Consider the following 144,179-nt stretch of genomic DNA (forward strand, 5'->3'; position numbering starts at 1 on the left):
ATTCAGGGTAGAGCTAAATGTATTTTTCAGATCAATGAGTGCATTTTGCACAATTTCTGAGCCACCTGTACATGTGCTAGCCATGGACGGAGCTATGTAGCCACCACTAATGGAAGGGTAAAACTCCAGCGAGTGGTTTGGCTGGAGGCAAACAATGTTTGCATTTCACCAGTCCCGTGTCCCAGCTCTGTAACTTCTGTTTCAGGCAGATGTGTCATCTGAGGTACGAGCTGAGAGTAGGCAGAAAAGATTGTGTAAGATAGGTTTGTGGATTTGCATCCCTTCAGAGTTTTTTGCTGAGCCCTTGTATTATGGGTTGCTAAGAAAATTGCTCAAAGTGCTTTGTGTCTTCCCTGCCCTCCTCCCAGCTTGGTGGGGTTGGTATGTACAGACTGGTGGATGAAGTCATGGCTTGGTCCCAGGTGTTTCTGCACTGAGAATGCAGAAATATATATTTGATATATTTGAATTTTGTGTAGAGTGTCTGTTGCTATACCTTTCATCTGTGTCCTTGCCTTATAAACCTTACTGCATTCTCTGCTTGTGTTGTTTGTCTATAGACCTTTCTCATTGTGTTTTTTCATCTTCATCCACATTTTCTTTCTTTCCTTCATCCATGCTTTATTTTCCCTTCATGTGAAGAACGAGTGGAAATTTCTTATTTCCATATATAATTTAAACATATGCCTAAGGTTGTAGTTTTGATGAATGGCTTAAGTCAGTCTAGCTCTGTACTGTATGTTCACCTCCTCTCTTGGATTGGCATCAGGGAGCACAGGGCTGCACAGTGAGACAGGACAGCAATCTCGCTTGAAACCAATCTCACCAGAAAAACCCAAGGTGATTTAATGTATAATGTGGCCATATACCTGCCAGCAAAAGCATAAAAGCATTTAAGGACAATTTGAACTACTCTGAGTTGTTGTCTTTAGACTGGGGGTTTGTCATCCCTGTGTTATTTCTGATAGCACTTGGAGTTGGGTGTGAATGGTGATGGTGTTTTTGCATTGGTTTCTTATGCACTGTGTGGACTTTCTGTGACCAAAGAGAACACAGCCTACACAGGTTTCTTTTTCTTCACTTCTGTAATCTCTGCAAGAAACATTTGCTTCACTCTTCCTTGGATGTGCTTGTGCAACACTGCTGACCTCAGTGGGGCTTCACCCTAGCACCTTGGTCTGGCAGTTTGCAGGCTCGATTTATTTGCCACCAGAGATGGGCTGTGTTTCATCTTTTATGACAAAATAATTACATGTCTTTCTCCTGGAACACAGCTCAGTTAGATTTTTATATCTATAAGGAATCTGGCACTTTCTTTTTAATGTGGGACAGTATTAGTAATCAAGTTATTACTGGTTAAAAATATGTGGTGTCTCATTTAAATATCTTCTTATCTGATTGCTCTTAAATACATTGTGGATTTTAAAAAAGTTTAAATTATAGTAATGACATACACTGACTTTCTTTTTTTTTATTTGTTCCCTTCTCTTTATGTGAATGGTGTACTCATGCTTCTCATCACTGTTGCTGGGTTTATTGCCAATCATCTAGAAAACCACCAAAGGTAAGTATTTTGTCTCTTTTTACATTTGCGTCTGCTTGAAAATATTGAGCACTGCAGAAGTATTGGCCATATTGCTGTGGTGTGTGAACATCACAGCTTCAAAAAGGGAAAACATATTTAAAAATCTGTTTTTCAATCTTCCAAGATAAAAACTTCATAATTTCAGAAGAATATATTTTAATCCAAGTGACATGCAGGCAAGGCATATGGCTTGTTAAAGCTGCGACCAGGATAAGCCAAACTTTTAATACAGTCATAAAAACATTTGAAAGACTGAGTAAGTAGTGTGTGTAAAACATTTCATTACAAACAGTTCTGTTTAAAAGTTCAAATGCTATTTTTAAAAGGCAACAAAAAGCATCTAGTAATAAATAAACAATTTTTGTTTGCACTTGACAATAGTCAGGCATTAGTAATTAGTGTAAAAGTTGCCAAAGTGCACCAGAATTCACATAGAAAAGACTGTCTGTGTTGTTTGTAGTGCAGGGGAAGGGCAGAAGAACAAGTGATATGTACCTGTTGGGACATGTAATAAAATTCTTCTATCAGTTGATATGCATAATAGAGAGTTTGATCACTGTTAAACATTTTTTTAAAAGGAAGAAAACTCTCCTTTCTGTTGTTGTAATTCCTCCACAAACTATTGTTTTTACAAGAGCCTTCATTTTCTGTAGTGCATCATTTGTGTTCCATTATAGGCAGATAAAGTTATTCTGGACATTATGTAAAAGCTTACGTATGGCCTTGTGCTTCCTTGACAAAACCAGAACAGCTGCACTTGTGCGTAAATGCCACATTATTGTTAGGTATAGTTGGATGGTCATTAATATCCTTAAGCTATAGTGCTGAAACTTATGACATTATGTGGAATATTTACCAGATTGAGACAGAAAAAGGTTAGTACCATCTGTGAAAAATTGGCATTGCTGAGTTTGTAAAGATGTGGTATGAGATTTCTTGATTTGTACAGTTTTTAGGGTACTGCACATAGTTGATTTTAAAATCAAAAATTTTTAAAACAAAATTTTGTAAATATTGGAAGTCTCTTTACCTTTAATGGGCTACTTTATCATCAGCCACGGATAAATTGTTTTCCCAAATCAACTTGGTAGTTCAGAAGCTGTGAAAAAAATTATGTAAGGATATTGGGATGCTATATTGCTTTATATTTTGCTATTCCTGCAAACATTCCATTTAAGTGTAATTTTGTGGCAAAGGAAAGGTAAAACAGTTGTTCTGAGCTGGGATCTGTGAGCTGTGTCCCAGGGTCCCTTCAGATTTTCTCTCCACACTTCCCTAGCCCTGTCACAGGTCTTGTGTTTGTCATAGTGACCAACTGTATTTTTCAGTTCTTTATTTGCTTCCATGGACATTAAGCTGACTGGTGTAGACTCTGTCTGCCCTTTCCTTGTGTATCTCCTGTATTAGTTATCTCCATCAGCAGTTGTAAGAGGGATGTAGGGACAGCTGCCCGGCGAATGCAAACTTCCCTTCCTCAGTTCTCCCTTCCTTTCCTATTTCGGAACCAGGTAGCCTCATAAGTAACCTAGTCTGTCAGACTGACTGCTTCTTATTGAAAGCAAAATGTGATTGATTGGCCATCTCTTGGTCAGATAGAAATGGTTATTAAACATTGACCATACATTTGGAACATTTTATAGCTGCGCAGACAGTGTGTTAGGGATTATGTTCAATCTGGGTAATGCATTGCTAAATGCTGGAAGCCCCAGACTCTGCCTGGCCTATACTGAGGATTAGACTTCATAAGAATAATGAATGTGAAATTAAATTCCTTTTGAAACTAATTATGTAATTTGGCTTAAACTGGCAGGCAGTTAATATTGAGGATGATGCTCATTACCTGTAACTAGTTTCCATAAGTATACTTACATGCATAAACCCTTAAAATTATTATTTCTGCAAGCCATTGATTAGGAACCTAAATGAAAACACATTGTGTGTTATAGAATATTCTTTTGGCTTTTTAAAATGTGAACACCCATTTGGCTGTCTTTCCAGATTCTGTGATACATTACTGCAGCAGCAGACACAATGGCTCCTCTAGTTTAAAACCTAATTAAAATCTGCAATTTCATTTTAAAGCCACAGGTACAGATGAATGTGAGACAAAATTCCAGAGTTTTCACTGACACATGTGATGGATGCATGGACCTGCATCCCAGTTTGCCTTGTTGAAGAAGCCATAACTTCTAGTCGTCTCCTTAGCAAAATAACCATGAGCTCTCTTACACTGCTGCAGGTGTTTGCTGGAGCAATCAAAGCCCCATATCTTTTATTTTTCTTAAATGTTGTGATCACCAGAATACGTTGTACAATTTCTAAGAGTTGCTAACACTCCAAGTATAGTTCTCTATAACCTAGAAATGACCTGCATAATTTACTTCATTTAGGCTAATGTGCATATTACAATGACTCTGGATATAGTAGTAGCAGGATCCAGCACTTCCCAGCTAGCTCTTTCTCATAAATTTCCATTTTTGTGTGATTGTGCTGAATGTACCCAGTTAATCCCTTCATTCAAAATCTTTGCTTTGTAACCTACTACCCTAGTGTGGTAGGTTTCTGGAAGCTCCCTTTTATCTAGCTTTCTCTTTTAGATGCTAGGATGAAGTATAAGATATAGAATCTTGCAGAAAATAAGAAAGTTTTAAAGGCTTGTTTGTTAATTCTCTCTGTTGTTTAAAAGCCCAGAACACTATTAATGAAAATAAAGAATACTATTAAACACCTTCCAAATGTAGTTAAAAACTAATTCATATAGGGTGCTTGAAGAATAAAAAGTTCTGTTTGTGTCACAGATATCATTGTTCAAATACATTTCAATAGTTTTGATATAGTTGGTAGATACACTTCTGGTACAAGTTGGTAAAGATTTTTGCTAAAAAGGCTTTTTCGGTGCCTGATAATGCCCAGTTTGAATATTGGCTATGGTGTCTGAGACTTGAACATTAACAGAACTTGTCATGGCTTTGATAGTTGTATTTACAGGTGGATTAATACCCTTTTCAGGAAAATCGATTCTGGGGAGAAAAAAATATTAAGAGATAAATAATTATTCTGCACACTTCTATCAGAAAAAAAGAGTAATGCCCACCACTTCCATTTTAAGGAAGAATAATCAGGGAAGAGAGGAGAAAGAAAGGAGCACATTAGATAATATTTGGAATATTTAGTTGTTTCTTCATGGCGTATGTTCTGTGTCTTAACCCCAAGTATGCTTCCATTCTCAGTTTGGGATTACTTGTCCTGCTCTTCCTGCACTGGGCATCAGAAAAATATAAAATAGTTATCTTTTTATCATCTTTTCTGTACAAGGGTTATTCTTTTGGTAGCATGCTGTCCTACAGATATTTCCCATAAATGCCTTCTGGATGTAGATGTTGAAGAGCCTTGCTGATTGGGACCACGTTCTTGCTCCTGTGCGCCTTAGTTTTACTCTGTTAATTCCTGTGTTTGCAATCTGTTTTCCCAAAGGTCTCAGTTGTCCATAAAATTGTTTTGGTTGGGTGAATCCTTAAGGTATGGTTGCTGGGAATGTTCAAGGTTGCTGTTTTGTCATCACTAATCAAAGCAATGTTTAAGTGTTTGCCTGCCTGTTTTAATGGAGAGGGGAGTTTCGCTGCAGCTGCTCTGCATGTTTTGCAGATAGTGCATGCTCCAGCAGTTTCTGCCTTTTTGCCTGACACTTATTTTTTTAAAGTAATCTTGTTACTTGTTAGAAGGATTTGGCAAATTTCCAGAACAGTATTTATAAATAGACTAAATCCAAGCCCTGGCCTTTTTATGTTTATTATGGAAACAAACTAAAATGCTATATTTACATTTGTTCTATCTGAAGGCAGAATTTTTCTCTTCCTATTGCATAATCATTTTTGACCTTTTGAAAACCAGTCTGGCCAATTTTTACCATTTTAAAAACATCCCAATAAAATCTGCTTTTCTAGAAGAAACACTTGGCTGCAAGCCATATTTTAGTTTTAAGAGTCTCTTTGCAAGATCAGTGTTTAAATTAGAAGTCATTTAATGATCCTGTCTTCATTTTCCATGTTAACTAAGGGGAAAATGTGTAGGACAATAGATTAAATTGGCCTGTAGTAGTGCTGTATTGACATTTAAGTAATTACACATGAGCATGTATAGCCAGGTAACTGGTCTATGTGATCCACTCCAGATAATACTTAGTTTTAAGGGGGAAAGAATGGTCAGTTTTGGAGCATTACAGTAGGGTCTGCTTTTTTTCTGTAATTTAATTGCTTGCCATTTGATCATCAGAGAGACTAGGTATTGTTAGCAAGTCCCGTGACAAAAATTTCCATAGAATTTGAATATGAGTAGAGAAACAGTAGTTCTTGGATTATAGAAGTTAAGGTTTGTGTTCTTACTGATGACATGGTTTTATGCCTAAATTTGATGATCAAATGCACAAAAGGTAATTTAAAATTCCCTCAATTTAAGTGAATGTCTGAAGACAAGGTGGAGTAACTGCTGCATTTTACTTGCAGTTCAGTGGCCAAACGACATCTTTGACTCAGTCACATCAAGGATCATCTTGATTCATGATGATGTCTGATTCTGTTTGTGCTGCAGTGACTCAGGCCTCCCTGTTATATTATTATTATGGGTTTGTTTGTTTTTTCTTCAGAAGGGAATTCCAGAATTCTTCACTCTTACAGACTAAGTGTTGTCTCAGTATTAAGTCTTCTCTAAGGCCATTTGATGTGTTTTGCTTTAAGCTGGAGGAAAGGGAAGGAGGTGAGGTTGTTGTGCTAACCTGGTGTTACCTTGTGTAATATTTGCAGCAATAGATGTTCTGGGAAGGGTTAGATTGCAGCATATCTGTAGATTATGTTATGTAGTAACTCTGAATAGCTGGGACTTCAAGATGTTCTTCATCCCCAAAGCCAAACGAAAGTGATCCATCTTCATCCTCACCTCAGGATTTGTCTCTAGGGAATTTGCATATTTTGGCTAACAGAGCTTGTGGCTCTTGCTCTACACTGATATGCATGGTTTGTACCACAAAGGAGATCACCTGTTGGATGACCAGGCAAAGACAGTCTTTGGCAAAGTTTTATTAAAAAGGTGGTTTGAGATTTTCCCCACCTCTTGTGCTTTCCCCCAAAAAACCCAAACCAAATAAGAAAACCAGAATCTATACTGTTAACTCATCCACAGTCAGTTTATCATGGCAAAATATGGAAAATACACTGCAGCTTTAGGTGTGTTTGTAGCAACCTAAACCTTCAAAAAAAAAAGTTAAATGTCCGTCATGATGTTCTGGAATGTGCAGGAAGAGAAACTTGGATGAAATCCCAGAGTGTTAAGTGGTTTTACAGGACACTGTTCCAGGTTTGCAAGCCCTCTGAGCACAATATTGAATCTCATTCAATTTCTCGCTGGATCTCTTGACTGAAGTGATATGAAGTCTTTTCATTAGAGCAGGCTCTGATAACTTGTTTCTCAATAGAGCTGCATCTTCTATTTGTAGTTTCTGGGCTTCCTCTACGGAGATGCAGTACTGTACTCTTCGTTTAGATGGATAATCTAATACTATTTATTTGCTCTTTAAAGCTTGTGAGTAGTAATGCTCTTCTAAGTATCAGAAGTGCATCCCACGGTAAAACTTGTGTGTATTGTGCTGATGTCTGCTGAACAGTCATCTCATCAAATTCTGTATATTGAGTCCTTGTGCTGCTATTACCGTTAACAGAAACATTTGTCACTGTTGATGCCTGGAGAAGAGTGGAGTTAATTATTAGGTTTTGTCTGTGTTTTGTAATCTGTATTAGGGAAGGGAGTAAGGAGCAATCTGTATATTATCATTCAGGTAGAAAACAAGTATTGAGCTTTGTAACTCTCATGATTACACAAAAGTATTTCTGCTGGTTATGCCTTTTTACAGCTCTGATTTAGGATCTGCAGAATTAGTAGAGCCCAACTGCACTTACAGTGTCATGCATATGTACTGCTTTAAAACCAAACTCTTATAGCCAGGGTTCCTAATTTGTCTTTTTTTATATGCTTCTACAGGTGTTTGCCTTTGATCACTGCTTCTGGTCCATGGATGAATCAAACACCACAAAATATGCAGGTAAACTATTTTCTGTATGTTGGACAATGTAAATAATTTGAGAATATATGGGAGTTTGGGCCTTTGTTTTTTTTGCAGTTGATTTGGGGTTGTTTTTCTTTTTTTTTTTTTTTTTTTTTTTCATTTTACACTGTGATGCTCAAATGACTTCTTCACAGAGGCAGACTTAGCATTTTTACAGGGATTGAGTCATCTGGGTACTAGCTCCTCAGCTGAGAAGGAATGCAAGTTTTAAGGTGCCTGCGACACTGTTCAGGAGGGGTGATTTTACATCTAAACTATAACTTGTCTTTTTATCACCTGGAAGTGTCTTTTGTTGTTTCTGTCACTTACAATTTCACTTCTGCATCAGCAATTACTTCTGACTGATGCTAGTGATGAATGTGCATGTTTTCAGTACTCTGCATCTCTCTGCATGAGAGGGGAATAAAGCATGTTCTCCTCAGACAGTGTGGTTATATCTCAGATCTTTCAAGTGATTCATAGTCTGACTGTTCAGAACCCTAATGTGTTTTGAGTGATCAGCTTTATGACTCCTTCTTCCCAAAAGCCGGATAATCCAAGTAAAACTGTAATCCTAGCAGTTTTCTCATAACTGGATTTGTCTATTAGTATATTCATATTTTATAAGAGGACTTGTTTTGGTAGACAGAGCTCTGAACACTGAGATTTCAAGGCTGTGGTCCATGGAAAGGAAAAAACCCCAAGCATTCAGTTTGGATATTCATATTATGAAATTTTGTGGCTCATAAGAAATCTTGAAAGATTGTAGGCTTCATTTCCTCAAAGTTTATGATCAGTGATCTCATAAATGAGCTGCCATGTATGTGTATTAAAAATATATCTCTGACTACTGTAGGCTCTGGTATGAAATCTCAAATCTTAAGGACTGCACTATATTTCTTAATTGCCTGAGCAAAGAGAGGCTTCTTTAGGAAAAAAAGTTTTTCACTTGTTCAGCCTCCAAGAGCTGTGTTTGCACTGAACAGGTGCACTGCACAGTATTTGTAGCTCAGGCTGGGACAGCCATTGGAGTGCACAGCACCTTCTTATGTGCCTGCACACCCCTGTTTCCTTTAAAAGGAAGGAGGTGATGATGTGCACCCATATCTTGGCCCATGTGCACGTGGGAGCTCCACCTGTTGGGTACACCATGGCACTAACCCACAGCAGAGACAGGATGGACCCGAGAAACACTCCTAACCAGTTAAACTTGTTTAACAGATAAACTGTCTCGGTTTAACCCATCTCCAGGTGAATTCAGTGGGGTTCTAGATCTATTTATTTTTCATTTGAGTGAAAGCTAGATCTCTCTAGTGTGTTTCAGAAGTTGTAATTGGATTTGTCTTATCTAAGAAATGAAGTTTTATTATCTGTATGTAGATTAACCTCTTGTTGGACTGGTTTTTAGAAAATGGTGCCTCACATCTCCTCCATTTTTTTACTGGCTAGAAAGTTATGAGGTGTTTTTTTTTTGCCTATTCCAGTTAATATTCTTGCCTGAGAAAAAAGAAAACTGAAACTGGTTTTTGGCTTTGGGGTTTTCCCTTATTTTGTTTGGTGGGGGCTTGGGGGGTGTTTTGTTGGAGTTTTTTCCTTGGTGGAAGGCTGTGTGGGAGGCTTTGTGGGTTTTTTTTTTGTTTGGGTTTTTTTTTTTTCTTTTCAGAAATATGCTAAGAATGTGATCTTAAAGACTTGCATACAAGAAAAACAATGGTTTCACTGTTTTTGTTGTTGTGTTTGTTGTATGATCTTGAGGCTATCTTGTGACTGCTAGCCCTTATGTTCTAGAATATAATTAATTTGATACAGTATCAAAACTAAAGTAATTAAAAACCAAACCCATAGTGTTTCAGGCCTAAGTTACTGGGCTGTTCACCTGCTTAGGCATGAGCTGATGCTATCCTATACAACAGTAGCATTTCTTGGTCCAAAAACTTCTTAGGTCCAAAAAACCAAATGCTGATAAGGTAATATTTCAGGTTTTACATATTGTTAATATTAATGCTCCTTAAGTCTGTTTTCACAGCTTGGCCTCAATGTGCATATGTGTTAACAAAAAACAAAATTACAGTAACTGGATTTGGTTGGGATTTCTGATAACTTCTTTGGCTCATAGAACAAACCTCCATTGTCCTAGGCACCTTGTAAATAACCATCTTGTCTTGCATCCAGATACTGTTAATGCTGTAACAGTCTTAGGTACAATGTTAGAGTCCCAACAAGTCATCTGACCACCTGACTTCTGGAGCTAAACTGGTATCTCTTGGATGCTGGACTGCAGAAGGAATGCCGATCTGGAAGCTAGGTGCATTAAGCACTCCCTGCCCAAAGTACCTCTCTGTGGATTTGTAAATTCAATGTCATTGCCAGGAGCAGGGATGAGTTGCACAATTAAAAGGAAATGTATAAAGCTTGAAAGCTAAGTCCAGACTGCTTGAAAATGTAAGAGCTTTTTGTGTATGAGCTTTAGGCTGAAGTAAAATTCTTAGAAAGGACATGTGCGATGAATTTAGTTCCTTGAAAAACCCTTTTATCTGTATCACAGAAATACAGTGAAAGGTTTAACAAGTACTGGGCTGCCCTATCAGTCATTGCTCTCTGTGCAAAACCAAATGTGCTCATCTTGCATTGTGTTGAATGGACATATAGTTGTGTATATCATACTGTATTCAAGATTTAGCTGATTGACAAGTGGGTCATGAGAACACAAAGAATGGTGTGTACCACAGACAATGTATGTGGATAACTCTTCCTTGCTGTTATTTTTTTAATGTCCATAAACCCAAAGTTTGTCCACTCCAGGAAATGCACATTTATTACAGGATCTTTAAAACTATCACACATTATCAGATTGATTTTATTTCTCACTTTATTGATCAATCTATGCTACTGTCAGCACATAGTAATATTATTTGCTCAAGAGTGAGATTCCTGTTTGGATAAACTAAATTGCATGGGTAATTGAAAACAATTCTCAAGCTCTGGGGGTGTAGGGCTGACCCTGAAATGGTATTAGCCATCTTTCTTTTATCAGAGATCTTCAACTTATTTGGCTGAACATAAGGCTTATTTTTTTCATACTAATTTTCTTTCTGTGCTCATGTTCGGGAAGTAACTACCTTATCTTTTCAGCACTTGAAAACATGGGTATTGTTGCTGTTGGCAGCAGAATTGCTTTTTTAGCAATTTTTTTCCTGTTGAAATGGAAACTGCAGTCTTAAATTCTAAGTCATACAGTGATATCACCAACAAAAATATGAGGGTAACCTTCATGTAACGAAAAACTTGTAGAGGGCATCTTTGCAGCTGTCCTTGCAGGACTATCTCTTATAAAGACAGCAGGGAGTCTCGAGTATAGAAGAGAAGTAAACTCTTTACAAGCCTTTGTAGAACTGGTGCTCTGATCTCTGCCCCCTAAGATAAGGGGATACTTTAACAACTTGATATATTGTGTTAGAGAGAGCCTGTCCAACCTGTCCTGGAACACTTCCAGGGATGGGGCCTCCACAGCTTCTCTGGGCCACCTGTGCCAGTGCCTTGTCACCCTCACAGTAAAGAGGTCTCTCCTTATAACTCATCTAAACCTATACTCTTTCAGTGTGGGGGGCTTTTCGTTTGTTTTTGTTTGGTTGGTTTTTACACTGAATATTGATGCTGTACATTTCTGAACAGTTTGTGTCTGTGTTATTCCAAGCAAGGAATGGTTTGTGCTGATCATCACATGCTAGCTCCTTTACTTTTTTTCTGATAATTTTTTTCTGAAAGACATAGTTAGATGTTTGGTGCAAATATGGATCTCTCATTGGGAAGGGGTGAAGAAGAAGTCAATGAAATAGTTTTTGAGGAGGGGGGGAATTTGGTTGTAAGACAGAATGAGTTTGCCTTGATCTGGAAGAGGGATGAGCATTGTCTATCAGCTGCAGTAGAGGTGTTTTGAGAGTAAGCAAAATAGCTTATTACCATTTGGTCATGGCTTGAATGGGTCAGGAGTCAGTTCATGGGTAAAGGACACACCTGCTTGCCTTGAAAAGCTCACAGAGACAAATAACTGCTTGGCATTTTGGTGAAAAGGAGGATATTGAGAAATTCTCAGAGATGAGAACAAAGGATTCTTTTTACAAGCCTGGACAACAGTAAGACCCTGTTGAAGTCTGCAATGAAGTGGATTTTTAAAAGGAAGAAAAGAAACCCTTCAGTTTGGGAAGGATTCAAGAGATGGCATAAATAACTACTGCTGCACTTAGGCAGGTCCATTCCTAGGACCCCCCGCTGTATTGACTTGCCCGTGGATTTTTCATAAACTCACTAACCTGCATCATGTTTGGCCTGAAATCTCAGGTCTATGTTTCTGCAGGCTCCTGAAAGGCCATACACCTGACTTGAAGCTAAACTGTAATTTTACAGGAAATATGTATGCTGACTGCAGCACTTTCCTTTTTAAAAGGAAGCAAACCAGGCAATTGACTTAAAGAACTCTGCCCTTCTACTCTCAAGAGAGACAGTGAGTTGTGGAGTTTGAGCAGACACAAGTGTCTTGTCTACTTGTAGTTTTCACTTAACATTGAAGGTGTTCCTGGTCTGCAAGAAAAATTCACTAGACTTTGCTTCACTTTCCTCAAAAGGATGGGCAGAAGGGAGATCCTGGTGTGTGAGAACTGGCAGCTCATCTGCATACCCTGGGCTCCCTGGCAGCCGTGGACATGCTGTCCTGAGCTTGCCCCTGCTCTGAGCAAAGGGTGGGAGAGGAGATGGATGTCTCTGGCCTTTAGTTGTCTCTAAGATGCTAAATTGTCTTAGCCAGCTGGAAGATTGGGAATTCCCTTCTTAAAGGCTGTAAGGGTTAATGTAGGGGAAATCCTCCTGTTAGGCAATTTTATTTTAAAAATTTCTCCCATTTGCAGAAAATTAAGTCATAAGTTAAACCCCCTGCTTACCTCTTTAAATGCTAGGCGTTTGTGGAAGAAAAGTCACATAAATAAGAAAAAGTATGGATTGCAGGCAGTATAGATTTTTTTAGCAAAACAGAAATGCAGCAGTGTTGACACTGGATCTATATTATTTCTTTTGACTGTAAATGCATATGAACATAATTTTATATGATACAGAATTTGTAATCAGTTTGCAGACCCACTAATAAAATTCAAGGGGGAAGCAGTGTGGTTTCTTAATGAAAAATAACAAAATATCATGGATGATATACTGCTACTCTCAGTGCCCTGCATTTGCAAGTTAATAAAATATCCATATTTGAAGTTCAGCATTTTGTGTTCTTTTCTGTGAGTGCACTTAAAACCAAATCTTATTTTATCCCATGATCATTTGACTGGTTACTGTAAACAACACTCTTTAATGACCCATTTGTCTGTGTTGGTATTGCTGAGCTCTTCAAATATGTAATAAAAATACCGTTTTAGGGTTATATATCGGTGTCTCATTGATTTTCTGTTTGTGACGACAGTTTGAAAATTAAGTATCTCCTGAAAAATAAACCCAGCTTTGCTGGTGAGATTTAAAGTGGATTTCTTCCCTGATATTTATCAGTAAAGGAATCTGTAGGTCATCCTATGGTCATTATGACCATGCACAGTTTTAGAGCACTTTGGTATTTACTTTTTTTTTCCCCGTAGGAAACATGGAAGAGGTTACTGGTTTATTGCTTGTCAGAAGTGGGTGATAAAAGTTTTTTCCTCTTCTGACAACAGGTTTTGCCTTCCACTCACAATCACTGTGTAATATATATATGCTTTTTCTTTTAATATTTATACTCGGCTTCAGTCTTTGCTTGATTTTGTGTTCTTACTCAGCAAGATAATAAGTGGCTCCCTCAGGAGCTGGTTAGAAAGCACATTTTTGTTTATTCTACATTCTTATTAAAATCTTCTGCTAATATATTTCATTCATCAGTAGTTGAACATCCTCTGTTTCCAAGCTGTTGAACAGTGCTCTCTCAGCATAGATATTATAAAATGACCAAATGACCCCTAGTTGAAGAAGTGACTGATTGAGCATGGTGAAGGAAGTGGAGTTACTTCAGAATACAGTGGATTTTCCTCTGTTTTTAGTTCCTATAGTCAGTGTTTCTGAACTGTGTTAATGCAAAGTATCACTATACTTTGGAACTTTAGAAATTCAGGTAGAAAGACACACAAAGACCATTTTATAGTATGTCGCTGCACTAGTTGTTTCTTTACAGGAGAAAAAAAATAGGTTATAATAAAAGGAAAATGAAAGTAATGTACTTTCTTGTCCTATTTACATGCCTCTAAAACATTCTGCAGTCATTCCAGAGGTGTTTCTGAAGGAATTCTCTGGTCTACAGAATGTAGATGTTCTCATAAATAATTGTGTAGCAAGATTTATGCTAGTGTATGCCATTTTGAGAGTACAGAAGTCACTACTGCATCCATAGTGAGAAATAATTTCTCCCAACTGACAGTTGCTGAAACTCCTATACCAAGATGAGAGAGGCAGCTGATCACAGGTGTTCAGAAAGTCACCAGACAGTGAATCTAAGTTTAAAACCATACACCTGAAGGTGAACAAATACTGTCCTTAGCTCAGCTCTCCTTGTTTTGGTTGTACACACAGCTGGTGTAATTGTCTGATCAGAACTCAAAGCAGACAACACAACTCTTTGTGGTGTGCAAATTCTGGGCTTTCCTATTAAAAAAAACCAAACAAACAATATGACTACTTTCATCTTCTACATCTGAAAGATTGAAGTGCATCTAAAATCTGCCTGGCTCAGGGAGAGAATTTTCAGACTATCAAATTCTGCAGCTGATGTTTCAAATTATGGATTTGGCAGAATATGTCCTCAAACTGCTCTGTTGAAGTCTCACAGCCTCCTAATACACATTTTCTTCCTGGATGTCATTGGAATGCTTTTATCTTGGTTCCAACATCACCTTGCCACAGGGGTGTTTGTAATGGCATATGGTGAAACTTGAGGCTAGTTCCCAAGAGAACAACTACTTGTTCCTATGTGCCCCTAATGTCCTGGTTCACCAATGGGTTTCATTGAAATTTTGTTACAGGACTTTTTTGACTCTTTTTGTTATAGAACTCTGTGATTAAATAATGCATATTAATTGCAGAAACCACACAGAAATAATAAAAAATGTAGACATTTGTGTTATTTTCTAAGCATTCAACTTCTGTGACACCTTTTGAAGAACTGCTCAGTTTACAAGATAATCAGCAATATATTTAAACACAGGTAGCAACAGTTTTGATCTTGTCACTCAGTTGTACATGAATAATATGTTTCCATTGGTGCTCTTAATGATAAAAATAATGTGCAAACCTTTTTTTATTCTTGATTTTGGTTAATTTTATTATTTTATACAATTTAAAATAAACAAACCAAACTATTTTCTAGGTCAAGAAGTGGTGTTCAAGTGCCTTGGAGAAGGAATTCTGGAAAAGGCCTTTCAGGGATATAACGCTTGTATTTTTGCCTATGGACAGACAGGTGAGTGTCCTAAGTGGAGAGAACACTTTCTGCACATGGGAAGTGAGAACAACAAAACATAAATATTAAGGTAGATAACATTTAAAAATTGCATTTTGAAATATCATGATATTTCATATATGTCTAGTACAAGCAGTGACAAGTGAATTCTTAAAAGCAGCTCTGTCAGTATGATCCTGGTTGCTACCTGTTGAGGCCTCTTTTAAAATGTGAAAGGAGTAGCCCCTACTGGAGATTGATTCCGTTTCTAGTGTTTAAGTGTGTTCCAAGGGGCCCCAAGTAATGTTCCTACTGAAAGAAACCTTCAGGATAATTTCTCTTTTTGTTTACCTCTACCTTGTCCAAAGAATAAGCTATCTCTCTGGAATAATATGTCATGTTGTTCTGATACATGTTTCTGCAGCAATAAAAAGAGAATTAGAATGTGTTTCTTGAATGAATGAGTAATTAAGAAATTATATTCGAAAGCATTTTCTTCTCCTTTTTTCTTTTAGGTTCAGGAAAATCCTTTTCCATGATGGGCAATGCAGAGCAGCTGGGTCTGATCCCACGGCTCTGTTGTGCTTTATTTCAGAGAATCTCTGTAGAAGAAAATGAATCTCATACTTTTAAAGTCGAAGTGTCCTATATGGAAATCTACAATGAGAAAGTCAGAGATCTGCTTGACCCAAAAGGGTGAGTAACTTCACTTTCTCCCACAGCCTTCTGTATTTTTGTCTAAACTCTGAAAATAGGAATTGGTTTTGGAAGTCCCTGAGAAGGTTTTTTCAGAATGTATGTTTATATGACTTCTTTAGAGAGGATTAGGTATCAAACACCAGAAAGAAGAGGATATTCATGTGAAGCTTGTATATGGAATAGTAACCGGTGTGATTAATTTAAACATTCGGATACCATCCTACTGATGCAAACAAATACTGTATGAAGTACTTTACCACCAGAAAGCAAGACCACATATGAGTAAATTCTGGGGTATTTTTGCCAGATGATACAGGCAGTATTTGTGTAGGAATTTTCATCAGCTAGGAGAAATTTGAAGCTTATTTACAGCTTGGTCCTTATGGTTTATATATCGAACTTTTTTGAATGTGGAAAGGTGACACCTTAGAATTTACTTAGGAATTCTTTCTTCTGTTTTGTCTACACAGGAACAGTGGTTAGGCACTCTGGCTTGGAGATGTGTATACAGGAAGTAGTTTGACAAGACTTGTTCAACTGAGCATTGATATATGTGGTTTATATTTTAATTCTTGAACAGAATTGCTGAAGGTGTTGTATGCAAGTTAGTTAACAAGATAGATTTCAGACTTACTTGGTATGTGTCAATAAAGTATAGAAAATGTGATAAGAATGGAAGCTTTAGCAAATTGCTGGGGGAAGGGTTTTTAGTCTCCTTTTTTTTGTTGTTGTTGCTCAACATTCTTTCTGCCAATTAAGGCATTTCAGGTTTTGTTCCAGCCACAAATACTGGGCTGGGAAGATGCATTAAAAATAATTCATGTATATAGATCAAAACTGGTTAGATTGGTTTGAGTTTTTATTGTTTGAGTTAAAAATTCTAGAATATTTTCTTCTTCCTGTTATAATTAAAAAATACATAAATTGACTTCTGCTATATAAATGGTACTTATTTCATATTAGGGTAAATTTTGGATATCCATGCCAATTAGTAGATTGTGCATGAAGTGTACTTTATTCCACAGGAGTCGGCAGTCCCTCAAGGTTCGAGAGCACAAGGTGTTGGGTCCATATGTCGATGGCCTGTCTCAGCTGGCTGTTACAAACTTTGAGGTAAATCTAAGCCAGGGACAAGTTTATAAATAACATCTATGTACACGAGCAGTAGGAGTCTCAGAAGAGGTAAACTAATGTCTATTCAGATATTTTGGTTCTTGAGTGATCATGGCCTCTGGCCTTATTGGCCGTAATCACTGGCCTATTAGCCACATATGGCCGAAGATCTTTAATTCTTCAGGAATATTTATTTCATGTGGAAGCATTGGGTTTGCCCTTATATTGTCAGTTACAAATATAGCAGTGGTAACTCATTAATTGGCAGTTCCACTGCATATAATATATGCCATGAACACTACATTTGCTTGACATAGGAAATACAAGGATTCTAAAATAAGGATATTAGTCTTCCAGCATGAATTTGACTTTGAATACTGCATTCTATTTTATATATGTGTGTATATAGGTAATTCATAACTTAAATCAAAACAGCATCTAAGCCCACTTGATTTACCACAACACATTCAAATAAATTAGTATTGTAGAAGGCAATGAACCACTGTAGGCACAATGGAAATAACTAAAACAGTGCAGTTTTATGAATTGTGTAGGACTTTCTTTTTATGAATAAACTGACTTGGAAATCTGATTTGGAAGTGTTTTTTAAAAAAAGTTAATTATTTTTGTAGTGTTATGTCCTACTTTTTATGTTTCAGGGTTTTTAAAACTTTTCTGCAGCATCTGTGCATATTATGCTGTTACAAAAACTGCTTTTACAGCTTCTATGGTGAATTGGTTAGTTTGAAAGCACACCTCCTTTGTGGAAATTCTGTTATGTGTTGTTCATGCTTAGGTTGTGGAAGTCTCAGTAAGCACATATATCAGGCTCAGCATAGTCATCTTTGTCTTGTACAAAGGTACAGGTTGAAGTGAGGTAACGTTTTGAGCCAATTAAGTGAAGATAGCATTAGTGCAGGTCGGTAAAGAGATGCCCTGTGTTCACTTGTGTAAGTGAATCCGTGCTGGCCTGATTCCTGGCATTGCACAATATGATTTGTGATGTGGATGTCAGCAATATATTTCAGCAGCAGATAAGGAAAAGGTGAACTGACTGTAGTTGCTGGGCTTTAAGTGCAGCACTTAAAACAAGGATATGATTTAACATTGTTCTGTGGATTTATATGCCTCTGTAGCAATACAGCTCAAAATGTGCAAAGAATTTTCTCATTACTTCTACCTTCCCTTCTTCCTCTGTCCCACACACCCTTCCATCTAGATGGGGATTTTGTTTAGCAAGCACAATACTTTGCTTTTATCCTAGCATCCCGTTTTACTCTTTTTGCTCTAGGATATTGAGTCACTGATGTCAGAGGGAAACAAATCACGAACTGTTGCTGCAACCAACATGAATGAAGAAAGCAGCCGCTCTCATGCTGTGTTCAATATTATAGTGACTCAGACACTGTATGACCTGCATTCTGGTGTACGTATTTCTGTTGATTAATTCATGAAGTTGTAGTGGATTCTTCTTCCTTTCTCTTCCACATACTTTATCTGTTTAACTGTGTTTTGACTTTTGATGCCGTGGAGTCCAGTAATCAAGATTGAGAGAACCCTGGAAGAGTGAGGAAGCACACCACATAAAACAAACAATTGGATCACTTTCTAAGATTATGTTGACACCATTAAACTTTCTTAGGTCTTAACTGTTACTGGAGTTAATGTGTTTTAATGGCTTACTCTGCCATAAAGTGATTGATGTTACCACATGACTGATTCTGGTTCCTTGGTGCTTCAGGCCTTTACTAGAAAATATATGGGTGACTTTCAAAGATCTGTAAGACCTCTGACAATTCCTTCATGTCTCATGTCTCAAATGTGATACTTTAAGCCACATTATTATGAAAATAGTGTTTCATGGTGCCAGTGTCAAGCATGTTGGTGCTTCATGCCAGTGTTTCTTAGCTGTTGTTCTCCCATGTCCCATCTGTGCAGAATTCTGGAGAGAAGGTCAGCAAGGTCAGCCTGGTGGATTTGGCTGGGAGCGAGCGAGTGTCCAAAACGGGAGCTGCAGGAGAGCGCCTGAAGGAAGGCAGCAACATAAACAAGTAAGACATCGGCATACGCAGGCTGCAAGCTCTAATCTTGAAGGAATCACTGTTGGTTCCCTGGCCACCTCTTGGTGTGCTTGTCACAAGTCAGCTCAAATGAGCTTCATCAGAAGCAGTTCAATATGGCTCTTTCAGCTGCTCTGTGCTGAGAAGCATGTGTTTCCTGACATTGGCATAGGGATCCTGATTCATACTTGACTCAGATGAAGGCTATATGAATTTTATCTGGAAAAAGTGACAGCAGTGCTCTTTAATTAAGCATATACCTTTTGTGATTCATTTATACACCCTGTCCCCAGGCTCATGTGTTTGTCTCATCATCTGCTCAAGGAAGAATGCAAAGTTGCAGAGTTGAATGGCTTTGTTCCAACATGAATTAAAATATGTAAGGGTATAATGCACAGTTTGAGAAAATCGGATCAGAATGAAGCTGTGTTGGTTTAGCATTGCCTTGGGCATTTGTGCTCAAGTAATGACAAGTTTCCAAGCATGTTTTTAGCCATAATTACTGTGCTATTGTCCAAAAGCAAGAATGTAGCGCACTATTACTGCTGTCTAAAATATACTAATTTTTTGGGGAAAAGAGAGTGTAACTGTTACATTAAAAGGTCCTGCTTTTTCAATTTATTTCAAAATGTTACAAAATGTTTTGGTTTTTTATGTTAACAATGACAGTACAGTGTGTGTATGAGCAGCACACATACTTACAATGATTCAAATTTACCTCTTGTTAATTTAAACATATTTACTCTTTCTAGCTTACTTTCTAATCTACTTTGTGTCTAATGTGTCATATTGGTAGCCACATTGGCAAAGTTCTTATGAAACAAAATGATGTGGCTGTCTTTGCCTAATGGCAGATACTGTAACCTTACCCCACAGGTTCCTAGTTAAATTGAGATTGCTTTTACTAGAAACTATATTTGTATTTTACATAAACAAAGGTGAAATTAAATGTTTCTTTCTAATTTTTGGAAAAGAATTCAAATGCCACTTCTCCCAACAGCAATTAATAAATTACAAATATAACTATGGATACAGAAAGACTTCAATTTTTTTTTCCCCTTTTAGGATCTTTATTCAGTGTTAAACTTGTACGGTATCAATGCAATAGGAGAGGGTTGTTTGGCCTATGCTGAACCTCTGACATTACAGAACTTCAGATAAAAGCACCAAACATGTCTGTAAAAAGTTTTTTAAAAAGAAAACTAGGCAGCTCTACATTTTCTATTCAATTAAATTCTTATATGATATAAATCTGTAATACTTAGTCCATTTATTTAACATTCTCTATTTGAAATCTCTTTTGGAACTGATAGGCGAAAGAGACTTCTTAGTGCTTGGTGTCCTCTGTTAGAGTTTTGCTGTTGGAGCTTTAATGAAGTCTAACTTTTTTAAGCCTAAAAATAGATGTACATGTTTAGTCAGACTAGTTCTTTGGAGGACATTGTGTGCAATCTTCTTTAGGGTACGATGCAACTTAGTCATTAGGGAAAGATAATAATTTTTTTCTGGAGTACTACATGGTAGAGTATATTTAAACCTTACTATGTCAGCTCCTTTTCTTATTATAGTTCTTTTATAAAAAAACCCAGTAACATATATCAGTGGCATGTGTTATGTTTAATGAGATAAAAAATGGAGCTGCTGGCAACTAAACTTGCTGCTAGTTTTATGTTTTATTGCCTTGAAGAAGAATGTGGAAATAATGTGCCTGTTTATTCAGTGTATGTACCGTTTGTTTCTCATGAAAACTGACTAGAGCTGTGGCTAGATGCAACCTTGGTCCCACCTAGTTGCTAGATGCAACCTTGCAACTTTTCCTGTTGAAAACATTCTTTCCTGTCTTGGGGACAGCATGTTTCAGAGTGGGGCTGCTCTCCCACTTACTGAAGCAACTGCGAGTTGTGTCATTTTGCGTCAACATTTCCCTCAAGTATAGAGATGACTTCTGTTTTTTTTCTCAGAGCTGGTGCAGAGTTACCTTAGTAAAGGAGGTTTTTGGGAGATGTGCCATACCTCATAGGAAAGCTGGATGTGCTCCTTCCTCTCCAGGATGTGCTAGTTCCCATACCCAGTGCAGAAAAGGAGGTGCTTAACAACTCTTTGTGGTGTAGTTAAAGAACTTCCAGAACACAGTAGTAGGAGGAGGCAGAATAAACAATCTGTTAATTAATGGCTACCAAAAAAGATGCTTTCTGTGAGCAGTCTGCAATTTTACCTCTGATTAGTAAAATCATAGCTGTTGTCATTTTAACTATTGAATGCAAAAAGATGATGTGGATGGGGGCAAGGAATGGGTTGGGACAGGTCTGGCTCCAAGCTGATTTGAAGGAAGTTTTTAGTATTCAGAGCTAACTAATAGAAAAGTGGATTCTGCTCATTGAAGTATTTGGTTCTAAATTGTACAGAAGTAGCTTGAATGGGTGTCACTTAGGGACAGAGTTGTTTCCCTGTGATGTGCAAGTGCCACTTCCTTTTGAATGCTGCTGGTTCAGGCCTGTGGTGTGAGTGTGCAAGCTTCCCACTGCCCACTAGCAAGGACAGCCTGGTGCCTGAGGAACAGGGACAATGAGAATAGACAGTGTGCAGAAATAGCACTTTCCTGTAATCTTGCAGCAAGTCCACTGTGTTTCTTCTGGGGTGACTCAGTCTGCTGTGTGCTGTGGGCTTAGGACTTCTGGTTGATTCATTATATAAGTACCGTGAGATAGGATCAGAGTAATGACAGATCTGATGCATCATCCAGTAAAAAGAGATGGCAGCTGATGAGTCTTGTAATTATTTTGTTGGCCAGCCATTCCTTTTGCTGCTTCCCTTAAGGTCTTTAAACAGCTTTTATTATGAAATCTCAAGCAAACTACATAAACTATTCCAATTTGGCTTTTATTGCAGATGTTACTCTTAAAATAAGATCAGTATTTATAAGAGGGATTATGTTATCACATTTTTTAATCCCATGTTAATAAACTGTACCCTATAATTTTCTTTTTATTAAAATACAGTACCCATAACTCAAATTGGTGTTGCAGCCCAGTTGGGAAATAGTTTTCAAACACAGGTCTTTTTGAATCCCTGTTCATCCTACTTCCCTTCTGACTGTCCATTTCTTCCCCCTCCCTCAGGGTTTGGCTTTGGTTTTCACTTTTCCCCTCATTTAAAGAGAGAAAGAGGAATCAGAGGAAAGTAGTCTAGGGTAGTTTTTTAGTTTTATGTTCCTTGGACTCCGTTAGGAGTGTGCTGGTGGTGCTTTTCAGTTGTGCTGCAGGAGGTTGCTGTAGAGCAGCGTGGAGCATCCTACTGTTTGCTCTTGCATGTTTAGCATGCTGTCATCTCTCTGTGGAGATCAGAGGCTGGAGGCAAAAACGAGTTCTCCTTTTTCTATCCTCCCCTCACAAGCATTCAGTGGTTATTGGGCTTTTCTTTAGGCTGCAAAACTAAACTTAATTTTCTATTTTTGCTATGAGTTTTTCAGAGGTGAAATCAGAAAGTTATACTACAGGCAAATTTACAAAATAGAGTGCTCTCTTGGGAGTTCAGATTACCTACCTAGCCTTTCCTTAAATTTCTTTTAATTTTGCTCCCAGGTCTGTGCTGTGTTTATATGCAATATTGCATACCTTTTGTGGCACATGTAATGGTTCTTGTTAACTTACCCTTGGATATCTTCCTTAAAATACTCTTCTGCAACATTTTTGTCATTTTCTAAGTGCTATTTCTGAACCAGTGGCGGTTTCAAGCAGCACTGAAATCTCTGTTATAAATATGTGCAAATGCTGCCTATAAACCAAAATAGTATTACTTCTTTGAAAAAAAACATAAGAGACTGCAGTGGAACAGTACAATTAAAGATTTATTTGACTATCTAATTGCAATGCTGCTAAAGCTTTTTCCTTGGTACTTATAGAGAGTAGCTGGATATTTGAGCTGGAGTGTGACAGACCCAGAATTCTCTTGGGCTTCAGCGATGTCTCCTTTAGGCATGTGTTTAATGTTCTCAGGCTCCTCAACAAGCTCATTATCTTAAACATACTCACCCCAAGAGCCCTGATGTCACTTAAAATTTACACAGGGTTGTATAAGAATTGCATAATATAGTGCACATATGCTTTGAATGGATTGCTGGCAGAGTTACCCCTGTTGGTAGAAGCTGTACCAAAATGCATGAGTTGGCTATTTTCTTCAAGTTTCTAGAGTGTTTGGGATTCAGCTGTCTGCTAAGCAATTTGGGGGCTTTTCTCTTTCACACTGGTGCAGCACCTGTGTAAGTGGGAGATTGTTTGGTCTGTGCCCCCCAGAAGAAGCTGCTGAGGCTTTACCTCAATTATAACCCAACCCATTTGTCAAGGGACCTCCTAATCTGCCTCTTCTGATCAGCAGCCTTCTATGGCTGGTCACTGCTTCACCAGGCAGATGAGTACTCCTGGGCCATAGCTGGATTTGTTCTGAGGATGCCTCCTTATGGCTGGAGAATTGTTTCGTTTTAGCTGGCATTTGAGTCAGCGTTCTTAAACGCTGTTCCCAGAGCCAGGGGTTCTTGCTGTGCTGCCAACGCTGACTTGTAACACTGTCACGAGACTGCTCCAAATCAGAAGGATTTTTATCCTCTCAGAAGAGGTAGATGTCTAATCAAGGACAGTGATTTTTCATATACTGAAGCAGTCTATTTTAGAGTTTTCAAACTATTCTAAATATTTCAACATAGTCTCAGTCTTTCTGAAATATGATCTTAGTGCCACCTACAATGAAACACTGTCGATACCAGTTTTTTTCCTCCAAACATATAACTTTAAAGAAATACACTGCATTGTTTGGAGCAGGGCATTGGGCTAGCTGATCTCCTGTGGCCATTTCCAACTTAAATTATTCTATGATATTTTAAAAATTGGATGTGAAGTTCTGCAGAGCAATCCCTTTTTTCTGTGTTTTATTAAATCTGCATTTGGAATATGTATTAAAGCTGTTTTGGTGTTTTGCATTTATAGATCACTTTCAACACTGGGCTTGGTTATATCATCACTTGCTGACCAGGCAGCAGGAAAGGGGAAAAACAAGTTTGTGCCTTACAGAGACTCTGTACTCACTTGGCTTCTCAAGGTAATTTATATTTTCTGTCCACCATGTTCACAAGATGTCAGCTTACTCATTTGTAGGATCATTGTAATATGCCTCTGTACATGGACTTCCCATCTTTTTTTTAAAGAATTGAGTGAAGGTGCTGTCATAGCTATGTTATTCCAAGTAATATGGACAGCTAAGTGTATCTTGTGTTAATTCAATGCAAAATCCTACTTGAATATTTTCAGTTGTAATAGAATCAAAGGTTGTAGAGGTGGCTAGAAATGTTTATAGAACACACAGATTAGTTTATATCCAGAGTACATTTCAGTGCCTAAATAGTACTTTCAGAGCCTTTATTAAGTATTTTAAGTCTCTTTGTGAAGACACTGTATAGTCTCAGAACAATTTTTAACTCCTGAACTTTGTGTGGCTGCTCTACAGGACAACTTGGGAGGAAACAGCCAAACTGCCATGATAGCCACAATTAGTCCAGCAGCAGACAACTATGAAGAAACGCTCTCAACTCTGAGATATGCAGACAGAGCCAAAAGGATAGTTAATCATGCTGTGGTGAATGAAGATCCAAATGCTAGGGTCATCAGAGAATTACGTGAAGAAGTTGAAAAACTGAAAGAACAGCTCTCACAAGCTGAGGTAACTTTATACACAGTACAATGTAAAATGAGTTTCTCAAATGTCACATTCTGGGAGACCCAGCTTTCTTACAAAACATGGAAAGGAAGAGTCTTGCACCCATTCTTTTTTCTTTCTTTCCTTTTTTAAAAAAAATAATTAACCCTTTTTCCTGAATCCAACATAATATCTGCTTATCTTTAATAACTTTTAAATGAGGACAACAGTGTACTGATGGTGACTCTTTTCAGTTCTTGAGGAACTCAAGGCCAAGCAATAATTGATGCAGCACAAATAAGGACTAGATTACATCTTCATTGTGTAGGCTCATTTATTAGCAGATTTTTTTTTTTTTTTTACATTGCTGAACTATATGTAATGTCAGTTGGAAAAGTGTGAAAAGCCATAAATCCATTATTGGACAATAAAATTCAGGGGACATGTCTCTCTGACATTTGTGAAAATCTATTAAAAATTGTCAGAAATGCAACACTGAAAACCATCAACAATTTGCTTCACTGCCTTAATAGTTGACACAGTATGATTGATGCTTATCTTAGATTTATACTCTATTTGAAGAATGAAGTATCCAGGTAGGATAGTTTATTTGGTATCCAGGATATCTGAACAAATTAGGTGCTTAAACAGTTGGAAAATATTTTTGATCTTTTCAGGAAGGACACAAAATACTGATAGAAAAGGAACAGAACTGTGCTTGAGGGTAAATTTGTGTGGTGTTTAAATTTCATCATCATTTAAAGAATAGTGTTATTCATGTGAACACTTCTTTATAGAGTGAAATGGGAAAATCTTCTTTAAGGAAAGGGAGCCATTCACTTTTTTTCATAAATAAAACCCTGTTCTAAGCTCTTATTTTAATTTGGAAAACATTATTGTAGCATGTTGGCAGGCTGCAGCTGAACACAATCAGTAGGAAGGTGTCCAAAGTCTTACTAATTATTTTGTTAAGTGTTTTCTCATCTACTTTCTGTTAAAAACAGTTATATAGGGTTATAGGCCAGCCTGTTGAATTGTTACTTGGCACTGGACATCTTCAAGCCCTTTGCTTTTGTTTCCTGTTATGAAATGAGAAGCCTGTGTTAGCTCCAGAACATGCCTTCCTTTGAAGATAATCAGGGTCAATCTGAAAGCTTTAATGCAACTCTAAGAACACTTAAAAAGCCAGGATAGAATGGAAGGCTAAATGTCTAGAGGAATTTGTGTTTGAAACTACTGTTGGAAGAAAGATGTTGCACTTGAACTTCAGACCGCTAGGAATTAAAGTTTTTAAATATTCACATATTTTTATACAGACAGTGAACTTTGAGTGGCCAGGCCCAGATTTTTGTTCTTTTCATTAGCTCTGGAGCTATGTCAGTCTTCAGCTACTTCAGATCTGGAGCCAACAAAGGTGGTTTCTGTCCTTCTCCTTTGCAAGTTTCCTATTTCTTCAACTTCTACCTTGAAAAACCTGGGGACATAGTAAAACTCTGTGCTTGTTGCATTTGATATTATGTTGCTGTGTTCAAGTTCCTTGTGCAAGCAGATGTTACAGTAGTAAAAGAAGCTGAGGGTTTTTGCCAATTTCTACCTTTTAGGCCATGAAGGCACCAGAACTGAAGGAAAAATTGGAAGAATCAGAAAAGCTAATAAAAGAGCTGACAGTCACCTGGGAAGAAAAGCTAAGGAAAACAGAAGAAATTGCACAGGTACTTCAGAAATTTTTAGGAGGAAAGCCAGATACTCATATAGTACTAGTCAGCTGAACTTCATGAACTTTAGCAGACTCTGCTGTTTTCCCACCACCTCTTTGAAATGTCTGTGAATTTTTGTCTTTTCCCCTTGTTTCTGGTTTTGGGGTGGGTTCATTTGGTTGTTGGCTTTTCTTTAAAGTCTAGATTTTATTAGCCTTAATCTAGTGGTGATAGTCATGATAGTATTGATAAAAGCCACTATTTGATTTTAAAATAAAACATCAAAGTATGTTTGGGCAGCTCATTTATTTGTAAGACCACAGTGGGACCATAGACATGTTTCCCTTGAAGTGACTAAGGAAGTGAAGAATGACAGAAGGATCAGAATTGTGGGTGGTATTTGTTGCTTTTGCTTTTAGTGATTTCTAGCCAGAAAAGGAAAATGTGTACATGTAGTCACTAATGTTTGTTTATTATTATTTTTGTACATTAAAAAAAAACCCTTCTGGATTCTAGTGTACTCTTCAATCATTGCCTCCATCCACAGCTTGAAGAAAAAGTGGTGTTGGTTTCTCTTTCTAGTCCTGGTGTTCCAGAAGCATATTTTCTGCAACCACTGTTTAAATAATTTTGAAAAAAGAAAAGAAGGGGCGAGGGGAAAACCCAAACCTAACCAGCAAAAAAAAAAAAAAAAAAACACCAAAAAAAAAAAAAAAAAGAACTAAAAAGCCCCACATAAACCACAAAAAACAAACAAACAAAAAACCCAAAATAAAACAAAAAACCCTAACAAAAAGACTCATGTAATCAAGTAAGTGCTTTAGCTGAATTAATAATAAAACTGCAAAAGAATAAGCCTAAACTGTGGCAATGCTATTTTCTAAATCATCTATGACTATGATTATCTTTGAAGTAATTAGAACACATTGTGTTACTTATATATAGGTTTAATAAACTCAGTAGAGCTGTGTAGGTAAGTCTAATAAATTTAATAGGACTGCTTAATTAAGCTCCACTTTGGGGAGGCAGGTGTTTGAGGATTACGTCTAACTTTTCATGGTTGGTGTGTAAAAATAAATTCTACTTACTTTATGGTACCTGTCCAGTATCTGGTGGTGATATGCAGAATACATCCTCAACATGTGTATCTTCAGCTTTAGTTGCTCTGTGCTTGTCCCTACATATTGCAGCAGGCAAGATTAACCTATTTTTGTGCTTGCAGGAGAGGCAAAGACAGCTGGAGAGCATGGGAATCTCCCTTGAGTCTTCAGGTATCAAGGTTGGGGATGACAAGTGTTATCTGGTGAACCTGAATGCAGACCCTGCACTCAATGAGCTTTTGGTTTACTATTTAAAGGTAAGGATGTGAACAGGATATGTACACAGAATGGAAGAACACTTGCTTTGAATTTCTAGCTCTAATTTACTCAGGGGGGATGTAGATTTTTTTGCTGCAGCAAAATAGGGTAGGCCTCCTCCTACTGTTTAGGCTTTTGTTCTCCCTTCGGTTCAGCTCCCTGCAGTTCAGCTTCACTGTTTTCCTAATTGATCTTCTGATTGCCAACAGTAGGAGAAATGCTCAGCGTGGGCTAGTGTTGAGATAAATTCTAGCTTTTCCAGGCAGGATGTGCCTGGCCGGTGGTCTTCTGGCCTGAACTTCAAGCAGGAGCTTCATAGTAGATACTTCTTTTTGTTAGGGAGCTGGGAATTGCTTTAAATAGACTTAACCGTAAAGAGATGATGTTCAGTAGTACTCAGTAAGAATAACATAGTCTTCAATGACAGGAAAGCTTATGAGAGAGGGGGTTAAGAAAAGCACTGCTAAAAATTTGCAGAAATGTATTTTTGCAGTGTCGTTAGCTTTCATACCATTCTGTTTTGCATTTCCCATGCTAGAGTGAAGAAGTGTCAAATACAAACCTAGTAGGTTTGTAGGGAAATGTGAGCTGCTTGTCAATAATATATGAAAGACTATTTTGTCTTATTTTATAGCTACTCTTCTGCTTTGATAGCTGAAGGAGGGCTTAAGTATAGCAAATAAAACACAACCTCTCAAACACTAACAAAATAAACTATTTCAGCAGAACATAAAATATGACTTAGAAGTATGTAGAGAATAGTATGTTTTGTTGAGTTGCTGTATAGCTGTTTTCTGAAAAGCAGAGAAGTGCACCTTGTTTTACTATCCATGCTGTTCTCTTAATTATGCCTATATGACATGACTGATTTTCTTCTAGTTTTTGTGTTTAATGTATGCATGCAGACATAATATGAGAATACTTCTAAATCAGAATTTGTGTGTCACTGCTTTATATTGCTTTAGCTAAAACTGTATGAAGATGAGGTTCAGGGCAGAACAACAGTTTGTGTGTGATTGTTGCAGTCTTCAGATCTGCTGTGGCACCATTTCTGCTAGACAGACACGCAAACTCTGCAGTCTCAGCACTTCAGCTAATATTTTCTTAGTTATGTCAACAGTGGTAGTTTGCTTGTCTCTTAGTAACAGTTTGTTTTCTAGGATCACACAAGAGTTGGTGCAGATACCTCTCAGGATATACAGCTCTTTGGTATAGGAATCCAACCAGAACACTGTGAGATTGATATTGCTTTAGATGGAGAAGTTACACTCACACCAAAAGAAAATGCAAGGTAAGGAAGATCAGCAGCACTTTCCATTGAAATGGAAATTTGCTTTTCTTTGACAGATAGTGACTTTCATGTGTTTTTATTTTACACAGACAGAAATACCTTTATGTTCTGATCAATGAGTATTTTCAATACAGTTGACTTAAACAGATACTTAGAGGGGAAATTTGGCGATTAAGAATTCCCTGCACATGTAAACACCCACCCACCCACTCTGCGGGGCAACAGGCTATCAGTGGTATGGCTTGGAATAAGCCATCCAGGAAGGTATTTGGTAGGAGTGAGGGGCCATTGCCTGTCTGCATCTTGGGTTATAACAAGATCCCTCAGATGCTGCTGGCTGTCCTGGCCTGTGTGATGGGATTGTAGCCTGTGTCTTGATGGCAGAGAATAAATGGTGCCTGTTGAGTAGTTCCTGTTGTAAAGTTCAGTATTTTGTGAGGAAGAGGTGCTTTAAAGGTCTGAATTCTTTTCTAAATCCTTAATTACTGTTGTGTCTAGTTAATATGCAGTGTAAAGTAACACTTCACCTTTTGTTTCTACTTCTGTATTTTAATCATTTTTCATCCCAGGCCACTGTTGCTCCTTGGGTGGAATTATAAATGTCTTTGTCACTTGATCTCCAATAGCATGTGATAAAGCAGTACTTGTGTCCTAGTTAATAGTCATGCTGCTTGTCTGAAATTTGAGTATCTAAATAATGTACAGATTAGTATCAGAATGAGAAACTGAAGTTTGAGAGACACATAAAAATCTGATTTCTTTCATTCTTCCTTTAGTAAAATGCATTTGTATTTTTCTTCTGCAGCCTACAGTACAAAATTTCAAACAGATGGGATTCAGGCTTGTGGTGATAGAGTTACTGTACTGGAAATCAGTCATTTTGACTGGCAGGAACAAGGGCACATGTCAGTGGAAAAAAATATATTTTGTTTTACTCATGGCTGATCTGCAATGCTTAAGTAACTGTTCTTAAGATATGAGTATCAACAGAAATTTAACTACCAGAATTTCATTGAAAAAAGTTAAAGATGTGATTTAAAATGAAATGCTTACGTGTTTGTGTTGACTTACATGAGAGAGACTGCTGAAATGAGAGTGCTCTATCTGAAAAGCCTTTTTCATTTTACTGAATTTTTTCCCCTTTGAAATAAAATGTTCTGCTGCGTGACTCACACATGCAAAAGTTCAACAGCTCAATTTTTCCCATTTTGTGATTGAAACTTAAATACAAAGAAACCTACAAAGAAATACAGCAGTATACCAGATGTTCGCAAAAATAGACCCTTGTTAATAATAGAGACTCTATTTGTTGAAAGAATAAAACTTGGATCTAAGAATCTTTTCTTACGCGTGAATGCCGAATATGTTAACAGCATGTTTCACAAGTCGGTGTTGACTAAGTTGTATCTTGAAGAGCTCTATCAGTAGGATTTGCATACATTTATGTTTGGACTTCATAAGTTTATAAGAAACAGGCAGTGACCCAGTTTGAGAAACAGGCATTTAAAGAAAACTTTGCAACCAAAATCAACCCTGTCTGTGTGTTTACTGAAGAGTTGTACCAGCCAAAGCCAGAGGGGAAAGGTGCTAATTCTGACAATAGAAATCAGACCAGTAACTTTCCCATTGATCCTTTCATGAGAACCTAGCTGGTTTGGTACCATATGATTCAAGTGACTGTCAGTAGATGGGAGAAACAGCAGCTCTTCAATCTTTTATATTCAGGATTTCACTGGAGTTGTATTTTTTTCTTTCAGATCCTGTGTAAATGGTGCACTGGTATGTTCTGCCACTCAGTTATGGCATGGAGATAGAATATTATGGGGAAACAACCACTTTTTTAGGTAATAGTTAATGTTTATATTCCACCCATTTTACATTCAGCCTATTTTTTTCCTTTCATTGTTCTAGATAATTTTTTTTTATAAACTGAATTTCCATCTTTACTCAGAATAAATTTACCAAAGAGGAAACGTCGAGATTGGCTGAAAGACCTTGAGAAAGAAACCTCCTTAGGAGAGCATGATCTGGATGCAGCTAGTGAAGCTTCTTCAGAGCCAGACTACAACTATGAGTTTGCACAAATGGAAGTTATTATGAAGACACTGAATAGCAATGGTAAGGCAACTGTCAGATAAAAATGTTCTTTTGGGTTGTGTAACAAATTCATCCTGGAACTCAATTTCTGGGTCAAACAAGCAATACACTTGTTCCAGGGGTATTTGGAGGATTTTTAGGATAAGATATTATACAGAAACAATGTTAAGTGTGTGCATATATATATATATATATATATATATATATATATATATATATATATGTAAAAAAAATATGTGCACCTAGGTATAAATACACACACAGGTTAGTAGTTGGTTTGTGCCCTGACACGATTTTATCTGTACCTCTGCTCTCTTTTATAGTGCAGCTGAGTTGTAACCATATGCCTGTCAAATGATCATCGAAGTTTACTAAATTCTTGGTTTTGCAAGTTACTGTAGAAAAAAGGGATGCATCATATATGGCTCAGTTAGCTCCTTTTTGTTTCAAATGTTACTGACACCATTTTAACCTTATTAAAAAAACATTGAAATGATAAAGCAATAAGCAAATGCCAACTTGTTTTTCCACTCTTGATCACTCTCAATATTTCATTTCATCTTTGTTAAAACAAATTGTGATGCTTTTTTGGAACAACACAATAAGGTACAATATAGATAAAATAATGGTATGGTGTATATAAAATAATATGGCTTTTTCATGATTTCCAGAAGGCAGGTCATAATTCATGTAATACAATAGAGTATAAAGAAATGCTGAAAAACTTGGTAAACTACAGAATGCTTTGTACAGGTGTTTTAAATACACAAAATCAGAGAGGCAAATACCTTGGAGTTTGGTCCCTGATCAAGAAGACACAGTAGATGGTGGTTCATTGTTTTCTGTTCTCCTTTCTTCATCTCTTCACAGTATTTCCATTTTTTGCTTTGGTTTGCATGTTGAAATACAGCATTTACTTTTTATTTCGCCTCCTCTTACTGTTTTACTTTCTCTGTTTTGCCATTGAGTACAGGATGATGGTTTCATATGTTTGATGCAGCAATACTTTGCAGGGTTTTTTACAGTTTAATGAGGTTGCTTGTGTGAGTTACAAGATCAGGTCACTTAAATTGATATGAAATTGCTGTTTGATAACAGGAATAATCTCATTATGGTTCACTCATACCAGGAGATGAATTTCAGATGAATCTGCCATCATGGTGGTCTTCAGTCTTGTCATCCCTTGTGAAGATTCTGTTGCCCGTTTTAAGGCCTCAAACCATCCCATATCTGTGCCAAAACTGGGACAAAGGTTTTGAACTCAATTGGCTTGTGCATGAGGCTGCTGGAAAAGTCTGAAAGCATTAATTGATGCTTGATCTGCTTGTTACTAACTGGAGATTTGACTCAAGTGTATCAGTCTGTAATGAACAGGGGGTCACATTTTTTGGTTTTCATGTGTTATCCAAGTGATTGAAATGATTGTTCACAACATTCCAAGTGTCTTTACATTTTAGTTCAGTAAGCTTTTCTGATTGTGGTCCAGACCAGTTTTTATTTTCGTTGATTGCTTTCTGTGTCTTGGTCAAGAACAGTTTCAGACCTTGCTGTTTCTTAAAGCTCTTTCTTCTCTACTGCAGAACAAGTGTTTGTAGTCATACACGTCACTCTGTTTCAGAAGGGTCATATCCCAGTTTCTGCTGCTTCTGCTCACTCCCACATAGGTGTTGCTTAACTAAATTGGAGTAGTTAGTGATAATAAAATGCTGACAAAACAAGTGACTGTGAGGATCATAGCCTGCTCTTTTGATTTGAAGTTAGATAAACAGCACTTTCTCAGTGGTATAGCTAAAGTACCTTTTTTCTCACAGGCTTTCAGTTTGTTGTGTAAGTGAAGTGGCTTTGCTACAGTACCATTTATTTATTCTTCCTTAAAAAGAAAAATAGATGTGAGTAAGGAGGAAGAAATAACTAAATGCTTGAAGACTGTTAATTCTATTACACATATTCTCTGGGGAAGTCCTAAGAGGGGAAAGAAGAGGTATTTTAAAAATTTGATTAGATAATTATTTTATAATCTTGTATAGATACAGCCCAAAAGCAAGAGGGTTTGGTTTTCCTTTGTTTTGGTTTTTGGATTCTTCCCCCCCCCCCGGGATTTGTTTGAGAATTATAATCCTCTTTAAATAAATATCCTGGCTTCTCCAGGGTGCAAACACATTTGTTTTTACGGCATGTAACCAGTACAACAGTGTCACAGACTCCATCCGGCTCCAAAGAGCCTCTGAGGAAAATATGTAACTTTGAAAACTGCTGTAAAGAAAACATCCCGATTCTTTCCTTCCTTCAGCATGTTAACTTTCTTTGTGGGATTCTGTCAGATCAGCTTTGTACTGCTAATTTGTGATGCTGGTCAAACACAGAATGCATCAAAGAAGTTTACTTTATTCTTGTATACTGTGCAGCAGTTAAGTAAACAACGTGATTAGGTTAGGCAGCTTCTCATTTTAGCAAACAAAACTGTTACAGTTCAGGGAGAGGATTTTCATAAAACTTAGCAAAGCAGCCTGTGTCATAACCCTTTTCTAGCTTGCTTAGACAAATATACTTGCAAGAAATGTTAGGGAATTTATTCAGCATCAGTGTGACTGGATTAACAGATTCCAGATGTGAATTAAGTGACATTGTAGCAAGGTAATAAATGCTGCTCATCCTATGAAGAAAATAGATCTTTATATTCTGTGTTAGTAGTGTATGATTTTGCAGGGGATTAACTGCATATGAATATTTTTTCAGGGTCATTGAACTCTTGTCATATAAATATGTAAAGGATTGGGACTTGGAACTTCTAACACTGTATGGAATTTGCTGTGTATTTGGCAGGCACTGGGTAGGATCTTCCTTAATTTATTTGACTTTGCATGAGGAAGCCAAAATTGCAGAACATGGTGTTTAAATTTAATTTAAACACTGTTGTAGCTCTTTTGAATTGTAAAAAATTATGACTGTTTATTTCTTCAAATTCTACCTTGATAGTTTATAACTCACACCATATTTTTTTTCCTGTGACAGCCTTAAATGTTTTCTTAGTAAACTCTTTCAAAAGCTAAATTAAAAAGTTTTCTAAGACTGTGAATTTACCTTTTGCATTACAAGACAAGCATAATCCTTCTATTTTTTCCCAAGCAGTACAGGATTATGTTACAACTGCAAAGTTTTATACTAGGTTCTTGCATCTCGTTCCAAATACTTATCATGGTGTGATTTGATCCTATGGTTGTTGTGATCCTGTAAATCTAAGTAGCTGAAAAGTTTACTTTTATTAAAAAAATCTGCTTCTTGAACTCATAGCTGCTCTTTGAGCCATTTAGGAAAGTCTCATCTTAATGAGTCAGCCTTAGATTAATTCCCTGTGTTTGCAAACACAATGGAGGGATTTTAATTTCTTCCATGTCTCTATCATCTGCGTAATACCTGATTTTCTCAAACATTCTTATAAATAACTAAAATTGGTTTGGGGAATTATGCAGCAAAGCATGGTATTATCTGGAGGAGTTAGGAGGATCATGATGGTGCAGATGAACATTGATAACTTGGTTTGTAGTCCAGAATTTTAGAACTTGGTTCAGTCAGGGTTTTTTTGTTGCACTGTTTAAAAGCTAATAATAGCTAACTTCTTTCTGAGAATGTCATGTACTAAAAAGTAATATTTCTAGTTATTTTAAGACACTTTTATGCATCACTAGTTTGCTATTTATACTGACTGATTTTTAACTTTGTGGTTTATAATTACCGTTGTGGTGGTATTTATGATGCCTTTGTGTGAAGCCAGTGATTTCTTCCATGAATAAGGCCAGGGACACAGAAGCAACTTGCAGAAGTGTTTGCAAAAAGCAAAGAGAAGATGGTTTATAACTAAATCACACAGATGTGTTTTTTGGTTTTGTGGGGTTTTTTTGAGTGGCACACCTCTAGTCACAAAATGGGACAGTGTAATTAAATCTAGGTTTATTTTTCTCCCTCCTTTGCAATAGACTGGCATCCCTAAAAGTTGCAGCAGCTCCTTTTTTTTTTTTAGTTTAATAATGAAATGGAAGAGGTATCACAAACAGTTATTTTAAAGCTGAAGTTCTTTGCATTTGAAAATCCTGGCATGTCGTAGAGCTGCAGTATTGCTTCCTCTAACAGTCAACCCTCCGGCTTCAGAACTCCTATCCCTTCCTCTTGTGGTGTACAGAATCAGCAATCTATTGGGTGGTGTGCTGTCACTCATCTAGATTGGTCCTCTTGCAAACAACTTTTTTTGCTATATTTGAGCTTTCAGAGATTTGTGCATGAACCAGGTATATATACTGGTAGTACACAGAGCTTAATCTATTAAATGGCTCTTTCAGAGGCACAGGCATTGGACCTAAGCTCGGGAACAGAGAGAGTAATGTCTCATTAATTTGAATGCACTTCAGATTTATCCCTAGCTGATTGACACAAGCAGTTTTTTCAGGATAGAATATCCAAACAGATATTTGTTCTGTGTTGATACCGAGATGAAATATGTTTTGTAAAGCTAAATGCAGAAGGCCCCCCCACAGACGTATTTCATCTGCCTCAGTGCTGTGCAGCACATTAGCGCAGTGTGATGCGTGATCAGTCATTTGTTTGTCTCAGTTTTCATCTGCTGCTCTCCAACATGTTTCATTCTCTGCCAAAACAGAGAAAGTACATTGCTTTTTACTTCCTTAAGTTGTTTCCTCCTCTGGTTAACATCATCTTCCCTTGTGTTTTGCTTTGTTTTCTTATTAATTTGTTTCCTTTTCCATCCATTTGTTTTTTCCTACTGGGATTCTGGAATATATTATAACTACACAGCACTTAAATGTGCAATAGGCAAGGGTCTTAACCATTGTTCCAGCCTTCTGCATGCCATTTATTTTTTTAATTTTAGTTTGGGTGTATCTATTTAATGCAATATTTATTACTTTGGATTCTGTTTTGGGATGCAATTTGTGTTTGCAGACTCTGGGGTACGTTGATTGCTGTTACCAACTAAAGAATGGGTGTCCTGTAATGCTGAAATGGCATTTTCTCATGTTTTCTGGGTTTTTTTTTTCCTCTTTTTTTCCCCTTCCCTTCTTTATAGACCCAGTACAAAATGTGGTCCAGATCTTGGAGAAGCAGTACTTGGAGGAGAAGCGGAGCGCTCTGGAGGAGCAGCGGGTGATGTATGAGCGTGAGTTGGAGCTGCTGCGGCAGCAGCTCTCCCCCGAAAGGCAGCACCAGCATGGCAGCGACAGGCTCTCCTACACTGCTCAGGCTGCACAGCAGAAAGTGAATCTCTGGACAGAGGAGAGGTAAGAATACCAGAGTTAAAACAAACAAAGTAGTAAGAACTACAAATGGTGAAAGATGTGGCTGGAACCTTGCATCCAAAATCAGTAACACTTTTTGTGGAGTTGATGTGCAGAATAAGATCTGCACTTCCACCAAAGCATTAGCATTTTGTTTAGGGCTGAATTGTAATGTTTAACATGTGGAAGATTTAACACACAAAAGACATAAAAAATGTAGCTTTTTTTGAGCAATATTATAGTTCAGTTTTCTGTGGTTTGCTTTTTGTTGGTTTGTTTTTTCTTTTTTTTTTTAACTTGAAAGCTGCTTATGAAATGTTTGGTTTTGCAATTACTGTTTTAGTTAGTGAAAAAAAGAAAAGAATAGTGCAGAAAGGTAAACTTGTCAACTAAGACTAAAGAGTCCAGTAAGGAGTATTGTGTTTACAGGTACACAATGAAAGCAGTAATATTTTGCGATCAAAAAGCCATAAAAAATACAGAGAATGGGGAACAGTGTATGTTTGTACATGTGTGTTTCTAAACGTAAGCCCAGCTTTAGCAGAGAATTGCTCTCGTTGAGCTGTTTAGGAAGTTAAAGGCTTGCCATGAGGTGAATCGGCCTCTTTGCAAAGGAATAACAGGCAGCTGAATGCAGCCTTCATGAAAGACCATCATGAGGTTTGTGGGAACAGTTGAAAGGCAGTCTAGGAAGATGTTAGAAGAATGTCTACATTTGACAATGGAAGAAGCTTGTTCTTGGTGTCATTGAGGAGAGAAGGATGCCAGCTCCATGGAGAGAAGTTCAAGGGGCAGCAACCGAAATGATTTAAGTTTTCTGAATACCAGTGAGTATTCTGTCATGGGGCTAATTTAGCAGGAAGAATGCCTAGATGTTCTAACAGGTTGCTTGTAAATTTATTTCATCTGTTTCTTTTAAAACAGAAGCTTCCTTATTCACTCAGTGGTTGTTTTTCTATATGTAGCGAGTTTGTGTGCTCTTTTTTATGTAAGTATTTTTTGCTTTATTCTTCACCATTAAAAAACCAAATCCATTTACAAGAGGGATCTAAACCAAGATAGTGAAGATTGTTTTGCAGCTTTAAGTTGAGAGTGTCAGAAATAGAACAAAACAGATCTTGGTTTAGGTTTTGTGCAAGATTTTGTTTTGTAATTTCTTCCCAGTTCAGCCTGGGAAAAAAACCTAAACAAATAGCTAACTGTTGACCAGTGATGACTAGAATGTTTTTCATGGCAAGTGTAGGGAGAAGCAGTTCTATGATTCAACATTAATTAAAATAATTGTTTGCCCCTGTAAAAGCTAAAAACAGAATCATTGGGATCTGAATGTAAAATGTCGCAGACTCATGGTTGGGATTTGCAGACTCTTTTAGGGCTGCACAAGGAGTGCAGAGTGAGAAATGTGTTAGCTGGAGGCCTTTGTATTTAGAACTGCTTTGAGCACAGCAAGGTCCTCAAGAAATCATTGATAACGAACTGCAGCAGCAGAGAAGAGAACTGGGCTTACTGGTAGTGGAGGCAGTACCTCTAGAAAGATGCAGCAGAAGGGAAAAGGGAGTAGCAAAAAACTTGCCTGTCCTTGGGAGCTGTGAAGAGAAAATGGTAATTGATTTGCTTAAGATTACCCACCATAACTAAGTAATCACAAAAAAGAGAATCTAGAGTGATATCAAGGCTAAGTGTTCCATCAGCTTTCATTTCTCAGTAGTTATTAGGTCTTTCTGAGGAGGAGCTATGCTTTGAACAAGAAGTTTTGCCTCTGAATTTCATGGGTGAATGCTATACTCTGTATAACTGTTGAACTGCTTGAAGCCTGTACTTTGCTGCATTGTAAAGAAAAAGAGAATGGATTCTCTTTGGAGCAATTCATGAGCAGTCTGATAATGTTTTGGTGATACTGCCATTGACTAAGCGGTTTTCTGGAAGAACTCATTATCAGTTTCCTGTCCTTCAGAATATCCTTTTAGGTATACTTTTTATTTATTTGTAGTTCTAGAAAAGGTTTTGGCTGCTGAAAAAATAGGAAAAAAATCATCTTAAAAAAGAAACCAGGAAAAAAATCTTTGAGTGGTTTCTGCTGTAAAAGCATGGCAACATGTTGCTGAGTGGATGTTTACCAGCCAACTGGCCAGAGGTCAAGAAATCCTGAGAAGAATGGGAAGACTGGATGTGAAAAATGTGTAAAAGTTCAAAGAGTCTGAATTGCAGGGGATTTGGTGGGTGTAGTTTTAGCTGTCTCTCTGTTGCTGTTGCAAATGAAGCTGAGCTCTAATGGATCAGCCAGCAAAATTAATTTGATAGGTATCATATGTGGGCATGTGGCTGTATCTGTCAGATCAGTTGGAACACATTGCACAGAGGTTATTCCCACTTTCTGTTGACTGTGGAAGGACAGATGATACCTGGCCTGTTGTTAAATCCTGTTGGCATAAAGTTAACCCATTGTAACTTTGAACAAATTTTATTTGCTGGGGAGGTGGTGAGTGTCAGTTGTTTCTCTTTGTCTGGCTTAAATGATTATTTCAGGATTTCATGTTCAATGAGTATTTGCTCCAGTTAATACCCTAGTGGAGCTTGTCATATGTTTAATGTTGTGAGAATTAAAAAATCCTTTTTTTTTTTTCTCTCTCTCCTTAACTTTCTGGAATGTTTCGGGCACAGCTGTATGTAGAAAAACACAACTGTTATAAGAACTGCCCATAATAATTGGTTGAGTTACTTGTAAGTTTGCCTTACAGTCTTAAACCATTCTTTTCTCAAGAATCTAGCTAATATTGGTGTGGGAGCCTCCCAAAAAGCTTTCCAGATTCTGGTGTCCCAGATTAAGGAAGTGACTGGCTGTAGCTGGATCCAATGGCTCTCACAGCCCTTACATACAGATAAAAGCTGCCTTCTGTTTCCCAAGTTAGGCAGTTGTTTTACAGTGACTGTAGGTGTAGTGCAGTCTCAGTATCAAATACTTTCTTGTGATTAATTTTTGACTACCTTAATTTGCCATGTGAATCCAGAATTATAGCTCACTGTGGAATGTGTCACTCTCATGGTCTGGAATTGCTTATTTAATTTTGATAGCCTGGATAACAGAAGCAAGAAGCAGGGGAAAATGAATTTTCCATCTAATGCTGGGAGGAGATATGGAGGAAGTTGCTAAAAATTCACTGACAGTAGCAGCTATTTCAGACCCAATAAAACCTACCACTGTTGCAAACCGAGGCTGGGTAGGGGAGAGAGACAAAGCTGCATGTTTTAGCATGTTAAAGGCCCTAAAATTCAGGGCTGCTTGTTAATACTGCTGGCTATTTACCACTTTGGTTGTGGTATCAGGGGAGTGTCAGAGTGCAGTTTGAATTATCCATTCCTTGGGATTTTTTGGAAAAAGATAACACTCAACTAGAATTCTGTTGGTGACTGAGAGATGTGTTAGCAGCGGGCAAACTTTGGCTGTATTCATAGGAAGAATATGTTCCTCCTACAGTTGTATAATTTAAGGTGTTTCATAGAAATGAGAAGTGTATGTGCTCAACATGTACCATATTTCAGTAGGACTTAGCATAGAAAGGCTAAAAAAATCATACAGGGGAGAGGTGGTGACTGAAATATCCAAAGTTTGATCTTGAGTTTTATAAAGTGATGAGACACAGGAAGTGCTGTTGAGATTACAAAGAAAGGCAGAATGAACTTTGCTCAGAGGATAATCATGATCATTTTAAAAGGTAATTTAAAGATGTGACTCCCAGGTGAGGGCATATCTTAGTACACAGGTGTATGTATAGTGTGTGTCATAGCAGGTTTGCCAGGTGTTGCATTAGAGTAGATTTGCTCAGACAGGCCTGAGAAACCTCTTTGGAATTTGTCCAGAAACTGAGTGCACAGGCTTTAACCTGTGCTCATCCATTTGTTGCTTAAAAGATACCTTGGGTAAATAGGATTTAAGTGGGTTTTATTTATATTTTTTTAATGTGTACGCTTCAGTAAGTGGGGGGAGGTCTGCGGTCACTGCTAATCCCTTGGAGTGATACAGAGCTGTGGCCTGCAGTGAATGCAGGTTCTAACATTATGGTCTGAGGAAGAGCAGGTTTTATCAAGATGAAGTCTAGCATGTTGGGACTGGTAGATTCTTTGGAACAGGACTCCAGATTAAAGGCAAAGACAGCTGCAATTATTTCATTTCTTGAAAATTCGAAATGTCCTCAGGGCTTTAAACAAATCATCACTGTACCAGCTCTTGTATTACCGGGACTTTTTATTTGGGCATCACCGTACTAGACGTGCCTCAACAGTAATTTGTTTGTTTAATATGTGATCACTGCTTTCCCTCAATGAAATTATGTGTTTTGTGTTCACTGACACAGTGCTACTCAGCATTTCCTCTTAAACTTGTTTCAGAAAAGTCTTTGTTAGCACCTCTATTTGCAGCTTTCCAATAATAGAAATAGGTTTCTGTGTATTTTTCATGTTACCTACTGCACCACAGGGATGAATTGTTTCGACAGAGCCTGGCTAAACTTCGAGAGCAAATAGTAAAGGCAAATACTCTGGTGAGAGAAGCAAACTTCTTAGCAGAAGAAATGAGTAAGCTAACAGATTATCAAGTAACACTTCAGATCCCTGCTGAAAACCTCAGTGCCAACAAAAAGGTAACGATAACAAAGAATGCTGGAAAACGTAGCTTTGTGGCTAAACTTTGTAGACCTTGAGCCAATAAAATGTTACTTTTGTTAGATTATGCATAGACAAAATAGAAGTGCTACCTGATTAATATACTGAAACTGAGTAATTAAGCAATTAAGTAAACATGGCAAGAGCATTAAGTATGGCTCTTGCTGTTTTAAAGTGTGTGATCACCATATGTGCACTGCATATGAACAGAAATGTATGTTCCTATAGAACCTGCATTTTAGTTATGTCTGCAGAAATTAATGGGTTTTGTTACGGTTTCCTACAATTTTATGTCTTAAAGGGTTTTACAGTGCTGCGGTAGATACAATAGCAATTAGGATAATATGCTTGTCCTAGAGGCTTTGACTGAGTGTGTCCTATGGGAATGGTCATGTTTGAGAAGGATAAAGAGATCTGGAAGGTTGGAGATGTGTATAGGCCATGCAGTGTCTGAGGACAGAAGTAGCATGACTGGCATGCAGAGAGAAGCTGCATGTTCTGTATTTTATTCCTTTCTAGGAATGCAGTTTGAGTGAAGAGTTAAACTACTTACATGGACATTTGCTGCACTGATTGTTTTTTCTTCTGATTTAGAGGGGTGCAATAGTAAGCGAGCCGGCAATTCAGGTGAGAAGAAAAGGAAAAGGTACTCAAGTGTGGACTATTGAGAAACTGGAGAACAAATTGATTGACATGAGAGATCTCTATCAAGAATGGAAGGAGAAAATTCCTGAGGTAATTTATATATTTTTAAAATTGATCAAAGATTGAGTTTGTTTTCTTTATATCCCTTTTAATATGTTATAGACATCAAGTGCAATGACTTTGTATATGAAAGAATAGGGTGCTATGTTTTTTAAAAAAAACAAAACCAAACCAAACAAAAATCCAGAACAAAACCAGTATGACTAATACTAAATATTCAAAATCCCCACGCGTAATAAAACACAGGTATGTCCTATCTCACTTGTGTTTTCAGATGTTAAGTATGCTGATGTCAGATATAATTGTGCTGAGACTCACAATGCCACTAAGAGCCTATGTTTACCTGGTATGCAGATGACCACCAACTCTGAAAGGAAGCAGTAAGCTGCATTAGAAATAAAATTATTTAATGTGTCAAAGCTAGCAAGGATGCTGCATAAGGTGCAGAACATACTAGTGGGATAAAACTTGATTTTAAACTATGAAATATTCTTTAATTTCATTTGTATATTTCCCAGCCTTAAAGCAGGGAAGAAAACAATTGAAGATACTTAGTCTACATTAGCATTTCTGTCAAAACCAAGTGGTGTTTTGTGAGAATTCAGGTAGCACATTAGCCTTGGCAAATAAGCATGAGATTTGCCAAAAACTTGCATGTTTATTAGAAAGAGAGATGATATTCGGTATTCCAGAAGACATCATCTAAGTATCCAGGTAGAAGTGCATAGGAAATATACCTTATTGTCTTGTGGCTGTTAGGAAGCACCTAAATTACTTGTATCAAGAATAATTCTTAAATATGTTTGAACAACTCTTGTGCCTTTGTTACATGCTTTGGACGGGACAATGGGAATCTCTAAAATCATAACACAGGGGAGGTCAAGCACTTCATCTGTGCCCATTGAAGACAACGATGATTTTACTGCTGACTTTAGTAAGAACTGATAGCACATATTTGAATATATTATGTCTGCCTGAGCCAGGATCATTCTTTCCATGACCTATGTCGTCCATAATGCATGTGTTCTATGTGCTACATAGAAACACGTAGGTCAAATGCATGTGTTGAAGACAGAAGAGGAGAGGAAGGGAAGGAACTAAAAAATTCACTGAGGAGTGCATATTGTGCTAGGAATCCGCATGAATTCTTTGTGGCTGTATGGGGAATGCTGCAGGTGTGATCTCAGCTCTGTGGGAGTCATACGAACACTGTTGACTTAAGTAGGAATCATCGTGCACCTTCCCTTTGCCCTTGTAGTAGTGGTAGCCAGCAGCCAGAGCAGCACAACCTGAGGATGGTTTGACCTCTTGTTTAAGAAGTATAAGCAGAGCAGAAAAGGTGAAACATCTTGAAATCAATGGCTACTGCAATTGCTCATGGTAAAGTCTGCTTTGCCTTGACATAGCTAAAATATGCAGGTCGTCTTATTATTATATCCTGTAGTAAAGAAAGGATTGTATAATGTCTCATCTCAAAGATTTCATTTCAAATTTGTAATATGATTCTAGTCTCTTTCTGCCTGTGTAACAGGAAGGAACAAAGATGGGTAGTGGAATCATTTTTGTGCCACGACCTTTTAATACTATGAGGTTATTTGATCTCCTGTTCCCACACTGGTGGTTTTGTGACATCTCTTTCATTATCTCTAAAACAGATAAGGAAGCTGATTGGCAAGAGAGGTGATCCTTTCTATGAAGCGCAGGAGAACCACAACTTGATCGGCGTCGCCAATGTGTTTCTGGAGTGCCTTTTCTACGACGTGAAGCTGCAGTACGCTGTGCCCATCATCAGCCAGCAGGGCGAGGTAGGGCTGGACTGGGCATGCTGAGAGCTCCTGCAGGACTCTTGGTGCTCCTTGTGCACCAGGGGTTTAGCAAGCAAATGGTGCCTGCTGTCTTGTTCCCCAGTGAATAAGTGTTTTTCAAGTGGCCTTGTATGTTCTCTGTGTAATTGCCTTCAGGTGGCAGGGCGGCTGCATGTTGAAGTAATGCGTGTCACTGGGTCTGTCCCAGAACGTGTGGTAGAAGGAGATGACTCGTCTGAGAACTCCAGTGAAAGTGGGAGTCTGGAAGTCATGGATAACAATGGAGAAATTATTCACAGAGCAAAAAAGCTCTCCTGTAGGGTGAGTAAGAACACCTGATGAAGTTTACAGTTTTGAGTCTCTGTAACTATGTAGCCAGTCTGATGTAAAGTACTAGGCTATATAGACTATTGCTTGCTGAAAAGTCTCTGACAGGACTTCTCTTGTTCCAGTTCAGGGTAGGCCAGTCAGTGGTTTCCAGTGGCTCATTTAATTTGTTTTAGTTTCTAGTAGATGCAGATCCGCACCATAAATACTGGTGTTACAAGGACAATCCTTTACAGACACAGAAGGGGAAACAGTTTTTCCTGTAACTATCTCCTGTAGTTTGATCATCTAATGTGATCAAGAATATCTAAGGGTGGTGTATGGATTTAATTTCTTCTGTGATGAAGCATTTCATTGTCCACTCGAGCTTATCAGCTTCCTCAAATGAAACATGTACATGGCTGAAGTCCATACGTCTACATTTCTGGATATGCAAAATAAGATTTTCTAAATGGCAATATCCTTACTGTTCTTTAAAACTTCTTGGCTGTTGGTCTTCAGTTTGCAGATGAAGAAGAAACTGTCATTCCTGACAACATCTATTTTATCTCCTCAGGTAAAAATAAAAGAAGCAACCGGACTGCCACCTAATCTCTCCAACTTCGTCTTTTGTCAATACACATTTTGGGATCAATGCGAGTCAACAGTTGCAGCACCAGTAGTAGATCCAGATGTGCCTTCACCTCAGAGCAAAGATGCTCATTTTACAGTGACCTTCTCTCACTGTAAGGTAAATATTTTTATTATGAAATAGTGTTACCAGGAGGATTGTTTGAGAGTATGAACCTTGTTTTGCTGGGGGAAGAAGGAGGGAGTCAAGTAATGTAACTAATGACTTTTAACTATGCTTAAGAATGCCTTAATATTTCACTTCATTACTTCTTCAAAATGTAGCAAAAGGAAAAGATCTTTTGATTAGGGATCTTTTAAATTCAGATGTTACCTTTAATGTGTGGAGAAATCTATCATTTGTATAATGACAGCTGATTATATACTTGTTTGGTAAGCTCAGTAGCTTAAAAGAAATCACTGGAGCTGAGACATCGCTTTTATGATGAAATGTGGTCTGCAGGAGCATGAATTGCTGAGATTTTTACAACTTTCATGTCCAGAGTTGAGCTTTGTGATGCAAACTGTATGGTTGATCAGACAGGAAGTTAGTTGATTGGTGTGTCCTTACAAGCAAGTTGAGGAGATACAATTATTTATTATGGTTGAATGTGATTTGTTTTTCTCATTGACAGGACTATGTGGTGAATGTCACAGAGGAGTTTTTGGAGTTCATTTCAGAAGGAGCTCTTGCTATTGAAGTGTGGGGTCACAGATGTACTGGCAATGGCAGCTCTGTTTGGGAAGTTGATTCTCTTCATGCAAAAACTAGGACACTGAGAGACAGGTACAAATGAATGCTTCCATCAACTTCCTAAAAGTTTTGTAAGACCAGCTGTGCACAAATACTTTGAGGCAACCATGAGTTTTTATGGGGATGTCTTTTTAGATGGAATGAAGTAACTCGAAGAATAGAAATGTGGATTTCCATACAAGAATTGAATGAGATGGGTGAATACACTGCAGTTGAACTCCATCAGGCAAAAGATGTAAATACAGGGGGAATTTTCCAACTTAGGCAGGTGTGTATCTTTTCCTTGCCATCTTATTCACGTTTAAATTACTTTTTAAATTTTATTCTTAGTTTCTCTCTCCCTCTCAATTTCCTGCTTAGGGTCATTCTCGCAGAGTTCAGGTGACAGTGAAACCCGTGCAGCATTCAGGAACATTGCCTCTCATGGTAGAAGCAATTCTTTCAGTCTCTGTAGGTGGGGTGACTGCCAGATCAACCAAACTGCAAAGGGGCTTGGACAGCTACCAGGTAAGGCAGTTAATTTCTCAGTTTGGTGTGGTTCTGCTGTTCTTGACCCAGCCCAACACAGTTACAAAAGGGACCTTAGCACACTGGTACCTGATTCGCAGTTTTACATGTGCTTGAGGTTAATACAAGTAATGTGAGCCTGTGGTGCTAAAGCTGCTTTTTTTTACTTATAACTCAATGTATGACTGATAAAGTACTGAGTATGGCAGGACAGAAGGAATATGAGAATTGTTTTTACCTTTGTGTGTAAAGGTGATTAATACTAGATTCCTAGTGCTATTAGTTTCCCTCCCTTCCAGAGATGGTGAAAGTTGAAGAGAGGAAAAGCAAAAAAAAAAAAAAAAAAAAAAAAAAATTATGGAGAAAATGTAGTGAGATACTATTTAGCTTTTCAAAAAGCACCAAGTTGTTATTTGATAAGAATCAAAAACAGTCATCACTGAATGTGAAAGGGCTATTCCACATAGCCAAGGAAGTCCTTAAGAAGCATAAATGATTTCAACTGATACTGGACAAATTCATATTGGTAATAAAACATGATTTGAACAGTGGTAGCAAAGAGCAAGTCGAATATGACACTTGGGGAAGCAAGGTGCCTTTTGTCAGAAGGTTTGTATTCAATTCCACAAATAATTCTAACCTTGGATACAGATGAAACTGTAAAATTTGAGATTAGTAATCTGCTTGCCCAGTCGTTTTTCTGGCACTGGATTCTGTGGTGATTTTAATTATTTTATTTTTTAATAAACATATTCACTAATACTCAAATCATGGCTGACCTGCTACAGTCTAATGAAAAAAAAGTCTTTCTACCTCTAATAAGACTTGTTTGAGTGCTGTGATTTTAACATTTTACAAGTTTGTGGCAGAAATGAAATGTTGGTATTCATGTTGTGGGTTATTTCTGTGAATTTCTGTTGAGTGAAATGCATGGGTTTTGTGTTTTACAAAATGTATTTTCTCCTACCAGAAGGAGGAGGATGATGGTGGTGATATGGATAGTTACCAGGTATTGCTGCTCTTGCTGTCAGTCCTGCGGCATGGGGCACAGCTAATGCTAATGGCCAGCAACTCTCAAATGAACAAGCAAAAGCGGCTTTGAAATACACACATGCTGTGCATTTTAGAGGCTACCTGGGCTATAAAACACTGCTGTTTCAGTTTACCTTGTGACTTTATACTCTTACAGTGTCCTTTCTTCTCTAGTACTCTGCAGTCAGCTCTCCTAACTGGCTACATGAATTGCTATGGGAATAAGAGCTTTGAAATTTTAATTTAGAATGTAAGCAGTTTCTGATGAATATCACAGGGAAAAGAACCAGCAGCTGCAGTCATCTTTTCCAAGCAAATTATGCAGCATAAGATATTTTGTTTGTTTTCTAAAGAAAATATCATAACCTTTTATGTTGTGCAGTTTTCTGAAATGCTTGAGTGAGAGTGGAGGATGTGAATGGGGATAGATAGAGAAGCTTCAGTGAAGCAATTTTCTTTTATCTGCACAAAGCCCAACCTTGAACCTATTTTCCTGTGTGATAAGTCACAATTTAGACAGTGTAACAAAAGACGTATTTTAAAAGGTGACAAAGAGCAGAAGAGGAAATCCCCTAAAAGTAAAATAAATTTCAGATTTCTACACAGAAGACTTTTTTCTAATAGGCAGTCCAACAGAAGTAAAACCAGTTAGGTGAGAATGCTGACATCCCTTAAAATGATGTGTTAAGTTTCCTTGCAATCTCAAAAATATAATTTAAGGTACTAACTTCTTGCGGGCTGTTTTTGCGCTTCCTGACATATCACAGAGAAGAACCAACCAGATTTTCTGTGATACCACAAAGCATGATTGCATGATGGGTTTTGTTTGCATGAGAAATCTTTTAATTGCATTGATAGCAGCTGCTAGCAATGGAATTTTGTGCAGGTTTGAGGGCGTACTGACCTGTCTAATCTTCAGGAGAACTTACGATCAACTGATGATACTGGGTTTTCCTCTTCCATGTGCTAGTCAAAAGATTGATTGCCGCTTCTATAAGTAATTAGCCCATGGTGTATAATCTGTTCAGCAGCAGAGGCAGTCACATTTTCTTTTCTCCTGTTGAAATCTGAGACTTGAAAGCAAATAAACTTCCCTTCATGGGCAATGAGGTATTTAATCAGTGTGCATGTCATTCGGGGGAAAAAAGTTTCCTGCATCGTGCAAGCCATTTAATATAAATTCTGACTAAATTACCACAAAATCTACTGCTCTTTTATTCTTACCCACATAGTCTAGTGACTTCCTTCTCTATTTCCATGTTAGGAAGAAGATTTGAACTGTGTACGAGAAAGGTGGTCTGATGCATTGATAAAACGCAGAGAATACTTAGATGAGCAGATCCAAAAGATCAGCAACAAACAAGGTTTGCATCTTGAAGTCTCTGTCATAAGTACTTTATGGCCTATACCACAAAAAGCGTGTCTCATCTGTAATCCTAATCTCTTCCACCATAGAAAAATCTGAGGATGATATAGAACGAGAAGCCCGGCTGGTGGAACAGTGGGTAGGGCTGACGGAAGAGAGGAATGCAGTGTTTGTTCCAGCACCAGGCAGTGGAATTCCTGGTGCCCCCGCAAATTGGTATGTTCAGAAAAGCCACTGGAGTTGCCAGCTTTTTGTACATAAACTGTGCATGCTGCAGGGTACAAATCTAAGGATGTTTTGGAGTTTCCTGTGTTCTCCTGTGATACTACAAACTGCATTCAACTGACAGAAAGTTTAGACGGTCAAGTGCTGTTCTGAATGTAAGAAAGATTTGCTTAGCTAAGATATTACATAGAGTAGCTTTGAATTAGCTTTCAAGGTTTGAAAATCACCTTTGAATATAATATAGTATTTTGCAACTTTATACAGTTGAGAAAACTATCCAGTAGTTTGATTCCTTTCAGAAAAGGAGTGATTGAAAAACGAATGGTAGAACACATGATAATGTCATTGATAAAGGGTGGAGAGGGAAGAAACTGATTTCAAAGGATGTGTTCTTTGTTTCATCTGAATTTGTAATATATTTCTCTTTAGTTTTATTTAAATTTGTGTTTTAACTAACATCTTTGGAGCTGACATGCAAAAATGAGGAATGCAACATGTTAGGTTTGGGAAAGTGTGGACAAGAAATACTCCTCTAATCAAATGTACACTACTGTCTCCAATAGTATTTGGGGAATAATGTAGCAGTACTCTTTTCTTGCCGTTTTTCCCCTTATCCACCTGAAGCGTGCAGTGGACATATAGTTAAAAGTGTATTTATGGATATTATGAGTGCCAGTAGTTGCATATCCAGTTGTTTGGAGGGTTGCTGACCTTTATGTGTGAGATTACTACAACCAGTTAACTTCATAAGGAGCAGAACAGGATGTTTAGAACTCTGGTCCTCACAGTAACTGCCACATGCTGTGTGGTGTGAATTTAGTTTTGGCAAAGCTCTAGATTTAGCTCTGCATGAGCTAATAAAATGCTGTCTGTGCCACACAGGCATTCAGAGTAGCCATCAGAATGTTGATAGCTTTGGCCATTGGTTACAGTTAATGAATATTGCATGGAGATCTGTTTGCCCAAATTAGCTTAGGTATGAATTTGCCTTTTTTGTTACCATTTTGTTTTGTTTTAGGATTCCACCTACAGGAATGGAAACACATATACCTGTCCTCTTCCTTGATCTGAATGGTATGTTGTAAAAGGAGATTAAGAAACTTGTGGAGGGGGAAATAGGAGTTAGTTTGGGTCAATAAATGGTTAAATGGAAGATTGGACTTGAAAGGTGTAAGAACTCAAACAAGTCCTGGCAATGACACTGTCTGATACAGCTTGTAAAGTGCTTTTTCTTCTGGCTGTGTATGTTGGCATAATAAAGCACAATTATTTTAGAATAAGGATAAAAGTCTGGGAACACAGGAGTACAGTGAAAACACTGTAAGAAAGGAAACTTAGTTTGAATCAAACAGCAGATGAGGAAATCCTGTAAGTGTTTTGATGTACAAATTCACATGTCATTAAGGCATTAATAGAGAATCTCCCACTGCTTTCAGAGCTCCTTCCACTGGCATTTCTGTAGAGTTTTAAACAGCTCATTTAATGAACACTGTTGTTAGGACTACAAAGAGCTTTTTTTACAGAATCTAAGACTTCTCCCTTTGAAGGTATTTAGTTCTAAATGCAAGAAGAATATTAATACATATTCTTAAGACACAGATACACAGTCTAAGTAGCAAGAGACTAGAGGTAGCTCTGCATTTAAGGACTGTTTGGGAAACAAGTCTAATTATAAACCTGAACATAAAGCACAAGAGGATCTATAGGCCTTATCACATCCAGCACTGGAGTGGACTACTTATATAGGCAATGCATCAATAACCTGCTTTAGCAGATACTTTTGGAAAGTGAAATACCCTCTTCCTTCATCTGTGCTCACAAGGAATGGTTTGTTTGTTTTGGTTTTTGTTTGTTTGTTTTGTTTTGGTTTGGTTTTTTTTTTTTACTATCAGCAGAGATTATCAGACAAAATATCAAATCAAATAGGACATTTAAATAGGCTCATTGTGTCATTGCACACCTTTTGTTTGTTTAGCTAAAAGCGTAATGTAGCCAGAACTGCTGTTCTCAATTTCTTTTGTATGCTGAAATCATCTTCAAAATACTGCATAGTACTAAGATTAAGTAGGATTAAATGTAATATGAAATATGAGTAGGCCTTTATTACAACTTTGCCTCTATATATTCATATCCTTTGGTATAAAACTATTTCATTCTTTGCACATTTGTTTCATTAGCTGATGACCTCAGTGCCAATGAACAACTTATAGGTCCCCATGCATCAGGAGTTAACTCAATACTACCAAAGGAGCATGGGAGCCCATTCTTTTATCTGCCGATCTTAAAACACAGTGATGATGAGGTAAATTGTTAGCAAGCCTCCTTTTTGACAACTCTAGCTTGTGTAAATGCTTTCTTCTTATGTTTTATTTCCTACTTCTATGTATTTAATCATTATTATTATTATTATTACCTTTTTGTCTTAGAAGTACCATCTGTATCTAGTGCTGCCTTTATTTTCCAGCCTATTTATTTAGAATTTAAGAGGCTATGACTTGTTAGCTCTTTTGCTTTAATTCAGAGATGACAAGTCTTAGCTCTTGGCAAAGAATAATTCAACTGCCTGACTCAAAATCCCTTTTCCTGCTTTCCTCACCCCTTCATCATTCCTCTTGCAGGCTCTTAAGTCTTCAGAGAAAACGAGGTTTTATTGCGTGCACTAGGCAAAGCTTAATGCTTAAATAAAAATTCTTTCTTTTTTAGTACAGAATTACTGTTTTTTAAATATATGGTTTGGGAATTGTTGGAAATTAATGGTTCTGAATCCATTTTGGAATTTCTTAACTGATTCCTTCCATGTCCTGCATCTACTCAGGCCATTGTTTAAGAGACTCTTTCCAGAATAAAGAGGACAGCAAAGTTGGGGGGAAGGCAGAGGGAAGGAAAAAAAGTACTACAAAATGGGTGCAGGTTTATTCTATCTGGGCTGTTAACCTAATCCAACACAGGTGGAAGATTTTACATTGAAATTAATACACTTCTAATACAGTAGCAGTAGGATTTGTATTTCTTCATCCAGTCCTTCTTCTGCTTTCCTTTCTGTCTCTAGCCATGTGAAAACTTCCTTTTGGGGCAGGGTTTGCACAGTGCGGGGATTGTGATCATAATTCTTTTCCCCAGTATCTTAACATCTCTTTTATTATTCTTCTGATAAATTCCTTACTATGAAAAGGAGGTTTAACTCCACTTTGTTCAGTGATGGTGATTTTTCTCTCATTAAGGAATTGTTTTACTTCAGGTTAAATAATTGTAAATTATACCTTTTGTTAGAATAATAGAATCTTTGATTTCCCTTTCCTTCTTCCACTTAATTTGTCTGCATAGGTTTCAGCCACTGCTGCCTGGGACTCTTCTGTCCATGATTCAGTGCACCTCAATAGGGTAACTCCTCAAAATGAGAGAATTTACTTGATAGTGAAGACTACTGTGCAGCTCAGTCACCCTGCTGCAATGGAGCTGGTATTGCGCAAAAGGATTGCAGCAAACATTTATAACAAGCAGGTAATAAGTTTATATATTCTTTTATTCTTTGTTTTTTTTTCATATTCTTAATTTAATGAATTTGTTTTCTTAGCTGTTTGCTTAACTTTTTGAGTCTGGTCTCCCTAGTTCTTATGAGAGAGAAATGAAAACTAGATGTTTATAGGTTGCAGTGAAGCTGTGTACTGGTATATTTCTTTGACCTGTCCATTTTTCAACTGATTGAACTTAGTAGCATTGTATACTGAGCACAGTGCTGTAAAGAGTGCTTAAAATATCATAAATGCTAAAAAAAAAATAAATTAATAAATTATGGTTCTGGTTGGCTTCATAATCAGATTTTTCATTGCAACTTTTTATTTCTTAGGATGTCATAAATATTATCAAAACAGTAACTGAAAATTACTTACTTTCTTTCTAGAGTTTTACCCAGAACCTGAAAAGGAGAATATCCTTGAAAAATATATATTATGCCTGTGGAGTGACTTATGAAATAGTATCCAATATACCGAAGGTAAATCATACTGTATTTCTATGGCAAATTCACAGAAATCAACAGAATTGACCTACTGCAGTGGGTGATACTGATTAGAAAGTAAATGTCCTGCTTTGCTGGTATGAGGCAGGTTGCCAAAGTGGATATACTGAAGTTCAGTGTGAGATTGTGTTTATCTTTAAACAGTTGAAAACTGTGGGGCTTTTATTTTCTCTTCTACTGTGTTTAAGTTTTTGTTGTAGAGTTATTTTTGAAGGCCCATTAGCTTAAAATCTACAGGGAAAATACAGAGGGTACTCAGAGGAATGTTCAGGTTTGTGAAAACAGAATAGCTGGGAATTTGAGTTCACAGGAATATAAATTACTTTTCATAGAAAAAAGCGTCTATGAGTTGTAAATGTACTATAAAATTTATTTTAAAAGTAAACAAACTGAACAAATGAAAACTTAAATAGTCTTGAAAGTAATTGTCACTTTGTTGCAGTACTACTTAAATGTTAAACTCTAGGGAAATCACAGCATATTTTAAGATTTGGAGAGGAAATTACATTTCCTTGCCTAGGAAGTTGTCATTAGTTGAGCCTTAACATAACACAATTTCAGGTTAAATATGCATTATTTCTAGAAGTGCATTTACTACAGCAAATGCTCAAAACTTCTCCTAAGCTTGATCTCTTCAGCATCATTTGCATCTCTATGGAACAACCCTGGATCATTGACTGTAATGAGGTTTGCTGATTAAGTTTAAGATGCCCAAATCAAATTAATTTCTGGATTGAACTGGTCTAAAAAAGTGAGCTAAAACAATTGGCTTTTGTTTTTGAAACCTTGAATGATGTAACTTCTACTTTAGGCTACAGAAGAAATTGAGGATCGTGAGACCTTAGCACTGATGGCTGCAAGGAGTGAGAATGAGGGCACGCCTGATGGCGAAACCTACATTGAGAAATACACACGTGGTGTGCTGCAAGTGGAGAACATTCTGAGCCTTGAACGGCTAAGACAGGCAAGGAAAAGGCATTTCTTGCACCCTTTGTGCTGGATTATGAGAATTCAAGAAAAGATGATTGATCTTTTAAAAATACCGTGTTGCCTTTTTTTTTTTTTTAGTTGGTTGTTTCTTTAGAGATCATTGGACAGATAAATATAAGATGAAATTAGTTCTGTGAAATTTCCAGAGATGGAGGATGTAGTAACTAAAGCTGACAATGATGTAGTACACAGAACCTGAACAAGCAAAGGCTAAAGAATGAATTTCAGACAGAAGCTTTGGTGGTTGTGTGTGCAAATTAAGAATTAAGATTTGTGAATGCAAGCCCTGATTGCTGCTGTTAACTACACTGAGAAAATGTACCTATCCTGCTTGCTCAGTTCTCCTGAGGAGACCATGGCGTTGCTGTTAGTGTTTTGTTCTCTTTACACAGGCAGTCACTGTCAAAGAGGCTCTCTCCACCAAAGCCAGGAACATCCGCAGGAGCATCAGCACTCCGAACGTGCACAACGTAAGGACTCTTCATCGTTAGCACTGATGGGGCAGGGGCTGCTGTCTGTGTGCTGATGTAATGCTTGCACAATGGGATATGGTAATGATTACTCTGTGCTGGGACTAACCTGCCTGTGGGGAAGTGGCCATGAAGTGAAACCCCCTCCCCAAAATTGTCCATCCTAGGAGATAATGAAGTTAACAGCGAAGAGGGAAGGTTGGTTGAAACTCTTCTCCTTTTACAAGGAAATCCATTTGGGAAGTAGTTGAGGATGACAGCTGCCCTGATTCAGATTACTTTTACCTCCAAATCCCTTTAACTTTTTTCATGGTATAAGGGGTAGTTTCCATTTTATGTGTTCTCTCACACACTCATACAGCAGAAACTTAGATGTCTTTTTACATAATCTGTTCTGAAAAGAGAGAGCAAAACAGTTATTAGGACTAAATGATCACAGTGTTTCCTCAAGGTTTTATATCTCACAAATAAAAGGTAGGCATTTTGTCATTCTGCCTGTTGGTGTCCTGTAGGTGTCCTGTAGTCGACTGGATCTTTCTGCCTGTGACGAAGATGACAAGGTATGGAAATGTAGCAACAAACAGTTCACATTCCCAGATTTCCCATCCCTGCCAGAAGCAAGATGTGTTTGAGAATTGGGGGAAAAAAAGGAAAATAGAAATACTATTTTCCTTTAGTAATATTTAAAGCAGTTGATTTACATAATATGTCTTAAAAGTTCTGTACCCTTTACATATAATTTTGCATTAAACCTTACTGTCCTTCTCTGCTTTTCATATTATAATTATATAAACTGATATGTAAGAAACAGAAAGAGCAAAACTTCAACTACTTCTCTGACCAGCTAATTACCTTTTAAACAATGCATTTCTGTGTGACAGGAAAATTGTCTGAAGTCAGTAATTGACATAGCTTTGGTTTGTGGGGTTTGGTTGACTCTTAAAAAAAACACCTGAGTTTACCTATTGTTTTTTTCCACATTTGCCTGCATCATCATGCAGCTTTATGTATTTTTATTTTTTAGGGTTGGTCTGAAAGTCACCTAGATATATCTGACTGTTGTTCCAGTTATCAAGATGTATCATGCTATGGTACTTTACCCAGGGAGTCACCTCGCAAGAGCAAAGACGGCAGTGGTGAGATTTCATATGTGTAATGAATATGTAATGCTGGTGGATTCTTATTTATTGCATTTAACTGAAAATTAAATTCCCAGTGCTCTTTTCCTAATAAATGTGTTATCCAGCTTCTACTTAAGGAGCCAAACATAATCTGGAAATAGGGGAGAAAAGGAGAAATGCATAAGACATCCAGGAAAGAGGGTAAAGAGGAGGGCAGAATGTGCTAAATATAAATCAAAACTGTAGAAGAAAAAAAAAAAAAAAGAAAAAAACCCACCCAAAACAAAATATCACACACACACACAGAAGAACAAAACGCAACTGCTGTTGTTTTATGAATTTGAAGATGCTTTTTTTAAAGTGGGAAGCGTCCTTAGACAGGTTCTTTACATGATATGTGGATATCGGCTCTGGCTCCCTGCCAGTGTGTCACAGGTGCCTTGATTCCTTCAGGTCACATTGACCAGGCAGTGCAGGTAGAAATACTGCTGCAATAAAGTGGGACTGGGGGTTTATTCATTGCTTCCTTGCTTATAATTTCCTTTTTGATCATGCTGGCTGTTCTGGATGGCTGGCTTGGTTACAGCGCAGATTTGCAGTCCTGTGGGCAGAGGTCAGGTGAGACACAGGAAGCAAATAGCTTCTCAGTTCTATTTTCAAGGACACTTCCCACTGGTTTTATGACCAAGAAGAAAAGGAGAAATGTTGGAGCCTCAAAATGGAAGGGGCAGGTACTGCTGTTCTCTGCTTTCCTTCTGTTTCCAGATTTCTCTGAGGATCTTGCTGAGCTCTGCATTATTTCTTGCCTAGACCAGTGGTTAAATACTTAAATATTGACATTTTTCTGTAGCCAGCAACTTTGTCAATTGCATGGCTTAACCTTCAGTTGTTTTGAAATATGATCTTGCAGTCAGGATATGAAGAACTGAAATACATTATTTTTGCTTTTTTACCTAGGTGTTGTAGCAGAGAATTCCCATGCTTTAATGGCCAGCCCTTTTAAAGCATTTTCTCCCCAGCCACCAAAGTTTTTCAAGCCCTTAATGCCAGTGAAAGAGGAGCATAAGAGGAAGACCCCACTTGAAAGCCGACCCCTACTTAGTCAAGAGGTAATCTTTGAAAACCACCTGCTTTTTTAAAGGAGATGGAGTGATTTTGTGTACTTGAAAAATCATTTGCATCTGTTGCAACAGAATTTTGTAATTCTCTGGTAAAAGTATTCAGGTCACTCTTTATATCTGGTGGAGTTTTGCTTTTTGGAGTTTTGTTTTTTACCTGAATACAGGGTTTGTGGATTTTGGGTTTTTTTTACTTCTTAGTATGTATTGCCCATTACAGGATACTTATATTTTAAAGTAGCAGTAACTACTTTGCTACCTTTACCCCTTTTTTCTTTTTATTCTTCAGTAAAATGTTGGTGGTTTTTCATAGACGAAACATAATTCTGTGAAATTATAGAATTATGAAATAGAATAGAAATTATGTTTCTATTCTGGGGTGGTTATAATTCTGGTCTTTATTCCTCACCCTCAAACTCTGGGAGAAGTGCACGAGTTCCCCTACCCATTAACTTGAATTTTGATGTCTGTATGGCCAATGCTGTTTCACCTTCATCACGTCTTCACACCTTTCTGACTTGGCACCCAGTTAGCAGCGTGGTCAGAGTTGTGGTTTGTGTGATGTGTTGTGTGTCTCAGCCTTTGCAGAGCATGCCTCCATTGCAGGTGCACTGTGCTGGCTGTGCTGTGCCTGCAGGAAGCAGGGCCAGCAGCATGCCTGAGGAGAAGATTGTAAGTTTTGTACCAGTTTCTGTCTCGAGGCCTGGTAGTGGGCTTGAGGCATTCACACTACTCCAGCAGGAAAAAGAAGTTGTGGAAATAACCACTTGTGACTGATTGTAGGTTATGGTTGTAACAGTTGCTTGCCTGGCTTGCAAATGCATTCTGTTATTGGAACTAACTCTACTGGAGTTTGGTGTTCTGTTCCTCTTTTGTTTTGGGTTTTAATGTTTATATGTCATATGTCTTGTGGGGTGGGGGGAGAGGGGAGGCTGTAGTATTTACAGGGCACAAAAGATCAAGAAAAGGATGGGTTAGTGAGCAATGCTGTTGTCACTCTAATATACCTTGTATGTTACCTAGATTTTGTGACTATACCCCAGAGTAAATGGAATGATCCCATTTGGTGTAAGTAACCGTGCATTTAGGTGTGGGTACACTATAAAAGCTTCTAATTGCCTGACATGGAAGTAATATGACTAAGATTGCCGCTCTTAATTAACCTGCAGCCTGTCCTCATCATAATTCAGGTGGAAATTGAGGTGGAGGGCTTTTGTTTTAATCTTCACTTGCTAAATCCTTTTCTCACTGCTGCTTCAACAAAAGGTGTATCATCATTTCTGCTGTATGATGGTTTTGGTTTTGGGGCTGTGGAACATGGCTGCAAATACTTGCTTTAATCAGAGCTTTAGATTTAAAATTCAGAACCTTCAAATTAATTCCTGTAAGTCCTATGGGACAGTTTTCCACAAAATCCTAGTGATGGGTTCTGCTATTCAACAGTTATCTTCATTCCTACCATATAGCCAAGCCATTAAAAAAACTGTTCTGGATTTCTAATGCTGTTTTGTAAGTTGTTAGACCAAAGTATCCTGAGTGTTCTGTTGTATATATTTGAAGCTTGGCTGCTGGGTTTGGGTGGCAGCTGTTTTATTCTTGAGCATGTTAATTTTCCATGAGGTAGCTGATGTGCTGACTCGCACTGAGGCACTGATACAAATAGCATGAAGGTATTTGGAAGAAAAAATCTTCTAGTTGAAAAAACATCCCTTGGAAAATAAATTGTTACAAAACTTTCCATAGCAACTTGAGGGCAGTTTTAATCCCTTGAGTGAAAACAAAGTCCCACCCCATGCATGCCCTGAATTAACCCAGGCATTTGCCTGTGCTGCTTTCCACAGATACACAGAAGCTTTCAGAGCTAGGAAAGGGCAACATCCTGCTACCAGGCTTTGCCAACTAGAAGGGATCTAATTCACTGAACACTGTAAACCTACTGTAGCCAAAAGAACCATAGAAAGAGGTGTTCTTTCAGTTCTCAGCTGCTTGACTCGTACTGACTTCTTTCTTGTATCAACACAGCTTTTTGTTTTGGTTGCACAGGAAGTCAGATCAAGGGAACTGATCCACCCAGGTGATGGCTTGACTACCATGGAGTTTTTCATTTGGATCTAGTCCTCTATCTGATGACTTTTTAGACCCTTGAGGGTCCTGGAGAGACAGGCAAGAAGTAGCAGTTGCTAGTGGGGAAGAAGTTGACACGGCTACATTTTGTAGCCCTGACAGCCTAGGGTGTTGTATTTAGCAAGTGATGTTTCTGGGGGGTTTTATTGCTTTAGGAAAGAAGTCTTTCTAGGAAGTAGGCTTCTCAGACTACCCCATTTTTCAGAGCTTCAGTGAGTACTATATTTTAGCTAGGCTGAAGTATTCCAATATTCAAAACACATCTGCCAAAGGAAAGGGGAAGAAAAAGCAGCTAACAAAAATATTTTTTATTCAGTTAGCCTGAAATATAGCATTCAATCTGAAATTTCAGAGAGTACTTACACATGCTTGATATTACAGCTATATCAAAACAGCATGATATAGGGGCATGTTCTATATAATATAGGAATACAGTGACTTATGTTAAGGTCTGATTAAATGTTTTCCTTTTAAGTGTATTTAAATACTGCCAGCAATTAACATTTTTAAGGGAGGGTTTGCTAAGAGTAAACCCTTCTAGTGGGCAATAAAAATTGAGGCATCTGTGGTGCAACCACTAGATAAGTATTACTGATTTTTAAATTAGTAAAATGGGAACTAACTTGTTGAGGTTACTTGAGAGGTGTAATTTAGGGATTTGAAAATGCAGATGCAAAACAGGTGTAGAGAAGCTGCTCTGTGCTCCTGCTTATTTTGCTTCTTTATTGCTAGAATGTGATGTATAGTCTTGTCTCCTTAGTTCTTGCTGTCATGGTCTTTCTATTACCAGTTCTTAAATCTGCTTTTCATTATAGTCATTCTGTTACATCCCAGGGAAGTTGCTGAAGTTTCTTGACCAGTTTTTCAAAGATTTTATCTTTATTTATACCATTAGCCTGAGCTGTACAAGGCACCTTCTTTCTTTTTTTCCCCATCTCACATCCACAGAAATTTGAAAAACTCTGAAATTGCTTTGTTTCTGGAATTTCCCAGTCAGGAAACTTAAGATGGGCTCTGTAAGGAAATATGTCTTGTCCCCACCAAGGGCATCTTTTGTTTGTCACAAGGTGATGTCTCTTCACCTATTCACAGCATTTTTCATAGCCCATGTTCTAGTAAGAAAACTGGTTCTCTGTAGCTTAGCTTTTATACTTACGATGACAGATAACCCTGAAATGGCACATGACTGACACTGTGGTTACTTGTTTGGCCTTTCCTAATCACTCTCCAATGTCTGTATGTCTGTAGAGCCATTTCTCAGTTACAGCCTCTTATCCAGTCTGATTCTGAGCAGGGAATCCACCACGGTGGGGTTTTTTCAGTCAAATGAAGAATCTTGCAAGTTTCAAAGGAGACATAAAGAACTCTTATAAAAATACCTTTTGGTCTGAAGGGACATTTAGCTAGTATCAACTAGAAATACTTCCTTCATTAAATATTTATTAGTTTGGAGTTCGTATATAATCTGCAACTTTAAAAAGTGTATTTGATAAACTCTTAGTTTTTAATATTTAAAAAAAAAAACCCAAACTATAAGGTTCTGCATAGAACAAAACTTAGTTTTGCAAAAGTAAAATTGGTAAAAGGGAGGAAGTAAGCAGAATGATTGAGAAAACATCCCTCAGAGATGAGCAACTGGTATCCTGCAATATGCAAAAAAGATGCTTTACATAAGGCTTTAGTGCTTGGAAGGATATTCGTAGTCTCAATAAAGGAAGTATTAATTTTTTTCTTTACTTCTAAGGAAGTGTGGATTTCAGATGTAAGTAGCAAGATTTTCAACAGTATAAATAATACTCAGTAGTCTTACATGACATTTTATAACACTAATAATAAATAAAAAGAGAAATAAATAATTGCAAATTAAAGCCTTCATCCAAATTCTGTATGAGAAATAACTCTGAAAGAGTGCTGTGAAAATTAGAAAGCAAAGGATACCAAGCCTTTGCTTGAGCAAATATTAATAATCTGAAATGTGGTTGGATTTGTCAGATATACTTAGACAAGTAGAAACATCCTGTTCAGATACTGATAGCTGTGCCAACAAAAAATTAATAGCATTGAAAATCTTGAGTCATATTAAAAGGCTATCCTGGCCGGGTAATACTGAATTATATTTCCTATGAGTTTGCTGTGAGTTTGAACATGGTAAGAATGGACATGAGACCTTGTTACAGATAAGGGCTGTCTGACAAATGAGAGAGGCTGGACTATCTGGAGCTGTTCAGCCTTAAGGAGACCAGTCACAGGGGCATCTTATCAATATATTAGAACACCTGATGGGCCAAGGCAGGGTCTTTTCAGCAGTGTCCAGTGACAGGACATGAGGCAAATCAAAACACATGAGATTCCATCTGACCACAAGATGGAACAAGAATACACTTTTTCTGTGAGGGGAGTCAAACACTGGAATGAGTTGTGCAGAAAGGTTGTAGAGATCTCAAAACCCACCCAACTGGACACTGTCTCGGACAACCTGCTCTGGCTGACCCAGCTTGAGCAGAGGGAGATTGGGCTAATTGACCGCAAGAGGTGCCTTCCAATCCAAACAATTCTGTGATTATTCTGACATGGGCAAACTGAGCAAATCTGTTTCCTGTCTGGGCATTGGAAGTTTTGTTATACAAAGTTATTTTGAGCAGTCTTAGCTATTTTGAAGCGAGGAAACATTTTCAAGAGGATGTTTAAACTGATATGTTGGTACTCTGTGGTCATCTGGTTAACTGTTCTGCTTTTCCTTTTACATTGGTGAATCACAGCAGGTACTTCAGATATCACACAGGATCTGCCTTGATCAGAATTTGAAATCTGTGATGCAGATAAAGGAACTGAGAAATAATGGGGGCTCCAGTTTCTTTAAAGGACTTCAGCAGTTGTCATTTTTCTTAAAATACAATTATTTCTAGTAGAAATTTCCTGTAAACTAACCAATTTTACTATATATGTGTGAGTATGCATATACGTATGTTTATACCTGCATATATATGTGTAAATGAAGACATATATATGTATATAAAAAGGCAAGTACTTAAAAAAGCATCCATGTGGAGTCCTGCCTGCAATATTTTATCTTGGAGGAGCAGCCCTACCATGTTGCTGGAGTCTTTCTCAGATTCATCTTTACAGACTGAAGTTCTCAGCTTCAGATGGACTCTGTGAAAGCCACATCTGTGGTCTGGTCACAGTGGATCCCCACACATCACCAAGGGGAAATTCAGGGAGGCACCTCCAAATTCTCCTAGAGTGATTAGTGTCACCTATTTTCCTCCAAACACGTACATGTCTGCATACAAATGCTTCCTTGAAGATTTGCTGTAATATTTGATCTTTTTGCTTGTATATTCAAACATCCTGAACATGTTCAGCTGTGATAGCCAGGGGTAAGCAAAATTATTTAGCCTCACTGATATCAGGTTAATAGAAAATCCCACTGTGCAAGGTTTTTAATCATCCCAAAGTTTTTAATAACCTGTATTGCAGCACGGACTTTTTAAGGCCTTTACCATTCATATTTATGTTCATCTTGTTAGGTAGTGAATTAACTCTACAAAATACCTTTAGTAGGTTTAATTAGTCTAAATCATGGGGAAAAAAAGTTTGTGTATGAAAATATGTAACTTTCTAATAACTTTCAATATAAACTATTGGTTTATATTTTCTGAACTATTTAGAATTTATTTTCTAAAAACTGAATAGCTCAGTGTAGATAGGATACATTCCCAGCAGCTCTTTTCAATGATGTCTTCCATTCTTCAGAATAAAGAATATTAAAGGTATATATTTCTCTATGCTCAGAAAGGAAAAAATCAAGGATGGTTCGTTTATTTTGGAAACCTCACTGTCACAGGTTCCTAATCCTAATTCCTCTTCTCATTTGCAGGACTCTGAGGAGGAAGACAATGAGTTGGAGGCCATTAATAAGAAACTGATAAGTCCACAAAGTTTTCAAAATTTCCGGCCTTACGTACCGGAGGAGTTTGCTGACTTCAGTATTTACAATGCTAGCCTGGAGAACAGGGAGTGGTTTTCCTCTAAATCAGACTTCATGAGCTCACATGTTCTTGAGAAAGAGGTGTCCCGCAGCCCCACCACTAGCAGCATCACTAGTGGCTACTTTTCCCACAGTGCCTCTAATGCCACCCTGTCTGACATGCTTGTTCCTTGTAGTGATAGCACAGACCAGCTAGCCAGTCACTCCAAGGAGCTGGACTCTAGTGATCCCTCGGGATCATCCCTTGCACATGATTTAAGATCTTTGAACAAGGAATGTCGAGAATCAGAAAAGGAGCTAGCAAGAGAGAAGTTACCTGTGGTACCAGTGAAAGGAAACAGTGCCTTAACAGAGCAAGTACCGCTGTCATTCAGTGCCACTGACAGAGACTCTCAGCAGTTACCCAGAGCTGGATCTCTCTCAGCTCTAAGTTCCTCGGATGGCAAAAATACCATTGAATTTTCAGCATGCGAGGTGACAATTGAGCACATGACGGACGTTCTGGAAGATCACTCCTTTACTGAGTTCATGGGTGTTGAAGATGGGAAGGACTTTGACCATTCAGCAGCTCTGCAGTCGTGTTCCCTTCTGTCCTCTAATGGAGCGAGCACCTCAGAGTCACCCCGAGGCCCTGGCAAGGGTCAGAGCCCATGCACAGGCCAGCAGAGCTCTGCAGCAGCAGCAGGTGACAACTGGCTTGAGGATGCTGTGGAAAGCCCTTTTTGTTCTCAACTGGTGAAAGACACTTCAGATCCTGAGACTTATCCCGATGCTTCCATGGACGATTTTATTATGAAGAACCACTTGGATGGTTCTGATTGTGAAGAAGGCGCTTCTGCAGATCAAGCCCACATCTTGCCAAGCTGGGTGGCTGTGGGCGAGCAAGTCTGTGTTGGAAGTAATAAGATGGGCACAGTGAGATACGTTGGAAGGGTGGATTTTTCAGCTGGAATCTGGGTTGGAGTTGAGCTCAATGTTCAGCTGGGTAAGACTAAACGGGTTCTGGGTTATCTTTGCAGCTAGTGTGACCAATTTTTAAAGTTATAGTACAATCATTCCTTCCAGTTCAGTCCTGGGAAGTACCTCCAGTTTCATGAAGCTTGGTATCTGATACACCCAATTCTCGACTTTCTGCTTATAGAGATGCTCTGACCCATTTTTAATTGTCTAAAAGCTCTGCTTTTGCATGTTGTGGTAGTTCCCTGTTGGTACCCATCTGTTCTTACAGATCAAAGAAACAAGCAAAGCTTAAAATTGGCAGATGTTTTTTTAATAAGTGTGCACACATTCATGAACAGTACTAACAGTGTGCATCACTTATCAGATAGGTTTGCTGTCAGTGACTTTTAGAGATTTATTGTTGTTTTCCACTGGGGAAAGATGAATTTCAGAACACAGGTTTTCTGTTACTTCATTTCAGAGGGGTCAGAAAAAGTCAGTGCTCTGCAAGTGTTAAGAAATTTCTATAGAAATGCTTCAGGTCATTTAAAAAGATGTTTTTAGTAGTTTAACAGGTAATATCACTTATGCCCAAAGTTTGTCTCCAGTTAAATTTTAAGCTTTGCAAGCAATTGGTTTTGAGGACAGTTTATTTTGCAAAATGAACACATTCGTGGCTTTTTAAACTGTTAGTTAACAAAGCAATATTTTAGAAAATCATATTTTTGGTCACATTTTAAGCCTTCTTTTCCAAGTTCTGTTCTCCCTAGTGTATGGTGAGCATCTGGCTCTGTCACTCAGCAGGAACAATCTTGACTACTTGACAGATAACCAAAGCTATTCACACTTCAGCCCCTCAATTGTATGTGTTAATGGCAGCACCAGCATTTAATCCTGTGCATTTCTTTCCATTGAAGGGAAGCACGATGGAATTGTGAAAGGCAGAGAGTACTTCCACTGCAAACCTCGACATGGCGTTTTCGTTCGTCCAGGGCGCCTCAGCAAAGCACCAGCTCCCGCAAGGAAATGGAGTAGCACTTCCCGGTCTCAGGCACCTTCCACTTCAGAGAAACGGAAGAGTTCTGTGCTTCAAGGCTCATCAGCCACTCCCAAGACAGGAGGAGACGTCCTCTGCCATTCAGGAGATGCAGCGGCTTCTGCTTTTTCTAGGAAACAGGAAAACAGGAAATCTTGGATTAACTAAACCACAGTATTTTTGCACTTACTACACGCATCACTGTGTAGAAAACTTTATGGATTTTTGAAGCTATTGTACATTTTAACCTGTCCATATGGAATGTGTATTCTCTAGAGTCCTTGACTTAATTCTCTAATTTTTTATAAATAATATATATATTATATATATATGAATGTGTATCTATAGTTTGTCTGCCAGTGGGCAGATACGGCTGCACACTAAAACACAGTTAAAGTTGATTGTAGATAACTGAGGTACTGGACTATTTGTTACACAACAACTTGGGAGATATATTTTAAACAACAAAAGATATTTTATTGAGGAAAAACCAGGATGTGAATCCGTATTTGGAAAAAAGACCCAACCGCTGTTCATAATTACCAAAGAACTTCTTTTAGACTGACATATTTGCTGTTTATATCTTTCTATTGTAAATGTTTTAACTGGTAACTTGGTGCCATGTTCCTTTCAGTCACTGGGCACCATGCAGCCTCCCGTGTTTAAGCACACTGAAATATCCAACTGCTTCATATGTTTTGTCTTCCTTGAGGCCTGCCACTGTGCTGACTTGGCATCGGAATGACTGACGATACCTGAAGCTATGAGTCTGGCATTTCACATGTTAGCAAAAGCCAGCTGGGCAGTTTGACTGCAGAAACAGTATTACTGCAAGAGTGTGAGAGGATAACATTCTGGGTTTTTTAGGGGGTTTTGGTTTTTTGGGTGCAAGGTGGGGAGAAATGGGAAATAAAGAAGCAGTAAATGGATCATGACTGCAAACTTTGCACTTGTTACTTACTGGTTTATTATCAAGATGAAATAGAACCTGCTAAAGTAATTTTAATCTGTAAAGTTTATTTTAATAATGGGAATGATGGAGGGATTTATGTCTGGTGCTCATGAATTCCTAAGAAGGTTGTTCCACATGTAGATACTGTAGATGCCTGTACAAGCGTTCTGGATATTTGTAAAGCAACATGGTAAAAAATGAGTGAAGTGAATGGCCTGCTGTATCTTTTCTTTGTTCCTTAGCAAGTGAATGATTGAGATACCTGGGACCTTACTGAAAAGCTGCTGTTCTTTCTCTGATTGTTGTGTACAGTAAGCGGACTCTCGTATTTTACTATTTACTGTAAAGAACTGTAATTTATATATTGCCATACTGTATTTAATTGGTGCAGACCTGTTGTGTGTTAGAATACAGACTGTTTACTTGGGATTTAAAAAAAAAATGTTTTACTTGTGTTTGGTACAATTAGGCTTAATGCTCAAAGAGGGAGCTGTTTCTAGCTGGTGCTGCTCAGATGCAAAGGACTTGGTAAAAATGCTGAAGGATAGTGATGTTGGAGTGGAAGACTAAGAGGGTATGAACCCATCTTACCACTGAGCCTCAGAGGAGAATAGCAACCCCTTTGGATACACATTCCTCACCTTCTGCTTTCCCCATCCCTCCCAGGAGAGGGAGCAGAGGTGGAGAACTCCTGCCAGAAAACAGAATCCTGTGGGTCAAGGGGAGATGGGACAAGTTCCTGGAAGACAGACAAGTGAGTATCATTGCTAAATATATAAAGGCCCCAGCTGCTGGCAGCTGGGAGGGCAATGTGCTGGAGGAGGCAGTGAAAGGAGGGGCTGTGAAGTGCAGTACACTTGCCCTTGCCATGGCTTTTGTCCCTTCTAAGACAGGATTCTTAAGTGTTAATTGATTTTGAAATGTGTATCTTTGCAGAACAGTTCATGCTTCTGGTGTCCACCTGGAGTTGCTCTCACTGCATTAATGACACTGCTGCTGGAGGAAACTACTGTAATAGAAAAAGATTTTATGCAGAATTATTTTATCGGGCACAGATGATTGTGGAATACTGCCAGGCATTAATGCCAAACACCCCAGTGTCTTGAAGTTAAGTTTAGATGTCACTTTAATCTTTTTATAAACATTTTAGGAAATCTCCTTACACATTGGCATTAAAATATTTTTCCAGGACCAGTACAAACAATTCTGAAAATCAATGTGGCCATTTTCTTATGGCACACATTCAGTAGTTACACCAGGTTAGCATCAGCCAGCATCAGCTGGGTTCTTCATTGTTTCAGGCTGCTGAGAATACAGAATGCATGATTGATTGCTTCGGAAACACTGGGATAATTGTGCTCTTGGAGTAGGCAATCTGTATATGCCAAAGAGACCAAAGCAAGCCAACCTTGTGTCCTTCTGTACCCATTTCACATAAACTATGCCATTGTGAGTTCTGTTTTTATTAAAAGACCATGCAAAGCTTGCACATGAACATGCCCTGCCCTGGTTTGATGCAAAGTTAGAAGGAGCACAGCTAACAGGTGCAACAGTGTGATAGGAAGATGAAAGCTTTGTGCTCCTTAAAACTCTAGTACATAAACAGAATCATTTTTTTCTTATTAGCAATGTTGGACTAGGATTTTACTGTCTTGAACTTTGGATTCAAAATGGAAGAAAATTGTGGTGATAGTGCAACTGCGAATTGCTTTTTTTTTCTTTTTAAGATTAACTAGCAGCTAAAATACACTGCCTAATAAGCACAGTGTACAGTCTTGTAGCAATATCTCAATTAAAAAAAAAAACCAAAAAAACAAAAACCAAAAAAACACCAATCATGATGCTGAATAACATTATGCACAGCCAATCCCTCATTCAACAAACCTGCCATCCTGTTTGTTTTCCCAATCTGCACAGAATTAATGGATTTTGACATCAGGGTCGTTGGAATGCTAAGTAAGATCACGCTAGCCTTCACCTTGTTTTCTGAGTTTATGATGTGCTGTTTTTCCGAGCACGCTTACTTTCATGGAGATACGGAGTGCTCAGGGAACAGCTGTGACCGCCCACCAAGCACCAGCACAAGCGTTCAGTCAGCACCACTCGCTGCTGTCAGCATTGCCCCGCCAAAGGCTTCCTTCGAATTTGCAGCTGGAGGCCGAGTACGAAGTGCTGGTACTCTGTAAACAATAACAAGTGCTGTGGAGCAGGGTAATGAGGGAGACATCGGCTGCCAGCCCCTGGGAGCAGCCTCTGCTGCCCTCAGGTGAACTCGCTCAGGTAACTCGTCCTGTGCCAACAGGAGTGGGAGACAGGAGCTGCCTCCCGGGCTGGACAGGCTGCTGGTGGACTTTGAAAGAGCACTGTGGGACTTGCCTTTCAGCCTTTCCCCTCTTTGGGTGCATGTTTTGGGGGCCTCTTCATCTGCTTAGCTGGAAATTTATGGAATCCAAAGGGAGGGGGGAAAATGTGTCAAAACCTCTGACTGAAAAGGACCGTAATGATTTAAGGTTGTTGGGGAAGGGTGGAGAGGAGGCGGCTGGATGAGAGCGCTGCCTTCTTTACTCAGCAAAACATGCTAAAAACAGTTTTTCTCATTTTAAAAAAAAAAAAAAAATGTGTGCTGTCCAAGTGCAGCGGAGTTTTCATCCGTGAACGCGTAAACTGCGAACGCCCAAGGGTGGACCGCAGAGAGGGATGACGCTGGAAAGCCATCCAGCTTTCCTGACCTATTTGCGTCTCACTCCATCCGATACGTGCGCGCTCCGGCACGGCGCAGGGACAGCGCAACGCCGGGCAGCGAGTCGCGGGTGCCTCCAGTGCATCCATCCACGCATCCGTGCCGCCTTAACACCGCGGGCACTTCCCCGCGGGAGGGCGGAGCGGCGCAGCGCGGGGCGGGACGTGCGGTGCCGCACGGCTTGGCCCCAGCCGCCGCCGCCCGCGGTGAGTCGCAGCGGGCGGGCCGCGAACCCGCGGCCCCGGGGCTTGCGTGAGGGCGGGCGGCCCGGCAGGTCGCCGCCTCCCCCTCGTCGAGGCTCCGCCCGCCCGCGCTGTCCCCTTCGCCCTTCTGCGGGCCGGCAGATGCACGTAGGCTCGCAGTCCGCCGCGGCTCCGTCCCTTGCTTTTCCCCCTTCTTCTTAAAATGCCGGCGGGCAGGCGGGTCCTGGGAGCTGCCTCGGGTTAGCAGCGCAGTTCGGAAGCGTCGCGTAAGTTGAATGTCGGCCGAAAGCCCCGCTTTGGAGCGGGGCTGAGGTCCCCCGTTCTGAACAAAAGCGGTGATCCCGGCCCCGAGGTCTGGGGTTGGGGATGATTCCTTGTTCTGCAGGTGCAGGGGAAGCCGTGACGAACGCTCGCAGCTGGTTCTTTAAGGAGAGCCCCTCACAGGAAGCAGGCAGAAATACGCGCCCTGCCTGGGCCGCTGACGTTTGATTTATTTCTCCCCAGGTGAAACACTTCCGAGGGATCCTGATGTGTCTCTTTCAATCTACCGCTAGAAGGTTGGTTTCCCAAGTGCATTGTGGACTTAAGGCCTCGTCTTCAAAGAAACAGAAGTTTTGTTTGGAAATGGCCCGTCCTAGTTCAAGTAAGACGTGTATTTGTTTGCTTTAGCACCCCGGACAGGTTTTTAAGGTGGATTTTGAAGTGCTAGAAGGTTTTGTGTGCTAGGTGAAATCCACGACTTAATTAAAAATGTTTAAAACCGTGTGAAGTTGCTTTATTTGTCCCCCAGAATAGTGAAATTACCTTTTACGACTGTATTCTGTGTAGTTCCATAAACTCTTGCAGTCATCATGGTTACAACATAAACACCTTCTTAATGCTTATAATTTATGCACATAAGTATGCAGTGGTTAATTGCATTTCCCTTTCATAATGCTAATGAGTAATAAAACTAATTCCTCATTTCTTTGTACAAGAACGGGCCTTGAGCATTTGTAACAGTTCAGGAGCTGGGTAACCCCAGGAGCCCTGTTCAGGCTAGGAGTTAAGGCTGACCTCTTTTCACTTGTTTGGCAGTATTTTGGTTTTGTTTTTCAATTTGAGAATGTGCCTTAACTTGAAAACTGCACACGGGTACAATACAGCAACTCCTTAATGTCGGGTAGCCAAGCCAAACTTGCTTTTTCTGCTGCCTTGAGCATCAGCATTTGGCTGCTGCCAGACACCTGGCTGGGAGGGCTTTTGGCCTGAGCTTTACACATTCAAGGGCTTGTGAGGTTTGATTTGCAGCAGCAGGTGGGGTATCAGAATAGCAGTGTTCTCTGCTCAGTCCAAGGCTGTGGGTCTTGGGGCCTCTCCAGTGGCTCTTTCTCCCTATAGGAACTTACCTGCCTTTGGGTGGGCTTTTTTTTGTGTGTGTGGCAGGGGGGAGGGAGTAGTTTTGGTTTTTATTTGAAAGACCACCTAGTAAATTGTGAGGATTAGGGTTGTGGTGAGCAGCTCAAAGTTCAGCTGGAGGCTGCCCACTCATGGGATACCATAGGAGTCCATACTGAGCCCAGTGTTGTTAAACACCTTCATTAATGATCTAGACAATGGACTGGAGTGTATCCTTGGCAAATTCCCATATAATATGAAGCTGAGAGGAGTGGCTGATACTCCAGAGGGTCCTGGCCCTGGGAAGAAATAGCCCCAGGTACTAGGACAGGCTTGGGTGACCAGCTGGGCAGGAATGTCCCTGGGGATCCAGTGGGCACCACGTTGGCCTTAAGCCAGTGATGAGCCCTTGTGGCAATGAAGGCTCCAGGGCATCTTCTCAATGCATAAAAACACCGCATGGTGTTTGTCTGCCTTGAGGGTGGTCAAACAATGGACTGAATTGTGCAGGAAGGTTATGGAGTCTCTATCCATGGAGATATCAAAAGCCACCCCACAGGACAGTGTCCAGGGCAGTCTGCTCTGCCCAACCCTGCTTAAGCAGAGGGGGTGGAACAAGACAATCTCTAGAGGTCCAATCCCACCTCAGCCATTTTGTGATTCTAACCTGTGTTGCTTTAAAATTAATATCTGAGGTAAACTGCAAAAGGTATTTTTTTTGTCTGTCTGTAGCTAACCTGTTCCTGTTTAATCTTGTCTTGACTCACATAAAAAGGCAAAGGAAATTTTCAATCTTTTTCCCAAACTACCATGCAGGGGGAAATGGTGGGAATAACGCATTAAAAATATAAAATACAGTTGCAAACCTAGAAAACAGGAAAAATGCCTCAAAAGAAAGTGCATTTTCCCAAATTACCTTAATTTTGAAGACGATACTTCATGGAGGAAAAAACCAAACAAAAACAAAGCAAATGTATTTTTTTCATCTCAAGATCTTAAGTGATAATTAGGAAGCAAACTGTTCCTGGATGGTGGTGCCAACAGTTGTTATTGGGGTAGCATCTAGTGTGGGGTTTTAGTTAAAGGCTCTGCCTTTCCACTATTGACTATAATCACATTTAACACATGTTGCCCTACTGAGCCTGCTCAGACACATATTTTGAGGATCTCCAGGAACTGCCCTTTAAAATCCAACATAGAGAAGCTCAGGAACCAGTTGGTGTTCCAAAATGAAAGTCATGGGAGGTGTGTATGGAAGCCATTTCTGGATGCGTAAGTGTGGCCTCTTAGGTGAGCCTGTGAGGGCCTGAACAGCTCTTTGTTTTCCCTGCCCTGGCACAGACATGGCTGATTTCCGAGAGGTGTTTGCCAAAGCCAAGCACATCGCCATCATCACCGGAGCTGGGGTCAGTGCCGAGAGTGGCGTCCCCACCTTCAGAGGGGCTGGAGGCTTCTGGAGAAAGTGGCAAGCCCAGGTAGGTACTGGTGGCCCATGCCTACACAGCCACCTCTGTGCTCATCACACAGGTGAGCATGGAGGGTCAGGAACAGTTGGAGAAGAGGGTGGAAGTTCTCCCATGGCAGTGCAGCAGGGACAGAGCTCTCCCTACAGTGGCCTCTGCAGCTCTTCTCCGTGCCCTCAGGGATCTGCTTCTATCCTTCAGTTTATCAGTTGCTTGGGAAAAACAACGTTCTTGCAGGTAGCTCTGGGTCTTTCTACCACCTTTGTTTTCCTGCAGTTCAGCTGTTTGCTTATCTTTTGACAGCCTGACTGTTGTACCACTGTGTGGGGCCTTTCCTGTTTTGAACTCTTTAACGTTTAAAACAAACCAAAATACCAAAGGAAGAAGTGACTATAGAGACTGGTTGTTTTCTTTTAATCTTGGTGTCTCATAACACCCTTTAAAAATGCTTTAAGACTTATTTTATTTTGGGGCAGGTTTTTTAATTTTCCCACAGGCTGTCTCTGTTGCTGGAATGATCTTGCCAGTGTTGAGAGCCACAGGGGTGGGAGAGGAGGTGGGAGCAGACACTGGAAGTACAGCTGAAGGCACCAGCAGTGTGAGCTCTATGGGGGCCTCATGAGTCTCATCCTGCTGGTGCTGCAGGTGTTTCAGCAGCTGTTTTGCTGTCAGTACCTGCTACCCCAAATGCTGCAATCACACCTGCTTTCTTTGTGGTTTTTATTTACAGCATTCCTGAAAGATCTGATGTAGCTAAAAAAATGTCAGAGACATAAATTTTTGAAACTGATTTGAATCTAAAGATGATGTTTTTGCTTTCAGTGACCATCAATTAAAATAAAGCATGTGTGTGTATAAATGTTTGGTCCTGCTGCATTAGAAACTTCCATTCAGTTTCTGTGTCAGAAGAATTGAGCACTGAGGTGCTGGACTGAGCTGCGTTTTTGAGAAAGAGAAGGCAAAATTAAAGTTAGTGTGAAAAGCAGCTTCAATTTTACCTGCATGCAAAATACAAGACGTTAGACTTTGGGTTTGACGACGGGTATAATTTGGCTTGTGTTATACTTAAATTAAAGCAGAAAATAAATTCCTGGCAAAGCAAATATATTCACATGATGCTGAGTTTTATGGCTGCCATCAAAAAGAGAGTTGTGGGTGTGCATTGGAGTGTCTGATTTGCTTTGTGCTAAGATACTAATAGTTTGGTAGGGCAGCACAACGTACGGTTGGAGTGTAGTGTGAGCCCATCTACCACACTATTTCTGTAAGTTATTTGCTCTTTTGATCTGACACTTTGATGTGTCACCCTTGCAAGGGCTGTGGAACAGTATTCTTATCAACTGCATGTGGTTATAGGTAATCTGCTTTTGATGACCTTGTGATGCAGGCAGCAGTATAAATGGCAGAGATCCCACAGGCTTCATCTGGGGAAGGGATTCTTTCGTTGTAGGACAACTGTTATGTCTTTTGCAGGAGCTGGCTACTCCAGGGGCTTTTGCACGAAACCCTTCCCGTGTGTGGGAATTCTACCACTACCGGCGAGAAGTGATGCTGAGCAAACATCCCAATCCAGCCCACATTGCCATTGCAGAGTGCGAGAAGCGTCTCAGCAAGCAAGGAAGGAGCGTTGTGGTCATCACTCAGAACATTGATGAGCTGCACAGGAAGGCAGGCACCAAGCACCTCTTAGAAATCCACGGTAAGAGTTGGCTCACATGTCTTCCACAGGCCAGGAAACCTGAGGTGGGGAGTGGGAAAAAGGGAAAGCTGGATAAATACAGAGAGAAAAGAATTTTGTCTTATAATTACAATAACTTGCATAAAGTTATTTGCAATAACACCCTGTTCTCTTTTGGAAGTTGTTTCAGGTACTTCATGGCTTCTCTTTATTCCTCACTTTAGGATCACAGAATCTCATCTTTCTGTTTTTAATGGATTCTGACAGTACACAGGAACTGGTTCTCCCTTTTCGCTTGCACAGTTTTCCACAGATCCACTTGAATTCATGTGGCGGTCACACCTGGCTGATTTCACTTAGAAAAGGGGAAAAGAATCCCCAGAGATTCCACTGTGGGTAGTGGTGGTGTCAGACTGCCACCAATAAATGTGTATTGGAAGCCTGGCCTCACCAGCCCTGGTGCTTTCCCTCTGTCCTGTTCTGACCGGTCCTCACTTGTGCAGTCCTTGGCTACAGGACAAAAGGGACCGGAAACAATTAAGATTCCCTTACCTTTCTTTCTTGCAGCCAGTGGCCCTCCCCTTCTCTTCCCTGTAGTCAGCAGCATTCCTTACTCCCACAAAGTGCCAGAAGAGCACATGACAGGTGTAGCACCTGGGCGTCAGCAGGGGTTTGGGATCTGAGGAAATGTACAGGTATGGAGAGAAAGAGGGGGTGGAAGCCCTTCTCCATCCTTGGAGGTGACTCCGCTCATTTTTCCACTCCTCATGCCTTGCCAAAGAGTGGAAATCTCCCAGGACAAAGACCCATCCTGGTCCTCCAGCACTGTGATACTTTTTAACTCCAGTATCACTAAAGGCATAAATGGGATTTCCCACCACCACTTTTGTGCTTTGGACACAGGAAAGCTAAAACCTGCACAAGCTGTTTTGCAGTTATGGATCCAATGATGAAGCCTTGGCAAGAGTTTAATTTTGGTTATTTGTATTCTTTTCAAAATGGACACAGTTTTTAGCTCTTGGCTATATTGCATATCTCAACAGCATGTTAGTAATGCTATAGAAGTTTTGGGAGTGGAGTTTTGCATCAAACAAAATGGTGTTGACCAGCATATTTTGTTAAGAAAATGTTTCTGATGTAAGAGGAAAAGCAATAAACAGAAATTATCTCCCTCAGTGATATTTTAAATTATTATTGTTATGAGACTGTGTATTACTCATGTCCCGAGGCAGAACAAGGTGACATAGTGGAACTTTGCTGTTGTGTTCCTGTTGTAAGTTACCCACAAGGTGCAGCCTTCAAGGTCTGTAAATAAAAGCTGCCCAGGATAAACACAACCACTTGCCTGCACAGCCACGCCTCAGAGCTTCATCCCTGATGTTTCCTCTTCGTGTGTTCCAGGTAGTTTATTTAAAACTCGGTGCACCAGCTGTGGAAACGTAGCTGCGAATTACAAGAGCCCGATCTGCCCCGCATTGTCTGGGAAGGGGTAATCCATTCTTTCTTTCGTCATTAAAAAAGGAAGTGAGCAGGGGGATGGGCCAGGCATGGACTCAAAGATTTTTTAGGACTTTTTTTTTCCTTTACATTTCACCAGAATTTTAGATAGTTATAATAAATAATTATTGTGCCTTTGACAGTCTTGGCCAGCTTATTACAGTTGCTCAGCTCCAGGATAATTCTGGACAAATTCCTGCTTGCCTTGTGTATGGTATTTTAGGATTGTAGTAGGTGTTAAAGTTGGCTGAAGTTGCAGATTCTTTGATTGGAGGGTATGCTTTAGAGAATATGAAGGTTTTTAGAGAATAATATGTTTTTTATTAATACATAAAATACCTTTTGTACAGCTGGACATGTATTTCCATTTTGTAACTTCAGGGCTCCAGATCCTGACACAGAAGATGCTGCAATTCCAGTTGAAGACCTTCCTCAGTACGTATGGACCACTTTGTTGGGCTGTTACCTCTTCATGCTTTGTGCATCTCAAAGCTTCATGTTACTGGTCATGTTGTTTTGGAAGGACATTGCACAGAGACAAAGAACTCTGGAGCTCTGCCCCAGGAAACTGAGTCTAAAGTTGCTGGGGCATCAGACAAGGAGTATGTAGAAGTTACCATGGTGCTAAAAGCATCGCACTTTTGTGAACTTGAGCACCAAGATGAAACATGCCCAGATTCCTGGGGTTTGTATGTGAAGTAGTAGGAGAATTGCAGCAAGAGAGTGAGTGCTACAGCAGTAAATGTTCTGTTACTTTGCAGGTGCCACCCACTGTTAGTCTGGGAGACAGTGCTGGGGTCCCCTCACAGGCACAGAATGTGCCGCAATGCTTTTTTATGCTGCCTGAAGCTTTGCCTTAGTTAGTTGCAGGTGGAAAAAGCCACATTTTTCATCCAATTCCTAAGGAAAAAGAGGCTAACACGATGCTTCTGTCTTTTGGTTCATTTTCTCCTTAAAACCCTGTCAGCCACTTCGTTAAAGGAGGCCAAGTTTTAACTTTCATGCATTTCAGGAGCTGAGTAAGGGGAAGAAACAATTAAGTATCTGTGCTGAACAACTGTTTAGCACCCCCTTCCTTGGGATCATGCAGCACGTGTACTTCCAGCACATGTGTGTAGCATGGCATGAGCTGCCTTCTGTCCAGCACATGGTAGAGGAGGGTGTAGGGAGGGCTGTGAAGCAGGAGAGAGGATGATGGCAGGTAGGACCTGCCCAGGCGGGAATGAGAACTGCTTTGCCGTTCTGGAGCCTGAAGCACCCCCTTCAGCAGCGTGACGCTGTCCTGTTGTGGTGTTTGAGCAGGTGTGAGGAGGACGGCTGCAATGGGCTCCTGCGGCCCCACGTTGTGTGGTTTGGTGAAGCCCTGGATCCCGGCGTGCTCACGGCGGTGGAGAAGGAGCTGGATATTTGTGACCTCTGCTTGGTTGTGAGTGGCGCTTTCCTTACCTGTCCTCTGAACTGGCAGGGAGGCCATGCTAAGGACATGGCAACTCCTGGGTAAAGCAGACGCATCTGTGCTTCCCTGAGGGAACTAAAAGCCCCAAAAGGACTCTCTGGTGTCCAGTGCAAAACTTTAAAAGACCTTTCAGTTTGAAAATGTATACATGGGTTAGAGATTAGACAATGTTTGGCTGTTGAATTTCACTCCCCCTCTGCTCTGCCCTGGTGAGACCCCACCTGGAATACTGTGGACAGTTCTGGTGCCCCCAGCATAAGGACATGTAACTGTTGGAGCAAGTCCAGAGGAGAGCCACAATTTGATAAGGGTACTGGAGCACCTTCCCTACGAAGAGAGGCTGAGAAAGTGGGGCTCTTCAGCCTGGAGAAGGGAAAGCTCTTGGGAGACCTTAGAGCAGCCTTCCAGTACTGAAAGAGGCCTGCAAGGAAGCCAGAGATGGACTCTTGATCAGGTACAAGGGGTGATGGCTTTTAACTGAAAGAGAGTGGCTTCAGATTACATACAGGAAGAAATTCTTTACTGTGAGGATGGTGAGGCACTGGCACAGGTTACCCAGAGAAGGTGTGGGTGCCCCATCCCTGGAAGTGTTCAAGGCCAGGTTGGATGGGGGACTCTGAGCAACCTGGTCTAGTGGAAGGTGTCCCTGCCCATGGCAGAGCAGTTGGAACAAGATGATCCTTAAGGTCTCTTCCAGTCCAAGCCATTCTATCGTTCCAATTTCTCAAACAGTAAAAAATACAATTATTTTGACGGTCAGTTTGAAAAAGAAGTTATAATGTGCTGCTTTTTTGCAAGGTGGTTTACATGCTGTGTATGTTCCAGATCCCTAACCAAAACACTTGCTTAGACTGTTGTCTTCCTTTTGCAGGATGATCTCAAGTAACAGAAGGAACGTTTTGTTGGGTTTTTATTTTTCCTTGAAGACAAAGTGTGCCATTTTGTTTCTGGGATTTTTTTTTCCATCTACAGTTACAAATGGGTTTCTTTGGCTGCATCAGAGAATCAATTCCTGATTGCTATGCTAAGTTAAATAGCTACATCTGCAATGACACTAACCAGATACTGATTCAGTTTCATTTCTGTAGGAATCTCCCAGGCTTCAGTGCACATGCCAGTTGTGAGAAGGGCCCTCACCTCGGGGCTGGGTTGGTTGGTTCTGTTTGAGTGCTGTCCTGCTACGCCTGTGACTTCTGTCCTGTTGCCCGCAGGTCGGGACCTCGTCCGTGGTGTATCCTGCGGCCATGTTCGCCCCGCAGGTCTCGGCCAGAGGAGTCCCAGTCGCGGAGTTCAACATGGAACCCACTCCTGCCACCAATAAGTTCAGGTAACGCTGCTCAGGCAACAGCCTTCAGTCCCCTCCTTCCTGCCCTGCTTTGGTCCAACAGCCGAAATGCTGGGTTTAGACAAATATGGTCTAGTTTACCCCCCAGCGCTTATGAAATATTAAGTTTCTGTTAATAAGTAAGAAAAGAGGATTCTTCTTTCATGGTGGAATTTTCACTGAAGACACAAACCGTATTGTTTAAAGGGTGAGGCTGAGGTCTGTCCCTACGCCCCACAAGGCCTAAACCCCTCTCCCCTTCTCCTCCTCTTTCCTCCCTCCCTCCCGTCCCTCTGCCAGACTCGCCAGGTAAAGCAGCGGGATGCGCCGGTGGCTGCCCGCGCCCTAAACCTGCCGCTTCCTTCCAGGTTCCACTTCCCGGGCCCCTGCGGGACCACGCTGCCGCCGGCGCTGGCGCGACACGAGACGGAGATCATCTCCTGAGCCCTGGGATCACCTCCGGAGCAGCCCGGGCTGGCGGGGCCCAGCGCGGGGCGGGCGGGCCGGAGGCGGCGGCGGGACTCGTCCCCACGGCAATAAAGGCGCGGCGGCGGGGCCACCTCCGATGTGCTGTGTCTGTGCGCGCATCCCGCGGGGCGGGGCGGGGCGAGAGGCGCAGGGCGGGTGTCCCGGCGCTCGGCATTCCCCGGCGGAAGGCGAGAGCGGTTCCGGGGCGGGCGGTGTAGGGGCCGCGGCCATGGTGCGCCGGCAGAAGGCGAAAGCGGCGGCCGCGGGCAAGCGCAGGGCTCCCGCCGCGGTCCCCAGCCCGGCCTCCTCCTCGGAGGACGAGGCGGACGAGGCCCCGGAGGAGGTGCCCTTCGGCGTGGCGAGGGAGGCGGCCGAGGCCGAGCGGAAGCTCGTGGGGGAGGCGGCCCGGAGGTGCGGACACGCCGGGGCCTCCTGCTCCCGAACGGCGGCTCTCACACCAGCGCTTCCCTCCTCTTACCCCCTTCGCTTAGCCCCAGTCATCTCCCCTTTCACCCTTCTTACCACCCCTTTAACTCCTCGCTTACCTTTCTAACCCCCCCTCCACCTCTCTTACCCTCTTAGACCCCTTTTTATCCGCGTTCATGTCTCTTGCCCGCTCTTATCCTCCCCTTATCCCTGCTTATTTCCCCTTGTTGCCTCCTTTCCCCACCCCCCCCCTTATCTCCCTTCCTACCCCACCACTCCTCTTATGCCTCCCCGGCCCCTTCTCCCTCCTTATCCCGCCCGTAACCCCTTCCTCTCCTTTCATCCCTCTAAACCCCTTTCACTTTTACTATCCCTTATCCCCCCACTTGCCCCTCCTCACTACCTCCTTTGCCTTTCCAAGCCCTCGTTCACCCCCTTTATCCCCGCCCGTAATCCCCTCTCTCTCCCCATGGAATGCTGACGGCGGCTCCCGCCTCCCCACAGGCACCGGGAGCTGTTGAAGGAGAAGCGGCGGCGGCAGCAGGAGCTGTTCGCGGAGCAGAAGGTACCGCGCTACCCCCGCCGGGCCCCGGGTGTGTGTGCCGGCCGTGTCCGTGCCTGCCTGACTCCCCTCTCCCCTACAGAAGCGCAGGTTGCTGCCCGAGGCCGTGCTGCAGGAGCTGCAGGATGTGTCCGCACGGTGAGGGGACCAGGGGAGGCAGCGGTGGGTGTTGGGATCCTCCTCTCCGTATCTCCCACGCATGGGGCAGCCCCTTCTGGTCCCTGGGGGTTTTGTGGCTTTGAGTGAAGGAAGAGAGTGTGAAGTGAATTGAAGAGTAACCTGTTGCCTTCCCTTTGCTCCCCAGGCCCGCTGAGCAGGCTGCGGCAGATGACCCAGGTATGTTACAGCTCGCTTTGCTAACGAGGTGCACATCTGATACTTCAGGAGTTCATTCCTGTGCCAGAGCTCCAAGGGGGAGCTCTGGTGAAGAGACCTTCTCCAAGTCTTAAACATGAACACGCCAGACAGATTGTCTTTTCCCCAGGAAAAGAAATATCTGAGGAAAAATACAAAGTCAGAGTCAATCTAATTCTTAAACCTTTTACAGAAGCCACTTGCTGTGCAGTGATTTCAGTTAAAATAGCCTGAAGTGTTTAAGGAAATCATGGGCAGGTGATACAGCAGAAAAAGCAAGGATTACCAAAGGTGGATTAATATTTAGCCTTTTTTTTAAGTAATAAAGGTTATTCCTGGATAGAGTTGTTAAATTGCCTCTATACTTTAGATATCAAACTACAATTTAATAGCATGTGTAGAATTAAGTAAGTTTTTTCAAACTCAGAATTACAAAATCAAGAGTCTAGAGTGTTTGACTGCTGTTTTTGCTTCATCTGTACTTCAAAGTACTTCATAAAAATTTTTTTATTTAAACAGTTCTCTCATCCAAACCTCACATGCTTCTGTATGGTCTAACTGCTACTTTTTCTTGCTTTTATTTAAAAAAGATCTGTTGTGTTGACATAACAAAGAGATGAGCTGAGGATGAAGCAAGACTAAAGCCAGAGCTGGATTTCCCTTTATGGGTGTTACCCATAGCTGTTGTGTTGCATTGAATTTTTGTCCAGTGATGAATCCCATTTTGCTGATGCCGAGGAAAGCAGGCTAGCAGTACTTTGGGTTGCTTCACTGAGTATATTTCTTTCCCTCCCTCTTACAGCTGTTCTTCCTAGTTAGTGCTTCTGAAAAATACTGCTTAAGTCCTGTTCCTGTTTCACTGATTGGTTTTGATTGATAACATTTGGGAAATTTTGTTTGCAAATTACTCTAGGTGAAGAACTTGAAGCTGGGGCTGTACAGCTGGAGCAAGGCCAGGCCCAAAGGCAAGGCCAAGGTGAAGTGCAGCAGAAGAAAGGCAAGAGGAGCAAGGGTGCCAGGTAGGAGGAGGAGATGATTTTGCCTGGTGTGGGAAGGGGCATCAGAGCAGCTGTTCTGTCACTGCATGGCTGTACCCTCTTCTGCACTTCATGTTCCTGTGTCCTTCGTCTGACTGAAAGTGTATTTATGTGCAAAAAGCACCTTTAATATTTGCTGGTTTAGCATACTTACATATATATATGTGGTGTAAATAATTTTTACATACTACATGTATGTAACTGCTGTGAGATAGCTGGGCAGTCGTAAGCACAGCAGTAGACATTGTGTTGTGTGCTGCTACAGGTGGGGTGGTTGGGCACCGAATTCCTGCATTTCAATCTATTTTTCTCTCTCCTCTATTTCTTTGTCACTGATGGCCCTAGAGAGTAATTGCCATAGCTTCTGGTAGGATGAGCTCAGGACGCCCAAGGAAACTACTCAGGGCACACAAAGGCATATGACAACAGCTTGAGAGTATTGGTCCAGCTCTTTATTTTTTTAATACTGCCACAAAGCTCATCTGAGTATCAGAAACCATCACTGGCTGCTGCTGTGCTCAAGTAGCAAAGCTTGACAGCAGTATCTATTGTTCTGGATCCTGTAACCAGGCTACAGGGATTTGCATCTCTCTTTTACTAGGACAAAAGGGAACTACATGGCTGTGTGCTTGAAAGACCACAGTGTAGCAGGCCTCCACCAACAGCTGGCCAAAGACTTCCTAAATGCTCAGCTCTATGGGCCACACACCAACCGGGTACCGGGTAAGCGCTGCTGCTTGGGTGGGTCTGGATGGAGCCTTGTCTGGCCTGAACTTGGTTATTAACACCTGTCTCCATTTCAGCAAATGAATTTTTTTCCCTTGCCAACAAGAGAGCCCCAGTCAAAAAAGCTGCAGTTCAGTTTGTGGACAAGTCTTGGGGTGAGTATAGAAAGTCAGAGTAGGTACTATTTTCTGCATATGTGGCTAAAAGTACACTTAAATAAAATCAGAGTTTCCATGCTGGAGCATCATGGCTTGTGATCCTCTAACTCCAAGCACCTGGAGAGTAAGGGAAGGGCAGCAGAGCACTGTGGCCTCAGTGGGTGTCATGAGCACACCCCCAGGGATGGTGTACGAGACACAAGTTGACAAAAAATTACCTCATTTTTTGTATGTTAAGAGACAGCTCTTGTCCTAGAGCCAGGGCTGCTCAATGAAGTAAGTACTTCAGTAGCTGTCAGCCTCCAGTCCCTGAGCTGTTGGAAGGCATTTCAGGTGCATCTCACACTTAAAAGCAGGGATACCAAGATCCCAGAACTTCTGTGTGAGCAGGGAAATAGCACTCATTCCTCCTTATTTCCATAATGGATGGGGACGGTTTCACACCCATACAGTCTGTGACGCTCAGGAACACCAGAGGGAAAAGTTACTGATCCCCTGCTTTCCATCTGCACTCCATCACTGAAAGCACCACTGTATACCCCCCACCCTCCTAAGGAGGCTGGTGCAAACTGGTACTCCTGGCCAGTGGAATGCACCTGGGGCACATAAAATACCTTAGGAAGTTTATCAGTGTTTGAGGTGGCTGTTCTGTTCTGAAATGCTGCTGCAGCAGCCAAGGGATTGCTGCTTCTCCAGCACACAGGCTAAGAAAAAATGGTAACTAACAGCTATTTTTTTTTTTAAGGGCAAGATAAAAAGGAAAAAGCAGCAAGGTTTAAGAAACGTTGGCTGGCGCCACAGATTAAAAATGGACTATGAAGACAGCTTTTTCAGAAGATGCTGCTAAGGACTTTAGTGACAGTTAATCTCAGCACAACAGAGGTGTTTCTCCCCATTTCACCATCACTTTGCTTTCAGCTCCAGCCAGCAGAAGGCACCAAGCTATGCCTCATCAGACTTCCCTGTTCTCTCCTCTCCCCTTTCAGAAGTTCTTGGGGAAGCTACAGAGCAGCCAGGCCAGTGTTGTAGAACAGCTACTGCTAGGACCAGGCTTGCTGAGCTGCCTCCATGAGGCAATGCCTTTGCAGAGAATAAAGATGAGCAATGTTGTACCTACTGTTGTGGATGCTGCATTCCTTAAAGCAGGCACTTATTCCTGCTGCTTCAGTGACTTGTGTCTCTAAGGAAAGCCTGTACCCTAACAGCAGAATCATTAAATCAGCTGCCACAGCAGGACACTTCTCTCCAGCCTCATGATTACTTTCCAACAGTAAGGGATTTTCCCCATCTGCAGGGAGTCCTGAGTAAGCTTCCTGCACTGTTAGCTAGACTCACTGTGTGGCAAGAACATGGCAAAGCCTTCCACTTGGACCAGCCCAGCTTCCACAGGGAAGTGGCAGCCCCAGCTCAAGGGGTGAGCCACTCCCCTCACAGGTCTCCAAAGGAACCACTGTTCTAGGATGGAGCTCTAGAACAAGACAATGTAGCATACACGTACGTCCATGCTACTGTGGCTGTAGATGTAAGTTTTTAATGGCTGGTTAATTATGATATCACTACATTTTATTGCAATATAGTACTATTTAAGCACTTTTAAAAATGCAAGGTGTACAAAGATTAAATTAAGACTGTAAATTGACTAAATATTTGGTTTTTATATAAATAGGTCATAACCACACTGTGTTGACATGTAATACTGTTATAATACAACAGTTAAACTGGTGAGCCTACACAACAGAAGCTGTCTGTAGTTAAACAAGGAAACGAAGTTGAAAAGACCATGTTAAAACAAAAAACTACTAAGATCAACAGGTTGGGATTGTAAGTAGCAACAAACATATTCACTCAGCTCCTGAGTAATTCAAGTTTTACAGTACACATTAAAAAATATCATTTCTTCCCATCAACACTATATATCCAAACCATTTGCATTTTGCAAATTACACTGATTGAACTATGTAACAATGGGGGTGGAGGTTGGCAAGTCATCCTGCTTGACGTTTACATCACCCACATGCTAATACATCCATGTTTTCTATTTTTCCGTCCCACCACAAGGTAGCAGGATTTTTGGTTTGTTTTGGACAATCGTTCAAAGGATTGGTACTTGTCAATTTGGATGTCTGACATTACCAGTGATATTTTCAACTCTTAGTTGTCTAAGAGGTTTAAAGATGGAAATCTCCTAACACTAAGTTAGAAATCATTTGCATCATGCTGTAAACTAGGAAGCAACATAAAGCAACAGACTTGTCCTTAGTACATAATTAAAATTCCAAATTCCAGTCAGCAGAGCTGGTCTACTTTCCATGTTGAATATGCCACAACACCTTTCAGACCTTCAAAATGCATAGCTAGTGTAGGTAGTCTTCCACTGTGGCAAATGCGCAAGATCCAATTCCTGACCGGGCCATCAATCCTAGACACTGTGATGCCTGTCCCATGGCGAGGGCAAGCGGGGGTTGCTTTGGCAGATTGTGAGTCTCTGAAAAAGAATCACATTGGCAGTTAAAATACACTGAAAACTTGACATTTAAACTACTTAAATCATTCATCTGCGAGTTTGCTCTTAGAGGAAGACACAAAGCAGAAGCAACAAAGTGACCTTGCACAGCACCATTACTGAACAGGCCATTTTTGCTCTCAACTACAACAGCAGACAAGTACCTGTTATTTTACAAACCCTCCAATACTATCCCTCTCTTCCCAGAAGAGTGTACTCAACACTGCTATCCTTACAGTGGAGCAGCAGGGCCATCTGTGTGGGACACAGGGGAGGCACCCTGAGTCCCCTGGGCAGCCAGTGGGCCACACTTACCTAGTATTGCACTATTCAGCACGGAGCACACTGGTTCTCTTTGTATCGGATCAAGCTGATTTCCAACAGGGCTGCTCCAAGGATCAGAATATGCAAGCAAACTGAATGCATCCTGTGGGAAATTGACTTCTATTACATCTACAGCTACAAGCTACTAGTGAAAAGAAGGGATATTTCGTTCAACTAATTTGACTCAGAATCACAAAGGTCACCCTCAGTGTCCATCAATACAAAAAGAGAAAAATTGTGACAGGACTTGTTCCATTTAGTGTTCCCAAAAGCAAGGCAAAAGGTAGCATTATTTTACTAAGTGATGGGGTAAGAGAAAACAGACTGAAAACTGCATGCAGTCTGGCAGGAGAATTCTTTTCCAGAGCAGTCCCAAAACAAGGCAAACTAATTAACATGCAGAGTACTAATGACAGCACATTTTGGGCATCTCTACCAATCCCCTTGCGGTTCACTTATCACTGACAACAGATCAAAAAGACAAAACCAGAACTTCAATTCAAGAGTCCAAGTTACATGGTCACAAATGAGAGAAATGAAAGTGCTAAATTAATTTCTGTGTTTAACTGTTTAACAGCACAAAATTATCTTCCCTGAGCATGTGCTACACAGACAAAAAAGAAGACAGTGCTACACCACAGCTGACCAGAACACCTGCTCTGATACATGTGAAAAATGGCAGAAGTTAAAGCAGAACAGTATTAAAGCACAACATGCTGTGGGAAGTTCCTGCTGGGCAGAACAGTTATTCATTCATCTTTACGTGAAGATTAAACATACCTTGAGCATTTTCTTATTCACTGTGTTTTTGCCACATTCTCTTCTTAGCTGCTCGCTCATTGCTTGCAATTCTCTTCCAAAATGGATCATCCTTTCAATGGCCGCTTGGCTGCCACCACATAGCTGGCGTCTTAACTGACTTGAATCTACTTCTAAAGAAACGATATCGTCATCATCACCACTGACAGAGCTGAGGATAACAACCTATGGATCTACAGCCTCTGCACTGATTCACTCAAACACAGCTGCCTGCCCAGAGACAGCAGGTCAGCCCAGACACCCTGGCCCCATGTGCTCCTGTACCACACACTGGGGAACTGCTTTTATGAACATTTGAGAGACCTGGTTAGCTGTGGCAAAGGCTGTCACAGCACGTGCTGTTTATTCGCAAGGGGCAATTTTAAACTAATTCGAAACCAAACCAGGTTTTACCCTAAAATTTTAAGGGAGTTTAAAAAACAACAATGAAAGCCCACAAAGTTCTAACTTTCTTAATTTTTGGCACTGCATTTCTAAAGATGCACAAAGTTGGCAACTAATAGAGGGTAAAAAAATGCCAAACTTCCTCAATAGCCATGATGGATTCTGCTACAAGACAACCATTTACACCGTTCCTACTCCTCGCAGAACACATTATCTTAATCCTTTGGATATCTCAGGCTTCTTTTGTAATCAAGCAGGACACTACAACTGATTTCTTTATCGTTTCCTACAATATTCCCAATAGTAATGATTTTAAAAGATATTGATGCAGCTTATGAATAGTAAATCAACACCTGGCTTCTTTAAAAAATATGCTTTTTTAAAATTTACACCTAAAGCACTGCATTAAGAAAAAGGCATCTATCCATTCCTTGTCTTTTTTCATCAATGGAACCAAGTTTTGAAATGAGCATTTTGATAGACTCTTCAATTACAAAACCACTCTTCTTTCTAACTTTAACACTGCTATTTAGTGATGTATTTTTGACTACTATTTCAAAAAAGGATTTTTAACTGGCCACTTTTTTTTTTCCTTAGATGCAAGTGTATCACCTCTGGAAAATACCTGCCTACTTAACCTTACCTACACAGCACTAAGGAGAATATATAAATATTTCAAAAAGTGAAAAACCACCAGACTCAACCCGGGGGCAGGGTGTGGGAGGGTAAACAGTGTAGGTGAAGCACCCACAAGTCTTCAAGTAGTGGTGTTTGTCCCTAGCTCAGCCTAATCTAAGACATGACTTTCCAAAGGCAGGAGACAGCTACATTACAAAAAGCACAACAGCTGCTGCATGTCTGTCACAGCAAGTCTCTGCAGAAAAGCCTGCAAGGGAGCAAGCACCTGTTTGGGGTTTTCTGTCACAGATATAAAATCTTGTTAGTATCCAGTCTCAGAGCACAATGCAGGGAAAATGTCTGGCAACTTGTATTCCTCCTTGCACAGCTGTAACAGAATGACATTTGCTGTTCCACTGCATTTCCCAGCAAAGCTGCAGGATCAGCAGCAGCAGCACATGCCCCGGAACTGGGAAGCGCTCACAGACCTCTGCAGGCGCTGCTGCATTCTGAAGGTCTCCAGTTTCACATTTCATTTAAACTACACATTAACTGACATTTGCTTAAATCAATTGTTTGAGTACCAATTCTGCAGCTGCACAAAGGGCAAGCAGAGGGCATTTAAATACTCATTTGTCACCAACATCAACAGGCATGAAGGAGTATAAAGCAAATTAAGTAAAAGAAAGTTAATTTTTAGCTCATAACTATATAAATTGGTATTTTTTTGGTGGAAAACATGGGAAAAAAGTTCATTTTTCAGTTTTACATTTCCCTAATAAAGCTCTTGAGCATTAAATATTAGCACTGTGCATTTCAATATAAAAGATTTAGGATTTCTATGCTTACTGTGGAGCACAAAGATGCCATGAGAACCATGAAGGGGAAGAGGAGAAGTAATTTCCCAACTCAAACACAGGGTGCTACACAACTGCGTGTTTCTTCTCAAAAAAACTTCCTTAGAAATTAATGCTAATTTCAGTAGCCATGAGTTACCCATTTCCCCTGTTCTCACACTGATATTGGACCACCTAAATCAGTGGTTTTACAATTTACATCTAGTAACAGCAAAACAAACGATCAAAAAATTAAGATTTGAGCTAGTAACCCTAATTTTCAAGTTGGGAAGCATTGCAAGTAAAAACATAACCTTGTTCCATCACTTAATAAAAATGTAAGAAATATCACTGCAGACCCATTTCTGTGTCACATTCTTCCATTTCGTGATCATGTTTAGAACTACCATTTAGGAAGCCATTGGATGAAGTCTCAGCAACCCCATTGGAGTAGTGATCTGTTTCCATGTCTACATCATTGCTGAAAAGAGAGTAGTAAATACAAGTTTTACTCATATTTAAGTACTTAGGTTATCTTTACAACTTCATCACACTACTTCCTCATCTTAGCTACTGAAAAGCTGCTATTAAATATTACCAAGCTAGACCACAGTTTCTTCGATAGCAGCTGGTGATACCAGAGCACCATGAGAAGTTTTAAGGTTGTCTCAACATTAGTTTTCAGTAAAATACTCTTTTCAGATGCTGAAAAATTAAACATGTCCCCCATTATTCAGAAGTAAAGAATATAACACTTTCTAAACACAGACCAAAAAGTTCTTACCTTGTTTATATAACTGTATGTACACAGAGCTGAAGAAAATACATTGAGAAAATATACTACTCACACTTTTTAATATAGTTAATATTTATACATAAAAAATATAATTAAGTCAATATACATCCTACATGGAAAATACCATATTTAGGTAACAAATTATTTTGAAAAAATGCATTTCCTCTTATTTACTCTATGGAATGACAGAGGAACAACAAAAAAAGAAAACCCTAAAGCAAATGCTGAGTAAAGCAGAATACTGAAGAGACACTGAGTGGCAAATGCAAAGCATTCAACTCCTCACAACCCTTTGCTTACAGCAGCTCACAGAAGTGCTTTTAGAAAATGCCAGCGTGGCTTTGGGGACTGAGCTTTGCTGACAGTTGCATCCTGGCCTGTTCTATTCCATCACAGAGAATAGCAACCTAAAACCTCTGTCAAAACCAAATAAATTCAATTTGGAAGTTTAATATCTTGCTTCTAAGCAACCAAAAATACTCAGCTTCCTTTGAGGACAGAAACCAAAAGGCCTCTCTGACTGGGCAAGAACACAGCCAAGGAACTGTCTTCCTCCCTGAAAAATCTCCAAGTTGCCTGGACACTGCCAGACATTTTGGCAGAGGCAACTGCTGATGCAAACAGAAATTGTGGAAAGTTAAATAGTAAATTGTAACTCTTACCTTTTTACCCCAATTATCACTATTCAACTAAAATAATTTCGCTCATCACCACCACATCATCACATCCTATGTGGTAGTTTTGGGAATCCATTTTGCACAATGCAACTGAGTGCTGTTGCATTTCACATCAAATTAGGTTCTGCTGCACCTATGCAACCCAGAGCTTAATATGTACTGGTTATGAATAACCATATTAACCCTGGTTAACAGATTTATTTTCATTCTCTGAAGTGAGTGAGTTAGCACTAGTGACAGTGACTGGAGTAGACAAACAATCCTGGTGTATACAGTGAAAGGGAATCCACACTTCACGGGCATCTCAACTGTATTTACTTTGCAGATACTGCCACAAATGGAGAGTATCTGAAAACTTTTCATTACCTGTGTGCAACACACTTAAATCAGTGTCTGTGGCTTCAATTAAAAACTCAAGTGCCAAAGAGCTAATTAACCTTCACTATGGAACTACAAAACTGACCATAGCTATAAGCAAGGTAATTTATTTTTGTCCACTGCATTTCTTTAACCCAACAGGATAAAAAGGTCTATTGAGCTTGAACTGTCAAACAACCAGAGTTATCGCAAGCTGCTGGCTCCTTGCACTACATTTCAACTGTCTTGGGGAAAAAAAATATCATCTCAAAACTCAATATAAAAAAACCTCAAATACTGAAAACTCTTCCCTGCCGTGCAAACACATGGAGAACACAAGCCTTAATGTGATTAAAAAGCATCTAAAGTTTATTTACCTGGAATAGCTGTTAACCTGCTGCGATCTGGATACATTTATGTTGTTGAGCTCTGGTACATTCAAGCTGGTGGTCGTGTGTTTACTGTGACAGTAAGACTGATGCACTTTATTTGATATTACTCCATTACTGCAACTACTTTCAAACCCTGCAAGAAGTTTTAACAGCTGTAGTCAGAAAGTGGTACTTACAGATAAAATTGTAGAAAAAATGAAGTAAGTGTAGCATTTACTGACCAGGAACGAATATGCTAAATTTGCCACACAAACTCAAGTACTTCACCTCCATGTTTCAGGTATTTGAATCCTTAAGGCTTCTAGAGTGCAGAAGTTAAGCATTATTTAACAAGTACGAACAGAGACACAAGAAGGTTTTTCCAGTTGTACTAATATACTGGTAAAACAGAAAACTGCACTAATGTAGATGTTTTTTAGAAAATTTTTTCTAGGCCACTGTAATCATTATGAATGGAAGTAAACATTTTTAATTCCTGATCACGTAATTCTTTTGATAAATGTGCAGTAGAATTCAGCGCTGAATACTTTGCATGTTGCTATACTTAAATACAACCTCCCTCCTTCACCATGTAATTATTTTAATTGTTAATACTGTGCTTTGCTAAAAAAAATTACACCATGCTGTAAAATCATGATGCCTAGCTAAAATCTCTTCTGCCCCTTCTAAAATATAACAGGAAAACTACCATTTGAAGCAAACATGTAATTGCCAGTTCCATCAAACCAAGAGCTCCCAAGTATGTTCTAAAATAGAAACAGGTCACAGGAAGGGCTTCTTATAAAGAAAACATCTGCTGCCATTTATAAAATCCTAAACATCAATTCTAGTAATACATTAATCAACCTGCCTCTATTTTCAAAATTTCAAAAATTACACTACTTTCTACACTACATCCCAGTAACCACCTAAAGGACAACCAGAAAATCTGAGTGGCTCTCCACTGACACACGTGACGGCACTCTCTTGACACAGAGGGAAGAAAAGCAAAGCTGCTGTCCCCTTCCAAAGGCATCAGCTACTCTGATGGCCAGGCTACCCTGACTTTCCATTCCACTCCGAGAGAAAAAAAAAAATAAAGTGCCCCCAGTCAGCTCCAGTTTGGATTTGGAAATTAAACAGAAGTGCAAGCTGATGGTCTCTGCTACCTTAAGAGTCTTAGTCTTCAATGATGCCATGTTCAGGTACCATTTTAACATGCTCAGCTTCGACTCAGCAGGGGTGCTTTGGAAGGCATGGGGATCTCCACATAAGCTTGGGGCAGCTCTAAATATTCATGGCTTCCCACTGAAGATTCCCCACTACTTCAGTGCTCTAAGAAATGTTTCAACTGTGCAGACGGAAATGTGGCTGCCAGCAGCACGTCTTTTACTCAGCCATACCACCAGGCTTCTGGTGTTTCCTGCTCAACCACAGCTATTCTGACTTCTCCATCAACACCACAGGAAATGGATCATATACACTACTTACTGGATTTAAACCATCTTGCCCAAGCCATAAATTATCATCAAAAGGACAAGACAAATATATGTCAGAACCTTCCACCTCCCAGAGGGAAGCACTTCTTAGAAATTGGTAGCAACCTACTTTGCAAGAAATAAAGCCAAGAGCACATGCAAAAATTATGTGATGAAACTTTCGTTTTTCCCAGTGATTTGAAATCCTGTATTTTAATCATTAACATTTTACTGTTACACACAGCATTCAGCATAAAATCTTAAGCTTAAACAAAAAAAAAAAAAAATCCACGTGGCGTGGTACATCCAAATCTGTGTGGTCTAGCCTCCACGTGAACTTACCAGTGAAGTGTGTGCTGCTCCCTTTGCCTGTTGCCAAATTGTGAATATTCATTCCATGGCTGGGACTCATGCTAGGACTACTGAATGACCGTGGGCTAACAGGGTAACTGTCTTGAGATTTTGGACTGTGGCCTCCCAAACACCGCACTTCACTGTCTGTACCATTCACCATCTCTATGAACTGACGCACCCTAAACAAAAGGCAAAAAGTTAAGCTAATAAAACCATTTACACATTTCAAATTACCAACGATAGCAATGATTTTATTTTAGTGTTAAATATAGAACAAGTCTGACTCAACAAAATGCTGAATGTCAGTAACCCAATCGTCAATAAGCTCTGGAGCATTCCACCAAAAATACACAATTACAAATTTGTGAGGGAGCAGAACAGGAATATTATCCTTGGAGGACAGCCTTTGTCACTAAGTCCTCAAAGTCTAGAGATTTAAACTGTATTTCCTTGTTCTAACTGTTTTCTTTTATTGGCAGGGGCAAGGTTATCTCTTCAGAAAGATATGTCATTATGTTGTCATGTCTGTCATTTCTCTCAAAGTAAACGAGAACAGAGTTTGACTGGAACATTAAGCATTAAAGGGTAACTCTTAACATTAAACACCTGCACTAGAAAATAGTCTGAAAAGCAAACTCCCATACAAACCTTCCCTTTAGAGGCTGTTGCTCTTTGTCAATTTCATTTTAGATAAGGAGGTTTTACTGTGGACTTTAAGGAAGCTCAGAACTCCTGCTTTATGCTTAAGGCTTCAGTAGCCTCAATAGAACAGGCAAAATTTAGGAAGACAGACTGAGAAAAACATAACATAAAATTGATGCTATTGAGTGAAGTCTTTCATCAAAATGTTCACATTTTGTGAATTCTGTGATAAGTCTGGAGTACTATCACGTGAATTCTGTTCAGCACTTGAGCATGATAGACTTCAAACACATTCCCAGTTACTGAACTGAACATAAAATTAAAGTGCTTTGTTCTTAGAGGTGATAATGCATTTTTTCCACATTCAAACACTGCAATGTGATACAAAATTCTGGAGAACAGCACAGCTGGCAAGTAAAAATGCCAGAATGAAGGTGACTATTGTGTGCCTGGAAAGCCAAGAGAACTCTTTGGGATTATGGTATTTCCACAGTTTTAGCCAGAGGTTTCTAGTAAAGTGGCTTGGAATGAAGCAGCTCATTTAAATTGGTATTTAAAGTCAGTCACCCCTTTGGAGCATAAGACTAACTTATGCTGTCAGGATTCTTAACCTTCTTGAACGTGCTACTATATGAGTTTCCATTTTAAGTTTTACTTGACACCCAAATGAGCGTCAAGTCTACAGGGAGATGTGAATTACGCTGCAAACCAGGACCTCGATGACAAAACCTAGTTAAACATGTAGCAAATAAGAAGAGCATAAAAAAGTGAAATATACACATTTTCTAAAAAGCGCTGCTTAACTTTGTATAAATTTTTGTGAAAGCTTTAAATGAGTAACTGTCTTGTCTCAGAAGGTACTGTGCCATCTATAAACACACATCTGTATAATTTGAAGACTCACTTTAATGCAAATAAGAGATTAGGATTTCTTTCTAGTAAACTTGGATACAACTGTTGTGTTGTTTCAATGGCTTCTCCCATTCTTCCTGCTAAAACCAATTTCTGAATTCCTGTTCACCAAAAAACAAATAAGAGATTAGGATTTTTTTCTAGTAAACTTGGATACAGCTGTTATGTTGTTTCAATGGGTTCTCCATTCATCCTGCCAAAACCAATTTCTGAATTTCTGTTCAACAAAACTAACATCAGTTAAATGGACAGCTTATGGATTAATACATGTACATTAACGATTAAAAGACACTGTAACCATCAATCAACAAGATTTTTTTTCCTTTCAGAAAAAAAAAAAATAGTGCAAACAAAGATCATGTTTCCATAAAATGTTCAACAGCAAAGTTTAAGAACTGCACTCCACCTACATGTATCTAAATGAGAACTCAGTATTTTTATTTATTGCCAGCATCCAACTGCTTTATAGTCAGACAGTGGATTTAGAGCTAGAATAAGACTGCAGACACTCTTCTGTGAGTTATTTCTCATTTTCACAACTTTATAAATAAGCACATTTCACATTACTGTCACTCAAGAACATCCAAATTGCATTGCACTCCTACAGGTTCAATTTTGACTAAGAAAAACAAAAATTTAGTCTCTTTCACCTACAACACATACTTCCAATCAAACAACAGTTGAGTAAAATCTTTCACAAAGGTCCTTGCTTTAGCTGATGCTTCTGTGGCTGTAACTTGGCTCAAGTTGCAAACAGCCTCCCAGCTCTCTTCACCAACAGAGAAACTGATCCAAATGTAAAAAAAAAACGCAACAAATGTGTTGTTTTACAACCAAAGCAGTTTCCTCATGTGGTATGTCATACAGTAACACAAATGCTGATGGTCACAGAGCAGGGATTTAAATGGAAGGGGAAGGCACTGTTCCATCAGGCTGCCAAACAGCACTGGCATGGCAAGTTAGAAATTAACTGCTTAGTTGTCCTTGTCCTCTTCCCCTCACATCTGTAAGCAGGAAAACTCAAGTTTCATTTAATTTACAAAACATTCTCTAAACTCAATCCCTTTTCACAGTTCAGATAAGAATATAAATGCTTGTCAAGACTAAGTTTTATATTCCTGTTTGTGACTAACCATTAGCTCTCACAAACACTCAGAGACATTACACACACTTGTTTCAGACATATCACAACTTTCCATTCAAGAGAAAAGACAACAGATAATTTACCACATTCTGCTACATCAAACAAGTTACAAAGTATTACTGTGCAGATTTTTCATACCCAGCTGCTCATACATGTGTAACATTAGATGACAGCAAAGAACTGTGCTATGGAGTAGTGCTGCAAGCAAATTCTACAACACTGCTTAAGAGAAAGCTTTATGTAATATCTGTTTAAGGAAGGAAAAAAGGGATGCAACATGCTTTCCAGCCTTACTTTGTCTGTTCTTAATGGAAGCTAATTCTTCTAGCACTGTCTGGTCTGTGGATCTGGCGAATGCCTCTGCTGTTGCACAGTATCCATGGTGAACTAAGTAAGATGATACCATTCTAAAAATAAACAAAAACAAAACTCAGAAATACTCATTAAATACAAGTAAGAAACCAAGAACTCTGTAAAAACCTTTTGATAAAATAACCTGACTGAATTGAAAAATTCAGCTTGAAATGCAGAGATTTCTACACAAGTCAGACAAAAGTAATTCAGTTAAGAGTCAGTATATTCTTCAAAACACTGCACAGAAAAATAATTATTAAAAATAATAAATGCATAACTTTATTATGATGAATTTTAATAGCAATTATTTATGACCCAAAGGCAGGGTCAGTTCAAATATTAACTGCTAATCAAGCTGGCTTTTTTTTCTCATTACCACCAACTGAAGTGAAATTGCTGCACATTAAGTTTTTGTTTTCACTGAAAAAAAAAAAAATGCAAAGTCACAGCCACCATTTTTCCAAGAAACACTACTGATACACAACTAAACCTGGCATGCCAAAGGCTGAGAATGCAAAGGGAAATTTCCAGAGCCCAGAATATTAAAACTGCCCATTACAACCACAGCAACTTTCCTACAAACTCCCCAATCCATACTAGATAGGTCAAATTAGATCAGAAGTCTTACACTCATCATTATAAGGTCCAAATTATTAGTGACACAGAAACTCTGCCACAAAATCTGTTCATGCTCCCTTTTACACTGTTATCAAACCTGGTAACAAAATTACTTGTACTATTTTTTCATCTTATCTATCACTTTTTGCACAAGACAACAGATAGAATGCTCTAAAGATCTCTGAAATTGTGCAACTAACAACTTTTTAAAAAATTAATAATATTACAAGTCTTACTTCTGAATCATTGTTTGCCACTCTCCTTCCCGATCTCCTATTGGAAATCTGTCAATCTGTGCTTGAATTTTGGTTCTCCACTCTCGCATATAGTCTTCAATATCAAATACAAATGGGTGTTGTCCAAAATTAGCATCCACAACCTCTCCTGGTGTTTGAAGCCCTACTGTAGGGTACAAGTTTGGCTGCAAGAAATATTTTAGTTAGTTTTTGACACTTGCCCTAAAATCCCCACTGTTGTGGGTTTGGTTTTTTTTTTTCCATCTCTAGCAATAACCTCACTGCTTCTAGTAGTGTGCTCCAGCAGTAAAAGCAGCTTCAGCCAATACAGCAATACAGTGACTGACTAATTTTATTCCCAGTGCTCATAATTTTTTTTTCATTTGGAAAAAGAAAATCTTATTGACATTCTAGTCAGAAAATATGCTTTTTTAACTGTGCTACGTGTTACAACTTTTGGGTTCAATTTCATGAAATATTAAGCAACAATTTTTGATGATTTTTAAAGACCAGTTTTTTTCTTTTAAAAGAGAACAGAACTTAAACTTACAAAGTGGGCCATTTTCCTTTTAGGGTGAAATACTTAAAACATCACTGAATTTTAGTGGTAAGAAGAACTGACAGGAGATAGAAAACTCAATAGCCTCAAAGTCCAATTGTACTGCCTAACAAAAACTGTAACAATGCATTGAAGTTTTCGTGAATTCCTGGACTTGTATCTAGGAAAATACTTTAACAGCATTTCTTATTGTCTCAGTTTAATTTTCTGCTTAGAAATTAGGTCCCCATGCAAATTTAAAATACGCCAAATATGAGAAAGGTACAATCTGCCTGGGATAAAGGCAATTTTCTTAAATGCAATGAGCATTTCCGCAATGGCAAAGCAATCAATTGTGTGAATGGGATTTTGCTGCTAGGGTCTTTTGTGGGTGTATCATGCCTGTATCACTAATATAGGGAACCCATGCCAGTTTTAAGAAAAGCACACTTTAATTGACTCTAAAGCTACAAGACTTCAGATATGTGCAGCTTAAAAAAAATTGATACATTTGATTCTATGAAGCAAAGATCATGAAAATCAGGCATCAAGAATGAGTTACAATGAAAATATCTCAAGCAGCCATCCACCCTGTTGGTGTTTTAATACAGCTCTGACTTTGTATGAAAGGCTTGAATGTGCCAAAGCATGTAATAACTATTTGCATGTATTATTATTCTGCTAAAAAAAAAAAAAAAACTGAAAAGGAAAACTTCTTGTTAGGATTGGTGTAAAACCAAAACACTTTCTCCTTCAATTAAAAAATCACCACTGAAATCATGATGAGAAATATCTAATATTAAATTGGCTACTAAGATTATCATTGTGATTCCATCAAGCATAGAGTAAATGCTAGTCTGATCTGAAACATCTGTGTAAAGACAGAAAGGAAAACTGTTTGAAAATGCACTTATCTTACCGGTAAATCTGTGAAAGCGATGCCTGTAATAAAGAGAAAATTAAGATTAATTTCCATGTGTCTGGATTCTAGCCTCATTTTCTTAAATGTATCATTACCTGTTCAGAAATCTCACTCAAACCATCTCAAAAATAAGCTAAGTATGGTGAAATCCATGATGCTTATGCACAATTCACGTTTTCTAAATAATAAATGGTGGTATCTGGCAAAAAGTAATCATCATTCAAAAATACTTGAATTGCCCTTAATTTTTTTCAAAATAGGTTATAAGATTTAGCAAATCATTCAGATAGGCAGATTAGAAAGTCTGAAAGTTCTAATTACATACTAAATTTAGAGAAGAAAGGTAAGGATATCCGAAAATACTTTTTCACTTGCATGTCACGATGCTGCAACATCAAGATTTAATGGTATATTTTTTTGTTTGCTATTACTTTTATTCATACTCACTCACAATTTTTACACAAGCAGCACATGTCTATAATACTCCAAACCAGCCTGCAAATGTTTCACTCCAATCCACACCCTCATGCTTTGTTTTTCAAACAGAACAGCTTAATATCTTGTTACATAATTACAAGCATCCATCTACCTGTAAAACGAAGGGAGTGATTTTGCTGTCTCAGGATTAGAGAAAAATAGGACCTCTATACACTTCAGGAACTCCAGGCAATTTTGGGGGGTGGGAAGCTTTCAGTTAAAAAAAAAAAAATCAGTAATCTCCTTCTGACAGCCAAATAATAACAGTATTTCAGAATTTCCTTTATTGTTGCTAGTGGGTTTTTTTGTTTTAATGCGGAATTATTCAAATCCACTTATGCCTTCAAACTTCAACTTATTTTGTACCACCATCTTTTCAAATTTAAGACAAAAAGAAAAGCTTTTAACCTTTTGTCCTAAATTCCATCCCTGTTTTCAATCTCTACTCTTCACCAGGATTTCAAACCTCAAGAGCATCTGGATTCCTTACCCACATCTTTTGAGACAGAAGAATGACATACTGAGTGAATCTGTTTCCTTTGTTTCCTCCCATCATATCTCAAAGCTATAATTTTATTACCCTATCTTTTTCCAAGTTATATCATTTTTTCTATTTGGCAATTTTTTCATCCAACTTGCTCTTTTCCAAAATGGAGGCTGTAGGCATGACAAATAAATGATGACTAAGTGATATGTAGGTGCTGGGGTCTTGGGGGGTGGGTGCAGGATTTGGTTGGGGCTTTTTTTCAACCCAGGATTTCACACTTGCATGAGAATTACTTAGCCCTTTCTGCAGCATCGAATTCCAAGCTGAGCCAGAGACTTCCTATATTCTAGACCATATACATGGGCCCAGAGAAGAAACATAAATGTCCTCCAAGTCACAAATGTACAGGAATTCTGGACAACTAGCAGCTGCAACAACTGAGACAGACAAAATTTCTGATTTTTTTCCACTCAACACAGAATCAATTTTCGTATGTCAGAAGCTAAAGCTAGCAAAGTCCATGACAGCAGAACAGCTGTCAGGTTTCCTTCTGAAATCCATAAAGTGTTTGTCAGACTCAGTCTATGACAGATGACATTTTATTAGCCTCCCCTCACCTATGCCACTCTGGTCTCCTCTAAAAACAGATTTTAATCTTTTGCACTGTTGTTTCACAGTAGGCCTAATCCAGTCAGCTTTATGTTTTCCACTGAAAAGGAGGGTTCTGGTCTTGCCTTCCTAGCTCGCTCACACTTTCATGTGACCATAAGGGTAGTGAGAACACTCCTGTCTCTTTAGTTGATCACATGATCCAACTTCCCTGCAGGCACAGTGTGAATGTTTCAAACAGGGAATAGGGTAACACTGCTTTTCTCAGCTTTAACCCAGTTAAAGATTAGGGCAAACACAAGCCCATTACCTTCCATTTGGACCTATCCTGCAACAGGATGCCAAAAGAAACACAGTGCATGCTTCAAGTGTCCAACTGCCCTAGGTCTCAAAGTATACAGACTCATTCAATTTAGAAGGAATATTAAATCATGAAAGAATATAATCACAGAAATGATTACATGGAATTGACCTCAGGAGGAGACTTCTAGGCCCTCCTTTGAGTAGAGGCAGGAAAACTCCCAAGTCAGATGTGTTTGCTCAAGACCTGAGCAAACAAACTGTCAGTCTTGTTCAGGGAGGCTAGAAAAGAATTTAAACCACATCCTTCCCCCTTTTTCCAAACCTACTTTGTGTTTGCCAATGTAAGAAAACAGAACAGCAACCCTCTCCTTTACTTATCACATTTCTACCCATCACAGAAACCTTGTTCTTCTTTAAGCTTTATCCCTTCAAAGTTCCTACTCCCCTCAGCATAATTCCAAGATCTCTTCCCAAGCCCCCACTCCTTTCTTAATGCAGGAAGTAATTTTTTTTCTTCTTTCTTTACACTATCTTGATTCATTAAATTACATTAAGTAAATGAAATAGATATTCCATAAAAAATTTTAACTCCACCCACTCCTGACATCTTCAAATTCAAAAATTGTCTTGCAGTGTTGCCTAATACTAGAATTTACTGTATGAGTTTAATGGACTTAATTTTAGCTCAACTTTTATGATTTATGGCTTTAGCCCAACTATGAATGACTCCAGACTGGGAATCCAAAAGACACTGTTCTCCAACATATACTCAAAATAGCATGCATCCAGTGTAAGGTTTTAGTGAAGGCTGAGTGTTGCCCCTACAGCAGCAAGGAATTTTAGCTATATCCATTCTCCGGACCTTCAGTTCTTTTATTATGTATTACTTTATGACCATCAAGCACTATTTGTGGATTTAGTAATGGAGTTCATTAATGCAGATCTTGTGGAATGAGATGCTATATGATGAATCCTCCTGAATTCACAAGGAAAGTTAGTGCTAATGGCACAGAACAAATTCTTTTCCCCAGTTCTTTAATTACTTCATAGACTATCAAACTACCAAAAGCACTATTCAAACCCTTTGCTCCTGATGTGAAGAGGGCTTCCTATTCACAACAGACTTAAAGACATAATGCTGTCATGAAAGGCAGCATTTCTCCATACCCAGGCTGTGTCCATTCTTGGTGTAGAAGCAGGTGTTATTGATAAGGTTGACACAACAACCAATGACATCACCCGTAGTAAACGTTGGGCCGTAAGGTTGTCCCGTTCCAGAGGAACAGAATGAATGTCCATCGTCTCCATGGTAACCATATGAATGTTTATCCCAACCTAGAGGACAAAAGCATTTGCAATTTATTCATTTTCTTTATTATTAAATAAATTGAAAACTGTGCTAAGTTGGTATATTCTAGCCAGGTTAATACAGCTAATTACTACACTCAGCTTTCTGCTTTCTAATATTTCTTATCTAGGAAAGCCACTGTGTAATCTTTAAAATGACAACTTCTTTTATCAGAACGGCTGAATAAGTAATTGCATTTGTAGTATGTAACAGGTAATGCAAATTCAGATAACACATTTTTCTCTTCACGCAAACATACAATATTACCAACACCAAAAATGTAATCCGCTACAATGCTGAAATTCAAAAAGCTATATACAGATCTGACATGTCCCAGTAAAGCAGTGAAGATTCTCCTGTTCTCCCTTTCATTTTGTGAAACTATTGCTACCATATGTCATAATCAGATTCTTCCTGGCTACAAACCAAACAGGCATCTCTGGGGAAACATATTTCTAGTCCTGATTATTCTCAATGACTATTCAGCAGCAAGCAGCCTCTGCATAATAAGAGAATCTCCAGACTAAAGTGTAACTAGCTATGCTGCCCCTGAAAATAAAAATACATTTTAAATAAAAGGAAAAAAAAATTAGCAATACAGGTGAAAATCAGAGCCAAGAGCTAATCATTATGCATGCAAATATGGTACTGATTGTGCAGGTGAAGAAGCTGTAGAATCTTTAAGAAGCTTCATACTGTTACACTATTCAATGAAATTCACAACAAACAATCTTGGTCTGTGCTCTTTTATAAATACCTATCTACACTCTGTGCAAGTCAGTACTGAACCTCTTCTGTCAAGCTGCTGCCTAGCAGGTTAATTTGGAAGTATTTTCCACACTTAGACCCTAATCTTTATCATCAGCAGCTTCAGCTGGTACCATATTAAGCATTTCTCAGTAAATTAAAGACAACCCCAAATTATTGCTGTTACATTGATTAGTAGTATCTTTGATAATTACAGCATCCTAAATCATACTTAAACTTAATGCCACCCACTAATAATTCATCAGCCTTAGGGGGGCTCACAGTGTAACAGGGACTTGCAGTCATCATATGAATCTCTACCAGAGCATTTTGGGTAAGAAAGTTAAAACTCGAAAGCAAGAAAATGCAGATACTCAAAGGTCAATTCAACATGGTTTTATATTTTGGTAATTACAAGGAATTCAGTTGGTTGGTTTTGGATGGATATTTTTTACACATTTAAAGATCTGTTAGAAACTCAGTCTTTTATGTATACACACACAAAACTTTCTTAAGTACTATTCACATATGCTACAGAGAATTGTTAACTAGACAGTGTCCCTGACCATGCAGGTCAATGGAACAGTCACAACATAAAACTAGGCTCTTACTATGAAGGCTGTAAAGCTAAAAGTATAGAAAAGTGACAGAAGGAGAGTTCCCTCCATGTTTGAAAGAAAGTTTTTACCATAGCAGTTAATTTTTATTGCTAGAAATCCAGTGTACAGAGCATGGAAATCTATAGCTTTATTTTTATCAGGACACATGATGAAAATTTTAAACTGTATTTGTTTGCTAAAAAGTATCTGCATAATGTTAAAAATAACAGTAAGAGCTGACAGAAGTAGTACAGGAGTAAATGTACAGTAAAAGTTAAAACTTTTCAGCTGCAAGTGTTACATAACTCCAGTAACAGATACAACACAGAGGTGTCATGCTACACTCTATTGCTTACCAAAGCTGAAGCATATTTTAAAAAGCAATGTAAGTAACTGAAACATACCTGGTAGTCTGTTCATGTTCACACCCTGTGCCGAAAGCCCAATTCCCATGTAACTAAAAAATGAAAGAAGAAATGCATCCGTCTCTTACAAAAATACATATGTATGTGGAACATTGCCAAGAAACACTATGCTGACTAATCATCTACCAACTAAGCTACTGAGAGGTCATTTAATAGTGGCGTAAGAAAACAGGATTCCCAGTATATATGGTTTTATATGGACAGATCTTGTCGCCGAAGAAGGTAAGAACATCTTTCTTTTCTTTTTGGCATCCTGGGTTGTTGATGGAGAAGAATGGTATTAGCTAAAATGTTTAAAGCATGAACCAAGGAAGCCAAAGGTCATAGCTTATTTCCAAAGTAGGGGTACAGCCACACACATAGCAATTTCATAATCTTCAACATACCTAATGATGTTCTGCAGACAAACTGGAATGAATAATTTCATAAAATACATGCAACACTGCATTCCTTTAGCAGCAAAAGGCAACCTTGCACGGTACATATGAAAAAAATCACACTGAAACATTAAAGGCCTGGATTGTAGAGCAGAATGTTAACTCGAGAAATTTACCAGCGATGGCACTCAGCTGTTTCTAATCTGATGGCAAACTTTAAAGAGGGAAAAATATTTGTACTACACTAACCGGTAATCTGAAATACAGTCCAAAAGCCAGCTTTACAAAAAAGTGGTTTTAATAAAGTCAGTGTCGAGTAAAATTGTTAACAATTTAATAGCAAATTCTAGGAAGTTGAAATGAAGAATTTCCTCATCCCTAAATAACACTATTAGAAGTTAGCAAAATCAATTTTGCTTGTTTCTTAGGCAAAACTAATACCATTACCAAGACAACAGGAATACAAAAAGACAAACAGCAAAATGAAGAACTAGGCTTTCACCATTGTGAAATAAAGCAACCCCCCTCCAACAATGAAAGCAAGCATCCAAAAATCACCTAAACCTACATTTACTTATTATCAAATAATTCAAAATATTTTTACACTAGTTCACATGCGTTAACAAGAATTTGCTATGCAATAATAAACTGAATGAAAACAAAATATTTACCTGTGGCAATCTGGAAAGTTTAAGTCAACAAACATGACCTTTGTATTCCCGTCTTATAAAATGAAATTTTTAAGCAACTATTCCACTTAGAAGTGCAGGTTAATCTGCTATTTAAAATGCTTTTGACACAGAATGAAACTGAGCAGAACATCTCAGAAGTGACATGCTTAATTATGTATGGGGGTTTCTGCTTTTTCTGTGAATCACTTCCAACAGTTATGTTACCCAATTCTATGTTTGATACTTAAAAAAGCCCTCCTCTGATAATTTCTCATGTATAAATAATACCATCTTCCTCTCCTCCAAATATATCAGCATGAAATGGAACCTCAGAACCATATATAGCAGATATTACATTTAAAAATACTGATGAGCTGAAGCAAAGGGCAACAAACAAAAGGATCAGCCTTTGCTGCATTGCTGAATACATTACTGAGGCACCACTGCAACAGCAGATTCAACAAAACAATTCTAAATGAAAAGCAACAAGTGGAAAGTACTCGATTTTGTCTTAAATAATAAAGGCAGGGTTGTTATTAGCATAGTCTAGGGTCTGACACATGAAGGATACTCATGTGAAGACTGAAAATCTCTTGTTCATTAAAGAAAGGATGTTTACTTTTAAAAACAATTTTAGATAACTTGAAATCCACTGACTGCAAAAAGCCTAATTTTAAAAATGCAAGCAAGGTTTTGTTTCAGTATTTTTATAGTAACAAGACTAAGGTTACACAAAAATTTAAAATATTAGATGGAAGATCATTGTCTAGGCAACATTTTGATATCACCACTGTTTTCTTCCTCAGATATCCCAACTTCCAGCCCTCCTCAGTAACAGCTGTAAACACAGACAAACTGTATTTAATACAGCTGGGAACAAGGAATTTTTACCCACTGGTAGTGACTGGAAAGCACTAGGCACTAACACCATCTCAGGAAGAAGACAGATGTTAACAATATGTATTTTTCCCTGGGATTCACTTCCAACTACTCAAAATGTTAACACCATTTTGTGAAGGAGACTTGCTATTAATAAAAACCGAAGTTAGATAAAAACATTGCAACTAATTAATAAATTTACTATAGACATCTTTCACAAGACAAAAGGAATGTCTACAACTTATGGCTTGAAGTGAGCAAAATCAAAGGCTCACCATTAAACTAATTTATTATTGTTTATAGTTGAGAGGTAATCTCATGTTCAATTAGATTAGTATAATATAAATTGATGGGGAAAACAGTACCATGACAGGCTTTAAATGCTCTAAAAATTATTATCAGGAGTTGTATTTATGCCAAACCACTATATGAAACTTTCTTACCTTTTCCTCACACCTATAACCTTCACAGACTGGAACTGACTTTTTTGTTTGTTTTTTTTAGGACACTTAATCCTTGTTCCAGTCAAGAGTCAGGGCTTGCAAGAAGACTTGCTTTAGTGGGAGGAAATACATAAACTGTCCTCCCGTTTGTTGTTTTAAGTTCATATTTCATGCATATCAGGATCAGAAGAAGAGTGGCAGAACTACATATTTAAGTTTTCCTCCCTTAGTTTATGACAAAAATGATGGGCAGCACAACAAGCAGCCCAGGTGCAATGCAGGCCCAGAATGTTCTAAGTCTGTTCATGATGCACTTCTTGCTGTCCTGTCACACTAATAGGTTTGGTCTAGGAGACCAAAGTGGACCTGTTCTTCCTGTCTGTAGCTGTGTCAGCCATTAAGAGCTGTCCTTGGAAAGTGGAGGTTTCAGCACCACTAAGCAGCACCCTCAGTCCCCTTCCAAAAATGGACCTGACACAGAGTGGCTTCAGAGACCAGAGGAGGGTGAACAATGGTGGTGTGGTTCTGATGCTGCCTCTTCTCAGTACCTGAGGACTGTCCCTCCACCCTAGCTCCCTACCCAGACACATCCCTGGCTGCTGCAGTGGGAAGATCATTTATCCAGGCAAATGGCACAAAGTGGCCTGGTGCCTGTTTTATTAAGCAGCCCATCTTTTTGCGCAATTTCAGTCCCACTGGCTGCTACTCATCACCTCATTAACATGCTCAACTCTTACAGGATCTCATAAAATAACGAACAAGCACTCATGGAACACATGAAATCAACCCATGAGAGTCTGAAATAAGAAGACTATAGCTGGAAAATAATTTAAAGTGCAGGCAAATTGGTATTAAGGACCAAGAAAACAAGTGTATTTTACAAACACTTGTTTTTTCACTTCAAATTGTATTTATTCTTGTTCCAGTCCAGTTCAATTAAGATATAGGTTACCATTTTAGTGTCTCAGCACATTTTCTAGTTTATATTTCGCAAGCATATAGAAACTTCAGGAACACCACAAAACTACAGAATTTAAAATTCACTGAAGATTAAGTTTTTTTACCACAAAGCAAAAGAGAAAATGTCAAAAAAAAAAAAAAGGCATTATGATAACTATTTTTTTCCTGTAACACATACTGAAAAGCCTAGGCTTCTCTGCAGAGAAACATTTAAGAAGTAGAAAGCTCACAATAACTATTTTCTCCTCAAGCATCTTTCCAGTCAAAAAACCAAATGTACATTTTTGCTGGAGCCTAAAGTTTCTACTTGGATGCCTGAATAGACTAATTGTGAGAAATAAAAAGAGCCAGAGCCAAATAAAAGGAAAAAACAGCAGAGATGATACAGAACTGCAGATGCTAAAAGATCAAGAAATTAACAAAACCCAGAAAGAGACAGAACTCTGATTTTTATTTATAACTGTTCCATTCGATCTTGTAGCCACTAAGTTGAAGGTATATGGAAGATCTTTCAATATGAAAGCTGATAAAAATCAGAACTCAGATTAATTATATCCTATCCTGCTCACTCCATAAAGAGGAATCTCAAAAACTATACCCCTACTACAGAAATTTCACATGCTATCTGCTTAGAGTCAAATTCCTTCTGACTTCCATTGTGCCAACATATGCTACTGAAAACATTATAACCTGGGGGAACTGTTCCGTGATGCTTCAAAAAACAACTCTTTTGGTGTTGCAGAAAGTAAGTAATCAACATGGTACCTTATTCCCTACATGGTATCCACTTAAAGGAAGCAACTTCAACCATACAGCATTACAAACCTAAGTTACCATCCTATCTGTAGGGAACCTTAGACAAAACACTAACAGATATTTTCAGCCATAAATAAGGCAACTGAAAACACCCTAATGTTTCAAATGCATTGATTATTAAGAGAAGTAGAAGTAACACTGAAAAAAGAATATAAGCTATATAATAGGTATAGTTTATTTTATCATTATGTTTGTATCTCGGAAAGAGGACAAGGAGAAAAAAATACATCATCTGTAGGAATTTAAAGACTCAATGAACTTCTACGGGGCCCTTGCAACTGACTTCCAATGACATAAAAGGTTTGAATGTTCTCCCATAGTTTTCTACACTGCCTTCGCTGACACTATGAGGCCAGAAATAAGGCACATTAAAAAGGTACCTACATTTTTCTTCAATATACTTACTCAGCATTAAAATTTTGTAGAAATGTGCTAATTCAAGTCCCTTATTGTCTGCACGATCACAATAAGAAATGAGATGTTAATCTATTTAAATGTTTCAAAATATGCCATAGACAGTCTGAGTCTTTAATTTCAAATTGAAAACAAGTTAAATTTTACGGAGTATTTCCAAGGAAACAGTATTTTGAACATAATAAACCCAGGTTTCAGACTAATGCAGTTCTGCACAGAGAGGATAAACCAAAAATATATCAGGCAGTCATTTTGTATAGTGCTCGAAACTGTTACTCCTGTAGCATTTTGCTTGTGATTGCTCTAATGTTCCTAGAAGGATTCTCATTTACTGACATCCCTCTCACTTTGAGGTTTCACCATTTCATCTTGTGACACTTGTCCCCAAGGACAAGAGCCTTTTTGGGGACCATGCTGTCAGAAAAGAACAGCTGCAAAAAAAGAATATCATGTAAATGTGGGCTACAGTAAAGCTATCATCTGTACACTGTATTTATGTGAATGAACTTGAGAAGAAAGAAGTAAAAGATTTTTCAAGAAGATCAAGAAATCAAATATATCCTCTCAACTCTCTTTGTAAATTACAATTTTCAATTTCTACCATACACCATCAAAGAAAGAAAACTTGTCACACTTCCAATATTTCTGAACAGGTAAACACAAACCTCAAACAATCTTATTATAAATTTAGTTAAATGTTCATTTCTGTCAATGTCTGGTCTCATACACTCAGGTAAAAAATGAATTACTGCTATAGTTTAAGAAAAGATACACTTGCTGATTCATGACCTGCTCTCTTCTTGCAGCTGCTACAATTCAAATGAAGACACTAATGAAAGAAGGATACTTCAGACCTTATCAGGTTCTACCCTATACACAAGTACTCTGCTAATGATGCTGCAAGGCCTACTTATATGTAAATAGAGACTGAGTGAAGTTTTGCATATTGTTTTAACAAATGCCTGTTCTTGTCTGAAGACATATTAAAACTATAAAAATTGCTCTTAGGACTGCACAAAATTTTCAGAATACATTAGAATGGGTATACTAGATGCTAAAGGAAAAGCCAACTTACTGCAACACAAACAACTTGTAATAAAAAAGTATAGTTTGTGTTTGAAGAGCTACACATACGTCCTCTAGAAGACAACAAAGCATTTATGACTCACTCTAAAACAGTTCAGGCTTCACCACAGACATAGGTGTCATGAACACTCAAACTTAATTCTCATGGTATTTTTGTTTTGGATAGTTTTTCCTTTTTTACTTCACCACCTACTTCATCACATACACAACACATACTACACAAGATAACTGCCAAAACAACAGATGACTGATTGTATATCCCATGTTAAAAACCAGCCATAGTGTAGCAAGTGTTTAAAGCCTTATTAACACTGCTTTACCAAAAACATACTGATTATTTGCATGAATTGCTGTACCAACTGCGGGGATAGCTGGACTCCAGGACAGTTTGGGTGGGTGGTAACGCAGGATCTCTGAGGCCCGGTCTTTAGAGCATGTGGTTTATTGTAAAGGATGAAGGGCCCTGCTTAGAGTTGCTAGCCGCAACTCTTGGCAGGCCCTGGGAGAGCGGGGGGGAGAGAGAGGGAGAGAGAGATGGTGCCAGGTGGGTGTTCCAGCAGGGAGATCCGAGAGAGAGAGCGTCCGGTCCCTCGGCCACACCTTGTCAGGGGGCTTCAAGGTGGGCTGGGACAGGACTTGGGCCAATGGGGTTACAGACATCGGATACTTCAGGGGAGGGTTACAGGTATGGGATGAACCATACATTGGGGGGTGAGACAGGACATTCCATTTGACCTTAGGATCTATCAGAAAGGGGGGATTGCATTATTGTTTTCGGGATGCTCAGTAATGAAGGTTTGGTATTTCAAACCTCGTTTTCATCTCTATATCTGTATTCTCTGATTCTTTTGCCAGGCCCTCATATTTATAGGGCCTTGCTATTTCATCTTCCCCAACATCAACATTTTATTTTAGTGCACTGCATTTATCAGAACTTACACATAGTGCTATAAAGCCTGGCCATGAAGATCTGCATCAGCACCACCACACCACAGACTAAACAACCCTTCTCACAGAAGTGTAAACTCAGTGCTATCTGCTAAAAGGATACAGCCTTTCTAAACTTACTTTTCATTAATTCTTCTGGATGGCTCACCACTTCCAATCCTTGTTTTCATTCTTCTTTAAAAAAAAAAAATAGGCAGTGTTCCAGGCCAGGTTGCATGGAGTGCTGAATAACCTGGTCTAGTGGCAGGTGTCCCTGCCCTTGGCGGTGGGGCTGGAATGGGATAGTCCCTTCCAACCCAAACTATTCTGTGATTCCATGATTCTGCATTTTAAGCATACATCTTCCTCAGCTGTTCTAAAAGCACTGAAGATTGTCTAGAAGTACATGGTAATACTATCATTTGCCCATTCTTATTAGATGTATTTTCAAATCAATAAATAAGAATGGACAGAAATTCAAGACATGAAGGATAAAAGTATTCTTCCCAGAAGTTCATTTTCCCTGGGAAAGAAACAGGTCTCTCCTGCTGAAATATTTAAAAAGCCAAAAGGCTGTATTTTAACTAAATATAATGGGTATAAGCTAGTACCATGACTGAAAGTAGCATTCCCAGTCCCTTTGTTTCAGATTCTGAGTTCCGCTCCTAGTTTCACCCTCTCTTGCTGTCATAGCTACTCATGAAACGACATAAACAGGCATACTGGGGAACAAAACTGAATGAAAATCAACTCACTCTGGAGGTCAGCTTCTGGAAAATCAGTTATCCAATCAGGTTTACCATGAAGCTGACACAAACAGTCACAAAGTGGGAAAAGGGACATCAACTCTGAGTGTTCAGAGACTGCTCCTTCTCATGGCCAATTTTTTAAACTCATTATTAAGTGGACATTTCAACAGAGATGCAGACATAACTTACTATTAGTTAATAGTCCCCTTCCTACCACACTTTCTAATCATCACCTTGGTACTGTTCCCCATACACCCATTACCCTTCTACTGTTACTGTCTCCAATTGCTCACATAACTGTCCACAATGTTCCATGTGAGCCAAACACAGCAAAGCCAAAGAGAGTATAAGAGGAGAGAATATATAAAAATAGAAGCCCTTAGGCTACAAAAGACAACATGAAACTAAGAAAGAAAACTGAAAAAATAAAGAACAACAGGAAATATTTACAAAGCAATATGACAACTGGTTAGAACTTCCAGCAAGAATTTAAAAATATCTAGGGTAATTATTTCATGTATCTGTACTGTAGCAGCACATTAGGACTCCTTGTGTCAAACACTCTACAAATACCAAGACAGATTTTGTTTGAATGATATTTCAACCTTACTACTTTTACTAAACTTAATTCTCACTTCCCTTTTTCTCATCCAGTACCATCAGTTACTGGCCCTATCACACCACGTGGAAATATCAAAAAGCAACTTTGCTGTTCATCTACTCTGCAACACCAATTCACATATCCAGTTCTTCCTTCCTAGTAAATCTGGTTTTTTCACACTTCCTTCAGTGTGTTCATAATGTTATCAAAGTTGGTCACAAACTTCTGCAAAATTAACATATTACACACCTTTAAATTCCTACTCAAGCCAGTTACTCCCTAGATACGCTAAAGAATTTAATGACCTAGGTCATTAGAGTGACAAAACCAATGCTGTGCTCAAACACAGCCACAAGAAGCCGTGCTATATCCACACCCTAAACAAAAAAGAGCTGTGCTTCTTCAAAGAATAATTTTTGCCCTGCTACTTTCAGATATGCAAGATCAGATTCCAGGAGCATCATCTTCCAGTGCTACAGTAGCATGAAAAATTGATCTCCTACAGCAGGTTTTTAGTAAAGGGTTTTTGATTATTTCAGGCAAGTCACACTAAGTAGAGCACACAAGCAAGAATGCTGTTGGACATACTCCTGTAATATAGTATATGGACTAAATACTTTAAGCTAAGTTTATTTAAAAAAATAAATAGAAGTACTAAAGGCTACTACCAAAGGGAACTCCAAACAAACACCACTAAATTACCCATGGACATTTATGAAAGTTGGAAGCTGTACTTCAGCTTACAGATAGATATCTCTGTTGCATCGCGTAGTCCAGGATTTACTTTAAACAGTACTGTAAAACACAGCTCTACTGCTTCCACAGCTAGACTAACACCATGAAAACACTTGATTTTGCAAGTAAGGCATTTTACCTATTTGACCCAATTAGTTACATGCTGGTCTTCTACAGACGTGGTCCTCCTGAACTCTGTCCCCATTACCAGATGACAAAAAGAAAAAAAATGGCACAAATGTACCTGGAGCAAGTCAGGTGAAACACAACAGGCAGTGATAAAGAACTAATAAATCCAAACCATCAGAAATTGGTTTCTATAGTCCTATTTCTCTGCATTAAATTCCCCAGTTTACTTATTATGGAAAAATTTATTAGTTTGAATGCAAGGTAACACTGAACTGTAAGAGATTCATCCTGCATCTCATTAAAGACCTCCTGGACCTGAGAACAAGGTCTAGAGACAAACATTTAACATCCAGTGAGGTGCCACATGTTGACTCCTGGTCTTTATCAGCCAAGCTACATTTGGCTTTAGCTGTGTGTACAGTATTTCCCAGCTACCATACTACCTTACACAATTAAAAAAATTAACATCTCAGCTCATTATGCAGCTATTCTTTCACAAAGTGACACTAAATGAAGGTCACAAGGCTGAAGCAAGGATGAGGCAGTAATAACTAAAAAAAAGTAACCCCCTGGCAATCTCAGCAGGCAACTTTGCAAGTCATAGCTATGTACATCTCACATTTAAATACAAAACCTTGAAAAACTTTATTCAGTGATGTTTTCCCACAGTGATGTTTTCCCAGTGATGTTTTTGCAGGATTGCCTTGAGTGGTCTACTGATTTTGAAATTACTAAAATCCAACACAAAATATCTAAGGTGAACTGTTAGAGGAGCTATGTAAAATGACATACCCACATATGTGGACACTTTTTGAAATCCATCACTTCAAAAAAGCTACCTTCCAAACTAAGTAGGCAGAACTCTATTTCAAGAAGAGACACACCACTAGCAAGTCACAGTAAGAACCTCTCCTTAACCCACAGCAGCAGGATAAGTTTTTTAAAAAAGATTTTCATAGCAAAGAACTCTCCCACAGATTACTTTTGAGAACAGAAATAACAACAAACACATAAATGCTCCTACAAAGCTGCAGCACTACTGAGAGGCTATTCTTTCAAAATATCAATATGCGATACTGGAAGAAAAATAAGGAAGTTTGAATACTGTTTCTGACTTACAGAAGGCTTACAGGACTCTGGGAAAATGAAAGAAACAAGACAAAGAAAAGACAAAGGCACTGAATTTCATCCATAGTTCTTTTCTCTCAATATTTATTTTCACAACAGGGCGTAAGCACCTGCAATGTGCTTGTACAGTACCTAGAACAGGGACAGCCAGTCCTGACTAGAACCTTGAAGCAGAACCAGAGAATGTACTACAGCACATTAGAAAGCAGTCCTACAGTGTATGAGAATTAACACACATCCTCCACCAAAAGCAGTGAAAGATGAAAAGGAATTAAAGTGCTTTATCAAAGATTTTATTAGCACTTCAAGACTTTCCCAGGTGAGATTCTATCTGCCTCAGCAGACTTAAAAGCATGTTGAAGCACACTTGTGCTTCAACAGATTCATAATTCGGATGGATTATGGGAAGCAGCAGCTTCTTACTCATCAATTCTTGTTCTTTCCATAGGGTGACAAATTCCCAGGCACTTATTCAGAATATTCCCCTTTATTCTTATTACTGTTCACCAACAAGTAGCCTTAAGAATAACTTTCTGTTTCAAAACTGGTATGACATCCATGAAAAGACCACACTGAGGAAATAAGTTGGTCTGCTACACACCCTAAAAATTACATAAAAGTCTGTAAATCCATATAGCCAAGATCCAACACTTTTAAAGGTAACAGCAGGGTCAAACTGATCATTCAAGCCCTAACTTTTTTGTCAAGAAAAAATGAGATGATGTTTTGGTGTTTATTGTGTACACTAATTTGTGGACAACAAATACCACAATCAACTCTCTTAAAAGAATCAAATATAAGAGTGTAACTTCTCAAGATTAAGGAATCAAAATGGTAAAATATAAGTTTTGATACCAAAGACATCTGTTAACTGAAAGATGATGTGAGGCAGTATTTCAAGAAATTTCATTAATTCACAATGCACTCTGCTTACCCATCTCTTCCCTTACTGACGATTTTAACTTCAAAATAGTATATGCCACAGGCTGCAGGTATAGGGTGTGTAGCTCGAACTGAAGCGGCATCTTTTGGAGTTTTTCCATGACCTGAAAAACAAGAGCATTCAGAACACACAAAAAACGTATTTTAGTAATTGCAGAAGGTGACTCAAAGCTATGCATGCCAACTATTCAAAACAAAAGGCTTACGCACTGAGCAAACAGCATACAATATTCTAATCAACCTGATTTTTATGCTAAGAGTATTTTGTTTCAAATGCTGTAAGCACCTGTATTGCAACCAAGGATGCTAAAAGAAGTCCTGGATATAGTAATCCAATTAGGTCCTACAATTATTTGAAAGGAAACCAGGAAAAAGTTTCACCATTCTGACTAACACAATTGACAAAAGGCAACCTGTGTTTGAAAGAACTCTATGATTTCTCAAATGCACAGGGCTTACTCATTTTTATAGACTGAAACATGACACAAGAGAGTTTCATCTAATGCTTAGTACTTCTGAATCTACAAGTTACTGAAGACGCTTCAATTCTAACATCCTCCAGAATAAACATCAGTCATTATACAGAAAATGCTACTCACAATTAATTTCCATGTTCCAAATGTTGTTTCAGGACAGCATTAAGCCTTATAGCCTGCAACTGAGCTCATGCAGCTCCTAGTCCTTTTTCTTATTAGGCTGACTATACATTAGCTCTGCCACAATAATGCCTGATTTCAGCTCTTCTCAGGATTTTCAACCTAAACCCAAGAGCCACTTGCATTCTAGTAACACCAACCTTCTGAATGTGTCATCTTCTTCACAGCCCTTTACAAAAGGAACCTGGAAGCAAGCTTTTGACCAGACGACTTGTTTTAGCAACAACCTGCTCAAGCAAGCACAGTGTCTCCCAAGTACACCCAAACTCCTCAACTTTTGTGTGACAGTCATGCATGGGGCCACTGGACAGTTTAAAAAAAATTAACAAACAAGATGGAAAGTATATTGGATCATGGCAAGAGGTAAGGTAATTCAGTAAGATGGAAACCAGGAAGAGGCTGTCACTGCCATAAGAATAATTCACACAGATCCTATGCCTACTCTTGAAGTGGATCTGTAGTATGATGAAAGCTGCCTGTTTCGAGTGTGCTATACAAATCACTTGTGCTGCAGCACTCCAGCTGTCATTTCCAGTCCAGACAGGGAGGTTTACTGCACCTGCATAGTAATTGATCTGCATATGCAGAAGTCCCACAACCAAACACACTTCTTCCAGGGGCATTAACACTGGCATTACTGCTCAGGCTCAAATTAATCATGCCTCAGGTGCAGCAAGTCAGGTCATACAGCAAAGAAACTGCAGAAGAATGACAGCCTAGGCAGGCAGAAAGATAAGGCCCAGCTGGCCCACAGTACAAAACCTCTAAGGGCAGAGGGTCAGGGATTGACCCGTACAAAACCTGCGAGCACAGTGCTCCCTTGTGCAAATATTCATAGAACTGTCAGTGCTTATGAGCCTGCAGAGTCAGCACCCACCAGCTCCTAACCAATGGCACGTGTTCAGTCAGGGGGAACTCTCACCAAGGCCGCACTAGCAACCAAAACCTTTCTAGCACACCACAAATTCTTCACCCACTGACATTAGGTTTAAACTACCATGTTTTCTCTGATGTTAAGGACTCACTACTTAAACACAAGTGGCCAACCACCTTACTTTTCCAAGTGCAAATCCATTGCTCACTTCAGTGTGTTGCCAATACTACTAAACATTTTGTGCAGAGATCCTTCGATCACCTCACAGGTTTGACAATGTTAAGTTTGCTGCCTACATTCTGCATGTTGATTTCTGCACGTTGATGTGATGTAGCACATGAGGAAAAACCAGTAATTTACTCCTCCATACATAATATGTTTTATTGTTCGCTACTTTTAAGTTATTTCCTCAGGCCGTGACAACCAGTATAATTACCAAGTACATAATCTTAGTTAGAGCTTCCATGAGTTTGCTTGGTTTTCAAATGCTGGTAGATCACTATTTAGCTATTACAGATTACCACACCTAAGTATGTAGAAATCCTTCAGCTAAAAGGGCAGAACACTGAATTTCTAAGACATCCCTTCAGTTCAAAGAAGTCAAAATAAACAATGCACTGGAGGAACGAAAAATACTTTCTTTAAAAATGTCTTTAGATTTTTACTTTAAAATAGACTGCAAAGAAGTTCCCTTGGTTACTCTATGCACTTGACAATCTGTGTAGTTTCAGTCTGAGTCATTCTCCTTATTTGGGAAAGTCTTCCACATAGAAAAGACTAAAGCAGTAGGAACCAGCCAAATATTATTGAAAATGTGAATGTATTACCCAGCAAACTTAGCTTTGTGAAATCACAATCTAAATGTTTGGCAACAATACCTATTTAAGGTATTCTTAACACCTCTTCTGAAACTCCCCTTCTCCCACCTCCTCCCCAATCCAGGCATTTATTTGCAAGGACATACCAGGAACCAGATTGATTAGCTGATCGGGGTTTAAGAAACCTACCAGATTTTTTTAAGCAGCAGATCAGTTCCTTGATCCAGTTCACAACACAGCCATACACAGCTGTCACACTGCAAATAAGAGGTCAACAGAGGAGCAGAAGTAACAGGATAGCCAAATGCCTCATGTGGTGAAGCAACATGCTTGGGGAAGTCAGTGCCCAAAACTACTTTCATCCCATTAAAACAGAAGACACCCTAAATTTAGAACTGCTGTTCTTTTAATGTAATCTCCTATGAATCCCATTTTACTGCTTGAGCATACTGCTTTTATTTGTACTTACAAACAATTAATATGTATAGCAGAAGGCTAAACATCCAGTTAACTACTTTCCAATATTCCAAGTATCTCTACACTGTCTAAACATGGTAGTTAAGTCTTTCAGTACCACCAGGCTACACTGAATTATGCGTGGTCATGAGATCCTAGTTTGTCAGCCTGCTTTAAAACAAGAAAGAAGGTCTTAACAGTTAGGTGAACTGCAAAACTTCTTACCAGAAGATACTATAGATGTTAGTGTTTAAGAGAACACTGGGTAAGCTTCTAGAACTGCAGTTAACTGAGACACTGCCTTGAGTTCAGAATGTCCTTCAGCTTAAAATGGCTGGAAGCTGAGAGGGGAAACAGACATACAACCCTTTATGCCAAACATGTTTTTATATTTTTTTCTCAGGCACTTGCAACGACCACCATCACCAATGGGACTCTTAGGCTGAGTGGCCCATTAATTTGATGTCTTCTACTGCTGCCACATTCTTTGGTAACCTGAATCCTCACTTCCTTGCTTGTGAATAAAAAAGAACTTCCGACACCCAACTCTGAACTTCTGAATTGGAGGTTCCAAACACCTCAACTAGATCACACAAACACTGCCCAATGTTTCCTCAAAGCAGATCCCTTCCACAATCACGAGCTATAGGTTGAGTATTTAAAAGAACACTTTTGAAGTATGTAGTATTTAACACTAAGAATTTTCAGCATTAAAAACTCTGCAAACAGATGCACAGGGGGCAGAGAAGGGAAAACAGGTCTGCGAATCTTGAACTTAACACTGTAAACCAGATCACAGGTCAGTTCAATTATTAGAACTGTTTTCACTTGGGCTTTCATTAGAAGTGTTTGACAACCATGAGGTGACCATGCTTTATTTCATTTTTTTAAGCACTCACACAAATGATTTTTAGTAAGTAGTATCACTACTACTTAAGCAAAATTACAGTGAAATTAATCTAAATTTAAATTCTATCTACTTGAAAAAAAGCTAACTCAGATATAAACATATTCGGAGAAGCCATCTCTGCTTTCAAAAAATAATCTTTGAACGTAAATCTAAGTTTATAATGCATACACACCAAACAGTCCAAAAGAAATCTGTGGGAGCACCTACCTAGACAAAAGTAAGTGTGTTTATCAGTTTAAATCCTTAAATGAAGTTTACATAAGCTGAACTGCAGTTATTTCTAACAGGTGGTTCAATAACTTGCTCACACTGCCAAAAATAAAATAATAAAAGCCTAATCTTCTGTTGTATTCATCAGGCAAGTTTCACTGAGTCAAGAATGGAACAGGCTGCCCAGGGAAGTGATTGAATCACCACCCCTGGAGGTATTTACAAAACCTGTAGATGTGGCACTTGGGGACACGGTTTAGTCGAGGACTCAGTATTACTGAGTTTGTGGTTGGACTGAGTGTTCCTAGAGCTCTTTTGCAAACTAAATGATTCTATAATTCTAAGAAAGAAAACAAATCAAAAGACACAAATTACTAATTTTACTTTAACTTCTTCCCGAGTTTAAAAAAAAGCAAGACATCTCAGAGCAACAAAGCGGTCCAAAAGAGGCAAACTGTACTGAATGTACCCTGAGCATTTTATGCCAGAAAAATCGACACCATTCTTGTAACACTGAGTGACAACACAGAACTCTTAGTTTAGAATCCTCTTCGTTTTTCAACAGGAAATGGAATGCATAGTTTGCACTGAAAAATAGTTTATTTTTGTTTGTTTTTGTTTTGCACTACAGACAGTTCAAAGGCAACTGCACTGTAAATAAATGTCTGGCTAAGATTCCCTGGCCTGTGATACATTAGAAGACGTCCATGCAATGGCAGCTTACTCAATATTGCATAACTTTCTTCAGCTTTTTTGGACAATTGTCACAAGACTAATTTAAGTGAAGTTTCTATAGGAGTTTCCATGATTTCAACACCAATTATTTTGTCTGCTTACCTAATTCTGTATATAGTTTCTTCCTTGGTTACAAATTTGCACTGAGTCTGTTTTTATCTCCTTACACTACATAGTATAAATCACTACCTGCTGGAAACCTAACTTGTCTGTCTAGTGGAACTTTCATATCACACCATTTATGAATTCCCTATTTTTCAACAGGATCCATGTGTCAATTCTGAATATTTTAGAAATATGTAGGAATATTTTAAAGACGTCTTACCTTACAAGCTACGTAATTTTGTGCAGTAATGCATGCTTTATGTGCAGCATGACCTTATGCTTTCTTTACCGCTTACCTACAGCTCAGAGCTGTAAGAATTATAATTACGTGAAATTACAATATTTTTCCTGATTTTTTCCTGTCTCCCTTACAAAGATACACTGCAAAGAACATGTAGTAAGACAGTGTTAGCTTTCTATCAGTTTGCACAGCTCACTGACAGCAACACAAAAATGTATGTCTGTCCATATGAAAAACATTTTGAAAAACAAAAATACTCTAGGTATAGTCTTTCAAATATTTACAGTATCACTGATGCCATTGTCTATGCATTTTGTATCAAGATTTTAACAAAGCTACCTAATCTGCTAAACAAAACCACCACCCCATTTAAGTTTTCCTTTCCAAGTAACGCTATGATTCTGAGAGCACAAAAAAGCACTGACTCTTGGGTTTTGTTGACCTTAACAAAATTTGAAGAGCTTTTATCCTGATACTAGACTATATTCCTTTTTTTTTAAAACCTCCACCACTAGATCAATGCCTGGTTTTGTTGCAGTTTTTGTTTTTAAGCACTCTGTAGGATGCTTGCAAAAAATCTTCAGGTCCAGAAATACAGTACACAAAACATCCCAGCTGCAATGGGTAGAAAGAGACATCTGCACTTCATGTTTCCATACAACTTGTCCATTGGTAAGCATGAAAATGAAAGGAATCTTCAGACATTACATCAAGAGGACCATCATTCATCTCGCAAACCAATGAAACAAAAATATCCCTGCTTGCAATACATCAGCACATTAAAATTATGAAATTAAAATTATGAATTTAAAGCAAAAGCTTTAAAATAACTTTTAAAGCTTTTGCACTGATTGTTCTTCTCCACCAAGTTTTCCAGTAGCCCAAGCACATTCAAGGTGAAGGCAAAGCATGGTGTTAACACTTTCTGCCTCTTATCAGTCACAGAACAGAAGGAAATTACTCCAGAAAAACAGTTCTATAGCCAGAAATCTACAGAGACAGAAGAGATAATTTAAGCGCACAGGGCACCTATACTACAGTAACAGAAAATAGTAGGAATTGCTTTAGGTTACTGGCTTTTCCTTGAGTATTTTCATCAAGAATACAACAGTTCTTTATCCCTGCTCAATATATAATTCATATTTCCTTTCAACAAAAGCATCCAGTGTTCTTCCACTAATACTTAGGTAATTTCAGAAGCACTGAAAGCGCCAATATTAGAAAAGAAGAAGCTGTGAGCACGTTCTTTTGAAAACTGATTTGTAGAAACACTATTTCACAGTCCTAAGCACATTCTTACTTGCCATCTTCCCTTACTCTCTTCATTGAACCTCCTCATTTTCTCCCCTTTTATTGTATTCTTAGGGCTGAAGGATCCAGAAGAGATGTTTAGCATGTTTGCCCCCTGGTTCTCAGGCAGAAATACTCAGATATACTCAAATACTTCTTAGCCCAGTAAGCAACTCCAGGTGAGATGCTGGTAACATAAACATGGAGTTGCCCTAACAGCCACCTTCATTAAATTACCCCAAGAAAAGATGGGCCACTTAAGAAGCCATTTACTTCCATCTGCACTTAGGAAAAAGAAAAGCAGAGACATGCTATATTGGCACCTTTCCTTTTCAGAGTCCTTTGGGTTAACCTAGGAACTCATCAACCTTCAGCACTTACCATTACTGAAGAGCTAGAGTAAAGGTATTTCATTGTTATAACCGACTAACTGTGCTTCATGACTTCTGTAATTTCTTTGAGGTAATGATTTTCCTTAACACCATGGCAAAGGAGATAAGTGAGGAAAAACAGGGATAGTACAAGGAAAGCTTGAAAATATACTTCTGCAATAATACTGAGAGATCAGAGAGGTTAGACCTCTAAATTCTAGCTGATGAGAAAAAGAAGTTGGCCAAAGCAAAACAAACCAGCAAGGAGTTGATAGTCACTAAGCTATGATCATCATAGAAGAAAAAAACACCAAAACCAAACAAACCACTGCCACTAAGCACCAGAAAACACAAAATGTTTCTAAAAATACAAGGTCATAAAACACTGAACAAAAGCCAGGAAATTCAGAGTTGAGTATTAAATTACACATCCTTAAATCACTCGGGGCCTCCAGAAACCTGCCTTGTAGTCATCAAGCTCCTTTATTATCTTTGTACAGTGCATTAAACTTAGCATTTTTAACAGAGTATTTTGTGTGTAATAATAAAACCTCTCTATTTAAAAAAAAAGTCTCCGAGAGTACATTTAATCCTTTCATGGCAGCCAAATACTGCCATGTGTTTCTGTTGCCGTTTTCCTCCTCCGATTAAACAGTAACATGTTTATCAAGATTTCCCTTGAATTTCTCCACTGCAAACTCTGAGAAAGGGTAATTGCATGGCTGTTTTTTTCTCCTCCCACTTTGTTCATTTGACTACAGACTGACAAAAGATCCAGTTCTTCACAGCCAACTCAGAAGTGGCTTTGAATCCACAACACTTCTACTTCAGGACTTTAGGCCTAGAACACCAGATGTGTCTGTGTTTTTTCAGGTCAGAGTGTAGGCTTATGTTTCCAGGTTTTATGACATTTCGTAACAATCAACACAAGTTTTTCTTCTAATGACTCTCACTGATGTTATTTTTTAATAAAAAAGCATACTGATTTTTACCCTTTATTTGAAAATGTGTAACTTTAACTGTGAAAGAAAGTTTTAGTCACCTTTATTAATGTAAGTCCTATTGTCGTTCCTTCCCTCAAATCACTCTGTGCAATAGTTAGGCAAGACTATTACCAGTGACTTTAAAGTAATTTTTTTCACAGTTTAAAAATAAACCGTGTTTTTCTCAGTGCTTTCCCCTCCCGTCATTTCCGTGTTCAATAGCTTAACGCTTGCTGCTCTTAACTCCATTTAACCCTTGCTCTTCTCGAGAGGGAAAAAAAAAAAAAAAAAAGCAGCCACTTCTTTTTCTCTCTCATTACCATAAACAGGACACGTCATGCCGAGCGTCCTTTATTCTCCTGCCTCCGACCCAAACGTTCCGGCGATACCTGAATCCACGGAGGAAGTCTCGGAGTTTATATAATGCCCACTCCAGAAGCATACGGAGGCGGAGGCGGCCCCTTGTGTCCCCCCCGCCTTTCCCCGCACGGCGACAGAAACGAGGGGGGAGGGGAAAAGAGAAAAAAATAAACCTGAAATAAGGGAAAACAAGCCCCTTATCTCCACGCTGCGGGGGGAAATTTAGGGGATCGGAAAATAGGGAAGAAGGAGGGAGAGGAGCGTGTGTTATTTCCTGTTATTGTTACTCCTGTACCCACTGCTCGACGGAGGGGTCGGGCAGCCCCCAGCCCCGGGGGGGGACAGGGGGTGTCGCGGCGGCCCGGGCCGCCCCTCCTCACCTTTGTAGTGCACCCGCAGGTTGTTCTGCGAGAGGCCGATGTAACTGAATTTGTCCTTCGGGCTCCAGGAGCGGGGCAGCGGCGTCTCCTGCTCGTCCACGGCCGGGTAGAGCCTCTTCAGCCGCCGCTTCAGCTCCTTCTCCTGTTCGTTCAGGGCCGGATCTCCGTGCGGGAAGGGCGCCGGGGCGCTGGTGCCGCTCCCCGCCGGCAGGCCCAGCGCGGCGCCGGCACCGCCGCCCCCCGCGGCCGCGGGCCCGCTGCCGCCGGCCGTGGCGGCGGCGGGTGGCGGCGGCGCCGCGGTGGCCGGAGGCGGCGGTGGCGGGTGGAGCAAGAGCGCGGCGGCCGGAGCGGGGCCGGGGCTCGCGGCGGCGGAGGGGATCCCCGGCGCCGGCGGGGGAACGGCGGCCGCCAAGGAAAGCTGTGGGGACGGCGGCTGTTGTTGCTGCTGCTGTTGCCCGGACATCCCGGCTCCGGCCTCCTCCTGCTCCTCCGCCGCCACCTCCCGCGGCGGTCGCGACTGTCACCGGACGGGCCCGGGGGCGGAGCGACGGGCAGGCCCGGGGCCGTGCGGAGCGCGGGTCACCCCCACAACCGGAGCGTCTCAGAAGAAGACGGGGGGCGGGGTGGGGGAGGGTTGGCGATGACGGCGGCCGGTGGAGGTGCCCGATGGGAGCGAGGGGCGTCGCGGGGCGCGGCGGGGCCGGGGGCGAGGCGGGCGGAGCGGCGGCGGCAGCGCCGGGCGGAAGCGGGAGGCGGGCGGCGAGCGGGCGCCGCGGCGGCGGGGCTGGCTCGGCCCCCGGCCCCTCCTCTGGTCGGGGGCGCGCCCAGCGCGCACACGCTCCGCCCGGCCTCCGGCGCGCTCCCGCCGCCGCGCGCCCCCGCGTCAGCTGAGTCCGCGGACCCGCCCCGCCTCCTCCCCGCGCTCGCGGCGGGGCGGGGCCTCCGCCCCTCGCCGGGCGCGAGGCGCGGAGGGAGGGGAGGCGGGAGAGGGGTAATGGCAGGAGAGTTGGACTGGCGGCACCGACAAGGCCCCTTGGATCTGGTGCTGGAGCGATCCGTACGGTCCAAAGCTGTTGTGGGGCATGACCCGGACCTGGCATGACCCGGACCTGTCGCGAGCTTTTCTCCAGGGGGGAAGTCTGAGCGACCCCCCGAGGGTAGTGGGGAAAGGGACACTGACCCTGAGGGGCTTACTGAAGGGTGTTGCTGCCGAAGGACAGCCAAATGGTGACTGTCCCCTAGTTACAAAATTATCATGGAATCAGAATACGCCACTGGAGAGCTTTGTCCAAATGTGTCTTGAACTCTGCTAGGCTTGGTGCTGTCACCACTTCTGTGGGCAGCCTGTTCCAGGGCTCAGCCACCCTCTGGGTGAAGAATGTTTTCTTGATCTCTACCCTAAGCCTTCCCTGACACAGCTTCATGCTGTTTCCTCAAGTCCCGTCACTTACATTACAGTCATGGACTGTAGTGATAATTCCCCTCTCGGTGTTGACCTGGGCACAGCAGGAAAGTTTTCTGGTGTCACCCGGACCTGTTGAGAGGTGTTCTCTGGGACAAAGTCAAGCTGACCCTCAGAGGCGTAATGGGGAGAGAGACATGAACCCTCAGTGCATTAATGACCGATTCAAAAGGATTGACTAACTGGAGTGAGTACAACAGGGATTGTCTCCTCCTGAAGAAATTAAACAGTTACCCTGCCTTCTGGTGTGGGTCATGACATTGAGCTGGAGAAGAAGGAGAAAGAGGCATTGCAGCAGGCTCTGTTCCCATTGGGGTTGACTGGGATGGTGGCTGGGAAACATAGATGGAGACAGGCTGGTGTGTGCCGCTGGGGAGGCTGTGCCTCCTGACAGGCACAATGCGGGTCTGCTGCCCACACCTTGTGTCCAGCACTACAGTTGGCATGGGGAAATGCCACTAAGAGCATTTCCCAGACATGTGAAAGCTTGGGAATGCCTCAGCTCAGGGGAGAGGAGGAGCAGCGCAGTGTTTCTGAGGGGGTTTTGTTTGGGGCCTGTTTTTCCTTTGGTTTGTGTGTTGCGGGATGGTTTTGTTTGTGCTTAATGTTGTTGGTCATTCAGTGGTTGCCTGCACTAATATATTCATTCACGTGGCAGCAGTGAAAGAGAAATGGTTTACAGATTGGCAAGCTTGCCTTGGAAAACATTAGAAAAGGAAAGGAATGTCACTGGCAAGTCTAGAACCTGTGTCCTGTTCTGGGCTCCTCAGAGAAAAACAAGGAGCTCCTGGAGAGGGTTCAGCAGAGGCCACAACAATGATGAGGGGTCTGGAGCATCTCTCTTATGAAGAGAAGCTGAGGGAGCTGGGCCTGTTTAGCCTGGAAAGTAGAAGACTGACAGGGGATCTCATTAATGCATATAAATATCTCAAAGATGGGAGTCAAGAACATGGTGCCAGATTCTTTTCAATGGCACGCAGCAACAGGACAAGGAGCAGTGGCTATAAATTAAAAAAAAAAAAAAAAACTTTCACCTGAACATGAGGAAGAATTTTGCACTGAGGGTGGCAGAGCACTGAACAGACTGCCTGGGGAAGCTATGGAGTCTCCCTCTCTGGAGACATTCCAAACACACCTGGACATGTTCCTGTGTCACCTGCTCTAGGTGACCCTGCCTTGGCAACAAAGTTGGACTGGATCATCTCTTCCAACACTAACAATTTTGTGATTCTTTGAACCTGAAATGTTGATCACTTCACAAACCCTTTTCCAGATGCCAGCATATTGGAGTACAGGCACAGAAGCAGGAAACAGAGGAGATTAATTATGCTTCATCTGTGTGAAATGGCATGTGAGGTAATGGAGGTGTGACACTAACAAAGGCTTGTATGAAGCTAAACATTTCTCATCTATAGTTACCAAAATATCCTGTCACATGCAACTGCTTGGTGATGTCTAATAGCATTTATGGCTGGACAAAATGCAGTTATCTAAAAATACCCTATCAGGAGTACAGTGCAAACTGTACAAGAGTAGAAGTGCTTAGGATGGATGTTGAAACACAAGCTGGACCATGCCTGAGGGTCAATTACCCTGGCACTGTAGGCTATCTCCCACTATATATAAGTTTGCTTTCTAATGTCTAGATGTTGTTGTAAACCATGAAGCTTAGTTGTTTACATTTTTTATTAAAAATACAGTATTTGGCTAACTATAGACATTGGGAGATACATTTGTTATGTTCATAAGTGTAGATGTGTCTTAAGTCTTCTGTGATTGTCAATAAATTTTCTGCCATATCTATTTCCTCAGTTGTGTCTCACTTCTAGTATTTGTGCCAAAATGCTTCATGACACCCATTTGAGATTGCCACCATGAGGTTTCTGTTTCTTGAACAGTAAGACAGGAGAGCAGATGTTTCTGCACTTACTTCTTGACATTATTTGCTACTTTGCTACTCTGATGTCTTTTATCACATCTTTTGCCATCTTCCAAGGATAAATAATCCAAGTGTGACAGAACATTGTTTTTTATAAGTCTTTTCTCCAACCTATGCCCCTAGACAAACACATTCACATCACTTTTTCTGACTGCACACTATGCCAGAGGTTTTATAGAGAATTCTAATAATTGGCATTAACCAGTATGTTATTTATTCCTCCTGTGTTCTACTAACTTTTCTGACTACAGCTTTGTGAGGATTAGAAATAGCAGATAAACATTTACTTAAATGCCCAGTTTACTTTCCAGTTTAGTATAAATGAATGGGAGCTTGTCAGATTTAGAAGTCGCACGTCCCTCCTTAATGTGCGTTGTTTTGCATTTTCAGTATTGAATTGAATTCACCATTACATGGTGCATTCTGTTTCGTTAGCACTTCCTCATCATCACAGTCCCCTCTTGTCTTGCTTAGCTGAAATAATTATGACAGCTGCAAATGTTGCCATCTCACAATACAGCCCTCTTTCTAGATCAGTGGTAAATACATCAGCAATATGAGACTTGCCGCAGAGCCCTGAAGCTGGCTGGTGTTAACCTTCAGCCATCACAGAAACTTGCAGTTCAATTCTGCTCTTTGTTTTCCATCTCCAGTATTTGAACCATGATTGTACTTTTCTTCTTGCCCAGTGATTATTTAGCTGCTTGAGTCTTCTCTGGCTAAGAGATTTAATCAAAGACCTTTTGAAACACTGTAAAACATTGACTAGTCCACTAAAATCTCATTGTGTTTTTTGGGGAGTTTCTTTTTTTGATGCTTTCAAAGAATTTCAGTAGATGGATCAGCTAAAGATTATTTAGCTTTGCAGAAAGCCATGCTGCCCTTTTGTTAGGCCTAATTTTGACATTCAAATGCAAACATTCTCTTCTATATGCTTGATTTTCATTTATGTTTACTTTAAGGGACCAAAGAAAATTTCTACCAAAGAAAATGTGATCCAAGCATTCCAGGCACTGAGGGTATTTGTTTGGCCTCTCGTTGAGCCTATCAGCAGGGAGTCAACTTGTGGAACATGTGTTTTAAAGTGAGTGCAGGTGCCATGTCCTCCAGACAGATGTGCTGTGTGGGCATCAGCTGACTGTCAATACACCCGTTGCTCTCCTTGGGGAATCCAGAGCCAGAGAAGAGGGGAGAGCAACCCTGGCTGACACCCTTCAGGCACCAGTAAGAATAAAACTGTCCTGATGGCACAAACACATCTTCTTCTCACAACAGAGCTTTGTGCACAGCCTCGATGTTGCAGAGGTTAATTTAGCTCCTGGATCCTGTGTTAGCTGCTCTCTGTGTTTTCATTAAGAGTGAGTAAGTGGGCTATGGCCATCTGTGCCAGTGATGCCGATAGCATTCTGGCTGTCATCAAGAAACAGAGGCAGGATTCTCCTTGGGAGTCTATTTCTGTATGTGTCCTTTGTCCTCGCAGTAGGACCAAGCCTCCTAGTTGCACATGAATTTAGTGCTTGTGCTGTGGCTGCCAGCCTGACACATTTCCAGCCACTTCTCTGAAATTTAATATCTCCTGTTTGTAGTGATGGTAACTGTTTGCTGTTCTTTGTTTAGTATTCCTCCCAGTTAAGATTTTCCAGTGCATAGTTTCTTTGTAACTGTTTTGGAATTAATTTTCCTGCTTCTAGAAGCTGCTTGGAAATCAGCAGTGTGCTATTTATTATTGTGCCTACTGAGCTGATTTACTGGTCCTAGCAAGAAAAGAAAACCACTAAGAAGTAGGCGATGATATTTCAACAGTATGAAGGATAGATCTCTTTAAACTACCTGAGCTTTTTTCTCTTTTTTAGCCCTGCTGATTTAATTGCTTTTGTATAGGATAGGCTTGATGAACTGACAAATGGAATACTTGCCAAAATGAATCACTTATGAATTATAGGCCATCATCACCTATTAACTTTGTTGAATCAAATGGTAATCCATTTGCAATTTACAGTATTACTATATTGCTGCTCACAGTGCTTCTGCTTTGATAAAGCTGAGCAATCTGCTAATAGAAATAATTTTGTTGCATGACTCAACGATGCCTGTGCTATCTTAGAGCAAAAGTGATTAGAAATCTCACTTGTTTGCCAATGTTTCACTTGTGGTATTTATATATCTATACAATATATAGGGAAAGAAATAGATAAATAGATAGATATCTATATTTAGTTAGTTTTGGTACCTGAACATCAGCATGTATACACAGTGGGATCAGGCTTGTTTTCTTTGTTCTGTTCTTACATTTCTGGTCTGCACATGACCACTGTGATCTACAGGCACACCAAGTTTTATAGAAGTATGATTCACTCTATTCAAAATCTCACCAAATTTAATTTCTGCAGTCCAATTTTTCTTTTATTATTTCTTTGTATTTTGTTAATGACTTTAGAGAGTTTATTCGCAGCTGACTTCATGCTTTTCTTCAAAAATAACTATTCACATGTCTTTACCATATCCTCTTTCCATGCTGAAGAACAACTATTTTGGATAATTTTCTAGTGCATAGAGTTGTGGGTTTTTTACTTAATACTAAAAGTCAGTTTAAGGAGAACTGAAAATCTGTTCACTGGAATAGATCATAAATAGAAGATTTTGTAGTCTCCGCTGCCTGGGTTATTGTACAAGCATCGTATTCTAACTAAAATGTCAAAATGTGCACAAAATTAAAATGCCCTCCATGCTGAATAGAATGCTTTTTATTCACAACACAAATTTATGTGGGGGCAGGATAGAAAATATGATGAGACACATTGGCTTATTCCCTTTGTGAAAGCAGATATCAAACCATAGCACCAGTAGAAAAGTGATTCTCAGCTAGCAGGACAAGATCCATTTCTGAGTCATCATGAATTTCTGCTGAGGGTGGAAGCAAGTTGGCATGATTTAAATGTTGAAATATAAGAAAAACTATTGAAGGGTGAATAAAAAAAAACCCACAGTGGCCAGATTTTCAATGGCAAAAGAGTTTTTTTTGGCCAGATCAGCCAGGATTAAAAAATCCTGTTGTGGTGTGTAACCAAGGCTGAAGGACAGGAGGAGATTAAATGAGAGAAGAGAAGAGAAGAGAAGAGAAGAGAAGAGAAGAGAAGAGAAGAGAAGAGAAGAGAAGAGAAGAGAAGAGAAGAGAAGAGAAGAGAAGAGAAGAGAAGAGAAGAGAAGAGAAGAGAAGAGAGAAGAGAAAGAGAAGAGAAGAGAAGAGAAGAGAAGAGAAGAGAAGAGAAGAGAAGAGAAGAGAAGAGAAGAGAAGAGAAGAGAAGAGAAGAGAAGAGAAGAGAAGAGAAGAGAAGAAGGTCACCATGCAGCCTTCTTGGACTAATGGATGGAAACACTCTGTGCTCCCTTTTGTCTTACCCTGGCTGGGCACATCAGCAGCCTGACTCCTGCATGTGTCTGGAGCAATTCCAGCACCCTTTTAGCTAAGGGGGGGCCAGATGTGTCAGAAAACTGCCGAGTTTGGAAACTGCTGTGTGACCAGGCACCATAAGACATCCTCTCTATGATGTTTAGGATGGAAATTTAAGAGTTACGCGCTTTTGGTAAACAATTTAAAGTTCCCCTGGCAAACCAGGCAGTGTTTTGTTTCCAGCCTGTGCATTGGTAGGGTGCCCATTACCATAGATGAGCAAGCTCAAAGACTGCAGGCTTTCAGATACACATGGGATGTGTCAAGCTGACCCACTTCTTGAAAGCCAGGCTAGGCCTTTGTGAAATGTCCTGTACTTGTTAGATGTTAGGATGTCAAGAATGTTTAAGTCTCCACTGACGAGATAATTATTGTTGTGGTGTTTATAGAGGTGGGAGGGCCCTAAGGGAAAGGCACCCAAAAAGAGGAATCAGGAAGTGAGATGAGTAAAGCTCCAGGAATTGCACGCAGATAGAGTTTTGTCTTGCTTTTCTCTTTAGCTCACTTGGCTCTTCAGTAAAAGAGATACTTACGTATAAGAAACTATTTTTTTCCTCTCTGCATCTGTCACACATACAAATTTAAATGCTCCACATGTTAATTTAGTGGCAAAAGTAGATTTTAAATGGACTTTAGTGATGTGAAATTGTCAGGTGAAAACACAGTGTTCTAATAATCTTTAGCTGTTGTAGCTGCTTCCACTTCTACCAATCTGTAGTTTGTCTCTTTCACATCTGTTCCAGGGAAACAAGCATTGAATCCTGAATATCTGCTGAAATCTGAAATCCTGAATATCTGCTGTGCTTTTTAAACTGTAGTACTTAATTGTACATGACCAAACACTATATTATGATTTATGTAATATGTTAAATATACAGGAAACCTGTAGGATGTACAGACAGTTGCCTTCTTTTCAGAAGTATAAAAACATGTCTACAAAGCACATTGTCTGACAAAATGCAAAGTATTTTTCTGACTTTGTTCAGTCATAGTAACCTTGGAAAATACTTGCATGACAGAGCAATTAAAATATTTCAAACAAGGTCATGCTTTTGCAGGTGATTGTTTTTAAGATTAACTTGCCATTATGTATGCTGTCATGATTGCAGTGTATATGCTCAGAAGCTTGGAGGAAGAGTAGCTTCCTGTTCTAGTACATATTATTATTGTTATTATGATCAGCAATTATTGTTGTTTGCCAAGCCAGACCTATGCTAACCTCTGTCATCAACAATATTGTTTAATCAGCTTGAAAATGACTAAATCTTATCTGTTTGTCATCTTCTTTTATCTTATCTTATGAACTTATCTGCGTGAGGATATTATAGAATAGGATATAAAAATCTTCAGCATATAAAAACCACAGTATCATCACTGATTTGTCATCACAGCTGCATGGCACTGCCTCCCTTTGAAGTGTATCAATAATAATTCCTTTCTAGGAATCAAAAAGTTGAGAAAATCTGAAGGATGATCTGACATCCTGTCCCCTCCATGGCTGGACCTGCTATGCCATGAGCTTTCCTGGCAGGTGCTTGCTTAAACTCTTCATTAAACCTCCTGTGACTGAGACATTAACAGGCTTCTCTTGTGTTTTGACTAGCAGCAATGCGTGAGTGGTTTGAAAATACACATTTAATTTGGATAATCTGAAATTAAACTGAATACAAGCACTTCTGTTGCTTTAAATTTTTTTCAACAGTTTTTTTTTTTTTAAACACAGAATTTAAGTTTTGATCCAGATTTACATTGCCACAGTGAGTGTTCAAAACTCATGAGTCAATGCCCACCCACAAATGAGGTTGGCTTAAAAGCCCATTTTCTTAAAAATAAGACATTTAGAGAAGATAGGTAGGTGGTTGGTTATTTGCCATCTGTTTTATGAGTTTTTAGGACACTTTCTTTTCATATTTACAAGTTTTGTGGTACAGAAAATTAAAAACTTGCTTAAAAAATAGAAAAGGTAGGATTCTTACTGCAGTCTCTTGACTTTGACCCCAGAACAAAAAAGTGTTGAAGGATTTGCAATGAAATAATAAAAATCAGCAACCCTTAATTTGACCTGACAGCGTTCTCCTCAGTGCTACAGCTTTGTAGAGAAACAAACAGTAATCTGTATATATAGGTCCCCTCACATTTAATATATTTTACATATTTTCAGAAAGGCTGAGGAAAAGTGTGGAGTGCAAATCCTTTCCATCTCAAAAAGCTCTCCAGTGTATATTGCTAGCTGCAGTTTTACTTTTCTGCTTCTTAAGGTAATTAATGCATAATAGGGCTTGTTAATAGGCAAATACTGTCTGTACTCCTGGGTCTTAATAAGTTAAGCCTCATGGTAGAGAGGAATTTATTTTAAAACATAGAATTTGCAGCAAAATAGCAATTCAGTGTTGTCATGGATTTGTCACATTTGGCTTCTTCTTGGTAATTAAAGGAACTTTTCAATAAATAAGTGATTTACTTAATTTTAATGGTCTGTGCTAAAATAAACTTGCTTGTTAGAGACTCCTTATTTCTTCTACTGAATATATTGTGTTAGAGTGTCCTTATTTCTTCTAGTGAATATGTTACCTTGTTGATGTGCCAAGCAACTTTGAGTAAACTTTGTGAATGCAAAGACCTCCTTTTGTGCAGCACCTTGCACTCAGCTTGCGGGCTTGGTGAGAGCACAGTTGTAGCAACTCGTGAGTTTCCTGGAGTGCTGTATGAAATTCATTTGACCCGTAGCGTTCAAACCTGAATCTGAACTCACCCTCCCAAAGGTGCAATCTGTAGGAGGCCCAGTGCTGTAGAGGAGGTCAGCCCCTCCAACACTAACCAATAGCAGGAAGTTGTATTGAAGAACCAGCTCATTCATAAGAGCAAGGCAAATCCCATATTAAAATCATATCATTGGGTTAGTTAAGTTTGATTTTTCTTGTTTGCAACAACCTTAGGGTCCATGCTAAAATGAAGAGCCTGAAAATGCATTTTCAAAAGTTGTTGCCATACTGCAGAAAGGTACAAACTGGTGCATAAAGAGACATGTTTCACTTTTTGATTGCCATAAGGTTTCTGGGCCACCCAGGCCTCTTAGCCAGTGAGTGACACACTGTGGGAGTGCACCAGGAACCATCAAGCACTATAGTTTCTCTCTGTGCAAGGCTTGCACCAGTCATGGATCAGCTGATGCTGAAATTTACTGGGAACAAATGTAGTACTCCCAGTAAGAGTGCTCTGTGTCAGTACCAGAAGCATGAATCATTTCACTGACCACTACATTGAGCTTCTTACCTAACTTCTCACCTCAGCTGTGTCAGCATTTAATGGAGAAACAAAGGTGCCTGGAGACATCCCTCCCATTACAGCATATTTGACAAAAACATATGAACCACTTCCAGATTAATCAAACATTCTGTGTTGCTAAAAAAGTTATATGTGATCATACAAATTAAGACAACCAGGATGCAAGTGCACTCAGAAAGAATTAAAGCTGCAAATCTTCATCCAAATGATCATGTTTCTAATTATTATGGATGCTTGACTTTGAAATCTTTATAATGTCGTACAATATTTTTAAAGGCATGAAATCTTTACATTAAACACACTGTATGGTAATTTTTAATCTATGCCCTTTTAAATAGTATAATTTGGGGGGAGAGGAGGAGGTGTTTGTTCTTAGTGATTTCTTGTAGTACATATTTGGCTTCCAGAAACAGAGTATTATTTAAACCATGCCTTTAGTGACCAAATCCTCTGCCTGCAGCATGAAACCCGTTATCTGATGCAATATAGCACAAGGGTCTTTACCTAGCCCCTGTGGGTCCCTTAGGAGCCGTTTGGTGCCACCCAGCACCCTGATCACCATAAAGCCAAGCTGTGCTGTAGCCCAGCCTGCACACAGGTGGCCCTGGACACAGAGTGACAGTGGGTATGGGCAAGTTTACTGTCCCTCCACCCTGCCCGAGTTTTGTGTCTGAGCAAGGAGAACAGGAGGTAGCACTGGCAAAAATGCTGAAGAGGTGGGGACAAAAGCTGCTGAAGATGCAATGCAGCTGAAGTGAGATGTGACTCAGTGACTTGTCATCCTTGGCTCATAGGAAGAGGTGAGACAAAAGCTTGGGCAAGAGGAAATACACTTGGAAAATTAAACACTTTATAAGAAAAATAGCATCTTCTCTCTTCCTGATGTCTCAATTTTCACTGCTTATCCAGGAATTTCTGTATGTATTATGAGACATTAATGCTGGCCCTAATTCTGGTGACTGTCTCTCACCAATAGAATAAGATTTGACCTTTTGCAGACTTGCTACTTCTTTGCAGCATTTTCTCTCTGCCCTCCAAACCTCAGTCTGTTTTCTGCATTGAACTTTCCTGCTGTGTATCTTTTAAACTCTTTTTATGCAGAAGTAAAAGTTCCTTGTGGGCAGAGATGCTTATTTGTCTGTCATAATTTATCCTCTGTATGGGAATCATGAAGTTATATAAACCAGCAATACTATTAATAGCAGAGAAGGCAGTAACTTCTCTTTCAAACTTTTAATACAAGTTCTCTGTCAACTTAAATGGAAGCACAATCCATAAAGTGGCATAGTCTTGTGTACAGGAATGTTCAATCACAGTGAAAAATGCAGGAAAAGGAAGTATTATAACCATGCCTCCTCACAGAGAATATAAATGCAGCCACACAAATCTTTTAAATGTTCCTTGGTCAGGTGTGTGCTTACAGCTCGGTATTGGCTCAGGTGGGATTAATGTGAACTGGAAAACAAACCCAGCAAACATTGTTGGAGCAACAGGGCAGGAAAAGTTTAGGGCAGCCCCCTGCTGTAACAAGAAACTGACTGCTCCTCATTAATGAACCACCAGTGACAACTGTGTGTGAAAGCAGCAGTGAAAAATTGGCCAGTAAGAAGTGCCAAGTGATGGATATCTGAGCTTGTGCTTTCTGGCTCTGGAAATCGAGGGCTCTCTGCATTTCCAAAGAAATGAATGCTAATGATTACATATCCAACAACATCTATTAAAGAGGTGTCATGAAGATGGGCATCAACACTACTTGAAAGATAGCTCTACTTCCTTTTAATATGGATCCTAAAATCAGGGGAAGGTGGGAAGAGGAGTAAGGACTTTGTACCACAAAAATTAGTCACGTATTTTATCAAAATCTTGTATAGTTTCAGAGCCTGTATAAGAATGAACTTCAATTTTTAACTGAGAAGAAAGGACTGTACAGGTCCAGTGCTTAACATAGAACTTTAAAAGCATGGTAAGAAGGAGCCAGGTGTCTATTACTGTATTGAAGTTAACTACATTGCTGAATTAACAAGGCCAGAATTGCTATTCTATTTATTTACTTATCATTAAGTGATAGAACATTCTCTTCCACATCCTGAAGGTCATTACCATAGTATATTTATTTTGGCTCTTTAGTGATTTCGAACATCCAGTACTGTGCTTTTTACAAACACATACATGAAAGAAATTCACTAAATCATTCTCCTTCAGTGCTGCCAAGAACACAACAAAGTGTAACCAGGATGCATATGGTTTGACTGTGGTAAAATGTCTTTACCCTGCATACACTGCAGATATAGCTCTACTGGAAGAAATATCCTAAGTAGGTTTCAAGGGCTGGATAACATCCTCCTGGAGGAACTTGAGAGCCTCGTAGAAGAGATGTCCTCAGCTGACTCCAGTTTGATTCCTCTATCTCATATACTGTGTCTTAGATGAGAGTTACATTCCTTGTTGTGGTGCACTATTCTGATCCACTAATATGTTTTCCTCCCACAATTATGAAGTAGTAAGGAGGACAATTTAACCAACAGTACTTTAGTTACAAAATCAACAGATGCATGACTTGACTTTGGCACCGTAAGATGATACACTTAAAATAAATATCAAAATACTACTGCAGAGTTTTGCCTTTGTTTACTAGGGCTCAGATGATGGAAAAATCATTGACTCTAATACTGCAAAAATCCCTGACCAGCAGCTCCAAAACAACAGTCTTATCATCCAGTCTCACTTGTCTTAGTAGGATTTTGAACTCCCTTGGATTCTCATTGGTAAATCAAGTTTCACATTGCTGTGTAGTGTATCAGGTGTCAAAGCCCCATCTCTGAGCAGGAATGGAGAGCTTTGCTATGAAGGGGCATGCAGTGTTTGAATTGTGCCATATGTAAATGAGGAAATAAAGATGAGGTTACAAAGAAAAGGCAAGCCAGGCATAATCTGACTAATATCCCCCTTTGGGGGGATTTTTTTTGATACATAAGTTGAACTCCTAAAGTGAATTTAAGAGATAAGATGGGCTTATTACTATACAAGACAATTACAGGAACATGACCGTGTATGTTATACAGAACCTTTCCAGTAGCTGATGTCTGTCAGAAAATATATTTAGTCCTAATTTACTATTTTTAAGAGAAGATTATGCAAAAGAGTGAAAGAGGAAACATCTTTTAAAATTAACTGATGCATCTCTAGCCAAATTACTTGGCTGTTGCACTTGCATCTCTTTAGAGACTCCTCAATCTGAGGACCTGAAATTTACTGAAAGGCAAATTTAATCTCACTTTTGGGCACTTTTTAAAGAGGCAGAGACACTTTCCTAATTTGACAGTTCTTCTGTGTGGAGTTAAGTGAACTCTCAGGCTGGACTGACTGGAAAGTAAGTGTCACAGTGAGGCTTTTAAATATAGGCAGCTCTTCCCTGCCATGTCCTGAGGCTGCTGCAATTCAAGCAGCATCCCTGCCTGGCTGGGCCAAGGGCATGCATAATTACAGGTATGATAAATTTTGTATTTGTTCCCTCAGAGGCTACCTTAAGAAAAAAATTCAAAACAAAGAGCAAAGTCTGCATAGCATGTACATGTTCCAAATAGTTCACAAACATCTAATTTAAAAGCTTGTCTCTATTAGTGTTGTGGCTTTTTTAAAACAGGCTGAGGAAGAGAAACATTCATTGATCGTCTGTTTCTGCCAATTCTGTCGTAGCTTTATAAGCACTTTGACAGGTCCTCTTCACATTTTGATCTGCTAAAGACAAAACAAAGCAAGGGAAAATTCTGTACGTAAGTCTGCTACATCAGTGAAACCATTGCTGTAAACAGGAACTGTAAACTACACAGTACTTCATCTGTAGAACTCCATGTGATTTCAAAAGGGGTTATTACCCTATACTTCCTGCTGGCAAAACAGTGGTGAAGAGGTGCAGAGACTTGGCCAGAGCTCACCCAGCTGGACAATGTCAAAACTGTGAATAAATCCCAGGACTAATTCTTTATCCTAGAAGCTGCCGCAAAATAAATAATACAAAGAATTGTGCAATGAAGAGTGCTCTTGGGAACAGTGGCAGAATACAAGACGAAAATATATATAACCAACTAAAATACTGTGAAGTAACTGGATTCAAGACAAGAAAATAACTACAGAAGCATGTGTGAGATCGAGCATCGTGTAGTAAAGGAACTTTGCTTTGGCCAGGCAAAGTTTTTATTAGAACCTGCCACGTTTTCTAGATTATGTCTCTATTAATGTATTTTATTTTCTTTTTTTGTTTTAAAAGATCAAGGGTAGCAAAAATGGCTACAGCCCTGGAAAGATAATTGCCTGAAATTATCCAGAGTTTCTGGAAGTAAAATAGATACACATTTGCAGATTCTGGATGTAACTGATGTGTTTGACTCGGGTATACTATCTAATGAGTTCTGAAGCCTGTTTCATGAAGTTTTTCCATGCTCTCACTGATAGAGCATTCAGCTGGAAGTTATCCACCACAGCAAGAATTATGGCATAGAGCCCTCTTGATCTATGGGTGCCTTGGGGCATCCGCAACCCAGCTGACATCCCAAGGCCCTTGTACTGGGAATTACTGTGTACACATACACTTCAGCTCTTTGCTCTGCCCAGGCTGTGTGGATGACCACACACTTCCAGGACTAATGTCTGAAAGATTTCCCACAAACTTATTTTGTAGCTCTGGCACATAGAGAGCTCTCAACTACATTCATCCCTTCAGAAAATTAGTGGAAGCAGTCAGTCCTGGAGGAGTTACTGTCTTCAGCCCTTGGCAGTAGAAGGAATGCATGGATGGAGCTAAAGTAATTAACATCTACTTTCATTTGTCTGTCATGTCTTTCATTTTTTTCCTCGTATTTATTATCATTCTTTTCCATAAGATTATCTTGCAAACTCCTCTGAGTTTAGGCTACTGCACAGAACTGCAAATCACAGTCTCTGATATTCATACTGTTTCTTCTGTTTTTCTTTCAAATAGTCCCTAAAACTTTCTACTTGTCTCTTTCAGGCCAGTCATACTTTCAAAATAACCCCATCATGTGACTGAAATCCCTCAATATGGAATATGTTGCTTAGCTACTGCCAAGCTGAAGGTCAGGTTTAAAAACTACTTTGCCCTGGGTTGCAGCTGCCTACCTTTTGGGTTCTGTGTGAACAGATCATTAAGGTTTAATAACACCTGGCCAGCCCATTGCCAGAAGCACTTGGAAACCCAGCCCAGCAGCAGGTTGTGCGCCAAGAGGAGAGTCTCTCAAAGCAGAGTTCACATCACACACACACACACATACACAGAGCTATGAAGGTCTGAAGAGTGAATTGGCTGAGATGTATTCCTCCAATCGTTGCACGTGTTGTCCCAGGGCATGGGGCCAGCTCTCTCACTGACCCTTCCCCACAGTAGCATCCTCATGAAGAGAGGATGGCCCTGTGCTGCAGGAGGGAGACCAGCCCCTCTCATGGGGCCTGAGGGGTTACCTGGGTGAGACAGGCTTGGTTGCTGCCCACATCATGTTGAGGTGGCAGACCTCTCCCTTGCAGGAGTGCCAGGGATCCCACTTCAGCCACACGTTCCTTGGGACAGCAGATGAATTAGTAGATGGATAAGTTAGCCAGAATTTTTCTACATGCTTTTGCTGCTGCACAGCACTGATCGCCAGCTGAACTGTGGTTTCCAACTGCTGTCTGGTCCTCATGCTTCTAACACTAACAAAAAAAAAAAAGAGGTTTCTGCTTCCTGACAGAGTGCTCTGTGTCAGGACACTGGGAATCCCAATGCTTGTCCAGTGTCAGGCCCCTGCTTCCCTAACATTTTTCTGAATAGCCTAGCATATGTTGGAAAACATTTGGTCCTTTCTGCATGCTTTGCTCCTCTGTCCCTCGCACCAGCTAAGTGTATGGACACAGTCAATTAGAAGAGACAGCAACAATATTGAAAGTGACTTGAATTTCAACCAGGGCCTGATAGCAACTAGAGTGCAGAGAGCTGAGGGCAGACAAGGACCTGCTGAGTGCCCATATAAGCTAAAAGTTGTTTTTATTTTAAATTTTCATTTCAGTCCTTACCTAGATTCAGATTAGTTGTTGATTAGCAAATGCTGATTTCTTCTGCTATTCTTTGAGTACATGATCATGTAAAAGAAACAGTCCACTCCTGGAAATATTTTCTACTAGACAAAGCACAAAATCCTTCTTCATTTGATGGGTCCTCTTAGAAAGACTGTAATTTCTGTAAATGCTCACAGTAAAAAAGCAGCACTGATGTCAAACTATACAGCATGGGAGACTAAGCATTAATTGAAGTCTTATTATAAATTTCTATTTATAAATTTCAACCTGCATTCAGGTTGAATCTAGAGCCCTCAATCAAGACAGGCTTCAGCTGTGCTAAACACTACATCCATGGAAATGACAATTTGCACTTTAAAGCATTTAGCATCTAAATAGACAACATGAAATAAGCTGGTGTGAAGTCAAAGAAATGAAAGATGCCCACCAGCTCTTCACCTGGACACAATCAGTAGGCTACTTGCTGCATTCAAAAAGCCTGAACTCCGTTTATCTTTTGACAGCCTGAAAATGCATTGATTTTAATGGGAGAGAAGCACAGGAGTTTTTTTCCCTGAATACATGAATGACCAGCACTGAGGAGGAATTTGAGGATGAATGACTTACTGCTTTACAGGCTGACATGGCACAGATGGCACAGGAAGGAATAGAAGACAATCATGCTTTTGGGAAGGCCATAAGCAGTGTCTTCTGGAACTGCCCATAGCAGCAAAAGAGTCCTCGATTTGCACAATCCTCCCTTAGGAGCTTTTCAAGTGCAGATGTTCAAATCAGCACTTTCTAGTTCTGTGGAGGAAAGTTTCATTTGGCCCTATTTACACAGCATATCATCTCAATTATTCATGCACACATTTCCTGACACCTTTTTCACCATAATTAAAAGAGCTTCTGGGGTTTTAAGCCAGAATATGATCCAAGGACAATACTGTGATGAAGTTAATTGATCTTTACCCCTGAACTACTCTACCTACTTTATTTCTAGCTTTCACATGCCATGGGATGTGGCTATGGTTTTTGTCTGTAGACAGTTATAGAGCTCCTTGCAGTTGAGAACCTGCACAACCTGCTGTTCATCACCAGGTTTTCTCTTAGTCTCCTTTTCAATAAAATAAAAAGACTGATTGTAAGTCTTTTGCCATAAATCAGCTTTGCTTAGATATCATGTAACTCTTATACTCCTTTGTGAAGCCTAAATTGTCAACATCATTTTTCTCAAGTGTGGGCACCAGAACAGGACACACCATTCCCTTACTGTTACTGTAATATCACCCCTCTACTCCTACGGAAGGTATTCTACATCCAGGGATCACACCAGCTCCCTTAGTCTTGTTCTGACAGCTCCTGTGCTGCGGGCTGCCCATGTGATGAGGTTTGTTGCTAATTCTTGGAATCCTGTGATTCATTCAAAGCTGTCTGAGCTACTGCAAGCAACAGAGTAGAAGTCACTCTAAGTCACCCAGCACCTGCTGAAGTGGCCACAGGCAGCAAGGTGCACAGCAGTGCCTCTGCAGACCACTATTGAAACATTTCTGTCATCCTATGAAAAAAATCCCACACATTTAATCATGCAAAATCAGTCACTGAGCAAATTTGTGCATTGGTCTGAAATACATCCACTTTGCCATGCTGCCACGGCCCCATAGCCCAAGGTTTCCTGTGGGGCACAGGGATGGCATAACTTCCTTGGAGAGGAGGAGGCTCTTTTCTATAGACAAATTAGTATCTCTCCAAGTAAATAAACAGAGTTTAAAAGTGTTGATTAGAGAATAGTTGTCTATTTTTCTTTCCAAATGAACATACAGTGCTACGTCTAGAAGCCTATGTGACGATGTAAGGTTTCTGTATGCACATTTATTTACCTGGAAGATTTTGTTATACTATTTAAAGTTTAGACAAAAACAAATTAAAGGATTACAAAAGTAGTGTGTTGTATTGTACAGGTATTATAGCATTATGATATAAGCCAACACAACAGAACACCTTTAGTTTCACAAATGCGCTTTTAATTACCATAACTGAAGACAGAATTCTCATTTCACAAATATTCTTTCAGGTTTTCTATCTTAGATCTATGTTGGATCCAAGTAAAATGATTATGTTCATGGATGAGACATTGCAAAAGACTAGAGTGTGCAATACTTTTAACTTTTCTTGTCTGAGATTACAGAGCCAAGACCCACAAAATTAAAAATTAACAGTTAAAAGACAGTAAGTTGGCTATTTAGCCCTGGATACACAATGGTGAAATTTGGATTTAGCTCTGTACCAACAGAAAAAAGTATGAAGGAAAAGAAAAAAGGAAGACACCTAGAAAAAAATATATCAATGTAGGGTCACTGCAAACCAGAGTAGGGAGTGACAAAAATTTTCTAAGAGAAATTTGTTCAAAAGGTTAAAACACCTGATTATTTTTTACACCAATTAATCAGAATACAACACATGGCATATTTTATATATTTTAATTTTTTTAATAGTGCTGGAAACTGAAATATATGTCAGTTCAATATAAGACAGACATAAATTCATCACAATTCAGTACCTGCTTATCCTTGTTCTGGTACTAGAGCCAATATAATTAGGAACAAATTAACATGTCCTCTGGGTCAATGTATAGATTCTTCATCATATCTGTCTGTGACAATCTGGAGACTGTGCCTGTGTATAAACTTTTGTATTCTGATTTAAGGTAAGAAATTGATGAGTTACTGAATGTACTGGCAGATGTGGAGCTGAACTGTCAGATCCATGTCGCACACCTTCCAGAGATGAGAAAGCAGAGATTTAGTGAAAGCCAATTGCTCCCATTCAAAATAGGACCATCTCTGGAAAGTCAGATGGCTGAAGGATGAATCAGTTTTGCCTAGTTTACCTGATGTCCAAGAGAGAAGAATGGAAGAATATTCTTGGATGCAGAGCATGAAACAGCATTAATCATGGATTCTTCAGTGCTGTGGTGTATGGTGTGATGATACAGCCAAGCCTCTCTGACAGCTCTCTGACACCACACGAGGCAGTCCTGCCTCCTGCAGGTTGTGCTAATGTGATCCTGTGGTGAGATGGTTCCTCTAGCCAATCCAGCAAAAATACTGCTCACCCTCTGTGTCACAGTTAGTTTTCTGCTGGATTAGGTCCCTTGAAATCCTTGCTGTGAGACTAGATGAGCTCCAGTGCAACAGGAAGGGAAGCTGCTGGGGTACATGGCTGGGGAGGAGGTGGAGTAGGATTTCCCCTTTTGGCCGCAAGCAATTATTAAAATTAATAAAGGTGAAATGAGCTGTCTAATCCCACTGTGGGCCTGACAGGCTGGGGGTGCTCTTGCAGGCACAGAAAGCCTGAGCAGAACAGAACAGACAACCCTCCTTTCGTAGCATGTTGGTTTAGCTGTGAGATCCAACTCAAACTGAAGAGTAAGTTTCCTATGATTTGGAGGAGAGCAGAAGGCATCCAGGTCTCTGATCCCAGCCCTAAGAAAGCTCAGAAGCCTCAGGCAAGGAAAACCACATAGCTACTGATTATTTTGCACATGTCTGTGTATTCCTGGAGCTGCCTCAGTAAGGCATGTTCAGTGCTAGCACCCCTCAAACACGTTGTGCCCAATGGCTTCCACAACCATAAGGCCATGAAGAGATGCTCTGTACTCAGTAACTCCGTGCTACTTTATAGGAGCAATTATGTTTTGGGAAATCATAGGATCCAAGTTGTAAAAGGTTTCCCTTTCCACAGAGGAGTAACAGAGGGTCTCTATGCCAGAAACCGAGGATAGAGCCAGCTCTGTGAGCTGATCAGATTGAAAACAGAGGGAGAACATGTAGACCCAATACAGCAGACTCCACCTAGGAGCAGGACTATATGACAACCATGGGGCCCAGCTGAACCTCTTTTTTCACAAAATTTTGCCTTGGTGGACTATCGGGAGCTTTTTTTGTCCAGTCTACATCTGTATTTCCTGAAATGAAATATGACATACCCTCCAATGTCCCCCCCACCAACAGTACCTTATTTACATTAGGGGGGAAAATGATTTGCAGCCACTACTTTTTTGCAATATATTTTTTTGATTTTAGTATCTTTTATCAGTATTCTAGACTTTGCCTGCTGACATAGCCTGCATTAATAAAGTAAAATGCAAATGGTGTGCTTACCTCTGCTGACCCCAACTTTGAAAACTGGTTTTTCTTTTCCTGCTTCTTTGACAAAAGAGAGACAGGGATAACCTTAGTAATCAGTAGGTACAGCTGCTGGTCTTCCAAGTGACCTGAATCCCTCGTCATTACACAGACTTTCAGTACAGTGGATATTAGGAAATGGTGATGCTGTAGGAAATGGTAGATGATGGATGCCACTTAGGCTAATTAAATAGCTCCATATTTCTCAACAAAATTCTTTCCCTCCATTCCCTTAACTATCTCTCCTTATGGTAAATTATTCCTTTCCAACTTGCTGATTTGTCTGAAAACCAGCCTTGATGCTAAAGGACCATGTAGATCCATCAAGTTTCAGATAGAGGAAGGAAAAATCTCTGAAAACATCTTCCCTACCTGTGCTACCAAGCTTTCTCCTATGAATTCTCTTCACAGTGCAAGACTGCATAAACCAGTTCCTGAAGATATCAATACTCACACCACCTCTCTTTCACATGCTCATAACACTTCTCTGTCTTGGTCCCTCTGTCCTTCAGAGCCTTCACTAACTTTCCTGTAGTGTGCACACTTATTCTCAATAATCACAACAACCCCTCATTTCTTCCCTCATTTCTTTGGCTCAAATCTCACCAAGACTAAAACCACAACTCTCACGCAGAGAGTACTTCTAAGCTTCTTTTCTACTCTCTCTTACATTCTGACATTCTGCTATCTTCTCTTATCACAATACTGAAACCAGTCTCGTGACTTCTCCCTCCTGAAATGATGTTGGGTTTTTTTGTATCTTTACTGATTCCTGTTTCTTACTTTCTTTTTCCCCTCAACACTTGTTCTTCTTGGCTTCCAGAACTCCATCTTTGCTTCTTCCTTTTGACAGCTGAGGCTTCCTTTTCTATTCCCATTTTCCGTGGAAATTTCAGCAGGTTTTATTTCCTGGTGTATCAGTACCCAGTCACATTGGCACCAGTGCATTTATCTTGGCCTCTCCATCCATCCACCCAGTCCTACATTTTAGCCATTATGTTTTCTTGGGGAAGTGTCTTTGCCAATTCAACTTTTATGTGGCTGCTGCTGAACTTCCAAGGAGCCCCCTGAAGTGCTAATCCAATTCCTCCAATCTCTTCATAAGCATTCTTCTTCATTTTGTCCTACCCTGTTGCTTGAACTAATCAGAGTCAGTCCTACCTCAGGGCAGATGGACCATGCCCAGCCTTGTAAGCTTTTCTCTCAAAATCACAGCATTGTTGCATGTTCCCTGCCTTTTACTCCCTCTCTGTCCTTATAGGAGAAATCCTCAATAGCCCCTTCTTCCCTATCACAAACAAAAGTTGGTACACTTATTCTTGCCCATTTTCTCAATTTTTTAATCTGTTCCCTGACTCTCTCTTTTACCATCACTCAACTTTTAATTTTCTTCCTCCTTCACAGTCACACCCACTTCTAACCACTTTTAATTCTTATCATGCCATGTCTGTCTTTTCTGCTTTATCTGTGATATAAACACTAATCCTTGAAAAATCTGTTGCCACTCCTTTTTAAATACTTATTTTCATTCCACCTGAATAGCTATAATACAAATATAAAACTTGGGAAATCTATCTTCCCTTTCCACCCTGTCTCTTTCAGGTAAACTTGGAGAAACTAGCTAGGAAACTGGATATTTTTTTTAGTAGTCTTAATGAAAAAAAAAATGCCCAATATTGATTAAAGAACAATTTGATAAAACTGAAATAAACGGTTTTAGTGGTTGTTGATTTTTTGCTTCCCCCCACTGAGGGATTAAAATGTACCATGAACATTTAAAAATGAAATGTAAATTGATGAAAGTCAAGCAATCACAAATATATGAAAGAATCTATTAAGTGCCTGGAGTGCACTGACATAAACATTAAAATATTTTAAAGGATGACATGGGGGATAGAAATTGTGATTTCACTGCACTAAGAAAGGAAGAAAATGAATGAGATGAACTTACAAGACTAACAACTTTTTTTATCCAGTCCAGCAATTCCACAGTCTGTTGGAATTTCTACCTGGTACTTTCTAATTTAGGGCTTCATCCTCTGCACAGTGCTTAATTCTGGTAATGTCCACAGACTCGTGAAATAGTTTGGGTTGGAAGGGAAATAAACAAAGTAATTTTGCAACTTGGGAACCCCAGATCCTGATACTCTGTAGATGCAGCTCTGCCACCACTACTAGAAGCCATAAGCATGCTTATATTTTTGGCATATAACCAGTCTCGTAGAAACTCGACTGACAGTTCTGCCTAACACTAAAGCAATGAGTAAGGCTGTACACGAAGATGTGTTCTCTCTTCTTCACAATTTTAAATCAACATCACACCTGAATTCTAACAGAACAAGTGAGCTGTACAGTGTACATAGTCACATCCATGACCAAACAGTGCCTTGGGCACTGCACTTTGTGTTAGTGGAGCACAAAGTCTGAATGATGGCAGACTGGAGATAACTGGGGAAAGGGAAGCTGTGGAGGAGGCTGGAGTTACAGAAATATAATTATGCAGTTACTTTAGTCATGCATGGAGCTAGGTCATGGAATGTTTTAGGTTGGAAGAAACCTTAAGTATTGAGTTCCAACCACTCTCCACGGGCAGGGACACCTTCTACTAGACCAAGTTTTTCATTGGTTCAGGCTTCCTGGCATTTTTTTCCTGACTTCCTCCTTCTTAAACTTCCTCTTTTTTGATATGGATCACTCCTGAGGTTAGAGGAGGTGATCCTTGAATATTAACCAGCTTTCTTGGGCCCCTCTTCCCTCCAGAGCTTTATCCCATGATACTCTACCAAGCAGATCCCTGAAAAGGCCCAAGTCTGCTCTCCTGAATTCCAGGGCAGTGAGCTTGCTGTGCTCCCTGCTTGCTGCCCTGAGGATCTTGAATGCCACCATTCAGTGGTCACTGCAGCCCTGGCTTTCTTTGAACTTCAAAGTTCACATTCCACACCAGACCCTCCTTGTTAGTGAAAACAAGGTCCAGAACAGCACCTCTCCTTGGTGGCTCCTCTATCACTTGGAGAAGGAAGTTACCATCAATACATACAGAAAATCACAGGATTCCAGAAGTTAGGCATGTGAAGGTTTTTCTAAAACTGACCAGCAAAATTTCCCTTATCTAGGGATTTTTCTCATTCTGTTTTTACAAGGAGAACTATGTACTGCTGCTACTACATCAATATAATTAAAACACAATAAATTAATTCCCTATGAGGGAGTCTGATAAGCTGTATAAAAGGGACTTACACCAGTCTATGTTATATCACTGTAGCAGGATATATAATATACACATTTTTGTAGATATGAAATGCTCTGTTTGGTGCTTGGAGAAAAAACAGGGAAATCAAAAACCAGCTCAGCAGGGGCTGATAGCATTGCAATGCCTGCAGGGAGAGGAAAGCTATGCTCCCTGGAGAGGGGGGCTCCCAGCAGTGCAGAGAAGCTCCCCTGTATCAGGGGGCTTGGGGAGGCCCCAGCTGTGGGAAGGGAAGTCCCAGCCCAGAAAAAGTGGGGTGGGAGGCAGGAGGGTCCCTGCTGTCAAACACATCTCAGACTGGATTCCGGGGAAAAGCAATGTCACCAAGTATCAGTGGATATGCCAAAAAGCCTGAAGGATGTGTCTGAAGGTAAGGAGGGTCTTGGAGAGGCTTGGTGAGAGAATAGTGGCTGGTGGCTAGAGAAGACTAAAAGGATTTTTTTCCTGTAACTGTCCTGGACAGCTGTGAGGGAGTGCCCAGGGAACCAAGGTACACCCTCGCATCAATGCAGCTATTTTGGTCATTAAATTTTAGCCTCCCCCTCCTCATGACACAGGCCAAGACAAAATGACTCAGGCTCTCTCTACAGTAGATCTCAAAGCAAAACATAATCTCATTAGTACAATAACCTAGGTTACTCATCCACACTTTCTGCAGCCTCCTTCCAGACCTCCTACTCTCCCTGGTGTACCATTTATTTGGTACAAAAATGCTTTACTCCAAATTAGCCCTGCTGTCACAGCTTTTTGAGAGAGTTCATCTCCACAGAGTTTGTATTCCTGGATTAAAAATGGCTGCAAGTCA

The 144,179-nt window shown here is 39.7% G+C and overlaps 4 protein-coding genes across 5 annotated transcripts; 3 read left to right on the forward strand and 1 right to left on the reverse strand.

Moving 5' to 3' along the window:
- Positions 1 to 1,555: 1,555 nt before the first annotated feature.
- LOC128809484 (kinesin-like protein KIF13A) lies at positions 1,556 to 66,863 on the forward strand. Its single transcript, XM_053981508.1, has 36 exons — positions 1,556 to 1,564; positions 7,616 to 7,676; positions 15,061 to 15,153; positions 15,648 to 15,828; positions 16,857 to 16,944; positions 18,236 to 18,370; positions 18,883 to 18,995; positions 23,984 to 24,095; positions 24,501 to 24,713; positions 26,291 to 26,401; positions 27,609 to 27,743; positions 28,905 to 29,035; positions 30,793 to 30,879; positions 30,987 to 31,153; positions 36,210 to 36,420; positions 40,892 to 41,054; positions 41,671 to 41,811; positions 43,437 to 43,586; positions 43,743 to 43,907; positions 44,470 to 44,643; positions 45,158 to 45,309; positions 45,412 to 45,544; positions 45,637 to 45,783; positions 48,080 to 48,179; positions 48,271 to 48,397; positions 49,425 to 49,480; positions 50,584 to 50,708; positions 51,731 to 51,907; positions 52,308 to 52,400; positions 53,236 to 53,388; positions 53,807 to 53,884; positions 54,397 to 54,444; positions 54,909 to 55,020; positions 55,963 to 56,114; positions 62,128 to 63,223; positions 64,095 to 66,863. Exons 2-36 carry the CDS (start codon positions 7,646 to 7,648, stop codon positions 64,379 to 64,381), a joined length of 5,637 nt encoding a protein of 1,878 aa, XP_053837483.1. The 5' UTR covers positions 1,556 to 1,564; positions 7,616 to 7,645; the 3' UTR covers positions 64,382 to 66,863.
- Positions 66,864 to 68,099: 1,236 nt separating this feature from the next.
- Positions 68,100 to 77,469, forward strand: SIRT5 (sirtuin 5). The gene is made up of 9 exons (XM_053988671.1): positions 68,100 to 68,374; positions 68,613 to 68,751; positions 70,827 to 70,960; positions 72,422 to 72,647; positions 74,028 to 74,115; positions 74,505 to 74,558; positions 75,426 to 75,549; positions 76,791 to 76,906; positions 77,272 to 77,469. Exons 2-9 carry the CDS (start codon positions 68,637 to 68,639, stop codon positions 77,345 to 77,347), a joined length of 933 nt encoding a protein of 310 aa, XP_053844646.1. The 5' UTR covers positions 68,100 to 68,374; positions 68,613 to 68,636; the 3' UTR covers positions 77,348 to 77,469.
- A 91-nt stretch (positions 77,470 to 77,560) lies between these two features.
- On the forward strand, positions 77,561 to 81,751 carry NOL7 (nucleolar protein 7). 2 transcript variants are annotated; one of them, XM_053988784.1, is made up of 8 exons: positions 77,561 to 77,782; positions 78,302 to 78,362; positions 78,442 to 78,497; positions 78,664 to 78,695; positions 79,627 to 79,732; positions 80,328 to 80,473; positions 80,554 to 80,631; positions 81,380 to 81,751. In XM_053988784.1, the coding sequence occupies exons 1-8, from the start codon at positions 77,601 to 77,603 to the stop codon at positions 81,451 to 81,453; spliced, it is 735 nt and encodes a 244-aa protein (XP_053844759.1). In that variant the 5' UTR covers positions 77,561 to 77,600; the 3' UTR covers positions 81,454 to 81,751. The 2 variants fall into 2 exon arrangements, with proteins under 2 accessions (XP_053844759.1, XP_053844835.1); XM_053988860.1 differs by having other exon boundaries at positions 80,352 to 80,473.
- Positions 81,752 to 82,140: 389 nt separating this feature from the next.
- RANBP9 (RAN binding protein 9) lies at positions 82,141 to 120,481 on the reverse strand. Its single transcript, XM_053988551.1, has 14 exons — positions 119,759 to 120,481; positions 111,362 to 111,473; positions 100,492 to 100,544; positions 98,561 to 98,728; positions 95,515 to 95,537; positions 94,058 to 94,242; positions 93,144 to 93,256; positions 91,698 to 91,806; positions 90,140 to 90,330; positions 88,326 to 88,473; positions 86,478 to 86,599; positions 84,242 to 84,393; positions 83,453 to 83,564; positions 82,141 to 83,119 (listed from the first exon to the last, which is right to left on the reverse strand). Exons 1-14 carry the CDS (start codon positions 120,219 to 120,221, stop codon positions 82,989 to 82,991), a joined length of 2,082 nt encoding a protein of 693 aa, XP_053844526.1. The 5' UTR covers positions 120,222 to 120,481; the 3' UTR covers positions 82,141 to 82,988.
- Between the last annotated feature and the right edge of the window lie 23,698 nt (positions 120,482 to 144,179).

Source organism: Vidua macroura, chromosome 1 (assembly GCF_024509145.1).
Source record: "Vidua macroura isolate BioBank_ID:100142 chromosome 1, ASM2450914v1, whole genome shotgun sequence".
Classification (NCBI taxonomy): Eukaryota; Metazoa; Chordata; class Aves; order Passeriformes; family Viduidae; genus Vidua; species Vidua macroura.

Coding starts and splice junctions, on each gene's coding strand:
- LOC128809484 (XM_053981508.1), top strand. CDS start 7,646: ATGGATGAATCAAACACCACAAAATATGCAG. Junction 16,945..18,235: donor TGGCTGTTACAAACTTTGAG/GTAAATCTAAGC, acceptor TTTTTGCTCTAG/GATATTGAGTCACTGATGTC. Junction 45,310..45,411: donor ACTAGGACACTGAGAGACAG/GTACAAATGAAT, acceptor ATGTCTTTTTAG/ATGGAATGAAGTAACTCGAA.
- SIRT5 (XM_053988671.1), top strand. CDS start 68,637: ATGTGTCTCTTTCAATCTACCGCTAGAAGGTTGGTTTCCCAAGTGCAT. Junction 70,961..72,421: donor GGAGAAAGTGGCAAGCCCAG/GTAGGTACTGGT, acceptor TGTCTTTTGCAG/GAGCTGGCTACTCCAGGGGC. Junction 74,116..74,504: donor CCCGCATTGTCTGGGAAGGG/GTAATCCATTCT, acceptor TTGTAACTTCAG/GGCTCCAGATCCTGACACAG.
- NOL7 (XM_053988784.1), top strand. CDS start 77,601: ATGGTGCGCCGGCAGAAGGCGAAAGCGGCGGCCGCGGGCAAGCGCAGG. Junction 77,783..78,301: donor GTGGGGGAGGCGGCCCGGAG/GTGCGGACACGC, acceptor GCCTCCCCACAG/GCACCGGGAGCTGTTGAAGG. Junction 78,696..79,626: donor GGCTGCGGCAGATGACCCAG/GTATGTTACAGC, acceptor AAATTACTCTAG/GTGAAGAACTTGAAGCTGGG.
- RANBP9 (XM_053988551.1), bottom strand. CDS start 120,221: ATGTCCGGGCAACAGCAGCAGCAACAACAGCCGCCGTCCCCACAGCTT. Junction 90,331..91,697: donor AATCTCTTATTTGCATTAAA/GTGAGTCTTCAA, acceptor CCTTTTGTTTAG/GGTGCGTCAGTTCATAGAGA. Junction 83,120..83,452: donor GCTGAATAGTGCAATACTAG/GTAAGTGTGGCC, acceptor ATTCTTTTTCAG/AGACTCACAATCTGCCAAAG.